Raw genomic sequence first — 144179 nt, forward strand, 5'->3', positions numbered from 1 at the left:
TGGAAACTTAAGGGACCTAATTTTTCTATAGGCTATGTAAGTTCCCTTTATTGTCATTAGCATTGACGCATAACCAGTATCCTGTGTTTAAGACACATGTTGGAGACAGATGCGCCTTTACATTATTTTTATGATCTAATATTAATCTTCTGGGTAATTTTTTGCTATTTTACCAGTTGGTGCCTCTTTTTCCATAATCTTAGTGTATCGGATTATTTTCTGGTCACTTCTATCATCATTTCTTGTCTCCAAGGCCTAAAATAGCTAAGCTAAAGTCTTGCAGGCCTCAACCTACAGGTTCTTCTGTTTCAGCTTGTCTTACTCATGCCTCATACTTGGTTCCTCTAAATACTGATCAATCTTATACTTTTGTAATCCTACAAATTCATTCTAATTAACATACAATGAATATATATAATAGATGATTAATCATAAATCACACAATAAATGGATAATAAACTAAAATCATTGACTACAGTATGTTACTTCAGAAATTTCTATGAGAGGAAAATGTTGCGTGGGAGGAAGATTTGGTGGTCTGTCCTTCCATTCCCCAGACTGCATTAGTTGCGTGCAGCTGCTCACACTGCTGTTCCTTCAGATTAAAGATATCTCTTTATAAGCCTTCCTTTAAAAAATGACTGGATATGTCACTCAAAGCAGTGTTTTCTGCAGAACATTTCCAAACCTCACTGACTTCTTTAAATCAAGGTTTGATTCACTAGTTTCTAAGATTGTATTGGAAAGAAGATAGGGGCAATGCTAGGTGCTTCGCAAAAGCCAGAGCAGTCCGTGGTCAGGAAGGTACAAGGGTGGATTAAAGCAACCTTAGATGTCCACTGCACTGCGAGCTCTGGGCTGTGCCTCCTAAAATGCATCATGGTGTCTCACTGTGATTATGAAGTCAAGTTTCTTTTTGTATAGATGAGCAGATTTTGCAGGAGTGACTAAAACCTTAATAAAGCATGTATATATTTAAGATCTCCTTCACATCTCCAAGCACCCTTATGTTCCTTTTTGCATCAAATATGAACATGACAATATGGATTCTCAGGTTGTGGAGAGTCAGAATGAGCAACTTGGGGGCAAGATCTAAAAAATAATTACATAATATTAAAACGTATTAAAGTGTCTCAAATTATTGATGCAAAATCTATTCTACGAATAACGGAAAATTGAGTGAATGCTCTCTGATACCATTTTCTAGTAGCTGCAATATTCTCCAGAGTTTCTGTTTTACAAGACAATAGACTATTATCTTTAATAAGAACTCCAGTGAGTTTGTATTTTCATCCTCATTTTAGAAGACTTTACCAAAAACAGTTTGACCCAAAAGGTTAAGATTTTCCATTGCCCCCGTCTTTTTTCCAATACAATCTTAGAAACTACACTGCCGCTGAGGGTGGAGTTTCTGGCCTAGGTAGACTTACACGTGCTTGCTTTGATTGAGCTAGCATGCCAAAAGTAGCAGCGTAGTCGCAGCTAGGCTGGTGATGGCCTTGGCCAGCTGCCCAAATCCATGGGAACACACTTGGGTGGCTCGTCTGAACCACCATGGCCAGAGCACTACTTTTAGCGAGCTAACTCAGCAAAGCTAATGCATGTACATCTGCTGGAGCTAGGAATTACAACTCTCAGCTGCAGGATGGACATACCCTAAGATACACCTAAGATAAAGGTGTCTCTTTGGGCTCCAGCCCTGCTCAGAATGTCCACAGTGCTGTAGACCTACCTCGAACACACCCCATCCCACACTCCATATGCAAGGGCTTGTAATGGGGTCCTCCGGAGGCAGTCTTATGGCTATCTTCCACAGTGCCAGAGGTATCTTGCCCTGGTCACAGCCAGGACTTTTAGGGGCTCTTTACATGGTTCCAGCTTATTGACCTAGAATAAAGGGACCAGAGCTGGGGTGCAGATCTCAGCCAAAAGTCAAACGAAAACAAAAACCAAACCTGTATTATAGGAGAGTTGGGTTTTTTCCCCCTCATTAAGCTATACACCAGAAGAGTACTTCTTTTAGATTTACATGATGCCAATATGCCAAAAAAGACAGACACAGCATGAATTGAGCTAATTCATGCTCCATTTCTGCAGCAAGTTCCACACAGCTGAACTCCCATGCCCATACAAAGCCTCACTAACTTCAGTGGGGTCAGATTGCAGAATCAACGCCTTAGATACTACTGATTATTTATTCTAACACATTTTTAAGTTTCACAAATCTTTTTGGGGTATTAACTGCAATCTTGCCCTTATTGTTAGACCTTCAAGTATTTAAACTTTCGGCCTTTGTGCACTAGTGCATACCAAGATCTAATTATTTGGTAACTGCACAATGTGGTTTGGGGAGTTCATGTTTATATCAGTAAGTTTTATTGATATAGTATGTTTTGATTATTAAAACAATCATGGAAAGGAGAACAAAACCAGAGTAGAGAAAGGAAAAAGCTGTCTATGTTAATACCACCCCAGTGCACTGAAGATTTACAGCCAGGACTTTTAAAACGAGACTGCATAGAAAAAGGAAGATAAAATATTTGGTTTAGAATAAAAGGACCACTTAGGAAACTTAGTAAAATAAATCAAAGCATCACAATAGAGATGGTCCATCTTTTCAGTGCAGTTACCCACCAGTCCAAATCTGTGAACACTAATGGACGTCCTTAACTTTAAACACATAAGTAGTCCCATTCATGTCAAAGGTAAAGTTAAGCATTTAAATGTTGGTAGGATCAGATCCATAATTTTTAAATTTTAAGTTCAAAATGGCTGACTTGCTGTGACAGTGGCTTTTACTCACATCTACCAGAAGGTGAAGAAATGTGTTTTTTTATTCAAGACAATTTATTACACTCCAGTAAAATGCTGCATTTATGGACCCTTTTTGCTTCTTTTTTGATACATATAGGATTGGCCCATTAATTTGACAAGTCAAATAGAAATTGTTAAAATGGAAAAAAAGGACAAATTTACTAAACTAATTAAAATTTACAAAATTATAGTAGTTGCACAGGTAAGGTTGAGTTTGATTTTGCACCAAAAGCAGATATTCACCCTCTTTGTTATGTATGAAAGACACTGCTTATCCTCCCCAAAATTACAATACTTACTCGGTAAATCTTTTAGTTTATAAGGTGAAAGTTAATTTAAAAAAAGGTCCCTCAAGAAATTTAACACCCTTTGTCAGGAGTCTTTTTGTCCTGAATGACTTTAAATAACCCAATAACAGCGACTTCAAAATCTTCCCCTATAAAGCTTGCTGAAATTTCATACAAAGATTGCATTTGAATAAATTTTTTATGCTCAATAAATGATGTAATAGTGCATGTTTACAGAGAATTGCAAGAGACCACACAGCAAAAAACCAACAAGATTTAAGAGCTGACAGTACTTAAGACCTACAGGCCCTGATCATACAAAGGCATACATACATGTTTACCTTTACACACTGAGTTGTCCCAGTGACTTCAGTGAGACTGTTCAGAGTGGAATCGTGGCAGAACTTCCATCATTTCAGTGGAGTCTGGAGTTCACCCAGTGTATAAAGTTAAGTAACTTGCATGTCTTTGCAGAATCAGGGACTAAGAAAGAATGTAACTGTAGGTAAATACAAATAAAGTATCCATATTTCTTAGGGTAGACAACCGTGAGGAAGGGGAATAAACCCCCAGTTTGAAAAACAAGATCTTCCCTCAAAACAGGTTGTTCCAACATTTCTATATTACAGCTATTATTCGCCAAGCCCTTGATTCTATCATTCTCTGATTGCAAACAATTTTAAAACATAAATAATTAAGGAACGCAAGAGCTAGAAAACCACTATCATGTATTTTTACAACCAACAGTGTAGAAATACAAGTTGTAGAAGGGCATTTAGAATTTTTAAAATTTGCAAAAAAGACCCCAAACCAGAAGGCAGTGACTCTTTCATAAAAACAACCAAACGAGAAGAAACATGCGTGCATGCATGAAGGGAAGTGCCAATACTACCGAAGGTCAGTAATTAAATCAAATAAAAAGTCAGAGAAATGTACATAAAAAGATGAGATCAGTCATGTTCAAAGAACACACACTTTTCTACATAGTTACTTTAGGAAAAGAAGTGTAAAAGTAGTTTAACATGCTGCAGAGTTTTCATAGAAAGTGTCTTTTGGAATATTCAGATACTATTTTCTACCACATCTGACAGTTTTGAGTAAGGCACCCAACACCATCTGACAGAAAAACATGCTTTTTGTGCTTCTTTAAAACTTCAGTTCTGTTGAAAAAACAAATCAGATAAAGCGTCTCACTGTCAACAACTTGAAATAGTTGGCTGAATCAATTAATTGTGAACCAGCTTCCAAGTACGTATACATTCTGTGTCTAACGGAATATGTGGGAAGTTTCTCTCCTTACAAATTATGATACACTTTTCCGGGAAACTTCTTCTAGAGAATAGGAAAGGAAATAAATACAAATCAGGAAAGAAAACCTATCTGAAAATATTTCAGTGAAGCATGAATTTCAGAGTTCAATGGAGAGCTCACTGAAAAAATATTCAAAAAAAAACCTGGGCAAACACTTAATATATCTTTTCATTATAAAGCTGCAGTATCCTTTATGTCATGCACTAAAGGAAGGGTCAAATAAGGCATGCTTGATCCTTACACTTTTCAGAAAGTTATTAGTAAGATTTTAGTCAGAATTCATATTCCACACATAATCCAGTTTAAAATAAAACATGTGTTTTTAAAAAGCTTGGTCACTACTTTTTTCAGTCCTAACTCAATCCTTTCCGCATAATTATGCTGTGTACAACTAACAAGTGAGGTTTATTCTGGCCTTTGAAGTGTTATAGTACTTATACCCTGATGTTTTTATGAGAAATGTGACATTATGAAAGAGTTCTGATTTGTCCAGTGAACTCCAAATGATATCAACACACAGTCTATAAGTATGTATGTTTTGTTCGCCACAACAGTTTTTATCAAAAGGTCAATATAGGGCATTCCTCATAAGATTTAGAAATCTAGGAATGTTCCAAAATTCAAAAAAAGTTTATTACTTTAACGACTTCAGGGACATGTGAATTACAGAAACTTCAAAATGTAGATAGCTTTAATAAAAAAATATATTCCATAATGTCAAAGCAGTAACAATCCTGAAGAAAGTTGTTTACGTCTATTGTTTTGTTTCTTTATCCTTACAGTTTTTCTCCTAATTAGGTCTCCAAAACCCCATTTTGAGATATTCTTAAAATGAACTTTGATAAAATTTTAAACATATATATTTTCTTTTGCATACTATAAAATGCATCACAGTTGCAGAATATTCCAACAAAAAAAGCTCATAAGAAACGAATTCTTGTTTTCCCCCTTCCAAAACACAAAAGGGCTCAATCCTACAGCCTTCAGATTTTCTTACTTAAATATTTCTATGCAAGTTGAGTAAATATAAATGCTTCCAACTTAAAAACAAAAACAAGAAATGCATATATTTTCTTTTTTCAGATTATAATGACAGCAGACATAATATAAGTACCTACTCTTCCGAAACGCAGAGGTAGTTCAAAACAATGTGTCCACTAAAAGGGAACCCTATTTAATTCAATTCAGAATGTTAGCATGGCAATTTGTAATAGTTTATGTCCTGTGTAGTTAGCTTGATCCATGAAAAACCACCACAGCAACTATTTTGTTTTTTCTTTTAATTATGCTTTAAAGTCCAACTATGGCTATAATGAAAATACAAATTTTCTTCAGAGACTCTTTCAAAGCTAGCATTTGTGGGTGACAGGGAGAAAGAAAAAAGGCCATTCTAAAGGCCCTGAATTTCTCTTAAATGCTAAATGCCTAATGAAATCTATTTGGGGTGCAAAAGGAATATAGGATCAAGTTCCAAGGGTGCGGGATGGAGGGGGGAAGATAGACTATGCTGGAGTTCTTACATAAAAATATACATTTCGTTCAATTAGAGCAGTAGTGCATTTTAAAAAACAGTCATTTCACTTGTTGTCCTATAACATACAACTCTAAAGATCACAATCACTGTATGCAGGGAAAAAAAAGTATCTATCATCCATCAACAGAAGTCAATGAACGTTTTGGTGTAACTGTAGGATTGGAACCCTAGTTCTAGCTGCACTATAAAATAAGGCCAAACCTCCATGTCAATGGGAGTTCTGGGTGCCCCATGCATTTGACATTGAATCCCAAGTAAGCAAAGACTTTTTGTAATGTATAGAAAACCCCTAGAATATTTAACATTAAATTGCAACAAGCTGAGAATGAGAAAATTCAATTAAGTCTATCACCAGTCACATATTTATACTTAAAATATAAGGATATGAATAACAGAAACCCCAATTTATTGGATTCTGTCAGTATGTGTCTCAATCACAACATTTAGCTTTTTTACCACAAAATTAAAAAGAGCTCTTCTGCTACATATATATTTTGATAGTACACCGTAGTTTTTTAAATTAAGCATTCACCAATACTGCAGAAATATGATTTACATAATAGGCCATAATCTAAATTTATGCATTTATGTACAGAAGACGGTATCATTGACTGAAAAGCAGTTATTGCAATTACATGTTATATTTTAAGTCCCAACCCTAAAAACAACTTCAGCATGACTACAGCATTAGTCACATGAATAGTCCCGCTAAAGAGAAAGCTTGAAGGACTGGGCCCTTAAATGTTTTTCCAACTAATATGTTGCAGTAATTGCTGACTATTAGCTATTTATTTTTAATCGTTGCAGAAAGTTAGGACATTATCAGGTCTACTTTAAAAAAAGTAATCTAGTCTGTCATTCTAGTAATACCTACTGAAGGTAATTTAGATGAACAGCACTTATCTTCACAAATTCATATACTAAACTCATGGAGTATGATCATGCATAAATTGAGAATGTTACTGGTATCTTGTAACTCTTTGCTATACAAACTTCAATGCTTTCTCTGTTTTTCAAAGTTATTTCTGCTTATTTTTCAAAGCTTGAAAGAAATCAAGGTTATATATCAGTGAATGAACACAGGAAACATATGCATTTACAGACAGGAACAGACAAAAAATTCTATATGTACAGAAAGAATCACCTAAATCTTTCAGAAAGCCACCTACTCTCCACTCTTGCTTAGTTAGTCAAATTATAAATAATAAACTGAAATATTTGATTTTTTTGGAGCTGTCTAGTATGGCAATACAATAAATGTGTCCAATTCTATAGTACTTCTCGGGCAACATTTTCACTGATGTCAATTAAAGTTTTCCCCCAAGTAAAGACGACAGAATCAAGACCTCAGATTTTTTCTGTTTAACGATAGCCTGGTCCCATTCCAGTGAATAAGTTTTGCTACTGACTTCACTCAGAGCACTGTTGGGCCCTATATATCAGACATGTTTCCTAAAATTTGAAAAATGATATCAGTTAATTAGAGGTTTCAGAGTAGTAGCCATGTTAGTCTGTATTCGCAAAAAGAAAAGGAGTACTTGTGGCACCTTAGAGACTAACAAATTTATTTGAGCATAAGCTTTCGTAAGCTACAGCTCACTCCACTGAATGCATCCGATGGAGTGAGCTGTAGCTCACGAAAGCTTATGCTCAAATAAATCTGTTAGTCTCTAAGGTGCTACAAGTACTCCTTTTCTTTTATCAGTTAATTAAACTAGGTTAGGGTCAAATCAGTTAGCCTTTTTAATATCATTGATCCTCCAATGATTCTTTCATCCAGAACTCATGAATGCTGAGATATTCCCATAATACATGGAGTTGATTTACATTTAGTCTTCGCAACCATAATTTTCAATCCCTGCTGCTTTTAACATTCAGATTGTTTTATTGCTGAATAAATCTGTCATAAAACAGTAGTTAATTTCACAATAGTCTTATTTCTCTTTGGATAATTTAAGTAATTTTAACAGATGACTTGACCATGTTAAAAAACGAGAAGCCATTACAGAGATGAAAGAAGTACTGCATATATTTTTTACACGACCATTAAACAAGTTTACATTGTCTAGTCTACTTTGAATAAATATACATGCATTGGGAACCAAACTTCTTTACACTTTTGATGCTTTTCTACTACAGAGAGATGTTTTCATATTAAGCAGCATTTGTGAAATAATATCCGTAGATGATGGCATTCAAGTATTTATTTGTTCATATTTTACTTGGGAAGGCCTTCAACACTGGTAAACCCTTGCATACCCATGAATCTAATTGCAGACCCTGGCCAAAATGATCTAAGCTATTAAGCTATTAGTTTGCTTGTCACTCTGACTACAGAGTCATATAAGCCAAATGCCCTTTGACTTCAGGATTTAACCCTCAGTTTCGGAATGGCTATTAAAGGAACACAGCCTAGTGAGTCACAGTACGGAAAGTTTTATTAATAATAATAATTATATTTTATATCTGTGTCTTTTTGATATGCTGATTTTCTAGTTTTTTTTATCCAGAACATCTAAAGCCAGCTAAATAAAGTACTCCTGTAAGTTTTACATACTGTTTGCTAGCATATGCATACATGACTTTGGTATAACTTTTCGCTGTGATTTTGCAATCACTTACTTACACAGATGCCTACCTTGACTCATAGAAGTAGTACCACCAGAGGTCAATAGGACTACTTCAGTAAGTAAAGTTCAGCACATGCGCAAGTGTTTGGAGGACTCTGGCCTTACAATGCAAAAGTTTTCATCCACCCAAGGGTTCCCAGTTCTTTAAAATGAATCACAAATCATGAACAAGGTAATCCCCACCCCCTTCAAATACAGCCAGGCCAGCTCACACGCTAAATCATGCCCTGTACTAAACCTCCAAAACCCCCCCTAGAAGCTGCTTCCCCTCATCGAGAAGCCCTGCAGCATGCCTTAAATTGAATATCAACCAAGTCAGGCTTCTTTAGACCAGAGGGGATGGCAGATTTCGATATAGGTGGGGTGGAAGGCATGCTTGCCCAGTAGAACCAATAAAAAGCTGTTGATGAATTCAGCAGTCTCATGAACAGATCAAATTAAGGACCAAATATTGGAAGTTTTAGTCAGGCAAAATTCTCATTCACATTCAAGACCCATGTAACTAGCGACCAAAGTTAGGCCCCGATCCTGCATGGAGATCCAAGTGAACAGACCGCTGAGGTTTGGAACTGGGCAAAGCTCCACGATCTCTGTGAGAGTCCACGCACGCACAGCGCTTTGCACGACCTGGGCGGGCCTTTCTGCTAAAGCAGACTCGCTGGCCGAGATATTGCTTATGGATATGTAACATTTCAAACCCTTTCACATCGATCAGAGTGTATTCCCCACGTTGCAATTACTCTCCAGTCATTACTACCATGTGAACTTTACACCCCCCCCCCAAAGATAAGCTAGTGGATAATTTCCCGGGAGACTCAATTGAACTAAAGATTGGCCCGCGCTCTTTCAGCAGCGTTGAAAACGAGTCAAGGAAGTCCCCAGATATTCTCCACCCGGCGGCACGTTCCATATTTCAATCACATGCTTTTGGATGCAAGCTGGGTGGGGGCAGCCCCTGAGGTGGGTGTGGGGCTCTCACAGGGATCGGGCAGCACGCCCGCCCACCCCAAACATACCAAAAAATAGAAAATAAAAAGGCCACCCTAAGCAAACAACAACAAAAACCAGTCTTTCACAATGTTCTGATTCCTAATGAATGGTTCTTTCCATGCGCCTTGCCAAGGTACATCCTTCTGCCTCTGCCCGCACAGTGGGATCCCTGAAGGACTGGGCGTGGAAGGCATGTGTGATCCCACCTCCTCTTCCCCGGACCGGGACAAGCCCCACAAGCAGCGCCTCCAGCTGTCACTTCTGTGTGGGGCTCTGGCCTTTGGAGTGCCGCGCTGCCTTTTCCCCCCTTCGGCGCCCCCCCGCCCCCCCCCAGCCGCGCGCTAGCCGCAGGCTCTAGCTAGCGGGGTGGACGCGCGGACTGATCCCCTGACTGGGCAGGTTTCGGGGCGCGGGGCGCTTTTCTGCGCGGAGGGCGGGGAAGCGCGCTAACTGCTCCGGGGCGGGAGCGCCTGCCCAGCCCCGCGTTCGGCCCCTGGCCGCGGTGCAGCCATTGAGTCCGCAGCCTTGGCTGGAGAGCAGGGGCCACACAGGCAGAGCAGAAAGTGAAAGTAACTTGTGCACGCGGAAGTCCCATGGGAAAAGCAGAGCCCCGCGGAGCCAGCGGGTCTCCCCCAGGGAAGATGCGGCCAGAGGGCTGGTGAGTCCGGGAACTCCCGCTCCTTCGCACAGCAGCGCGTGGCGCAGCCTGGCCCGGCGGATTGTGCACTCCCAGAGCCTCCCCTCGCGCTCTGCACCAGCCTCGCACCATGCACAAGCCTCTGCCACCACCATGACCGAGAAGCCACCAGCGCAGCGCTCTCCACCTCTCCCTGCGGACAATGTTCCATGGTAAGGGGCGCGCGCGCGCGCGCGGGGGACCCTCGCTCCCTCCCCGGAGCCGGCGACTCCTGCAGCCCTCCCGGCGCGCAGCCCCGGCGGATTTTGCACCTCAGCCCAGGCTGCCCGCTGCCCCCGCGGCGCGCGTCTCACCGGCTCCGCTGGTTCCCTGGCAGCTACCGCCCGCAATGGAGCAGCGGCGCCCGCGACGGTGCTTTTATCCTCCGTGTCCCGGCCGGGAATTTCCCAGCTTTTCAGAGCGAAAGTGGAAGCGCCCGGTTCCCAGCCCGCCCGGTGTCGGGAAATCAGGATTGCGTTGGTGGGAACTGCAGGAGTTGGGGAGCGGGCAAGGGAGCAAGGCCGGTGCAAACCCCTGCCCGCGGACGCCCCGCAGGGAAACCGGCTCCCCCAGGCAGCGGCTGGCCTCCCGGGAGCGGGTCCGCTGCCGCCCGTCCCCTCTCGGCTCCAGCAGGGAATAGCCGCCCTCCCCGCGGCGTGCGCCTTGCCCGCGGCATGCCGTGCCAAGCCGGGGGCAAGCAGGCACGCTGCACCGACCCCCGCTCAAAGTTGAGGCAGGCACCAAACAGGTGTCTCGGAGGGTCCCCACGCGCCCGGCCAGCGGCTCCTCAGCCGTAGGGTGACCAGCTGTCCCAATATTAGGGGGTTCGTCTTATATAGGCAGCTATCCCCGGGGGGAAAAAGTATCCGGATTTTTCACACTTGCTGTCTGGTCACCCTACCTCAGCCGAGGGGGAGGGAGATGTATTAAGCCTCCTGGGTTTGCAGGCTCTGGCAGAATCCTGCTCTGGGGCAGGGGCCTGCGCAGGAATAAAAATTCAGCTGCTTTTGGAAGGGCACTGCCCTGCGCGGCCAGAGGAGCTGCTTCCCTCCCCCCACTGTGCCCCCACTGATTAGGGGGGCTGTGCCCCTGCTTGCGCCCCCCCCTCACGCGTGCTCCTGCTTTGGGAAGCTTTGGGTGCAGGAAGGTAACACGCTCTTCTCTCCTTCAGGCCAATGGGGCATTTCCATGGCTTGGGGGGCTGAGGGACACAGCCGACCCTGACTGCCCAGTGGTCTGAGCCACAGCAGGGAAAGCCCAGACTGGACCTGCTGGTGCTTCTGAACAGCCTCCTTTGGAGGCTTTTGGAAGCATTGAAACCCCGCAAGGATGCTACAACCTGGTAGCTTTCCATTACTGTCGCTTAATCCACAGATATTGCAAGGGTGGTATAACATTGTGATTATAAGAAGTGATCTCCTGCCCCTGGGTGGTAGAACATTGATAGTGTGCCTGCCTGGCTCCCTTCTTGTACCATGAAGGGACTAAAGGTTGCTTTTTGTAAATATGAGCTTTTTCCTCTGCCTGAAACTCCCATGAATGTTAACTCTTGCTGGCTGGGGATTTTGGGAACTGGGATTTATGAACTCATATACTTTCACTGGAAGAGCAGAATGTTCACTTTGTTAAAAGTTTCATTTCCTTCAACACAGCAATGAGTCAGTGCAGATAAATGGATGCTCACTTTTTTTAATTATAAACAATCTGACAGAAAATCCTTTCCTTTCTCAATCGTCTGGCTCTCTCTTAACTCTTCTCATAGTATCAGTATTATGGGTTTATTAGGACCTAATTTACTAATGTAAAAAAACACATACACCCCGACAAACCTTTCAGGCCTTCTTTATAGACCATAGAGAAGCAAATAATAATAATAATGGCATAGGCCCAACTCTTTTTCCTTTGCAGGTTATCTTTAATCACAAACTGCTAGATTAAGTGGGTCTATGGCTACAGTGTTGTTGCCATATACTGATATGTGTAAGGGATGTGATTCATCCTTGTTTAATAAAAGAAGGTGAGGAGTCCTTGTGGCACCATAGAGACTAACAAATTTATTTGGGCATAAGCTTTCATGGGTGGGTTCTATCCCACGAAAGCTTATGCCCAAATAAATTTGTTAGTCTCTGAGGTGCCACAAGGACTCCTGATTGTTTTTGCTGATACAGACTAACACGGCTACCACTCTGAAACCATTCTTGTTTGGGGTTAGTGATGGAATTTGTTGCACAGATGACAGACTTAGACCATTGTTATTTGTCTTTTGAAATATAAAACAACTGGGAAATTGTTAGTTATATTAGAGAAGATGGGGATTAGTATAAGAATTGTAAGGTGGATAAGGAACTGGTTAAAGGGGGAGAATGTAACAGATTGTGCCAAAAAGTGACTGGAAGAAGGTTACTAGTAGCATTCCTCAAGGATTGGTTTTAGGACTAATCTTACTCAATATTTTTATTACTGACCATGGCACAGAAAGTAGGGGTATGCTAATGGAATTTGATGGGGATACAAAGTTGGGAGGCAACGTCAGTACAGAGGAAGATCGGAATATTATACAGGAAGATTTGGATGACCTTGAAGACTAGAATAATGGAAATGGGATGGAATTCAATAATACAAAGTGCAAGGGTCATGTACCTAAGGTCTCATAATAATTTCTGCTACAAGCTGAGGGTTCATTAGTTGGAAGTGACAGATGAGGAGAGAGACCTGGCTGTGTTCCTTGATCACAGGATGACTATGAGCCAGCAACGTGATGCAGCTGTGAAACAGGCAACTGCAATCTTTGGATATATTCTGGTAGAGCTAGAAAAGTATTAATATCATATAAGATACTAGTAAGACCTCATTTGGAATATGGTGTACAGTTCTTGTCATACATGTTCAAGAAAGTTGAATTCAAACTGGAATGGGTGCAGAGAAGATTTACTAGGATGAACAAGGAATGGAGAGCTTATCATATGAGAGAAGACTGGAAGAGCTTGACTCATTTGGCCTAGCAAAAAGAAGGCTAAGAGGGGATATGATTGCTCTCTATAAATACATTGGGAGGAGAGGGGGGTAAACACTAGGGCAGGTAAAGAGCTTTTTAGGAGAGTGTTGGCACAAGAACAAATGGATATAAACTGGCCATGAACAAATTGAGGCTGGAAATTAGGAGAAGGTTTCTAACCATCAGAGGGATGAAGTTCTGGAACAGCCTCTCAGTAGGAGTTGTGGGAGCAAACAACTTAATTAGTTTGAGGAGAGAGCTGGACAATGTGTAAGTGTGATTGTATGATGGGATAGGGTTCAGCAGCCCTGGGGCTCACTTCCAGTTTATGTCTCATGTTCCTAAGAGCACATGCTTCAGGGCTTCAGCTGGCCACCTGCTGCGGCTTTTCATTCTGTTTTGGTCGCCTTCCTCTGAAGCATCAGAGATGGCCACAGCTGGAGATTGGACACTGGACGGAGTGGGCCAGGGCTCTGGGGTGTCACTGAGCATTCTGTTTCTCGGGTGCTTGCCTGACTGGTTCTTGCTCACATGCTCGGAGTCTAACTGAATTTTTCCCCAGGTCAGATTGGTAGCAACCTTGTGTTTCCTTTGTCTTCCTCTGCAGAGTGTGGGTGCCAGTCACTTGCCAGGGTTATCTGGGTACATCTCACTTAATCATTTCCCTGCCATTACAAGGCTTCTGCCAATGGTGCATACTAATCATCTAATTTCCTATGGGCTATAAAACTTCACAACCAAATTTAGAATAGAGTGTGGGGCAGTGTTGGTGGCCTGTGATATTCAGGAGGTCAGACTAGATGATCTAGTGGTCCCTCTGACCTTAAACTCTATGACTCTGTAGAAGTCAGAGGTTTAAGTGCAGGATCAGGGACATATTATGTAATACATAGATGGCAGATACAGCCTTAATAAATTATAGGCTTTGACAGCCTTATATTTACTATATTTATGTCTTTATTCTCAAGGGATTACGAAGCTCTTTGGACCAGATTTTCAAAGTTAGTTAGGAGCCTAAAGATGCAGAAAGGTGCCTAGGGCTAGATCTACTGAGGAGTCTTAGACTCAGTATTGCAATGCCTAACTTTTACGCACCCTGCCAGCTAGTGTAATCCACAGCCCTAAATTAGGTGCCCAGGCTTCCTGTACTATGTGTGTTATATGTGCTCTTGTATATACGTTCTTAGGCCCTGACTAGGTCAGGGAATGTGTCATGAGATATTGAGCCTGTCACCTTTATTTGGCTTGTTTAAATCCAGCCCTGACTTTTAGTGGCCATAAATTATTTCCCTTGGATGGCTTTTCAGTGGCTTATGATTTTGGTGATGGGTGCCCTGGAAGTACCTAAGACAGGGACAAAGAATTTGCCTGTTACTCAAGCAAAACTCTCACTAAAAGTCAAAGGGAAATTTGCCCAAGAAAAGACTGTGAAATTTGACTAATAGCGATGAAAAGAGTTTCTCAATTCAGTTTCTACAGGGTAGCTGTCTACTCTATAGTATCCTCAATCAACACTACACAATTGACAATATCAGCAGAGAGGGATTGAGGGGGCGTGAAGACTGAACTATATTCTTATTCCTAGAGGTAATCCTTCCAAGACAGCATTAAGGTCCATTGGCAGGGAGCTGTGGCGAAACGTATGTTACAGAATAGCTGTTACATGGACTATGGCTGTAACTCTATTCCCATTGAATTCAGTTGGATTTCTGCATTGACTTCATGCAAAGCAAATTTGGCACATGGCTATTTTAGTTTCTAGGACTGGCAGCCTGCATGACTCTGAGGGGCCCAACCTTCCCAACCGAGGGCAAATAAGACAGTGTCTTTCATGAGCACTAACTTTACTTTAAAAAATGCCCCCACAAATCCAAATATTTTAAAAGTAAAATTATACTTGCAAACTTGTATACTTCATCTGCTGTATACTGTAGTACTTCAGGATTTCTAACAATACACTAAAGGATATTATTGTCCGCTCAACATAGTTATTGTTTTTGTTAGCATTAATGAAGTTTATGTTAATACCCCGAGGGCAACATACTCTGAAAACGCATTTAAAAGATACTTTTCTGACAAGGTATGTTTAAAGGCATTTTCACATTTCATACCCAAAATGGACTGTAATGTACCAGTTATTTGGTAGAGATGAACAATAAATCCCAGATTAACTACTATAAGAGACTTCATTACATAACAGTTAATCAAGCATACTCCGTAGTATTAAATATATACTTAATTGATGTTGTTGTAATCTAGTTTTTTTTAGGTCTGTGTTTGGGATTCTGCCACTGTTCATAGTTCTGTTGCCAGTAAATTCATCTACTTGTGTGATGGAAAATACAACTGTAATACGTGAAAAGTATGAGAATATCCTAAGCCACGATATTGATTTGCTGGTAGGTAGTCATATTCTTTTGTTTTAAATTTTTTTAAAAAGTAAAAGTCTTCTTTTTGTGAATAATTTTAAGGTTAATTCATGCTAAATGTCACATTTAAAGGCACACATTAAAATGGGTGTGCAGTTCTTTTTACGGGATATAACGATGCAGACTCTAATTTTGCACTCACACCTAGCTGTGAATGCCGTTATTTGCAGGTGCGAATGATATGACTCAGATGATTGTGTCCTTGCCACAGGTAGTTAGAGATATAAACCATTTAGGTTTAGATTGTATAACACCTAATCCCATTGGAGAGCACTTATGCAATAGTTGTGGTGAAGTCACTGAGACTACTTGTGTTTGTAAATGCTATTCAATATGAATAGAAGCTACATAATCTGACCCATAATTTCCATCTCTTTATAACTTTGCCTGAAGTTTTATGCCCTCTGTTGAATATATTCACAAACCGGAGTCAACATTTAAAAAACTGGCCCGCAGTCTTGATCTCTACCTCTCATTGCTGACAATGATCCCATTTGGAAATAATAATCATAACAATAATCCAGAAGACTGACATACCCAGACTATTAACCTAGTATTTTATATCTTTGTGCCAGCACATTAAATAGAATGCTGAAGTCAACAGCTCTCTACATCAAGTGAATCATTCCTAGTTGTTAGAATTCCACAGGAGACTGGGAAAAAATGAAAGTATTTGCTATTTAACTTGTATTTAAGGAGCTGTGAATTTAGTGCTCATGAAAGGTATGGGACTGTGAATATTGAAATCTCACAGAATAGGGGTAGCACGAGCACCTACTAAGCAGATTCCCTCATTTCGCAGCCAATGTGTGTTACCCCAGCTCTGGAGAGGTTAGTTCAGTCTCCATGTTTAATCAGTGCTTGTCTGTCTGTTTAGATTACCAGCAATAACTGTTAGTAATACTGTTTGTGTGGTAGAAGGTGTCCACTAGCCTCTTGCCTGAGATCATAGAGTGATAGCAAATAACTTTCCATTACTACAAAACCTATGTTCTGGTTTGAACCTGGAATCTAGAGGCAGAAGGATCTTTACCTCCTTATCCTCACCAAGCCACCATAATTAATACTTCTGATAAGTACCATGCTGCTGAAGTGTGTGTAAGATATTGTTACTTTCCTTTTAGTTACTAATCTCTGTCTAGTCTGACTCGGAGCAGAATTTGCAAGGTTATGCTCAAGGCTAACTTTGATCTAGATTTCTGTAAATGCAGTGGTTCATAGAGCAAAAATATTAAAGAATAAAATAAAAACTTTGACTGTTAATAAGCAATGTCACCCCACAGAGAGAATAATGTTGATTTCTCGCCCAAACTATGGTATGGGTTTCTTAAATTCTCAAGGACCAAGGTTCCCATGATCATTCCCCCCCAGATTATGGGTGAGCTTAAAAGAATGGCAAGAGTAAATTATGATTTCTATTAGAGGTCACATGTGGCAATGCTCATTGTGATTTTGTTCCATATCTGGTGGCTGGAGACATTAACTACAGGCAGCTAGTGGGTTATATCCTGGCCCCCTTGAAGTCTAGGGGAGTTTTGCCATGGATTCCAGTGGGGCTAGGGTTTCATCCATTGTCTTTTTGTCCCACCCAGTGACCTACCTACCTACTTACCAACCAGAGCAATTACTGTGAAGCTATTTGAAAAAAGGCAGGCAGACCTGCTGACTGGCGGGCCCTTGTGTCTAGAATGGAATTTCAGCACTTCAGTAAACAAAGCTGTTTGATGCTCTCTTAATTGTTTTATGTCTTTGACTATTTGACTCTTCAGGGCTTTGTGTTGAGTACCTCCCTGTTTACACAATCTACTTCTACTGTCTCAAAAGTTTGAAGTCAGTTTTGCTCAGGTGTGCTTCTGAAACACTGACAAAGTTACAACAAAAATACAAAGGGAAACCCAAAGGATGGAGATGACTAAACCTTTCTTGTATTTGTTAAAATACAGGATGACATACTATTGATATGAATTAACTCATTTCTTCTGCAAGGTACAGAGAGACTTTAGAGGGGGGTTAGAAAGAAGAGTGAGAGAGAATGTGTTTCCATTGGGATCCAGAGGTATTACAAGCATCTGGGTGACATGAAGAAGGAAACAAAGGCAACAAACAGTGGTGGAGCAAAGGGGAAAGACTTACAGCTGAAGACATTTAGGGGATTTAGACACAACTTTTTTTTCATGTGAATAGAAGATGCATGCCAAAATCCCATTAGATGCCTTGGAAAATCTCAACCTGTGTATATTTCTTAAGAGAATAAACTTTAAACAAAAACAAAAAAAAACACTGTTAAGAATCAAGTAATTAAGTGGAATCTGTAGTTTCAAAATTATAAACAGCTACCCTTGCAAACTATAGTTAAATTATTTCCTCCTTAGCTTACTTGCCAAGAAAAAATTCAGCACTCTCTATTTCCACTGCTACTTTTGATGCCATCCCACAAAGCAGTGTAAGGAGTAAAGCTCATGAACTGTTGAAAGAGAAACCAAGGCAACTTGATTAGAACACTGTTACATTATTTAACATATGATCTATTATAGGAAAATATGTCTGAAGAGTATCGTGACAGGTGCTGCAGGAATAAAAGACATGAAAACCCCAGTGCAATTTTCTGCAATGATACTCAGGTAAAAGACAACTTCTTTGAATGATTGAATATGTCCGTTGCAATATAGGTGTGTGCGCGCCCTGAGCACTGTCACCAGAAAATACTCCCTCATCGGTATCTGTCAAGTCAGCTCTGGTGCCCTATAGTGCTACACATCCATAGTGTTGGTATATAGGGCACTGCTGACCACGTCCTCTCAGTTCCTTTTTACCACCTATGACGGTCGCTGGAAATGCTCTGTCCTTCTCTTGCAAGTCTTTCTCAGTGGACTTTGTTTCCTCTCTCTCTATACATATAGTTTTGTTCATAGTTTCTCTTGTAGTTGTTAGAGTTAGTTTCCTCTGCTTCCGGTACTGAGGCATGCTTTGGTGGCTGGGCTTCAAGCCTTGTGGCTCCTGCAGCAAGGCTGTGCCTCTGGCCTACCCACATTCCAGTTGCCTTAAGTGCTTAGGGGAAGCTTACTTTTGGGAGTGCTGCAAGAGTTGCAGGACTTCAAGCCCTGTATCAAAAATGACCAGGATGCTAGGCTGAAGTCCATCTTAATAGGAGCAGTGCTCAGACCTCGACTGGAGCCAAGCCATTCAAACTCAGCACCAAGCACCTTGGTGTCACTGAGGGGCACTCCTGCCGCTGTCTGGGCACATCAGCGCCATTCAGCATCTCCAGTGCTGAGGAAAAAACAAAAGAAAATGCCACTCAAGAGAGGACATTCCCCGACCCCTAGGATGGCCAGGCATGGAGACTAGAACAGAGTGTGACCTGCACTGGGCCACTCCATAGCCCTTGGTACTGTATAAAGGGAAGCTGGCCATGAGGGCCCAGTTCCAGTCTTCCCTGCCTTGACACTGGTCACTGGCACCGATGGGAACTGCTCCTCCGTGGTCTCTGGACAGAGACTTCTCGTCCTTGGAGTCAGAGGTGGAGTCACATATCTCCCACAGGAGCCAGCCCCAATAGGCAAGTCGGCACTATCCTGCAATGGACCTGGGCCAGGCCATACCGTCGAGTTCTTGGCCTGCTGGCTAGTGGCAGGTGCCTGCACAGTGGTCCTTCTGGAACCTGTTGGCATTTCCCTTTATGCAGGGTCCTTGATGGAGGTGCTCATACTCAGTGGCTGTGAGGGTAGAGTGCTGCCACTTCTTCAAGCAGAGCCTGATCCAGGCTCTGGTACCAAGTACCAGGAGCCAGCATCACGGGACCTGGCTCGTGCCAAAAGCAAAGAGTTGTAGTGCTCCCTGCCAGTGCAAGCCTCCTCCTCCTCTTCTCCTGATGAGGCCATGACAGGAACTGACATATCACCCTCTCATGATGACTATAAGGCCCAAGAGGAGTTTCTTAAGAGAGTGGCCCAAAACCTGGGCATTCAGGTGGAGGGGGTTCAGGAGTCCTCCCACTCTTTGGTGGACATCTTGTGACCCTTCCCCTCAATGAAGCCATCATGGACCCAATAAAAGCCCTACAATAAACCCTGGTGTCCCTACTTCCCATGGCCAAGAAGGCTGAAAAAGAAGTACTTTGTCCTGGCTAGAGAATATGAGTTTTTGCATCCTCATCCCACCCTCACCTCCACAGGATACCTGGTGGTCTCTGCTGCCAATGAGCAAGAGTGACAGGGGTTACAAAGGGTGATCCCCAAAGCTAGACACAAAAAAGCTAGACCTGTTTGGGAGGAAAGTCTATTCAACTGAGGGTTTGCAGCTCAGGATCACTAATGAAAAGCACTCCTGAGCAGATGTGACTTTAACACTTGGGATTCCTTGTTAAAGTTTAAGGACTGGATGCCCCAAGAGACCAAATGGGAATTCTCCTCTTTGGTGGAGGAAGGGAAGTTCGTAGCAAGGGCTTCCTTACAAGTGGCCCTGGATGCTGAGGATTCAGAGACCAGATCCATGGCCTCCACAGTGGTCATGTGTAGGGGTTCCTGGCTCCAAGTCTCAGGCCTCCCACATGAGGTTCAGTAGACCCTCTAGGACCTTCCCTTTGAGGGCACTTCGCTCTTCTCAAAGCAGACAGACTTCAAGCTTCATGACCTCAAGGACTCCAGGGATACTCTGAAGTCCCTGGGCTTCTACACTCCTGGTGTCTTTGAGAAGCATAATAGGCTCCAACATTCCTCCTGGTTCTTCCCTCTGCCTGCCCTGCAGAACTCTCAGAGAAAGAGGAGTAAAGGCTTCAGGCAGAGGCCTTCACCCCAGTCCTCCTCAACATCAGTGCCCGCTCCTCCCAGATATTCAGGGGGCTCTAAGTAGGCCTTTTGATGTGGCACTTAAGGACACCATACCAGTCACAGAAACTTTGGATCCAACCTATCCTTTGTTTGCGGACTGCTTAGAATCATAGAATATCAGGGTTGGAAGGGACCCCAGAAGGTCATCTAGTCCAACCCCCTGCTCGAAGCAGGACCAATTCCCAGTTAAATCATCCCAGCCAGGGCTTTGTCAAGCCTGACCTTAAAAACCTCTAAGGAAGGAGATTCTACCACCTCCCTAGGTAACGCATTCCAGTGTTTCACCACCCTCTTAGTGAAAAAGTTTTTCCTAATATCCAATCTAAACCTCCCCCACTGCAACTTGAGACCATTACTCCTCGTTCTGTCAAACGTCCCACTTCCTCCAGGCAATGGTCCCATATTACTACAGACCATTGGGTACTGAGCACAATAGAAGTGGGATATACTCTTCAATTCAGTTCTTCCCTCCCACCTCACCCCTCTCCCCATCCCTCTTCAGGGACTCCTCTCACAAGCAACTTCTGGCCCAAGAGGTGCAGTCGCTTCTACAGGTGGGAGCCATGGAAGAGGTTCCACAGAATTTAAGGGTTGGGGGTTCTACTCCCGGCTTTTGGGATTCAGAAAAAACATGGGGGGGTCTCAGACCTATCCTGGACGTGCGCCAGTTAAAAGTTATCTCAAGAAGCTAAAGTTCTGTATGGTCTCCTTGGAGTCCATCCCCTCCCTGGATCTAGGGGATTGGTACATCGCCTTTGATTTGAGAGATGCCTATTTTCACGCACCAATTTTTCAGGGACATAGGAGGTTCCTCAGATTGGTAGTGGATCATGTGCACTACTAGTTTGCAGTTCTCCCGTTCAGCCTGTCAGCTACCCCACAAGTTTTTACAAAGTGCATGGCAGTAGTAGCAGCCTTCTTGAGGATCCAAGGGGTGCAGGTGTATCTTTAGCTCATTGACTGGCTGGTCAGAGGCCAAACCAGGGCTCAGGAGGAGTCCAGCATCCACCTCATCCAGTTGACTTTCCAGGACCTGGGTCTGCTTATAAATACACAGAGATCCAACCTTACCCCGTTTCAGAGAATAGAGTTTATCTGATCTGTGTTTGTCAGAGTTGTCATATGGCCACATGTAGTTATGTAGTGCATACGCGAGACTACACCTCAGACCTCTCCCAACATAGCTGGCCTCGGTGAACTCACCAAACTGCCATCATCTGGATATGATCCTTACAATTCCTCGCCTGGTTCTCAACTCGCTCGATCGGTGGCAGGACCCACTGGTGCTTTGCAAGGGCATCTCATTTTCATGGCCCCATCCATCACTATCCCTGGCCACAGAATCATCAGCACTGGGCTGGGGAACTCACTTGGGTCCCCTGAGAACTCAAGGCCTGTGGTCCCCAGAAGAGCTCTTTCTACACATCAACATCAGGGAGCTCAGGGCAGTCCTTGTGGCTTGTCAGGCATTCCTGCCTCATGTTACAGGCAAAAATGCGTTGGTTCTAACAGACAACATGGTGGGCATGTTCTATGCCTTCCTCCCCCCTGTGTTGGGAGGCAGTTCAGTTGTGGGATTTTTGTATAACCTACTTGATTAATCTTGAAGCCTCCTACCTACCAGGAGCACAAAATGAGCTGGTAGATCACCTCAACAGATCCTTGTCTGATCACCATGAGTGATCCCTTGCCTAGATGTTGGGGTCATTTCCTAGCAGTGGGGAACTCCCCAGGTAGATCTGTTTGCTACAAAGCACAACAGGAAGTGTCACCAGTTCTGCTCCCTTTTGCGTCACAGCCCCGAGTCACTTTCAGATGCTTTCCTTCTTCCATGGACAGGTCACCTGTTCTGTGCTTTCCCTCCTATTCCACTTGTGCACAAGGTCCTGTTGAAAATCAAGCGGGACCAAGTGCAGGTCATTCTGATAGCTCCGGCTTGGCCCTGCCCGCATTGGTTTGCCTCTCTGCTGGACTCTCAGTGGCGTCACCAATCCCACTACTTCTACATCCAGACCTGATCTCTCAGGACCACGGTCATCTGCTCCACCTGAACCTTGGGTCCCTCCACCTGATGACCTGGATGCTCCATGGCTAACCCCCACAGAACTAGCCTGCTTGAAGCAGGTCCTTGAGGTTGTACTAGGAAGCAGAAAGCCTTCCACCGAGTGACTTACCTGGCAGAATGGAAGTGGTTTGCTATTTGGTCTTCCCAGAAGGGTGTCTCGCCTATGTGATTGTCACTGCCGTTCATTCTAGAGTACTTACTGCACTTGAAACTGCAGTCGATTAGAGTTTAAGCGTGGCATCGATTAGAGTCCGCCTGGCAGCAATCTCTGCTTTTCACCCTTGGGTGACCGATCCATCTTTCTAACCATTTCCTTAAGGGCTTTGAGAGGTTGTACCCTCAGGTGCAACAGCCAGTCCCCCCTCCCCTGAGACCTCAGCCTTGTCTTATGAAAGCTTATAGGTCCCCCGTTCAAGCCACTGGCAACTTGCTTGTTACTGTACCTCTCCTGGAAGGTGACCTTCTTAGTGGCCATTACTTCAACCAGAAGAGTTTCAGAGATCTGTGCCCTCACTTTGGAGCCGCTGTACACAGTGTTCTTTAAGGATAAGGTGCAGTTGTGTCCTCACCCTGCTCTTCTTCCAAAAGGTGGTCTCCTGGGTCCATAGCAATCAAGCTATCTTCCTACTGGTTTTCTATCCGAAGCCACATACAAACAGGGAAGAGCAAAGGCTCCACTCATTAGATGTTAGGTTTGCACTAGCTTTCTACATAGAAAGGACCAAACAGTTTCGGAAATCCACCTAGATGTTTGTAGCGGTTGCAAACGGGATGAAAGGTCTCTCCATCTCAGCTCAGATAATTTCATTATGGATCATGTCGTGTATGGATGACATTATGGATCACATGTGTAACAAACTAGCAGGTGTTCCCATCCTAACCACTCATTCAACAAGGACACAAAGGGTCTTCAGCAGCGTTTTGAGGACAGGTCCTTATTCACGACATTTTTAGCGCAGCAACTTGGTTGTTGGTGCACACATTTGCTTCTCATTATGCCGTTACTCAGCAGGCTAGGGACAATGCTGGATTTAGCCAAGCTGAGTTGCAGTCAGCATGTCAGTAAACTCTGAGCCGTCCACCTACAGAAGAGCATAAGAAAGCCCAGTATCCTGTCTTCTGACAGTGGCATATGCCAGGTGCCCCAGAGGGATGAACAGAATAGGTAATCATCATGTGATCCGTTCCCTGTCGCCCATTCCCAGCTTCCAGCAAACAGAGGCTAGGGACACCTGTACAACTGCTAGGGAATCTCCTACGTTGGAATGGACATGTGCAATCACTCAAAAAAGAAAACCTTTCTGTAACTTGTTCAAGAGGTGTTACACATGTCCATTCCAAGACCCACCCTCCTACCCATCTTATCAGAGTTGGCTGGAAAGAAGGAACTCAGGAGGTATGGGGTTGGCAGTGCCCTATATACCAAAGGACACATGGCCCTAGAACACACCAGAGCCGACCCGATGGATACCACTGAGGGAAAAATTTCTGGCAGCTGTGCTCGGGGTGCACACACATCTACATTGGAATGGACATGTGCAACACATCTCGAAGAATAACAGTTCCAGAAAGGTTAGTACATTTTTCCCCCCAGAGTTTACTTGCCTTGTGTGTTGTTGATTTCTTTTCTGTATAATCCAATCCCTGTGTGACAAATTCTGTTGATGGGTACTGTTATGTTGTAATCACAGCAAGTCCTGGTATTCAGAATTTGTATTATAGAACTGTTCATTTTAAAACTTGCAATGGTTAGACTGCTGGTGTGCTGAGGCCACAGCCTATCATATTGACCAATATTGTCTCATTGTTTCCTTATACTCCTCCTCCCATACCTGTCAGTCTGTCTCCATCAGTTTCTTATATTTAGCTTATAAACTCTTTGAGTCAGAGACCATCTTTTTTTCCATGTTTGTACAGAGTCAAGCATAGTGGGCTCCTAAAAGCTAATAAAATAATTTCCTTTTAATCTTTTCTGGGCCTAAAATTTATGCATACTGCACATAATTACTTGATTTTTATTTGAATCTTTAAATAGTAATTCTGTATCCAAAGAAGCCAATATCTCATACTACAGAGATTATATTCACTTATCAAAATACTGATTTTTAAAAAATATTTTCATTCAATATGGAATGAAGAACAGGATGCCGTCTTTGTGTCAGTTAGCTTACAAGTAAACGTTAATCTTTCAAATGCTTTGTTTTATTTTCCTACCAGAATTTTTTCTGGTGTTACCAATACAACTAAACCTTCACTTCAGATATTGATCTTTAAGTCTATGTATGTAAGACATCTTTTACAAAATAATCTGCACTTTCTAGTAAGAAGTATTTGTAAAATAATGTGGCAGACATTGTCCCCATGTAGAAGCCAAAGTTGTTAATGGGGGGTAGGGGGAAAATCTCATTACTATACATACTAATATTTATAAATTCACACATAGGTAATTGTCATAACCACAGAATCACTTTTTAAAATTTGATATATTAGTTTGCTTTAGACAAGGTCAAAACCCACCAGTGTCAGTTGTAATTGCAGACTGAATTCAACACATCTAGTAATGCTTCATACACTACAAGAATCTGAAAATTTAGTCAGGTTAGTCACATGATATATTGGAAGAGAACAGCATAACAAGCTAAACAAGCTAATGCGTACTGAAACTGTAAAATCTAAGGGAACTCAAACTCAAGGCTTCTTTTCTTTATTTCTTTCTTCATAGGAAATAAGGTCATTACAGAATATGGCATGTGACTTGCTTAAATTCTTTAATAAACAAAAGATCAACAAAGATTTCAGATGGCAAACTGCTGTGGTTTCATGTATGACATTAGAAATTCTACAGTGCAGATGTGATAGGGGGAGCAAAAATAGAAAGGTAAGTTGTTGGGAGAGCCTACAAATTATCTTGCATATTTTTATCTAAAAAAGAAAGTACATTGCTCTCTAAGGCTCTTCAGAATAGAAGGTTACTACCATCAACCAAAATGAAATGTTCTAAAACTCATCCTATATAGTATGCCCCTTGACACAGAGTTTAAGGCTCTGATGTAAAGCCCATTGACGTCTATGGAAAGATTCTGTGGTAAGCACTAACGCTTTTCAAAATAAGTACTCTGATAATATTTTTGAACCTTAATTTTTCAGTTTCACCCTTTAATAGCTCAGCTTTTACTGTACTATCTGGCACTTTACCCACCAGAAAGCTCTATAGATGTCTGATCGTCATTGAAAGTCCGGTTGGTGCGGGGCCGTCAGGCTCCCTACCTGGCTCCGTGTAGCTCCCTGGAAGCAGCGACATGATATCCCTGCTGCTCCTAGGTGGAGGAATGGTCACAGGGGTTCCGTGCACTGCCCCTGGCCCCCTCGCTGGCTCCACAGCTCCCACTGGCTGGGAACTGCGGCCAATAGGAGCTGTGGGGGCGGCGCCTGTGGGTGGAGGCAGCGCACGGAGTCCCTGTGACCATTCCTCCACCTAGGAGCAGCAGGGACATCATGTCGCTGCTTCCGGGGAGCTACACGGAGCCAGGTGGGGAGCCTGACGGCCCCATGCCAACCAGACTTTCAATGACGATCAGACATCTATAGAGCTTTCTGGTGGGTAAAGTCCCAGATAGCTCAGCTTTTACTGTACTATTAAAGGGTGAAACTGAAAAATTATGATTCAAAAATATTATCACAGTACTTATTTTGAAAAGCGTTAGTGCTTACCATAGCCGCCCAGCCGTGCCTCTGCCTAGGAGCAGCAGGGACATCATGTCGCCTCTTATGGGGAGCCGCCCCAGGTGAGTGCAGGACAGATCTGACACCCTGAAACCGCTCTCGTGCCCCAACCTCCTGCCCTGAGCTCCCTCCCGCACCCAAACTCCCTCCCAGAGCCCATGCCCCCCCCACCCCAACCCCCTCTTCCACCCACACCCCGTCCCACACTCCAAACCCCATAGCCCCAGCTGGAGCCCCCTCCTGCAGCCCAAACCCCTCAGCCCTGGCCCCACCCCAGAGCCTGCACCCCCAGCCAGAGCCCTCATCCCTTCGCACACCCAGTCCTCAGCCTGGCTCTCCCTCCCACACCCTGAACCCCTAATTTCTGACCCCACACTGCCAGCCCAGAGCCCATATCCCCTTCCACACCCCATCTCCCTACAATTGTTAATGTATAACTCTTAGTTAACCGGCATATTTGATTAACTGGCACCCCCCTATTCCCCCAACATGCCGGATAACAAAGCTTTTACTCTAATTGGATTTGGGGTTTTTATACGCATTAACTAACCAAGGATTAGGCCAGTTCAGTACTTGCATGTGAACCCTTCAGAGCACCACTGGATGCTACAGGAAGGTGTGCTGGTAGTTCAGCAGGTGGCTTCTTTCTTCGGAGTCAAAACTGAGTTTTCTGGTTTGGTGTAAAGAGCCACTGTGCCTCTAGTGCAGAGGTGGGCAAACTACGGCCCATGGGCCACATCCAGCCTGTGGGACCGTCCTGCCCCGCCCCTCCCCCACTGTCCCCCCTGCCTTGCAGCCTCCGCTCGCTGTGTGGGCAGCGCGGCTGGCTCCGGCTGGGTGGCGCAGCTTCCAGTCCTGCCTATCTGAGCGGCATGGTAAGCAGCGGACGGTTGGATAAGGGGCAGGGGGTGCCAGGGGACAGGGAGCAGTTGGATGGGGTGGAGGTGGGGGGGAAGGGTGGTCAGGGGACGGGGAACAGGGGAGTTGGATAGGCATGGGAGTCCCGGGGGGCCTGTCAGGGGCAGGGGTGTGGATAGGGGTTGGGGCAGTCAGGGGACAGGGAGCAGGGGGGGTTGGATAAGGGGTGGGGTCCCGGGGGGGGCGGTTAGGGGTGGCAGGGTCCCGGGAGGGGGCAGACACGGAGAAGGGGTTGGATAGGGGGTGGGGTCCTGGGGGGACGGTTAGAGGCAGGGGGTTCAGGGAGGGGGTGGTCAGGGGACAAGGAGCAGGGTGGGGTTGGACTGGTTGGGGGTTCTGAGGGGGGCAGTCAGGGGGCGGGAAGTGGGAGGGGGCGGGGAGCCAGGCTGTATATGGAGGCACAGCCTTCCCTACTCGGCCCTCCATACGGTTTCACAACCCCAGTGTGGCCCTCAGGCCAAAAAAAGTTTGCCCAGCCCTACTCTAGTGGTTTGATCTGGTTGTGATCACAAGTGACTAAGATTCTATGGCCTTATTGTGAGTAGCCCAGTGTTCTGGCTCAGTTAGGTTAATTATATTTATTGATTGTTTTATGTTTTAAAGTATTTCTCTGCAGAAAGGAACATAAGCTCATCTCGATTAACAATTTAAAAACTATTCTTTTACAGGTTTGCATATTGGTTACACAAACCAGCAAAGACACAACAGGGGCACAAGGCCCCAAGAAAAAATGTTGCCAAGAATTATGTGAACTAAAGGAAACTATATCTAGTCTCAGATCCTGCTGGAATAAGTTTGAAAAAGATATTGCTAGGTAAAAAACTTAAGATGCAGTCCTTTCTGTTTTTTCAAAGTGCCATTGCTAGATACCTTTGCACTTTACATGCATTCTTCAAGTGTATCTGTCTGCTTACGTAAATACTTTTTGCCAAAGTCCTGATGAGACGATCCTATGCCTTGTTCCTGGGGACAAAGCCATTGGAAACCAACAAATTGAACTGCTGAAGTACAAGAAGTGGAAGCTAACAACACAATTGGAAGCAAAGACAAACAGAATAGAATGCTGTAGCCCCACCTTCACACAATGAAAAGTACTTAGACTCTGTAGCTATCTACAAGTACTTGGTCATGTTTTTTGAGTACCTTTATATGACTTTAAGGTGAGAAGAAACTTTTTAGATGCCTACTGCGATGCCTACTGCCTTGGAAACTGCAAGGAAAGAAAAATGTCAAATTAATAGGATGTTTTATGTAGCCACATCATGGATCAAAATTAACAGTTATGCTAGTTAAGAATGGCTCCTGAGCCAGTTCTGCTGATGCAATAATATTTGAAGTACTGGTATCTGATGGGATCTGCAAACTGCTTAGAAGGCCAAAAAAATGAAACCAGGTCTCTGCCACAGGAAAGGTATGGGAATGAATTATTTTTACTCAGCCTAGGGAGAGGTATCATTTTTGGAGGGATCTAGCACAGATGCTGCTGAAGTAGCTAGAGGCAAGACAGAGTAAGGCCTGTGGATACAGAAAAGGGTAGCTCCTGAACATGAGGAAGATCAGCTGACTGGAGAAAATACTAGCTTTGTGGATTTGGTAATCACAGTTAGCTGCAGGAATAGTTAGAATAGCTTACATTAATTGTGATGACTTTAGTGTATATATTTTACATAGTGTATTTAACATAAAACAGACATGACTTAAGATATGTATGAGTATTTTCAGAGAATAATATATTGGCATTTTACTAATTATATGTCCATATTTAATTTTTGATGAATTTATAAATATTTATTAGTTGCTTATACCTCACAATTTCTTACTTAGATATTACTACTCCTTTTGTAACAAAACCCACTTGTAACATATCTAACAAAATGGTGTCTCTTTTGGTATCATTGCTTCTGTTCTAGTTTTTTGGTATATGAGAATATCATAGACAGAGCTGATAATGCCACCTGTAGTTAAGGTTAACTGACTGTCACATGTGTTCTACTCAGTGTAGTGTGGCACCTCCTTCCGGCAATTCACTCCGTCTGGTTCAGTGCCCCTTTTCTTCTCTTCCACCATTGCTGTTCTCCTCCCACTGATGGAGTCACACCATGGCTGCTTTGTGACTCAGCCCTCCAGCCAAGCCACACTGCGATTTCCCCTTCAGAGGAAGTCTTTCCAAGTCTCTGTACATGCAGCATCAGGCAGTCCTCATGCCCACTACTACCCTGACTATGTCAATCCTGCAGTGACTCAGGCAGTCTTCCCATTCACTGCCCCAAGCAACACCGCTCTACCAATAGGTATGAGGGGAACCCTGGCCCACCCTGTATGCTGGGTTCCAGCCCAGGGCCCTGTAGCAAGCAGTTAATTGGCTACACCAACCTTACTACTCTCACCCCGGACTACTTCCTACTGTGCTTTTCCCAAGCTTTTCATTCTCCAGACCCCTTTCTCTTAGGCCTACTAAGTAAATCCTTTCTCAGAGGGTTCCTATCCTCCCCACTTCACTAAACCTCAGAGAGAGAGACTACAGGCTTCCTCCATGCAGCCTCCCACACCGTTGTCAGTTTCTTGACTTTATAGAAGCCCCACCTATTCCCTTACAGGTGAGTTTCATTCGAATTAGTGGCCTCCCTACAAGCTAAATCTCCCCTATTTGCAGCTTAACTGACTGATTGGGCCCCCTCACCTAATTCAGTTTCTTCAGGACTGATGTAGGGTGCACACCCCATCACACACTTCCCACTATAAGATCCTGTTTTCAGTTGCTTATAACTTTTCCACATTGTTCAGGCTGAAATTTTCAATGTAAGGTGTCTATCTCAGGCTAATATTTATTTATTGGAAGCTTGAGTTATTTCAAGGAACAAGATTAGGGAAGCCTACATTGTTTTGCCCTTGTTCAAAAAAATTATTGCAACTTTTCCATTGAGAAACTCTAGCATTCCATGCGCCAGAGCAAGAATGTTAGGAACTGTTAAGAAAGGGATAGAAAATAAGACAAAATATCATAATGCCACTATATGGCACATATATGCTACTATATGGCATAATGCCACAACTCATGGTGTGCCCGCACATTGAATACTGTGTCCATTTCTGGTCACCCTATCCCATAAAGGATACAGTGGAACTGGAGAAGTTTCAGAGAAAGGCAACAAACATGATCAAAGGTATGGAACAGCTTCCAGCTAAGGAGAGACTAAAAAGTGTAGGGCTGTTCACCCAACTAGATATGATAGAAGTCTATAAAATCATGAATGGTGCAGAGAAAAGTATTATTTATTCTTTTCCACAATACAAAAACCATGGGTCACCCAATGAAATTAATAAGCAGCAGGTTTAATACAAACAAGAGGAAGTATTTTTCACACAATGCACAATTAACCCGTGGAACTCATTGCCATTGGGTGTTGTGATGGCTAACAGTATAACTAGGTTCAAAAAAGAACTAAATAAATTCATGGAAGATAGGTCCATCAATTGCTATTAGCCAAGATGGTCAGGGGTGTAACCCTACGCTCAGGGCAATCCTAAACCTCTGACTTCCAGAAGCTGGAAGGGGAAGACAGGGTGGATCACTCCAGCTGCCCTGTTCTTTACACTCCCCTTGAAGCTCTGGTAGCGGCTATTCTCAGAGATAGGATACTGAGCTGGATGGATCATTGGTCTGACCCAGTATGGGAGCCCTTATGCTCTTAAGGGCTTGAAATTTGGCAAAGTGGGTCACCCTGCTGTCAAGAGTTGTGCCTTTTGCTATGCTTGTGAAAATTGGATCCAAGATATAAGTCTTCAAATATTCCAGTTTACACATTCTAATTAGAGACTTGGCAGGTAAAGTCTCAGAAAATCAATCTGCACTGAGCACGCTCCAGCCCAGGAATGCAGGGACTGAGCACATTAATTCAGCCTTCTTATGCATATGCATTATGATGCAGTCTTTAATTACATGATTACACATTTTTCCACAGGACCCCTGCCTCATTCAGTGCACAGGATAAACAGTGCTTTAGGAACAAATCAGGGTTGTGTAATGAAAAAGGCTGTTGTCTGTAGGGCCTCTGCCTCATTTGTTGCAGAAGTTGGAAGGTACGTAGTGAAGAAGGCAGGTGACTGTAAAAAGAGAAAGGATAGTCGTATGGTAATAGAAATTGAATGCCACCCTGGAGAACTGGATTCTATCCCTGTTGTGGGGAAGTGTACCTTTAAGAGGGTTTGGCAAGAGCCAACTGGAACAAGTTGTGTTATGCAGAAGGCTCATGTGCAATGCTGGTCAGTTAGAAGTCAGACACCGAATGAAGTGGAAACACTGTCAGATTCCTTGGCTCAGAGTGATTTTCAATCTGAACACCACACCTGCCTCTGCCACAGAGTTCCTGTGTGATGCTGGACAAGTCAGTAAACCAACATTTTTACAGCTGGCCATTAGTTGTGTTTCTCATTTTAAGGGTCCACCTAGCATCTGACTTACAGAAGTGCTGAAGTACACACACTATTGCAACTGAAGTCAGTTGGAGCCGTGCTTTGAACATGTAACGTGCTATACAAATGCTAAGGGCTTTGAAAAATTAGACCCTGTCTCCCACAAATTGGGCATCCCAAATTAGTGGACAGTTGGCCTTAATTTATCTCAGTTATGCAGCTATAAAATGGGGATATAATACCCTTACCAAATCTTACAGAGGAGACAAATTCATTATTGTATGTGAAGCACTCGGTTCCTATTTCAAGAGGACGATGGAAATGTCCCTGAAGAAGTGAATAATGCTGTATTCAGGGCAGCATTGGGATGGTGGCAGTAAAATAAAGCCTGGGGGCACACTTTGAAATAGGCAGATAAACATAAAATATTGAAGAACTACTCATTCATTGATGAGCAGGGGTCCCATGGAAAAAATAGTGTGTGATCATGTCATTAAACACAAATATAATGCATATGCCTGTGGAATTAAAGATGCACATTCCAGAATTTCTTAACTTTTGAGTGCTTGCCTTCAGAATCTTAACCTTCTTCTACTGTAGGTTTTTTGGGTGTTCATTATGTAATAAAAATAAGTCACCTACAAACTCACCTTTAAAAATTATACAGGCCACAATATGTGACTAAGAGCTGGTACTTCCATAAAACTGCATGAGCCTTCACTGACTTGCAAAATTTGGACTATTCTGATTGCTTTGTAAGATATTCCTACTCTTTCAGGGTTGCAGAGTGTCTAAGAAGGGATTCCATGGCGCCAGCTTCACCAAAGCATAATCTTTCCATCTGGCCAATGTATACAGAATACAGGCAATAATTGGCAACATTGCCTTCATAGCCTATTGCAGGAAGTATGAATCATCATAGTGCTCTATAAATTAAGCTGTTGTAAACCGAGAACTATTTGGAAATCAAAACTTACAGCTAAGTAGTGCAGGAGAATTATCTCCTGTGTCCTATATAAGACATTCCTGTTAATACACCTCAGAATGATATTAGCCTTTTTAGCAACAGCATATTATTGACTCATATTCAATTTGTGATCCACTATAATCCCTGATCCTTTTCAGCAGTACTACTGCCTAGAAAGTTGTTCCCCATTCTGTATATATGCTTTTGATTTTTCCTTCCTTTCACTTAATTTAATTTCATCTTGTTGATTTTAGACCGTCTGATTTATTAAAATTGTTTTGTATTTTAATCCTCTCCTCCAAAGTCCTTACAACTCCTCGCAACTTGGTTTCATCTGTAAATTTTATAAGCATATTCTCCACTCCATTATCCAAGTCATTAATGAAAATATTGAATAGTGTCAGACCCAGGACTGACCTGTGCGTGACCCATTAGATACACCCTCCCATCTTGACAATGAATCACTGATAAGCACTGAGTATATAGCATAGTAATTTAATCTAGACCACATTTCCCAAGTTTCCTTTTGAATATGTTGTAGAATTGTGTCAAAAGCCTTATTAAAATCAAGATATATCACATCTACAGCCTGATCCAGCGTAAGGGTGGTCATAGGAAATGGAAGGTACTTACTAGTAACTTGTGGCACCTTAGAGAAGTGGGTTTTAGCCCATGAAAGCTTATGCCCAAATAAATTTGTTAGTCTCTAAGGTGCCACAAGTACTCCTCATTCTTTTTGCTGATGCACACTAACACGGCTACCATTCTGAAACCTGTTACTAGTAACTGGAGTTCTTCAAGATGCACTCTGTATATTCATATTCTTGGGGATGTGCCGATCCAGTGCAGCAAGGATGGTGGAACCTTCTAGTAACAGTGCCTATTAGAGAAACCTTGCCCCTCACTTTCTGTCCCTCGAGTTCGCATCAGAGCTGGGATGTGGCTACAGGAGAGGCATTGGTGCCATTGCTGCCTCAGTTTCTTCCAAATGCTAATGCAGAATACCAAGTAAAGATACAATTAGGACTCTGCAGAAGCAGGGAATGTGGGCAGGGAATGTGAATGTGCAGAGTGCATCTCCAAGTACTCCAGTTACAAGTAACCTCCATTTCTTCTTCCAGTGCCGTCTGAATATTCCTATTCTTGGGAAAGTTTGGCGAGCAGTACCTTTATAAGGAAGGAGGGGTGAAGCCCTCATTTAACAACCATTGAAGTACTGCCCTACCAAAACAAGCACTGGACACAAATTCTAAATCTAGTACATATTGAGCCCATGTAATGGCCTTGCAAAACACAATAGGAACATGTCTGCGAAATGCTGTAGATATGGCCACCCCCCAGTACTGTAAGCTCTAAGAGAAGAAGGAAGGGAAAGTGAAGTTCACCTTTAACACTCCTCAATACCAAGTCTGACCCATCTAGATAGTGACTGAGCTGAAAGAGCCCTACTCTTTGAAGAACCAATAAAGAGACAAACAATTTAGAACATCTGAAGACCTTCATTATATCCAGGTAATATGAGAGAACTCTTTTTCATATAAGGAATGTGATCTAGCATCTCGTTTATGTATATGAGGTTTTGGGAAAAATACAGGTTTATATATTGATTTACATGAAAATTGGAAACAACCTTTTGAATTAATCTGGGACATGACCTAAGGACCATCTTGTATCTATGAAAAATAGCATAGGGAGGATCATCCATTAATGCATGCAACTCACATATTCTTCTAGCAGAATTGATTGCCAAAATGAAAGCTGTTTTTACTGAAAGGTGAAAAAGGGAGCAATCTCATAATGACTCATAAGGGGCAGAAATTAACTGAGTCAATACTAAATTTAAATTCCACAAAGGGACAGGATCTCTAGTGGGTGGATAAAGATTCAATAGACCCTTCAAAATTTTCTTTACCATGTTATATGATAAAATGGGTTTGTCTCTAGGCTGCATGTGTACCGATGAAATAGCCACTAAGTGTATTCTAATAGATGACTCAGATAGACCCTCTTTTTAAAAGTGTAATAGATATTCTAAGATCATTTGAATCAGGGCTGAGACTGGATTTTCATTCTTATTTCCTGCCAATATAGTAAATCTTTTCCATTTGCAGACATAACACCTTCTAGTTGAGTGTTTTTTAGCATTAATAAGAATTTGCTGAAACTCTTCCATCAAAGTCCTGTGGCCCAAGCTGTTAATTGTAGAGATTTGAGGTGTGGGTGGAGCACTTTCCCCTGGTACTGTCTTAAAGGATCAGTCAATCATGGTAGAGTCCAGTGGTTGCCCTTGGGTAGGTGGAGTAGGTTGGTGTTCCACTGTTGTCTTGTCCATTCTGTAGCAACTAAGATCATCCTGATTGAATCTTGCTTTACTTTGTTTAAAATTTTGGAAATCAAAGTGAATGGGGGAAATGCATACTTTAGAGCCATTCCACAGTTTAGGAGAAAAGCATCTGTCAAAGATTGACTGTCTGCTCCTGCTCATGAGCAAAAGGAAGGGCATTTTGTATTTAGACTGGTGGCAAACAGATCTAGAGTAGGGAACCCCCAATGTTTGAAGATACCTGAATTTCCATGGTTTTTAGAGACCAATCATGCATCTGATGATTGTCTGCCGAGACGATCTGCCAATTTGTTGTGTTCTCCTGAAGTGTGTAAAGCTATCAGGTAAATGTTGTAATGTATGCACCAAATCCCATATCTCTATCACTTCACTGCATAGGTGAATCAAATGAGTCCCATTTGTTTGTTCATATATAATAAACTGCAGTCATGTTTTCTATGGCCGCTTGGATAACTGAATTGCATATCTATGGAAGAAATGCTTTTAGGGCCTCTGTTTCTGGCTGTCATGGGAACTTGTTCTATAGCTCCCATGTTCAGAAATGCTTGTACCTCTGTTCCTAACAGTCTCTCATGAGAGTGGTCCCCAAAGAGTGAGGGAGTGATGTGTGTGTGGGGGTGTACGGGGGAAATTATCTGAACTGGGCGGTATAGAATTCTTATTATATCCAAAACCTAGAACCAAGGTGAAAGCTGTTCATCTATTATAAAATCTGCACAGTGTCTCCAAACTGGTTTGCTAGGACCGATTCAAAGCTCCTAACTAACTAGTCAAATCTGAGGTCCAAGTTGTGGCAAACTATGGGTGGCTGAGGGATTCTTTGTCCTCTTACAAGGTTTGAAGGGTTTTTTCCTGTCGTGTCTGTAAGTAGGCCTGGTGCTGATGATATCGTTGCTCCTCTGCTAGGAGGCAGACTGTAATGGGGCGCATTCACCTCTTGCGAGTGTCCCCCCTGCCATCTGTGGTCTGCCTTTGGTGACTCAGCCCTCTGGCCGAGTCACACACAGTCTGTCTGTGTGATGAAAGGAAAGCAAAGCAAAACTCCTTCCAGGGTACAAGTCCAACCGGGGTCTCTCTCAGTGCCCCCTGTAATGTCTGTCACAAGTTGTCCCTGCTCTGGGTTAGAGCAGTGCCACAGACCCCCCTCACCCCCTCCCCGCTGACAGTCTTCCCCCTCTTAGGGCCTTTCCAGCCACAACTCTCCAGCTGGGCCACTGCAGTTCAGTTCCCCCCTCTGGGGGTGCCTCAGTGTATAGGCCACTTCCCCCAGTGGTTTATGGGGGTTGGGGAAGACCCCAGCCCGCCCACTCCTCTGGGTCCCAGCCCAGGGACCCTGTAGACAGCAGCTGTCTGCTGTGTCCCTTTAACTATGTCACATGGCTTCTCTAATTCCCTGGGCCACTTCTCTGCGGTGTCTTCACCCTTACCTCGGGGCCTTTTCCTAATGCAGTCCCAGAAAACAGCTCAGAGATCCTTCTCGCTCTCCCTGACTTCTGGCAGCACTGCCCTGTACAGGGTTCTGCAGCTCCCTCAGCCAGCCACACACCATCCACACTCATGCAGAGATAAAGTTTCTTGAAACCTTAAATAACTGTTTCTTGGAGCAGCTAGTCCTGGAACCCCCAGGAGGAGAGGAATTTTTGATTTAGTCCTAAGTAGAGCACAGGATCTGGTCCAAGAGGTGAATATAGCGGGACCACTTGGTAATAGTGACTATAATATAAAAGTTTAACATCTCTGTGGCAGGGAAAACACCACAACAGCCCAACACTGTAGTATTTAATTTCAGAAATGGGGACTACACAAAAACGAGGAAGTTAGTTAAACAGAAGTTAAAAGATTCAGTGCCAAAAGTGAAATCCCTGTAAGCTGCATGGAAACTTTTTAAAGGCACCATAATAGAGGCTCAACTTAAATGTATAACCCAAACTAAAAAACATAGTAAGAGAACCAAAACAGTGCCACCATGGCTAATCAACAAAGTAAAAGAAGCAGTGAGCCAACAAGGCTTCCTCTAACAAGTGGAAGTTAAATCCTAGTGAGGAAAATAGAAAGGAGCACAAACTCTGGCAAGTGAAGTGTAAAAATATAATTAGGAAGGCCAAAGACTCAAAAAGTAATAGCAAAAAAAAAAAATTAAGTACATCAGAAGCAGGAAGCCTGCTAAACAACAAGTGGGGCCACTGCACGATCGAGATGCTAAAGGACCGCTCAAGGACAATGAGACCATTGCAGAGAAACAAAATGATTTCTTTGCATTAGTCTTCATGGCTGAGGATGTGATGGAAATTCCCAAACCTGAGCCATTCGTTTTGGTTGACAAATCTGAGGAACTGTCACAGATTGAGGTGTCATTAGAGGAGGTTTTGGAACAAACAGTAATAAGTCACTAGGACCAGATGGTATTCACCCAAGAGTTCTGAAGGAACTCAAATGTGAAATTGCAGAACTACTAACTGTAGTATGTAACCTATCATTTAAATCAGCTTCTGTACCAAATGACAGGAGGATAGCTAATGTGATGCCAATTTTTAAAAAGGGCTCCAGAGGTGATCCCGGCAATTACAAGCCAGTAAGCCTGATTTCAGTACTGGACAAACTTGTTAAAACTATCATATAGAACAAAGTTATCAGACACATAGATGAACATAATTTGCTGAGGAAGAGTCAACATGGTTTTTGTAAAGGGAAATCACACCTCACCAATCTACTAGAATTCTTTGAGTGGGTCAACAAGCATATGGACAAGGGGGATCCAGTCGATATAGTGTACTTAGATTTTCAGAAAGCCTTTGACATGGTCCCTCACCAAAGGGTCTTAAGCAAAGTACGCTGTCATGGGATAAGAGGGAAGGTCCTTTCATGGATCGGTAACTGGTTAAAAGATAAAAGAAAAGGAGTACTAGTGGCACCTTAGAGACTAACCAATTTATTTGAGCATAAGCTTTCGTGAGCTACAGCTCACTTCATCGGATGCTATGGTGTTATCATACACACTGTAAGGAGAGTGATCACTTAAGATGAGCTATTACCAGCAGGAGAGCGGGCCGGCGGGGGGGAAAGAAAACCTTTTGTAGTGATAATCAAGGTGGGCCATTTACCTCCCCCCCCCCGCGCTCTCCTGCTGCTAATAGCTCATCTTAAGTGATCACTCTCCTTACAGTGTGTGTGGTAACACCCATTGTTTCATGTTCTGTTTGTATATAAATGTCCTCACTGTATTTTCCACTGAAGTGAGCTGTAGCTCATGAAAGCTTATGCTCAAATAAATTTGTTAGTCTCTAAGGTGCCACTAGTACTCCTTTTCTTTTTGCAAATACAGACTAACATGGCTGCTACTCTGAAACCTGGTTAAAAGATAGGAAACAAATGGTAGGAACAAATGGTCAGTTTTCAGAATGGAAAGAGGTAAATAGTGGTGTCCCCCAAGAGACTGTACTGGGCCCAGTTCTATTCAACATATTCATAAATGATCTGGAAAAAGGGGCAAACAGTGAGGTGGCAAAGTTTGCAGATGATATAAAACTACTCAAGATAGTTAAGTCCCAGGCAGACTGCGAAGAGCTACAAAAGGATCTCTCAAAACTGGGTGACTGGGCGACAAAATGGCAGATGAAATTCAATGTGGATAAATGCGAAGTGATTCACACTGGAAAACAATAATCCCAACTATAGGTACAAAATGATGGGGTCTAAATTAGCTGTTACCACTCAAGAAAGAGATCTTGGAGTCATTGTGGATTGTTCTCAGAAAACATCCACTCAATGTACAGCGGCTGTCAAAAAAGTGAACAAAATGTTGGGAATCATTAAGAAAGGGATAGCTAATAAAACAGAATATATCATATTGCCTCTATATAAATCCATGGTATGCCCACATCTTGAATACTGTGTGCAGATGTGGTCGCCCCATTTCAAAAAAGATATATTAGAATTGGAAAGGGTTCAGAAAAGTGCAACAAAAATTATTAGGGGTACGGAACGGCTGACATATGAGGAGAGATGAATAAGACTGGGACTTTTCAGCTTGGAAAAGAGACAATTAAGGGGGGGATATGATAGATGGCTATAAAATCATGACTGGTGTGGAGAAAGTAAATAAGGAAGTGTTATTTACTCCTTCTCATAACACAAGAACTTGGGGTCACCAAATGAAATTAATAGGCAGCAGGTTTAAAACAAACAAAAGGAAGTATTTTGTTCATGCAATGCAGAGTCAACCTATGGACCTTCCTGCCAGAGGATGTTGTGAAGGCCAAGAATATAACAGGGTTCAAAAAACAAAAACAAACAAAAAAACCTAGATAAGGTCATGGAGGATAGGTCCATCAATGACTATTAGCCAGGATGGGCAGGGATGGTGTCCCTAGCCTCTGTTTGCCAGAAGCTGGTAATGGGTGACAGGAAATGGATCACTTGATGATTACCTGTTCTGTTCATTCCCTCTGGGGCACCTGGCATTGGCCACTGTCAGAAGACAGAATACTGGGCTAGATGGACCTTTGTCTGACCCAGTATGGCTGTTCTTATGTACTCCTCCAGATCTAGCAAGAAACTGCTCTCAGTCTGGCCCTGCAGCTCTTCTTATACTAGCCTGCTGGGCCCTGATTGGTTGCTACCCACACAGCCAGTCTAGGCAGCTTGGAGGACCTCTCTACTGCCCTTTTCTAGACCTGGGTGTGGCAAGGCCACACGGCCTCCAGGAGGAGGCCTCAGAGCCTAGTCCACTCCGTCACACAGACGAAGTTGATGGTATGTACTGCCTGTGATAATGGAACACTGAGATAGAAGATCTTCTGTAAAGTGACATAAGTCCTAGAGACCTAGCTGTGGACAGAGTCTCCTTTAATTACCCAATGTATCAACTGTCTGAATGCTAAATAATCCATCTCCTTCAAAAGGTAAGTCTTCTTTTTTAGCCCTGGTCCCTAGTGGGAGACAGGATAAATGTAGCCAGGCTTGTCTACAAAGAGATAATGCTATTGCAAGCGAGTTCCAGACAGTAGCTTAGCTAGGGGAGAGCAGGGCAGCGGATAGAAGGTTGAAAGCCAGATCTCAGTCTTTGAAGTGTTGTAGCTGCTATGACAAGGGAGTTCAGTTGAGGATGTTATGCAAAGCCGTAAGCCTCCACTCAAATGCAATTGTAAGATCTGTAACTTGTACCGTTAAGTTCTGCAGCCTTTTTGCAGACTTTGTAACTTGTTATTGTTAGCATAGTCTTTTAAGTTTTGTAACCTTTGCAAGCTTTGTAACCTTTTCAGTTACCATTTGTATGAACCTCCAAGCTTTCCAATATTCAGAGAGAGTGTGAACAAGGGAGTGTGGGAGATAAGGGAGATAAGGGAGTATGAACAAGGGAGTGAATGTGGGACTGGGCGGAGAGGAACTGCAAGGAGAAAAGAGTCTGGAGACAGGAGACAGGTGTGTCTGATGTAATCTTCACTGAGAAGGCAATCATAGGGTGCTGTAAAGAAAAGAAGAACCTGGTATGCATGAAATGAACTTGTCTGGGAATGCTTCTCGGTGATGGACACAGAAGGAAAACTCAGTGTACGTGACAGGAGCCACTCAGTTCCAGCATGGCGATAGACATGCACACAAGCCCCCTGCTTCTTCTTGACCTGCTCACCGGCCCGCATCCGTGACCGCAGGCGGACACACCAGATCTACCATGCTTCAGCTTCTCGGCTTCCCATGCTGTCTTCGGTAACTCTCCGTCTGTGTAAGTGTGTGGGTGCAGGAGGGTATGAATGTGATGAATGTGTGCATATATGAATAAGCTCCATCCCTTTTCTGTCTGACCCAACAGCGGCATCATAATAAAACTAATAAAAGTGTGACCTTGGGTTGGCTTTTACTCCTTTTAGTCCTTACTTTTAGGGGAACAGAGGATGCACTTGAAAACAAGAGAAACCCTATTCTGGGATTTGATGCAGCTTGTCAGCCTTTTTGGAAACTGGTTGACATGAAGAGGATTTGGACCAAATTGACTTAGCTAGTTGCCATAACCCTTCTACTATGGGCAAAGAGACTTTAAGTTTCATTGTCGACCCTAAATATCGAACATCCTCCAAAACAACTGATGGTAAATTCAGGGTCGATGCAATCCTATCCACTAACTCACAGTAAGGAATTGCATCCTCAAAGGGAGACAAGGCTGTCGTCATTCCAACATTGTCATCAGGAGATGAGCTGCTCAACAACTCTCCTGAATCATAAGGAAATTTATGGAAGTCCCTCTTGGTATTCCTCTTCTGAAGTTACCTCCTGTTCTGCAAGCTGGGGAGGATCTGACAGTCTTCGATCCCTGGCTGAAGGATCCTGACCTCTCTGTTCCATAGAAGGTGGTGGAATTTATTCTACCCTTGCAAAGTCCAATCTTCTAGTATGCCAAGAAAATTGAGAAAGAGTTGGCCAATACGGCCATGGCATCCGAGCAGGTATAGGATAGTCCTGCCAGCTTGACCAGTTTGATATAGCAGTCTCCAAAGGATACTCAGGAAATTCAGGATCCCCACTTAGAACACGTCTTCCAGGAAACAACTGTCCAGTTGACACCCATACCAGATCCAGCTCTAACTCCAACCTCAGATCAAATCCCAGGTCCGACACTGAAGCCACTGGTGAGCCACTCACAGATCCTGATAACTCCTGTTTGGATCCAGGGTTGGTGTAGATTGTATTTTGGCAGAGGTCAAAGTTGAGGATCTCACCAACAGAGTCTCAGTTGACTTGGAACAGGAGCCTGGCACCGAAGCTCTTATCATGGATCCAGATGACTTCTTGGATGCAGAAGTAGACTGAGCTGACTCCAGTCTCTTACTTTTTCTGCCTGATCCCTTTGAAGTCTTGGATCTTGTAGGCATAGCAATTAACATATCCTGTAACAGAAACACTGGCAGGGCGTCCCTTCCCGGCTCGGGGGCAAGCACGCTGCATATTTGGCAGTATGCTGGTGAATAATTTTCACCCAAACATTTCAAGCACTGTACCTGCGCATCAGAGGGAGGAAAGACTGCTGGACACAACACATTTTTCTTGAAGCCTTGTTTCTTTGTGCTAATGTCCATCACAGCGGTTATCTATTTCTAATCTAATTAAGAAAAAATTTCTTTTTAAAACTATAAACTATACTAATTATGTAACTACTAAGTTACTACACTACTCATATAAAATTATTACGATCACTGTCTGATTTATTTTTTCTGTGAGTGTTTTGGGGGGGGTTAGACTACAGCACTAACTGCAGAAAGAAGCAGATGGCAGGTGATTCACATCCTAATGCTGCAGCCTTTGGAAGGAATTGAGGTGGCAATGGTGCCAACACTCTTATAGCTAAGCCCCATGTCTGTCACAAGTGCTAGGCACACAGAGGGCGGGGCAAGGGATGTCTAATAGGCACCACTACAAGAAGGTTCCACCATCTAGCTGCGCTGGATCTGCACATCCCCAAGAGTGGAAATATGCAGAAGGTGCTCAAAGACTTGTCAGTTCCTGATTCATCCCAATGGAAGTGCTCCTCAAAAATCCTTTTAACTCCAAGCCAATACTTCTTTTTTTTTCAAGAGTTTAAGATCTTCTTGCAGATCAGTTGCTCAGACTAAGATATAAGAATGTCCATACTAACCTCCAAAAAGGAAATTCCCTACAAAATCTCAAATAAAGACATAGGACTCCAGAAAAGCAGAGTCAGGCAAGGGAAAAATTCAAGATCCACAGCAAGCAGTAACTACTACTAGAATAATCCAAGAACCTGACTATAATTTTACCATCCACTATGGAATTTATGTTCTCAGAAATACCAGACATTTCAGTTTTTCATGGATTAAATCTGGATATTCCTGTTAACTATACACATATTTAATACCATATTGAATCCTGCTCAAATCTCTGCCTCAGAGCTATCTCACACCAATAAACTAGGACACAGGAGTCTGATCTGATTAAGTGTTTTTCCTTGTCAAGGTTCCTCCCCCACTCTGAACTCTAGGGTACAGATGTGGGGACCTGCATGAAAAACCTCCTAAGCTTATCTTTACCAGTTTAGGTCAAAACTTCCCCAAGGTACAAAATATTCCACCCTTTGTCCTTGGATTGGCCGCTACCACCACCAAACTAATACTGGTTACTGGGGAAGAGCTGTTTGGACGCGTCTTTCCCCCCAGAATACTTCCCAAAACCTTGCACCCCACTTCCTGGACAGGGTTTGGTAAAAAGCCTCACCAATTTGCCTAGGTGACTACAGACCCAGACCCTTGGATCTTAAGAACAATGAACAATCCTCCCAACACATGCACCCCCCCTTTCCAGGGAAATGTTGGATAAAAAGCCTCACCAATTTGCATAGGTGACCACAGACCCAAACCCTTGGATCTGAGAACAATGAAAAAGCATTCAGTTTTCTTACAAGACGACTTTTAATAAAAATAGAAGTAAATAGAAATAAAGAAATCCCCCCTGTAAAATCAGGATGGTAGATACCTTACAGGGTAATTAGATTCAAAAACATAGAGAACCCCTCTAGGCAAAACCTTAAGTTACAAAAAAGATACACAGACAGAAATAGTTATTCTATTCAGCACAGTTCTTTTCTCAGCCATTTAAAGAAATCATAATCTAACACGTACCTAGCTAGATTACTTACTAAAAGTTCTAAGACTCCATTCCTGGTCTATCCCCGACAAAGGCAGATTATAGACAGACACACAGACCCTTTGTTTCTCTCCCTCCTCCCAGCTTTTGAAAGTATCTTGTCTCCTCATTGGTCATTTTGGTCAGGTGCCAGCGAGGTTACCTTTAGCTTCTTAACCCTTTACAGGTGAGAGGAGCTTTCCCATGGCCAGGAGGGATTTCAAAGGGGTTTACCCTTCCCTTTATATTTATGACATTCCTTTTGGATCCCAAAGTTTCTGGTATTCAAGGTCAAGGGTGAGGGGGAAACCAAAATAGATAGGGTTTACCAACTGCAGGACTTATTTCTAAGGAAAATACCTCTCCAAGACCTGTGATAACAAGACTCCATAACCTTACAGTCCGATCAACCATTCTTGCAGCAACTTATCACAGAAGATTTAGTCAACAAGAAAAGAAAAGGTTTTTTCCCAAATTTTTCTCCTAGTCCTTCAGGAAGAGAGAGCAGATGACACTCCAGATGGGAGAATGTGACCTTCATGTTATTATTCAGATTAAAGCCTGGTATCCATAAAACCTAAATATTTACCTGATATATTGGAAGGTTTCAGAGTAGCAGCCGTGTTAGTCTGTATTCGCAAAAAGAAAAGGAGTACTTGTGGCACCTTAGAGACTAACAAATTTATTTGAGCATAAGCTTTTGTGAGCTACAGCTCACGTCATCGGATGCATTCAGTGGAAAATACAGTGGGGAGATTTATATACATAGAGAACATATGTATATAAATCTCCCCACTGTATTTTCCACTGAATGCATCCGATGACGTGAGCTGTAGCTCACGAAAGCTTATGCTCAAATAAATTTGTTAGTCTTTAAGGTGCCACAAGTACTCCTTTTCTTTTTGCTGATATATTGAAAGCCACTGAAATAATCAGTCAAACTAGTCTTCTTTCCCAAGCATTATGGATATGTCGCACGAGGGTGTTTGATCCTCAGAAGGAAGTACTTGGTTTTCTTGTTTTCATTTTTAGGCCTCTGGGCTCTTGATTGGTGAGGACAACAGAGTACTCATAGTAAGAAGCAGAGGTTCTTGTCATCTCATCTACAGAAAGGATATGGACAAATTGGAGAGAGTCCAGTGGAGGGCAACAAAAATGATTAGGGGGCTGAGGCACATGATTTATGAGGAGAGGCTGAGGGAACTGGGCTTATTTAGTCTGCAGAAGAGAAGAGTGAGGGGGGATTTGATAGCAGCCTTCAACTACCTGAAGGGGGGTCCCAAAGAGGATGGAGCTAGGCTGTTCCTGAGGTCTTTTCCAACCCTAATCTTCTATGACTGCATGATCTCCACATTTGTATGTACTTAGGGACCCAAGATATGAATTCCTTTGGATGGATGAAACTTCCCACTCCTCTAGGAACCTAGGTGATGTTCCTTTTTAAGTACTGAGGTAACTGTAAATGTTTGTCTGCATATGCTGCAGAAGAAGTCTGTCTCGGACTCACTCGATCTTCCTTTTCTCTCTATTGGCTTCAGATCACTGTAGCTTTCAACTTTAACCGAGCACAATGAAGAAACCAGACCTTTTTTGAATGATTGGTTTGTTCTTTTCCATTGTCATTTACCACAACACTTCAGGAAACAGGGTGGATAAAAATCAATTATTTAAAAAAAAAATTGGATTTTTGTTTATATCTGATTTTTTTAATTTAAATTCGATTTTTTTTGATAAAATGCTTTTTGAGGAAAAAACCTATCTAAAGATAGTTTTAATTAAGATACATTATAGCTCAAATATATCTCAGCATGGAATAGGGATTATAAATTCTAATTCTATAGTATGAGACAATATATTCATGTAATGTTTAAGAAAAGTTTTGTAAATGAGTTCCAATCGTTCATGGATTAGGGACCCAATCTTATGGAGTTCCAGGGGCTTCTGTACAGATTATTTATCTTTCTATCTACCCAATGAGACTCAGTGCTCAGTCGAGAAGATACCATCAGAGGTGCTTAGTTTTGCAGTTCTCAAACTGTGGATTTGTGTCTCCAGAGATAACATGCTTGTTAACAGCAAAAATGTTTTTAAATAAATAAATAAACAAACAAACAGTATGTAGAGTATGTATGTAGAAATGTATGTAGTATGTAGAAAAGTATGTAGAAATAACAGCCCTCAACCCTATTGTTCCTCTGCAAATTTTTGTACACAGAGTCAATCCCTTACCGCTCTCTAAAAGTACAAAGTTTCAAAAAGTTCAATGAATAGAAGGTTTTTGGGGGCGGAAAAGCTCTGAACAAGGAGAAGAAGTCTGGAGATAAATGTGAGATGGGAGGGACAGGCAGTAGAAACAAAAGTGAAACTGTTTGAGCAGTATATTCCAGAAGTCTTGAGGTCTTTCTGAGTGTAGCCTTCATTGATTTGAGATCTTCCATACCATTGTCTCACTAGAAGGGAAAACCTATAATGGCAGCAGGCCATAAAAGAGACCCAGTTTTGGAATATTTTAATGAAGCTCCTCTAACTGTGGGTAAGACAGGCATGTGTGCAAAATGCAAACAGTGCAACAAAGAAATGCAAGGCCTGGTTGTCCTAATGAAACAACATCATGAGAAGTGTTCCTTCTCAGGAAGAAGCTGCGTTGAAGATAATGAAAGGAACATGTCTAAACATGCAGGATCTTCACGTTGGTAAACTTTTTTATTTCATACTTCTTTCTTAAGGACTGCCTGTCTTCCTTCTGGACTATTCTTGAATTCTCATGTTTGAGCAAAATATATAGTTGTTACTCTATGGTACTATCATTTTAGATGCATTTGTGATAAACAATAAATAGCTGAAATAGGCAGATCTTCCTTTTACGATTTCACCTTTAAAGTAGTACTGAGTGTCAGTGAATGCAATGAGTAACACTAAATGAGCAGTGTGGTAATAATAATAAAATAACTGCATTGACTTATTTTGTTTAGGAGAATCCATCCTCAACATACAGGATTCTGAAGACTATCCACTTCAAGATCATCATCATTTTCTATGGTTTCAGAGTTATCTGCTAATGATACTGTTTCAGTCACATCATGTATGTCACATAGCCACAGTATATCACCTGTAGCAAAAAGAAAAAAAAATCTCCACCATCCAGAAACAACCATAGATAAGTTTGTGTTAAGAACCAGCAGATTATAAAAAGAGGTAACTGACGAAAAAATTGCCCGGTTTGTTTATGCAACAAACTCTCCTTTCTGTATGATTGAGAACCCACACTTCATTAACATGGTTCAGTCATTCAGACCAGGATACAGTCCAGCCAACAGAGCAGATGTCACAGGCAAATTGCTGGATAAAGTGTATGAAAGAGAAATTGAGCAGTGTGCAAAAGGTCTACAGGGTGCAATTGTTAATCTGAGTCTTGATGGGTGGAGCAATGTCCACAATGATCCTGTTGTACGTGCTTGTGTGACAACAGAAGAAGGCAATGTCTTCCTTACAGAAACAATTGATACATCAGGAAATGCACACACAGCAGAAGAAGTAGCAGTAAAAGCTATAACAAACTGTAAAAAAAAGTTCAAATGTCTAGTACGCAGCTTGGTCACAGACAATGCTGCAAATGTATCCAAGATGAGAAGAAATTATTTAGAAGAGAGTCCCAAGCTAATAACAGATGGTTGCACCTCCTAGCCAAAGACTTCAGTGTTCCAGAAATAAAGGCTAATGTTGTTGAAATTGCAAAATACTTCTGTAACAACCGCGCTGCAGCAGCTGCTCTGAAAAAAGTGGAAGGAACCAAGCTGACTCTCCCACAAGAGACGTGCGATGGAACTCAGGAGTGGACTGTTTTGAGCACTATATCAAGAACTGGCCTAATCTGATGACAGTTTGTGAACAAAATCGTGAAAACATAGATGGCACTGTGACAGCCAAAGTTCTCAACATTGGGCTTAAGAGAAATGCTGAACACATGCTGAGCACCCTGAAGCCTAGTTCTGTAGCCTTGAACAAAACGCAGGGAAATAGCTGTTTTATTGCTGACACTGTTGAAATTTGGAAGGAACCAAGTGAGATCTTAAAAAGAGAAATATGCAATGACAGAGTTAAATTACAAGCATTAAAAAAAAACAAATGGGTCAAGCACTATCTCCAGCTCATTTTCTTACAAATATTCTCAATTCTCGGTACCAGAGTCAAACTTTAACTGCTGAAGAAGAGGAGTTGGCTAGGACATGGACATCCAGCAATCATCCCTCCATAATGCCAACTATAATAAACTTTGGAGCTAAGGGTGAACCATTCAAGAAATATATGATTGCAGATGTTTTAAAGAAAGTCACACCAGTGAACTGGTGGAAGTCACTTAAGCACTTGGATTCAGAGACTGTTGAAGTGATAATCTCACTTTTAACAGCAGTAGCTTCTTCTGCCAGTGTAGAAAGAATATTTTCTTCCTTTGGACCAATTCATTCCACATTAGAAATTGTTTGGGACCTGAAAAAGCAGGGAAGCTTGATTTTCATTTCTAGATTATGAACAAACAGGAAAATGAAGGTGAAGATGACCTAGTTAGCTGCAGAAGCCTATATTTTAAGTTTCTCATGTTGACCTGGCTGACATAGTTGATTTAATTTTTTTTAAGTATTTCATTTAACTATTTAAGTTAAAAATAATTTTAACAAAAACAAACCTGATTTTAAAAAACTTGAATGTTTAACTAAATTCAAAAATTCATCTGCTTGTTTTGTTAAAATATTATATGTTTTCTGTTGAAGAAAAAAAATCCAGAATACATAATGTTGTTGTTTTAGTTAAATAAAACAATTTAAATGTCTGTCGGGTGATGTTCTCCTCCTAATACAGCATTGCAAGAAAATCCTCCAAATATTAATGATTAACCTGTTGAATTGGAGATAGTTCACCTCCCAATGACTTCATAAATATCTGCTTCAATTACCTTTGGTAAATGAAATAACCAAACAATTGTTCATTTTTTGATATAGCTGTAAAACTAATCTGAAAAGTTTTCAAAATAAATCAGTTACAGCTGGTTTTTCTGAGGAAGGAACAACTGAATTTCCTTGAAAATTCAGCAACAGTCTAAAGCCAGGACCAATTTTCTAATAATCGCTACTATTAGCAAAGGAGAGCCTACCAGGGACTAACTGGAAAAAGCACAAATGGATAACTAGCCACTACTGGGAATACAAAATCATAAAGTATAGGCGGCCTAAACAGCAGCCTATTGGAGAGAGGACAAGTGCAGTGCTTTGGCATGATCCTCAGTAGCAGTCAAAATATAGGTTTGGCAAGGCCTGTACTCCACGTTGTCCATGGTAACAAAAGTTGAACTCAGCCAGTTACATAAACTTGTTTATAAAAGTTAGCCAAATTTAAAGACAGAAAGACTGAATAGGTCCAAACAAAAAGGTCTACTTATACCACCCAAAGAAGAGAATGGAATCGGAAATTAATGGACCAAAATTGGTGTGCCAGAAATTAGGTGTAACTGGTGGACAAAATAATGGGGCGATCACTTCTTTTTGTGGGTCCTTAAAAAAGGCTTCAAAAGGGGGATCAAACAGGCCAGAGGACAGCAGGACAAAAAGGAATCAGCTGCTCCATCATGGTTGTCACCCTTACCATCTTCTGTGATCCCAGGAGCCACTATGACACCATTCAGCCTTCAGTCTCCTGATCCTGAGACCAGTGCCAGAGAGAGAGAGAGAGAGAGAGAAGAAAACAGATTACGTCACCACCTCCACCAGCATGAGTTAATTCCTAAACATCAGCTGAGATATCAGACTTTGGTTCCTGCTAGTACTCCCTCCCTCATGTGTCCTTTTTCTTCCCCTACCTTATTTCCCCTCTTTCCTATCCATCTCTTTTTTGCCTTCTGTTTAATAAGAGCCTGGCTTAGCTGGTCAAGAGTGTTTCTTTCAGAAGTGCTGTGAGCCCCGTGACCAATGAAGCAGCTAATAGGAATGCTGTGACGCTGATACAAGTTTTGCCAGGTCTCGGGGTGGCTGATTGGACTGTGACTGTGTTTCTGCAGCAGCACAGTTGAAAGTAAGAATCAGCACCAAAGTCAGAAGCTGCATTTTCTATCTTTTCTCCCCCCTTGTGTATGTGTGTGTCTTGTCTAGTCTTAAAGGACGCAAGATTGGACTTTAACAGCAGCAGCTCCCACCCCTTTTAATTAACTTGTTCTCTTTTCCTCAAAAAGGATATTACCATCTTAAATACCATCTAAAAGATTGTCAAACAGGGGCGTTTCCCTTATAAAAAAACTCTCAAGAAAAAAAAAGTGGTAAGTTAAAATGAAAGCCTTACTTCATACTGTACATTTACAATGCTTGAACTGTCTTTCCTTCTTTGTTTGTATCTTTAATCAAAGGTTATAAAGATTTTTAATGGAGCATATTCAATGGGACTAAGCAGGCTGAGGTCTCTGTGCTGGAACCCTCAAACCTTGTTTAACAGTTTAGTGTTGTACAGTGGCAGGGTCATGTTAGCACCCACTTACTCCATCAATATTAATATAACAGGGGCCTGCAAGCAGGCGGGAATCATAATTCTGACTTGAGAAACTATAAAATTGTTTGCTGACAGTTCTTCTTAATAAACATCAGGCCTGTTTGTATCGTATTGCCAGGTGCAGATTATTCACTTATTATTCACCAGTGCTGCTTGTCACGATGACTTGCATTCTTTGACTTGTTTACTTTCAGTTTATAACTTTCTCTAGCCCCCAAGAATGAACAGCTTCACAGTAAATGGGTTATAAATGGTAATTTTGTAAAGACCACTTAGCAAATCAATTTCCAGATTTCTATTTCTGAGACAAAGGTTAAAGGGTGACAGAAGCAGCTTCTTCTGGATGACCAGGTTTGTGGGGTTTTTTTAAACTAAACCCAGGCATGACAAGAAGTGGTCTTGTCACAAGAGGGTTTTAGTAATTTAGCACGGTTGGGTGAGCAGCATAGGCAGCACAAAAAGGGTGTCTGGTTAGGGTCCTTCTCGTGATGGACTGAGTGGTCAGATAGGGAATTGGTCTCAAGGTGAGGGTCCTCTCTGAAGTCCTCAGGACAAAAAGAAGCCAGTGTAGTAATTGTCTATGTGGGGCCTCAGTGAGAGCATTTTCCTTCCCTTAACCTGAACTGTCCTGCAGCTTTGTGGCATGACACAAGTTGTGATAGGGAACAGTGGCAGTGTTGCTTCAAAACCTGCTCTGGTGCTGTCCCCACCACACATCAGCAAAGTTAAGGGCTGGTTCACAATGGAAGCACAATAGTGATCCTGAAGGAGGGTAAGCCAATGTTCAGGTGCTAAATCCACTTTACTGAAATCCCTGTTGTTCCCCCAATCTCTTATGCAACAAAGCATGAGACAGGTAAGCCAATGGCTACTAGAGCAGGTGAGGAGCTGCTGAAACTCACTGGGTTTGGAGGCAAGGGGGAGCACTTGGCAAAACCTACCCCAAAGCATTGCACTCAATTCCAAAAATGCAGAATTCCTAGGGGAGACTTTTTAAAAAGACTCATTTCCCCAGGGAAAAGAATCTTTTGCAAATTACTCACTCAGGCAGCATGCAATTCACCTTATGCAGAGAACCCATCCATGGCCTATGCACAACTTATGTCCTCAAAATAGGGCTCCAGTAGATCTAAAGGGTGCATAGGCCTCTGTGGCCCCTCTATACAGGAATGAGTTTCACCCAGAGTACAGAAGAGGAAGTATCTGCTTTTCTCTGCAACAAAAATAGGACCTGAGGAGGGTGTGGTGGGGCCAGAAAAAAATGCCAATTGGAGCAGCTTTGAAATTAGGGGAGTGTGGGGGGAATAAAGGAGAAAAGAGGAACTCTGTCTCAATTCAGCTGGACTGGACAATAAAAACCCTATGAATTACAGCTTCTGTTCACATCAAAGAATCTCACACAGGGAAAATATAGCTTCAGGTTCTTCTAGTATAGAAGCTCAACATTTAATCATTTCACCGCCAGTAGCTGTAATTACGAACATCCAAGCGCTGCATTTATCTTGCCTGGAAGAATAAACCTGTATCAGGGTTTGGCTATACCAATAGTTGATTACATCTAATAGTCTGGATTAGATATATAAATTGAAAAGGATGGACTCTATAACCTTAATGGTCAGAATACAGATGAGATTTACATTTACAACACAGGTATCAGTGATTGACTATGTATTAAAACAACTCCTTTACATTGTCAGAAAAAAACCAAACAGAAGCCTAAAAGGTCTATATAAACTGATCATACTCAATAGTAGGTATATAAATATGAAGATACCTCTTCTCAGTTAGACAGAACTTTAAGTCTTCCAAGAGTTGTACAAACACTAATTAAAATTCAGGATACAATTTTCAGAAGTTCTTAGTGATTTAGGAGCGTAAGTCCCATTTTCAAAATGGATTGAGACACCTCGGAGCCTCACTCTCAATAAAATTAATGTACATGCTTTTGAAAGTTTTACTTGCAGTGTTTCAGCTGTCTCTCAACTCACATGAGAAGACAGTAGATGGCCCACATGTTAGGAGCAAGCATTACACATGGCCCAAGTGTAAGTGTATTTCCTGTGGACCTTGGGAATTCAAATTATTTATATGATTCAAACTCAGTACTAAAACAAAACAATACTAGGCTACTTTTGAGACAACTTACACTTGACAATACAGAAACATAAAAGAGAACATACAGTTTTATCCAGCATATCTGCTTTATTGTTAACAAGTGGCAAGATTGTATAGGGTGAGCTATTTACAAATTACATTTGCAAATTAAAATGGAATTGACACTTGAGAATTCAAACTTCACATAGCAAATAAGTGATCAAGAAACTCAAACCATTTGATAGAAATAGGACTCTTGATAGTGACAAATGTGAGAGTATTCAGTGCATTAAAGTGCCAGGCATAAACAATAACAGATGTAGTAATGACAACTCTAAGAATATCAGATACAATAATGAACCATTTCTATAAAATAGGTGAAACATTGGTATAAAAATAAATAAATGGGTGCTTTGGCTTATGAAGATGCATATAAGAGACACCCACAGAGACAGTGCTTGAAGGACAAGCACACACAAATTCCACTGGACGCCAGAGCAACTGTTAAGTGCTCAGCACTGGATCAGGTGCAAATCCCACACTACTTTTGCCAAAAGCCCACGCCAGAAATGGTGCATAGACCGCTGTTATTCTATAACTACATTTGCATTAGTGGTTTTGAACTGAATGAAACTTCAAAATACATCTGATTAAGTCTCAAGGGCTATTATTTACATGGGGAAAAATACTTTTCAATTAGTATATAATCAAATGAAGAATGTTCATATCTGTAAAGGGAAAATCTAAATTTTTCAATTGCTTGTGACATATTCAATGGTTCTATTTAGTGCCCATGAGCATGGTAACATGTTTGCCCCTTAATATGTGTAAACAATTTAAAAAAAAATCATCTGGAAATATGTACCAGTGTACCTCATATTGTGCACTGTACATCTAGGAAGAAAGTCTCAAGGAGCTGAGTGAGTGCTAACTTACTAAACACTGCAAATAATTTCTTACCAAATATTATTTGTAAGACCTGGATAAAGTGAGGCCATGATTTAACCTTACTACTGGGTTAAAAAGAAACCAACACCCCACAGGCTAATCTGGTTTTAAATCAAATGTGCTTATCAAACTCTGTACTCCATTATGTTTTGAATTTAAAAGATACATACCCACAGATTAATAATAAATAAGCCCTGAAAAATTCTACTCACTCACTCACCCCAAACAAGTAATTCTTTTTTGGGCAAGCAAATAAAATTCACTCAATTTCATTAACCATCATTTCATGTAAATTTATTTTCAGTGTTTGACACACAGTTGCAAGCACAAAACCTTGTTCCCATTTAAGTTTCACTGCTTAGCTAAAACAATAAAATTAAAGTAGTAAAATAGCCCCTTTTCTAGGAACACAGTTTTTCCAGTAACGAAAGCTTCTTCCAGGAGTATTTGATTCTGTACGGTATGAGGAATAAATGTGACTAATAACTAACATTTCTAGTGGATTTTTATAGCATTCAGACATTATTATTTGATTTCATGTTCAGTAGACTAGCCATTTGGGATGCCAGCACACAGCATTTAAGCTACAGCAGAGAGATACTGTTCTGCTATCTCCATCAGGAAAAAATAGTTTTTACCTATTCCTCCCTGCCCACCACTACACCATCACAACACTGAGCCACTTCCTCTCAGTAACAGACACACTCCATGATGTTCTAACATTGGGGCTATTGCTGAAGTGCACTTTGCAGTCAGCACTCTGTTTCCCTCACTCGCTGTAATAATCAGATGCATTGTAGGAGCAGATTCAGTGCCAGAGCACCATGGAGAGCTCCTAACATCAAGCTAGGTCTCATTACTGGGCAACAAACCTTAAAGATCGAGATTTTCAAATCCACCAAGGGAAATGTAATGGGGAGTCCAAATCCCTTTAAAAACCTCTGCCAAAAAGTTCAATTTTTAATGAAAAATGTGAGATAGAATGGGGGAGAGTGATAACATAAAAGGAAACGGGGAATGGAGAGGCAGAGGGGAAGGCAAGACACTAAGTCCAGTGTCTGCTTTCTGGGGCACAGAAACGTTTTTCATGGCCCTAGTTCTAGGTGCTGATGGTCTAAATCCTAAAAAGAGGCAGCACTCAAAACCTTCAGGACAGGGAAGATGGCTCGCAGGCCAAACCCGTGAAAAAACCCCAGAAATTAGGCTTGTTTTTGGCTTCATTGGCTTGTGAGTTGCTTTTTGGCTTGTTGCTTCTTTTTCTTGATCAGCTCCCGCCAAGCAGGGGCAAGCAGGTGTAAAGGGGGGAAAGAATCAGAGCTGCACAGCGGGCCCACCACAGTCCTAGACTGCAGGCTTGGGGGGATCTAGTCACATAGAGTATTGGGTTTCTTAGGGATTGGCTTATTTTGGCCCTGTTCTGAAATGGGATTAGCTTGATTGTAGGCTTATTGTGAAAGTCAGGGTGCTTATTTACCGTGTGAAAGTTGGCAACTGTGGAACCTACCATTAACCTTCATCTCAGAGCTGGCTCTTCATGCAAGAACCCTCCACTGACTCCCTCCTACAGAATGAGAGAACCTTTGCAAGAGAACTTATAGCGCAATATATATGGTGGATAGTAAAAGTTGTCAAGGTCCTGGAGGCGAAAGTAATACTGTAACCATGTAATTACACCAACACAACTTATTCAGAGATTTTTAAAATGTGCAGTTAGTGCGTGTTGTTATTCATCAGTTTTGGGGTTCATAATCCTCCTCTGGTGTTCTGCCCACTTTAATTAAAAATGATAAGCTTAGCTTTATTAATTTAATTTTGGATAATAACTTTTGAAGAGTTCACACAGAACATATGCTTATACATATCCTTGGAGAGATGTACACTGAGCTTTCAAGATCTTCCCTAATCTTCCTTCAATCAACATGCTTATTTCTTGCTTTTTATATGATACTTAATTATGCTCCTTATGTGTTTCATATTCCATTTAAACAGCATCTGCAATGAGTATTATGAAAACCGTTCCGTTTTTGTTTGCTAACAAACATTTGGATGGAAAGGCAGCAGTCTGTGCTGTTACAGTGTGCAATGCAGTCCTCTGTAGATAGCACTAGATACATTAGATAATAAAAACATTTTGATAAACAAACCTGAACATACTGAATATAGCCTCAGTAAGCAGTAACAAACTGGATAATCAAATTTTATGTTAGTGTTTTCATGTCTTTATTATAGAAGATTCAAACGTGCACATTATTAAATGTTACATTTTGTCAATAATCTAGGTTTAAATTTACTAAATTGTAATGCTGAATTAAACTTTAGAATAATACACACAAAATTTCAATTAAAAGAAAATAAATGGTGCATAACTCTAGGATAATTTTCTAACACCTGACTTTGAAGCACTGCATTACACAACAGCTCAAAGAGTAGTGAATATAAATCCACATATTGTATGCACTGAATTGGGAAACCTGGCATTTATGGTTTCAAAGCACAGACGTTCATAATTCTGTAGATAATTCCTTCACTCCTCTCATTATTCACAATAAAATCCTCATAAGCTTGAAACTATTCTGTTTCCTTACTAAACTTTCCCTTTATATTTTACGAACATATTGCTGTTATTACAGGTTTGCTCATGATGAGTGCTGGGCTGCTACCATTTATTTATTTTTTTTAAAACGGATAACATTTAATTTGCCAACAGATATAAGAACAGAAACTAAATAGATCAGATATTGGGCTTATGAACCTTCAGTGTCCCTTGGCTGAACCCATATTTGGCTCATTCTTACATCCCTTGGGCACTTCACACTACAGTAGAAGGCCCACAGGACAATGGACACCCTAATGTGATTCTGGAGCAGATTTTCCCTTGGGGTTTACGTCCACAAGGGATGCAGAATTGTAATTCCCATGTGTATATATGAAACTGCCAAAAGGCCATTCTATACACCTTGATTTCTAGCACCCAAATTCAGTTAAAGTCCATCAAGTCTACCTATTATACAACATCACATTTAATAGTTATCCACTCTTACACACTAAACACGGGCAGCTCAGTGGCCATATTGTAGAATTAGAAACGATGTCAATACACCAGGTAAAGGGACAATTCCTAGAAGCACCTAATTTCTCAGAAAGATTACAAAACAATTCTGTACCACTGAACTTGGTCATCCTAAAATAGCAATAATAGTTTAGGGCCCACAAAATGACAGCATCAAGTCCCTAAAGATATCCACAAAAATCAGAGAAAGGTATCCACAAAATGGATATCAACTACATTTTGTTTGTAATTGGCCCCATTATCTGTATTCTCCAAAAATATGAATAGTACTTTTGGATTACATCAACTGAAAATATTGCAATGTCATACCATATGTGGCAAAAAGCTTCAATATACCACCTTAATATAAATCATACACGTGCTATACTAGTGGCAGCAATGAATTAAAAGTAACAATTTTGGACAAGACAGCACAGTTAATTTGGGAAAGGCACAATTAGATTCCTTCGGATTGTTTTTCCCTGGGAAACCAAAATAGTTTAAAATACTTCAAAGCAAACGCCACATAACAGAAACATTTAAATTCAGACACAAACTAAGAAACTCAGCTTTTGCCTGGTTATTTAAACTGCCCTTCTGGTTACCATATTACAAAAGTTAAACAGCTAAGGTGTCTGATCCTGCTCCCCTGGAAGTCAATGTGAGTTTTGCTATTGACTTCAATGGCTGCAGTACACAGCCCAAGAAAACGTAGTAATTGCAGACAGAATAATTAAATATTCACATACTATCCCATGAAGCATAATTGCTCCATAAAACATATGGCTTTGCCTATTGCACGGGATCAGAATAAGGGAAGTGATGACTTCTATCAAAACTTACAGTACCAGTTTCATATAACTATATGGACCTCTATCATGTAAGACACATTATAAGGACTGTTTAAAAAATTGATGTACAAATTATTTTCATCATCTACGATAATCATCTATTAAAGCCATCCACTAGAAAATCTCAATACATATCCAAGAAACTTTTTAAAAAATTTTTGGAGTAAATTATTTTGTCTTTCCTTCTGGAGAAAGAGGAGGGAAGTGAAGGGAGCAGGAACTTGCAGACATCTCTGGAAGGAGAGATGGGAGCTGTTGGATAAGACTCGTGTGCACAGTTGTGAAAAGGAAAGTACATCATTGGGAAAACATGGCTTTTTTTAAAAAAAGGCCTGGTCCCACACTGCTGGCTGTAAATATGTAATAACCTTCATTGGTTCTTATTCAAACCCTATTACTCTTTACAGAGGTGAACAATACTTTCACACAGGACTTCAGTCCATTTGCTTTAACAAATATTTTAGAAGCAGTCCCAGAAAATAACCATGGAAGCTCATTGGAATAGTATGCTTTAATCTCTTTAACCAAAGACAATCTTTAACAATTTAATTAGAAAGTTATAGGAGCTACTCATGCAGTTTTCATACTTCCTTAAAAGACAGTTCCTTAGTTAGTGTCCCATAAGTATATCTGATTCCTTCTCAGAAGCATTTTTTAGCCCAAATGTTTCATAGCTAGAATATTTTACATACCAGGGTTCTACAAAAAGATCCATTTCTATCTGCTAAATTACCAAACACATTTCTACTTAGCTTAAAATATTTTCCAACAGAGATTAGAATGTCCTTGAACGGCACAGTTTTAGGTACCTGTTATTTTTATATACAGTATATATATTTATATATAAATAACTATGTAACCAAAAGGATTGCACTCAGTAAATTACTACAGCATGGTACTTCAAGCATGTTTGCAGCATGAAATCTAACAGGAAGGAGTGCTCCAGCATTCCATGCCGCAATATGCAACTGAAGCTCTGGGTTTTTTTGTTTTTTGTTTGCTTGCTTTCTTTGCTTTTAAGAATGCATTCATACAACCATTCTTCGAATTCCACATTCACAGCAGAACTTTGCCCATTCCACCGGGTACCTGGTTCCACATTCATGGCAAAATTTTGATAACTGTACAGGTGAATTTTCATCACTGCTTTTTGTGCTTCCTCCATTGACTGAGGATGAGTAGTCTCCACTATCATACCCAATTTTACCATCAGACCTGAAAATTCAAATAACAAATGTTCATAATATAATTTAATACAGTGCAGCTTGGTATAAGTACCCATTCTAATCCTTTACAAAGAATTACTATTTTTTAATAACTGACAAATGTATACTTTAAAGTTTGTGCCATAAAAGGGATAATCAGCCTACCTACTTGAAATATCATATTGTGCACCCTTTCCAAAGTGCTCCCTACTTTGAAACAAAAAGAGAGATGCTAAAGGAAACTAACACCAGAATCCTAGAAGCAGGAAGAAACATTCAAGTCACAAGTTAATCTAACTAGAAATTCTATCACTGACCTATCAAAGGTTTTGTTGGAAAGTAACCCTAAATATATCTTTAACAAATGAAAGTATATAGTCAAAGAAATATTAGTACTGTATTTTTTTTTAGAGACAGACTTCCTGCCTAGTTTTCAGAGGCATAAGCATGCACAACTCCACTTAACTTCAGAGGAAATGTATGGCACTGAGAACCTCAGAAAATAACACCCACTGTATCACCCTCAGATCGTGTGGCGTTAGAACTATAAACTCCCTATTTTCTCTTCTTCAGTTAGCAGTAATTGACTTAAATTTAGGTTGAAAGAGCCACCCCATTCTCTCATAACCTTTTCACAAGTGTACTGAAACTCCTAATGCTCAGCCTTACACACTTGGATGGGTGAAATTTTACTTTCACACTAAGCTACAGCACTAAATATGCCGAACCTACAGTCAAAGCACACTAAAATTGTTAAATCTACCAAAGAATATTGAATTCAGAGGTTCCCATAACTGTCTGTGTACGACTCTTCCCATCATTTCCTGTAGAGAGTACCCCCCTAAAATGTTTCTATTTACTGTACTTACAAGATTATGAAGTTAAAAACTACCTGCTTGAGTAACTTTCTGCATTATAGATTTTCCTTTTGTTTGCTAGAGCGCCTGTGCCCGTGTTTTTTGCCATACTTGGAGGGGTTGATATTCGAGTTTTCACAGTGCCTCTGGAAGAGAGTAGATATTCAGTGAATTAAACAAACAGTTTCAACAAACCACCCGGGCACAACATTGCCAATACTTTGGGAAAACAGCAGAACCTCGTTAACCCTACCAATGACAGAGTGAAGAGCCATAGCAAGATTAGGAAGGTCGGAAGACCACAGAGTGCCAAAACCTGGACCAGTGATGGTAACACTGCACTCTTTTGGCCAATGGTGAAGAAGCATTTCACTCATACTCCCAATCTTTCATTCTGTATCACACTAGAATAAAGCAAATGCACTCTCTATTGATTGCTCACAGTATAGAATATTTCCACCTCTTTGCTCCCAGGCTAAAAGTGATTTTATGGCTCTGTTAGGACTGCTAGAAGAGTGAAAAGCAACTAACTGGTGGCCTAACTAAGAGGTGGAAGAATCTTTAGGCAGATGGATGCCTTGCACCCCTTCACATTCATTCTTAGGTGAGCCATGGCCACTGCCTTCTCATTCCCATAATACTGAACCCAGCCACAGCAGCCATTGGAGGTGGCTGTTACTCCCCTGCTTAGGAAGGACAGTGATGCCCTCTTGGTCCAGCCTCTTCAACCTAAGCGTGGGGATGGGGGAATAACTTTCACCCAACAGGGTAGCAGCACCCATCTTTTATGGCTTGTCAAATCCTCAGTTCAATAGTGCAGCAACACAGAGGCAGAAGCTCTCTCAAGAATCCCCACACAGAAGAAGGGAAGTTGGGCGGTGATACCCAGCTAAAGGATTGCTCTGTCCTATTCAAATCTCCAGACAGTTGCTCACTTTGAAGAAGTGGAGGAACATGAGAGCACTGACAAGCTGCGCTATTCCTCAGTACAGATAGGAAGGGTGTTATTCCTGAGTAGCATTGCCACCATCAAGAGGAACAGGGAGGCGGAAGCACCCTTCACTACCAGTGATTAAAAATAAGTTCTGTTATCTTGTTCCAAAAATTTACCACACACTGGAGAGTATGTTGAAGAATGTATTTATTTTTTTAAAAAATTTACCTTCATCAGTAATAGCCAAGGGCAGGTTAAGGCAGGATTCTTGACCCCTGCGATTTGGACCCAGTGGCCTGAACACTGCTGTGAAAAACCCAAAATGAGGGGAGTGGTCTAATAATTAAGCACACAAGTATGCCACCCACTTACGCCAAAGAGTAATTTGCCCCAGCTCACAGATTGAGTTTGTGACAGCAGGCTGGTCACAAACTTTCTCCTTTAGTGCTCCTGTCTGTAGGATGGGCTGTTTTCCTACCTACTTACCAACAGTATTATCAGGATTACTTTATAAAAGCATCGTGGAATCAAAAAGCCACAATATAAGTGCAAATTACACTCAAAAAGTTAGTTAAAAGTACATTATTAAGGTTGCAAAGTCAAGCATTCAAAATTTTGGAAATGCCAGAATTGTTTGCCTGGGCAACCTTAATTCAGTCTCCTTGTGCATGTGCATTATTATACAGTCTTTAATTACATGATCACATACTGTTTTTTCCTACAGGATCCCTGCCTCATTCAGTGCATGAGTGATGAATTTATGAGCAACTATTTATCATTCAATGTGTGACCACAGGCCTCATTTACTGCCCACTATTCAAATCCTGCTCTGAATACAGAATTATTAATGTCTTTGTGGACTTGTCTACAGCACTCATCATTATAGTACAAGTGCTTCATAAACACTAAAGAATATATTTCCACACCACACCTCTGAGATGACAAGGAATTATTATCCCCATTTTACAGATAAGGAACTTGATTCACAGAGACATTAAGGTAATCAATATCCCCTAATTTTGGGTGCCCAATTTGAGACACCTAGGACCTGATTGTTCAAAGCACAGTTTTCATGGACTTCAGCTGCAGCAGTGAGTGCTCAGCACTTTTTAAAATCAAGACACGGGTTGTGAAGTCAGAAAATGATGAACACACAATTAGTGATCACCTGCAAAAAGTCTGGCTTACATGACTTGCCCAGCATCACATAGGAACTCTGTGGCAAAGGCAAGGATACAATCCAGTTCTCCAGGGCAACATTTAACTGTCTCGATGATAAGACCCTCCTTTCTCATCCTGCTATCCCCTGCCTCATTCACTACACACCTTCTACTCTGGATGCCTTTGAGGAGCAGAGGGCGCTGTCTGGGGTTCTCTGCTTTGTGTTCCCTCTGGCTCTCTCATTTTAATCTTTGACCTCACTCTGAATCCTGTTTCTTTCAGTTGTTGTCCGCAGAAATCAGCTGTAGCCCAGGCCTTTAGTTTTGGGCAGGCCTATACCCGCTTGCCCCAGTACTACAAATAGTAAGCATCTTCTACTTCCTCAACATCCTATAGATCACAGCCTCCTTTAACATGCAACCCTGATTCATCCCCATAGCAGGTCTTTCCTGTGAACTGAATGAGGTCAGGGTCCTGTGGAAAAAAATAGTATTCCATCATATAATTAAAGACTGCATACTAATGCATATGCACAAGGGGGGCAAATTAAAATTACAAAGGTAACCTTAATTCTGGCATTTCCTAACTTTTGAGTCCTTGACTTTGCAACCTCAATAATGTCTTTTAATGTATTTTTTGTGCACAATTTAAAACAGCAAACTGGAAAATGAAATTTCATCAGGCGGCATCATACTGACACCCACATTGTTCATCAACAGGGTTAGAATCTGTAGATCCACTGCATAGACCTCTCTGCTCTAATGAGTAGACTATTCTGCCCATTTCCCCCAAGTTTATCCTCTTCTGTCCTATACCCTCCAACCTTTCATAGTCCTGTTTCTACCTCCCCCAGCTCCTTGTCCCAGTCCTGTTTTCTTTGCCCACTCATTCCCACTCTCCATTCAGGCTTTTTATCCCAGTTTCAGTCTCCTTGCACAGCCAGTCCTAGATCCATCCCCTCCTTGCCTAGTTAGTCTCAGTTCTCCTTTCCTGGCTCCTCATCCAGTTTGTATCTTTCCTCCTCATGACTACTGGTCCCAGTCCTAGTCTCCTTCCCCAGACCACTCATCCTGTCTACCCACTCTCTTTGTCCAGCCAGGCCAAGGTTTCCCCCTTACAACCTAGCTCCTTGTCAGTTTTGTCTCCCCTTTCCCAATTCCCCTACACCCTCGTTCTCCTGGTCCAGCCAGTCCGTTTTCCACCCAGCACATCATCCAATCTTGCTGCTCCGCACCCATCCCAGGCCAGCTAATTGGCTCCCAGTCCCCAGCTGTCTCCCTCAGTGGCTCCCAGTGTCCTTGTTCAGCTAGTACCAGTATTCTCATACCTTCCAAGCCTCCTTATTCAACCTCAACCAGTTCCCTACACCCAGTCCCCAGTCTCAACCTCTCTTCCAACCAGTTCTAATCTCCCCTCCACCCCACAGCTCCCAATCCAAGTGGAGTCAGTTGGTCAGTGAGGATGGAATCTTTGGAGATTTTTGCTCTTAAACAATTCTGCACGGAGCATGTGCAAATTGTGATTTTTTTTCAAAACCTTCTAACTTGGTCAAATTTGGGCAGATTTTTAATAGGGCTGTCCAAAAGCACATCAGTATCACAAAGGCCACCCCTTGCCAAATTTCCAGTCTCTGTTCCAAAGTATGGAGGCAGTGGAGTTTTTCTAAGAAAAGGTTGCAAAAAATTTTTAAAAGGGCAAAATGTGATTTTCTCTAACCTCATTCTCTGAAATAGCTGAACAGTTTTTGCTGAAATTAAACAAAAAAAGTGCAGCCTGAGGCAGACACCTCTAATGGAACATTTCAGCCCAAATGGTTGAACTTTGGCAAAAGCTATAAGTAACTGAAAACAGGGGGCTTATAATGGGAACTGTTGGGCAACCTGGATTATAGCCAGTGCACTAGGAGTTTAGAATTGATGGAGCCCACTTTCGCCACCACAGTTTCTTTAAATTACATGATCTGCTTGGGTAGCTGAATGGACACAATCACAACAGTGATATTTCTACACATGGTTGGAATATTCACAGTAGGACAATAAAAACTCTTATAGTAGCAGTTTGTCTAGATGCCAAGCTCTCAAAAGAAGCTCTCCAGTAAGAACAGTTGATTATCCTATGACTACAAGGGTACATGTGTAGGTCAAAAATTTGTGTCAGTGGTAGGACTCCTGGGACTGCCAAAAAGTCCATACCTTTCACACCAGTAGTTCTCTTCCAGGTCACATCCTCTTTGTTGCTACAAGGCATGTTCATGCAAGTATGTTCACTCTGCAAACTACTAGCACCTGATTTTTCAAACTTGCATGCTTAATATTAGGCATCTAAATAAATTTTTTTTAAAAAGTGTCCTGGTTTCCAGAGGTGCTGAGCACTCTACCAGCTCCAACTGAAGCCAATAGAAGATGCAGATGCAGTGCATCTTAGGAAAAAAGGCCACCGTTTTTTTCCTATTGGTACCTAACTTTAGGCACTCAAGTCTGAATATTTTAGTCTAAATAGTCTTCTGGAAATGTTTTAGTTTACATTTTTAAAAATTAAAACAGCATCTGAGAACAATTAATGTAGGAAAATTGTTTTTATTATTTGAAAGCATCCCCTTAATAAGTCATATTCATTTCTTGGGTATTTTCCCAACATGTCACCATTTGTAACTAACTCTTCCTTAGCAATTTACCTTAAAATATTACAGATAAAGTGCTTGCCATTTAAAAATCAGCATTTGCCCAGCTACCTGAAAGTGGTATCTAGGACACTGCATCTATTTTCTATTCAAAAGATATATGAAATATAGAATATTTCTCTACCATGTTGAAGCAATGGTATATGTGTCGGCTTTTAATAGCTATTGAAAGTTAAATGCAACCAATAAGCTATCTTATTGTAATGACTTATCTATGTGATATGCCTATGGTTGTGTTGTTTTTTTAAATTGTTCTATATGTTTAAACGCTTGCTATATAGCTGCTTTATACCAGCACTGTAAACATGAAATAAGAGTATAAATATATATAATAAACTGGAGTCAACGAAGGAAGATATGGCAGTGGGAAATGTTTTCAGTTGCAAGCATTATATTGTGTTTTCTGTCCTATCATAAAACATTATATCCAATATGAAAGTTGTACAAGCCATAATGTGTTACAGATTAATTTCCTCCTTCCCACAAGACACTGATTTTGGTCTATCAAGACATTCACAGTGACACAAAAAAAGGGGACAGTAAGTCTGTTACAATGTCATCAGGTAACAACTTCATTAGGAAGCTTTGCATATTTTAAAAGGCACAAAATGCTTTTAATATTCCAACACTTTTTGGGGAACATATCTGAAAAATAGATAAACCACACTGATTTGCAATACTTACTTGTTAATGGGCAACAACTCATTTGGTCTTTTGATGGTACTGTCTGTTTTTGTATCACTGTCATACAACCTTTGCACATCTCTTCCAGTTCGCAGTGGTGGGCCTAACTTGTCCGTCTTACTATTAAAATATATAAAGGTGTACCCATAAGGAGTTGGCTAGTTTGCTATTTATATTATTGCAAGTATTTCAAACAAGTAGTCACAATTAAACATTTATCTTCCTCATCAGAACTCTGACTTTTGAAATTGAATTATTCTTATCTGGGACAGTCAGACTTCAAACTTTTAGTGAACACATTAACTTCAGGTTTCAGAGTAGCAGCTGTGTTAGTCTGTATCTGCAAAAAGAACAGGAGTACTTGTGGCACCTTAGAGAATAACAAATTTATTAGCGTATAAGCTTTCATGGGCTACAGCCCACTTCATCGGAGGCACAGAATGGAACATATAGTAAAAAGATATAAGTCATTTACAATCCTGGTCTTCCAAAAGGCACTTGCTTCACAAGTATCAGAGTTTATTAGGACTAGTCTGTCTCCAACAGTCATGCAGATTATTAAAATTAGGTTATCTCAAATGATGTTATTTAATGATTGACAATTTCACAATAAACTGGGTACACTGTATCATTATAAAGTAAAATTCATCATGGCAATGAAGCAGACCAGAGAGCTCATAGGCAGAACTCATACAAACTTAACTGAGGGCTTGTCTACCCAAACATTTAATTTGTGGCAAACTGGAGCATGAATCTATCCCATACTCACCAGCTGCTCACTATCTATCTATGTGGACCCTGCTGCCATGCACAAACAGTTCCTTAGCGTGCTTTGATCTACATTGCTTTGAAACAGGAGTAGATCAAAGCACTCCAAAGAACTGTTAGTGCACGACAGTTAGTATGCAGCTGACTATTGCGGGGTAGATTCACACTCCAGCTTGCCGTGAACTAAACATCTGTGTAGACAAACCCTTGGATAAGATGGTGGGAAGGGATGAGAAAAATGCTATCTTCTTCCAGTCAAAGATTACCTGTAAAGGGAGAAGTGGTCTGTTCTCCCTCTCCCTTTCCAGAAGTTCCCGAGCATGACTCTAAAACAATGCAATATGCCTTCTATTCTTCCTCTCAGTGTCATGCAAACCTGGAGCCCATCATCCCAAGAGAAATAAGGTCTCCTGCCTTCCATCCAAAGTGTTAGAGATTCAAATAGTCAGATTTAGAGGAGAACTAACCCTGAGAAAACAGGTATTACTTACTCTCTTAAACTATGCATGCATTCCCAGAACGAATAGAATCTTGTTAGAATGTTAAGAGATTGCATTGCAAAACTTTTATATCTTTGACAAACCATAATCAGTTTTCACCAGATCAGTGAAAGGCTCATCTGACTCACAGGAAATATGTCCCTGCAAAATTTAAAGTTGCTATCATCTGCCACAATGTTCTAGGACTATTCAAAGAGTCATGCTTTAAAAAAAAAATCAATGAAAAAGTGTGTTCCCCCATCACCACCACTTTATTCTCAAAAATGGTTGAAGGTTTTATGCCCAAATTTAAAAAAAAACAAAAAGCCATTCCTGGTCAGAGAACATATTTCTGAAACTTCAGTTAGAAGTTAGAAGAAAAAGACATGGGGAAAAATAAAAACTGAAAATAACCTCTTTGTACAGAAGTTGCTACATTCTCTGTCTATAATAAGCCCTGCCCTCAAAGTTATGTCACTGGAAAGTCTGAGAAGGCAAAAGCACTTAATTTCCAAAATCTCATGGGGGAGAGGGAAGGAGAACTTTATTTTTGTTATGTGCCAAAACTGATTCAGCAAACTCCGTAAGATTTTTAAAAATAAAGTTCATGGCATTGAAATGTAATTTTAGTATTGGCTTCATAGCCTTGTAATTCATCAACATTCCCTCAGCTTTGCTCTGGCTTTTAATAACCCATGAAAATTAGTTATTTACCTTGTATATCTCTCTAACACGAATATTATACTTCAATCATTTCTACAGTATCGTCATCTTAAAGATGCTGAATTCATGCGGTTTGCAAGATACTACAGAAATGCAGTAAGGCTTTGCACAGCTCTTGAAACTCACATTACCTCAATGGAGCGTCAGCAGAAACGGCTATACAATAAATAACATGATCAACAATATGAAATACAGTTGCCATGGCAATATAGCTGACCTTAAAAATCCAAGCTAATTGAGTCGTTTACTTTGTTGGTAGGAATTTGAGGTCAGCACAGTCAGAAAGATGATGTTTCTAGGTGTGGAACTGATCAGGACGTATATGCGTTTAAGCAGTCCTCAATAGAGAATTAAAGCTGTGTAAGAATTGTGTATGAATGTATTTTAAAGACTAACTAAAATAGCTGGCAGAAACAAAGGGATTTTAAAAAGATTGTGGCAGAACTGCTTGTGAAGACATTTCTAGGATTGGATAGGTCTTCAGAATCTGCATACAGTAAACTTTAGCCACAACAGACAGCATTATTGCCAACATCAGGCATGACCTCCAACAGACCTGCCTTTTACCATTATAAAATGGAAATGCTAATTAGAGCTAATCAGATATTTTTGATAACACTTTTTTGGTCAGCAAATGCCAATTTGACAAAAGTGAAACCCTTTGCCGGAAAGGATCAATTTGAAGAATTTCCCAATCTGAAAAATATTTGGAAAAAATTTTCAAGTTGTTGAAATGTCCTGTTTGGACATTTTCTAAATGAAAAACTTTCATTTCTTAGGCAGAAACACATTTTGGTTTCAAAATATAAGTGAATGTATAGTAAAAAAAAAATTAAAAAAAAAAAGATTGAAATCAACATTAAATGTTTCAAAATTATCTAAATGAGATGTTTCTACTAACTGGATCAGAAATGGGGGGAGGAGAGGGTTGGTTCATGGCTATTACTGAGATTTTAACCTTTTGTCCTGATTTGGGATGGGAAAAATATTTGAAGTCTCAAAAATTCTCATGGGATGGGAAAACCGTTTCCCACCACCCAGCTCTAATTCAATGGACATAATAAACTTTAATCCTATCACCATTTCATTTTCCAACCCCAGTTCACAAATCCAGTCAACCATTGAGCTATCCCTTCCCCCAATCTGCTACAGAAACTGATTTAAGTAGTAGGTTCCATACCACAGTTAGTAGTTCTGCAGTTTCATATTTGAGTTCTTCAGAACTCTTGGTTGAATACCATCTGGTCCTAGTGACTTACTGCTGTGTAATTTATTAATGTGTGCCAAAACCTCCTCTACTGACATCTCAATCTGGGACAGTTCCTCCTCCTAAAAAACAATGGGTTGGGTATTGGGGGGGTCTCCCCTAAATCCTCAGCTGTGAAGACCAATGCAAAGAATTTATCTGGCTTCTCTGCAGTGGCCCTGTCTTCCCAGAGTGTTCCTTTAGCACCTCAGTTGTCCAGTAGTCTCACTGACTGTTTGGTAGGCTTCCTGCTTCTGATATATTTAAAAGTAATCGCTGTTAGTTTTTTGTTTTTAGCTAGTTGCTCTTCCAAATTCTTTCCTGGCCTTCCTTATTATATTTTTACATTTGACTTGCCAGCATTTATGCTTCCTATTATCCTCAGTAGGATCTGACTTCCAATTTTTAAAGGATGCCATTTTGCCTCTAAACACGTTTTTTTACTCTGCTGTTTAGAATTACAACATAAAATGGAGCTACAGAATTTTCTTATTACAGAATTGTTTAAAAGCAACAGTGCATTTTTGAAATCACCTTTAAAACAGTTGTGGTTAATTGCCTTATCTGAATAGCAATTCTTTTTAACAAGTCTCATGCAGCAGTGAAGGAATGCCACCTAGAGGGCAAGGGTAAAGCTGCATCCTTATGCGTTTTACTTTTAACTGCTAGTAGATTCTTCTAATTTTAGCTATCTGTGCACAAATATCTTATCTGCGCTCCCTTCCCCCTACCACACAACATACCTACTGTAATTCTAGTAGTGAGAGACATATTGTCTGGACTACAAATAATACATTGCATTTCTGTATCTTTCATCTGAGGACCTCAAAGCACTTTAATATTGTGAATCAATTAAGCCTCACAACATCTTTGTAACAGGTATAGGACCACTTTATCTAATACAGAAATGGTTGTTTAATAATATACAGAAGCACTATTCCACAGTTTATCATAGGACGTGAAGAACACTGTATTTAGTTGAAAATTCAGGCATGATTTAGTTAGAGTGAATACAATTATTCAAGTTGGAATATGGCCAGGACATTGGGGTTCATCTGCTTATTTTCCTGAAAACTGTGTGGACCCTTTTAATGCCTAAAAGTGATCGAGACCTTCGTTTTATGTTTCACTTGAAATATACTACTTCCAACAGCACACTGTCCCACAACTCCATGCTCAATAAATTGGTTCAGTATTGACTCAGAGGAAAAAATGACACTTCCTGCAGCATGTTACTTGGAGGTCTGTCATCCTAGTACTAACTATGCCTGAACTTGTTTATCTTGTATGGTATAATGAAAGCACAGAGCAGTACAGTAAAATTAAAGGTAAGGTATGTAACATTCTTTTACTGTTTAAACTACTAATCCATAACAAAGTAAATAAGAGAATAAACTCTTATGCTTTGGCTTTATGAAGGTAATTTTTGAAGGTCTTAAAGCTCCATTTGTATTTTTAAAAGGAATTTATTCTTCTATATTTCTCGATGCAATTTAGTTGTATTTTAAATAATAAATGTTTTCATATGAAAAAATGTTTCATCTTGATAGAAACTTTATTTTAATTTACCCTTTCAGAATGTTGATCATTAGACTTCCTCTCATTATACTCTGTTCTGATTTATGTGGATATTACATAGAAAGAGCTACATTTTTCTCATTTTACAGATACGAAACAGTTACAGAGATTAAGGCCAAAATTTTCAAAGGTGTCCATTAACTTTGGGTGTCCAACTTGAGATGCCTAGGGCCTGATTTTTCAGAGAACGGAACACTTTTATAGCCCTTTATATTTTCAAAGCACAGCTGCTATTGACTTCATCTGCTGCTATGGGTACTTTAGCACTTCTGCAAATCCATCTGTAGGATCTCAAGTTGGGCACCCAGAAAATGAGGGACACAGTATCAGTGGCCAGCTGTGAAAAATTTGTTTTCAGTGACTTGCCCAGCATCACACAGGAACTATTTAGCAGAGGCACAGATAGAATCAAGTTCTCAGCAGGGGCATTCAACTGCCTCAACCATGAGGACATCCTTTCTCTTCCTGCCATTCCCTACCCCACTCCCTACACACCTTCCTTTGCAACAAATGAAGCAGGGGTCCTACAGTGAAGTCTCCTTCATTGTATAACCCTGGTTTATGCCCAAATCAGGTCTATACCATGTACTGAATGAGGCAGGGGACTGTGGGGAAAAAAAACAGTATGTCATTATGTAATTAAAGAGTCCACATAAGTGGGCCAAATAAAGGCAACCTTAATTCTAGCATTCCCTAACTTCTGAGTGCTTGATTTTATAAACCTTAATAATGATCTTTTAATGTAGTATTTTTCCAATGTAATTTAAGTTTAAAAAAAATTCTGTAAAAACAAAGTTCATCTAGGAACATCTTATTGACATCCATAAGGGTCATCAGTAGGTTTGTGACTTCTAGATTCAGAGAACAGACTTCCACCTCTTAAACTAACAGAATAACTGGTAGCAGTAGTAGGCTGTTATCCTCTATGCAGACCAGCCAGTACAGATGTGCTTTTAGAACTTACAACTATTTAGAAGCATGAACTTTAAACTGGAATTATCCACACCACAGTTGGAAAGATTATGGAGGGAGCAGAAAAACAGGGAGCCAACAGGAAAGCCACAGGCTAAATAACATTTCTGAAAATTATATTTAAAAGTTTTAAAAACTGAAGGAATCGTAAATTGGAAGGAATACCACTGCATATTTGTGCAAGTTTTAAATTGCTCTGCTTTAAAAACGTTGTCTTTAGATAAAAATTCATTTCACTGCTTGAAAATAATGTCTAGTCAGTTATGCAATTCTCTAAATAAAGTTTGCTCCAAGCCATATGTAAGATGCTGCTTAAAGCACTCATCTGAAGTGGCCATACAGGTGTTCTTTAATTTCTGGGGGCTGGTCTACACTATAGCTGAAAGGTTTCAGAATAGCAGCCACGTTAGTCTGTATTCGCAAAAAGAAAAGGAGTACTTGTGGCACCTTAGAGACTAACCAATTTATTTGAGCATAAGCTTTCGTGAGCTACTGAAGTGAGCAGTAGCTCACAAAAGCTTATGCTCAAATAAATTGGTTAGGCTCTAAGGTGCCACAAGTACTCCTTTTCTTTTTACTATAGCTGTAAGTCAACCAATGTTACGGTAATGTAACTGAAGTTTACGTAACTTAGGTCAATGCGGTGTATCGACGGGAGACACTCTCTCGCCAACTCACTTTACTCTTCATGGGGAGCTGGAGTACAGGAGTCGATGGGAGAATGCTCTGCCATTGCTTTAGATGGTCTTCACCAGACCCACTAAATCGACACCGCTGAATCAGTCGCAACAGTGCAGATCTAGCCATAAGTATAGACAAGCCCTAAGTATCAGAAGAGGAAATGGAAGATGTTTTCCTTTATTTTCTTCCTTTCCCTATTACATTTCCTAAAGCAGAGACAGATTGAAGGAAACATGCTCAGTGAGCAAATGAACTGGGAAATTAGTTCAACTGGGAATTCTAAAGAGGGAAGAGTCAGACCTACCCCCTCGTCACCAATAGACAGGGTGACCAGATAGCAAGTGTGAAAAATCAGTACGGGGGTAGGGGGTAATAGGAGCCCATATAAAAAAAAAGCCCCAAATATCAGGACTGTCCCTATAAAATTGGGACAACTGGTCACCTTACCAATAGAGACTGACTGGGGAGCTCTGCCCACAGCAGGGGACCTCTTGACAGACAGCTTGGGCTTAGTTCTGAGTCAGGAGCCATCATAGCCACTCTATCACTGCCTGGACCTGTTCCCTCATCACCAAGAGAGCCTATAATTGGAAAGCTCTGCCCATAGCAGAGGACCATTGCAAACAGAGGGACTCAGAGCCAGGCTGAGATCATACTGTCTGTGGGTGTTTCTATTTTGTAATCTTGTCCATCTGCCACTCACCATACCACTTTTCTGCATCATAGCATCTATCCTCCTCCTCCCTCGCCACACTGGCTCCATCTCCCCTCTCTGGTTACCCACCCTCCTTTACAGTTCCCACCACCTCTGGCTACTCTTATTCCCCTCTCCATCCCAAACTCCTTCCTGACTTCCACCACTACAAATTCAGGTCCTACATCTGCATCCTCCTCCTCACCTCTGGTGACATTTGCCCCAACCCTGGCCATCACTCCATCTCCCACACTCATTCCTGGCACTATGTGTGACCCCCTCATTCCACCATTCCTAACCTCACACTTAGGTCCCTTGATCCCCATTCACTGGTCCCCTTTTCTTGCTCTCTCAGGAATGCCCACTCCACCTCTAAAATAATCACAGCTATCCACCACCTCTTTATATCTTGTTCCTTTCAGCTCCTGGCTCTCACAGGGGCCTGGATCCCTTTGACTGGTACTGCCTCTGCAGCTGCCCTCTCCTCTTTACACACTCCCTGATGTGGATCAGACTGGGGAGGGGGGAGAGGGAGTACTGGGTTTCTCCTCTCCCATTTCTGCACTTCCAACACTCTCCTCCTCCCCCTTTCCCACTCGTTTTCCTCTTCTGAACATCACTTCTCTGGCTCCTCTTCTCTCCTTCCTCTATGCTGCCATCATCTATCACCCACCAAACTCCTTCTCATCAGCTGGGAATGGGCGACAGAGAATGGATCACTTGATGATTACCTGTTCTGTTCATTCCCTCTGGGGCACCTGGCATTGGCCATTGTCGGAAGACAGGAAACTGGGCTAGATGGATCTTTGGTCTGACCCAGTATGGCCATTCTTATGTTCAGCCTTTCTCCCTAATTTCAACTCCTGGCTCTCTCTCCTCCTCACAATCTCCCACATTCATCCTCAGTGACTTCAACTTCCATTTTAATGGCCCACCTGACCCCTTAGCTGTACATTTCCTCACCCTCCCAAGCCCATGGCTGTTCCCTCTACCTTTTCATTCCACCTGCAGCCATGGATCAACTCTTCCAGTCCCCAAGAAGGCCATTCACTTGGCTTGGTTTTTACCAACCATGGTGCACTCTCTCTCTCTCTGAGCTCTCTGTTGCTGAGTTCCCCCTCTCCAAACTGATCACCTGCTCTCTTTCAGCAGTGTTCCTCCCACACCAACCCTTACTCTCAGGTCCTGTCAGTCAGCCTTTCCATGACTTCCAGTCCTTCAGCACGGATGGCTCATTGTCTGCTCTCAGTCCCCTCCTCTCTGCTTTCTCTCCCCACCTCTTCCATGGCTGTTGATTCTTTCCATGCTTCACTCTTCTCTACCCTTAACTATTTTGCCCCTCTCTCCCATCACAACCCCATTCGGCTGTTTCCCCTCACAATACAAACATGCTGTAGAATTTTTCCTTCTTAAAAAAAAAAAAGAACAGAAACTTTAACCACATTTGCTTTTCTAACCACCACCTCATGTCCCTTTCACCTCTAAGCTCACTGAGTGCACTGTTTTCAATCCTTGTCTGGAGTTCCTCTCCTCCATGCTAGACCCTCTCCAATCTGGCATTCACCCCTTCCACTCCATTGAAACTGCTCTAGTCACAGTTTCTAATGACCTTTTCCTAGCTGAAGTTCAGAACCAGTACTCCATCCCCATTCTCCTTGACCTGTCAGTTGCTTTTGACACATTTGGCTTCTGTAACTCTGGTTCTTGTTCTATCTCTCTAATTACTCCTTCAGTCCTCCGGAGGATCGTCATCATCCACTGTCAAACTTTCTGTGGGGGTTCCACACACTTCTGTCCTTGGTCCCCATCTCTTCTCCCTCTACATCTTATCTCTGGGTAATCTCATCTGCAAACATAAATTCAACTACCATCTATGCTGAAAACTCAAAGATCTACTTCTCTACTTCAGACTTGTCTCCTTCTGTCTAAACTAAAATCTCAGCCTCTCTCTCTTTGACATCTCCTCATGGATGTCTAGCCATCAGTTCAAACTCAACTTGGCTAAAACAGAGCTCCCAATATTCCCACCCCTATCCTAAGTCCTCCTCGCTACCTACTTTCACGATCACTGTGGACAACACCACTTCCTGCATGTTACTCGGACCCATAACCTGGGTGTCACCTTTGACTTGGACCTCTCACTCTAGGTCATCACATATACACTATGTCAAAGTCTTCTTGATTCTTTCTGCATAACATCTTTCAGAGACTGCCTTTCTTATCCATCCACACAGCTAAAACTCTCAATCAGGCTCGCATCATTTCATTTCTTGATCACTACAAACACACACCTTTTTCTCAGACCCTGACAAATCTAACTTTGCGTTGTTCACATCCATTCAGATTGCTACTGCAAAGATGATTCTCCTCACCCATTGCTTCGATAATGCCAACCCTCTATATAAATCTCCTCAATGACATCCTCTCTCCACCACATCAGACATAAGCTACTTATTTTTACTTCCTGGTCCCTACACAGCCTATCACCACCCTACTTATTTTCATAAAATCATAGAAATGTACTGTTGGAAGGGACCTAAAGACATCATCAAGTCCATCTTCCTGCGCTGTGGGAGGACCAAGTAAACCTAGACCATCCCTGACAGGTGTTTGTCCAACCTGTTTTTAAAAGCCTCCAATAATGGCGATTCCATAACCTCCCCTGGAAGCCTGTTGCAGGGTTTAATTACCCTTATAGTTAGAAAGTTTTTCCTAACATTTAACTTAAATCTCCCTTGCTGCAGATTAAGCCAACTACTTCTTGTCCTACCTTCAGTGGCTATGGAGAACAATTGATTGATTGATTTATAACAGCCCTTAACACATTTAAAAACTGTTATCAGGTCGCCCTTCAGTCTTCTTTTCTCAAGACTAAACATGTCCAGTTTTTTTAACCTTTCCTCATAGGTCACATTTCCTAAACCTTTTATCATTTTTGTTGCTCTCCCCATTTGTCCACATCTTTCCTAAACTACTGTGCCTAGAACTGGACACAGTACTCCAGCTGAGGCCTCGCCAGCATTGAGCAGAGTGAGACAGTTAACCTCCCATGTTTTCATATGACACTCCTGTTAATACACCCCAGAATGATAGCCTTTTTTGCAGATGAATCACATTGTTGATTTATATTCAATATGTGATCCACTGTAACCCCCAGCAGTACTACCACTTAGCCAGTTATTCCCAGATGTTGTAGTTATGCATTTGATTTTTAATTCCTAAGTGAAGTATTTTACACTTGTCTTTTACTGAATTTTATCTTGAATTCAGACCAATTTTCAAATTTGTCAGGGTCTTTTTGAATTCTAATCTGTCCTCCAAAGTGCTTGTAATCCTTCCTAACTTAGTGTTATCTGAGTATTTTATAAGCATACCCTCCACTCCATTATCCAAGTCATTAATTAAAATATTGACTAGTACCAGACCAAGGACTGATCCTGCAGGACTCCATTAGATATGCCCTCCCATTTTGACAGCAAACCATTGACAACTACTCTGAGTATGTCATCTCTCATTTACTATCAAAATGTCTATGATACCAGCCTTCACTTCCCACTCGTTAAATTTTCAAAGAAGCAACTTCGTGCTTTCTCCCATGTTACCCATCCTCCTTCAAAACCCTCCTTTTCCATGATGCCTACAAAAAAAGCTTGGCAACAGTTAGACCATTAGTGTGCGGATACCACTGCCTATCATGCTGACCAATATGGTCTCAGTATTTCTTGGTATTCCTCTGTCTGTCTGTCTCCAACTGTCTCGTCTTATCTCTTAGACTGTAAGCTCTTTGGGATGGAATCCATCTTTTTGTTCTGTGTTTCTACAGTGCAAAGCACGATGTGGTCCTGGTCCATGACTGGGGCTCTTAAGCACTATGATAATACAAATAATAATAATATAAAAGCAACAATTTCTAACTTTACAGGTCGGCATCATTTCTTCCTTTTCTTTTTCTTTTTCTCCTTCTATTTCCTTATTTCTTTCTCCTCTTCTCTTCAATATTTCTGTTTTTAACTTTCTAATTCTCATTTATTTTCTTACCCTTTCCTATATGCCTACTTATCTCTTTGTCTTTACCTCCCATCTCTTTCTTGCACACAACCCTTCATGCTTCCCCCATCATGTTCCTCACAGTACATGCTTATCCTTCCCTTTAAGGCATACACAAAAAAACACCTACCCTGTTTCTTGAACTGCATGAGGCTGTGACAGGAGCACTCTGGGGAACAGTGAGCCCATGAAGCTAGCTGCTGGAGGAGGGAAGAACTAGGAAAGGCTGCCGCAGAATGGGGGAGGAGAAGCTGGATTGAGGTAGGTCAGGAGGATGGAGCTATGGAAATGGCTGGGAACTGAGCTGATCCATAGGGGGCTAAGCCTTCTCAACATCATATCCTTTTGTTTACATAGTCAAGGAGGCATTTGTCAAGCTTGATGGCCCTTAAACTTACCACTTCCTAAACTGTAAACATAGCGTGCTATGTAAACATACCACGCCAAATTCATCTTTGGTTCATACACAGAAAAGTCAACAGAGTTAAATCAGGGATGAAATTGGCCCATTTCATCTCTACCATTAATAGAAAGAATAGTAATTAGTTTAAATTATATCGATAGCACAGTGAACAACTAACATTTTCAAAATTATCATCAGGGACAAATCAAACATTAACTACAAAATTAATGTGGACTTACCCTGCTTGTGGGCTTGTCATGCTCACTGAATTTTTATGAGCTGGAGATAAGGTCTGAATTTTGCTTCCAGAAGGCCCACCTGTAGATAACACTTTACTCGTAGGTGTACCTTACGATATAAAGAAGCTAATATTAGATTTTGCTCCTAGATGCAAAAATAGTATTCTTGTATGATATCATGTACTGCCCACTTTGGAATCATTACACTACTACTTAAAAATAATTTCTGAATATATAATGGCATTAGCAAAAGTACTAATCATTACCTAGAAAATTCACAGAAGCACACTGAGACAATAAGGTCTATTGTATTCTAAAATATGGGGCATTGGTTGGTGTGTTCTGCATTTTAAAGAAAATTCTATAATGCATAGGGCCTGCATAACTGTAATAATGAATTTCACAGATATAAATAATAGGTGCCTATTTGCGACTAGAATAGGGCCCAATGTTTATAGACTTTGCTTTACTATACATATTTTTTAATTCTTTAGTAGTATATGCAGTGTACAAATTTATTAGAGAATTTACCAACTAAAAGAAAAATCTGACTTCAAATCTGATCAGTTCGCAGAGGTCCCAGTTAAACAAAGTACTTAACCACATGTGTAATTTAGCATGAAAGCAGTCCCAGTGACCTCACTAGAACTATGATTAAAGATACACATGTGCTAAAGCGTCTTGATGAACTGAGACTGAAATCCCTATTTTAGGACATTTACTAAATCTTTACTTTAACTGATTTTTTGTTGCGTAAATAACTTTACAAATGATCATCATAATATGTGCTCATCACAAATGTAGCCAAAGGCCTGAGATTACAAAAAACTAGTAAAAGCAACTGGAAGAAGTATGCAAGTAAAAGCCAGTCGCCATTTAATTCACCATTCGCCATTTAATTCATGTGCTACTGTTTGAGTTCTATGAGTTCCCCATAAGAAGCTTTTATGTCCTGTCTTTTTCTGTGTGCACCACTCATAGAACTCTACAGCTACTAAAATTATACAATCTTGATTTCATAGTTTGAAATTAGTTATTTAGAAAGTAGTTGCATAATTCAAAATACCAGTTCATACCTACAACAGTTTTGCTAACATTAGTTGGCTGTGGTAAGCGTGATGAGGATGGTGTTGATCCTGCAGAAGGTGCCTTTTTAACTGTAGCTGGCTTGTACTGTAACAATGGACATAAAACTCAACTACAACATAATTAATTATTTAGCTGTTTAATCAAGTAATTAAATGTAACATGAAAGATTGTTAGCCTGTCTTCCCACCCCAGTTCCTGAAATTATCATCAGTCAGCACTGCTTCTGGAACAGTGGATGAAGAAATTGTTTCTACTGGATTGAAAGACATTTCCTATCCATTTAATGTAAAATACTGTAAAAAAGATAAAAACCAATTCTAACTGGTAGAAACTTTTAACTTGTATCCCATTGTATCTCTCCCCACCCCCCAGTATCTCCCACTGCTCATCTCTTTTAATAACCCCTAATATTATCATGCCACAACTAAAATTTTCCTCTCTTAGGAGAGTGCTCAGGAAAGTAGCCTCTTTTCTTTGTTCCAAACTCCATTCACACAGCTGGATGGTGGACCAGTTTCTGCACAGACTTGGAGCCTAGTCACCTTCAGGACATAATGCAAGATTAACTAATTTTATTTAGCTTTTTATTAACTGTTTTAGTTTGTGTTTGTTTTGTATTTCACCCTCTGAACTTAAAGCACCTAGCCCCTATGGTGAAGGTACTATAGAAAGAACAAGACATAATACATACACTCCGATCTCCCATTTGCTTCCTGTACTGTAAACCTCACATCATTCTTGACCATTAGCATTTTCCTTCTCCTCCTATATCTCTCATGTCCAGAAATCTGCCTATCATCATCTAGACAACCATGTATATGTAAGTTACTTTTCTAACTGTGCGTCTGTGGGCACTGAATGTAATCTTATTGTAGGTCTTCCATCTCCTCCCAATAACTAAGTGCAACTTCCATCTCAGTAGTCTGCTCAAGTAGCTATTCAGACAATGGATATACAAAATACTGCTATCCAACTTCTCATATGTCCCATGAAGCAGAACCATAACTGTCATAGTCTAGTACCTTCATTTGCTCCCCAGTTGTTTCAGAATCCAGTTAAAATTGCATTTCTTGTTTTTATGATGTTCTATGAACTTGTTTCAACCTAGTTTACAAACCTTGCCTCTCTGTACTCATCATCCTAATGCTTCCACGAACCTTCAGTAATTTGTTTATGCAGAAGTCTGGAGAGCTATTTCTCTGCCATTTCCCATAATCTCCACCTATATTTATGATACAGCTTTCTTTTCTCTGACTCCTATCATCTGGGAAAGTCTTCCTGCATCTCCACACCTGATTAACTCTCATCCAAAAACCCAAACTTTTCCCTTGTCTATGCCTCTGGATTTCTCACTCCCACAGCTATGTTATTCTGGACCTGTATTATTTAACTCTATAAAGCATTTTGTGATACACCTAAAATGATTAACTGACTTGGCTTAACAATCACAAAGTCATAAAATAAATCACCAGTCAAAGAAAGTATTATAATTCACCTGTGTTCGAGCAGGCAGCTTCCCTTTTGCATCAGCAGACAATTTTCCTTTATTACTAATACGTGCTGCCTGTTCCTTGCAGAAATTGATGTGCCTGTCAGCTGCATTTTCATTAAATCTTCTCTGGCAATATGGGCATTGAATGTAATCTTAAAACAAAACAAAAAGCACCTTAATTTGAAAAGGGGGACATGAACAATGACTGTTTTTTCAGGCAGTTGTGCACACACCTTATAGTAATTTCTTCTAGATTATATTTCTCTAGTTTGCTTACCAGAATGTCTACAGCAGTGTTTCCCAAACTTGGGACACCGCTTGTTCAGGGAAAGCCCCTGGCGGGCTGGGCCGGTTTGTTTACCTGCTGCATTAGCAGGTTTGGCCTATTGCAGCTCCCACTGGCCACGGTTCGCAGCTGCAGGCCAATGGGCGCTGAGGGAAATGGTGGCTGGTACGTCCCTCGGCCCGTGCCGCTTCCCGCAGCCCCCACTGGCCTGCGGTGGCAAACCGCGGCCAGTGGGAGCTGCGATCGGCCAAACCTGCAGACACAGCAGGTAAACAAACCGGCCTGGCCCGCCAGGGTCTTTCCCTGAACAAGCAGCGTCCCAAGTTTGGGAAACACCGTCCTACAGGATTGTGTCAAAAGCCTAATTAAAATTCAAGATATATCATTTCTACAGCTGCCTTGCAGCCACTACGTCCCTTTGCATTTGAAGGCCCTTAGTTATGGTTGGGGTTTGAAGTACATTTTCAAAAACTTTACTACTTAAGTCCCAAAAGATAACAATTGCAATTTCAAGTTTTCACTGATAGTTTTCAAGCAAGTGAATAATCCACCTTGCATATTGAAGGCAATACGAAAGAATGAGGTCACATACGGATAAGGGGAAACTGAATCAAGGGGAAAATGTAGCTCACGTTAGAGGCATTCTTAAACAGGCTAATTTGTGGGGGCGTTGTAATTCAGGATGAACTTAATCACCATTGTGACAGTCTCTCTTACTTTACAAAAACAACTTTTGTTAGCTTTGCAAAAGCTAGGAAGAGCTACGCTAAAATTTATAACAATGAAAGACAATCCTGGCTTCTATGTTCAAATATGTTTCCTTAGAGATGGTAAATTTCAAGGAGCAAATATACTTGGGTCTTTAGAGGTAAAGCTGCAAAACATTCAGCATGTCTGAAACTACCCTTTAAGATATGGATGCCAGACTCAACAGGCTACAGTAATCAATGTTCACATAGCTTCAATGTTTTGACCTTACACAGAGGAATGGTGATAAAAAGAGATTAGTCCAGTATAGCAACATACAACTTAACAGGCTGGTAGGCTTCTTCACATAAGTGCTGAGTGAGGAAGGAAAGGAGAGTGTCCTGCATTGGTGGTTACCTTTAAAATTACACAAATAGCATCAAATCAACAATAAATGATGGCAGTGCCCAAGCTGTGTACCATAAGATTCACTATACTGGATTAAACTAGTTCTTCATTTAGCCCAGTGTCCTGTCTCCAATATCGGCCATTACAGATGGTGCCAGAAATTCTGAATGAGTAATTATAGAAGAAACTGCTCACGTGGAAGAATTTTTCCCAATCTCCTCAGAGGGAGCATGATCTGAAACCCAACAGAAGTCTTTCCATTTACTTCAATGGGCTTTAAATCAGAACCTTAGAGGTTAGCTTAAGTCCTTAAGCATCAGGGTTTGTATCCCTTCCAAACTGTAATTGGTTGGTTTGTTTTTTGAAGTTTTTAACGAACAAGCCACCTGGCTAGGAGAAATACAGTTCTCATTGTCCTGTAGCATTGCAGTGGTTGAATGTGGGTTTTCGACATGTGACTTAATCAAAACAAGTAGACATAAACATATGCAGCAAAGCACACCCCAGATTTGTTGCAGATACAAATAAATAGCTCCAATAAAGATGCTTTTTCAGCCCCATCAGGCTATTGTTCACTGGCTTGCTGGAAGGACCACAACAAAACACTAGTACAGGACTATACCAGTGATATTCTGCATGACCTCAATTTCAAACAAGATGTACATTATCCATAATGATAATTAAAATTTTCTTGACTTTAAATTTGGTACAGTAGTCCAGAAGAGTATAACATATCAGTTCAAATCTTGGGATATACACATATATTATCAGATAAATTTTATGTGAAGTCTTCACTTGACTATAGGCAGCTATCATAGAAAAAAAAAAAGGTATAACAGCATGAGATCTATTATGATCCTCAGCATGATTCTTATATTTTGTAGGGGGGCCTGCTTCTTAAAGGAAGATTTTCTTTTCCAAAGAAAGGAAACAAAAACCTGACTAATCTCATAAAAGTTATCTATTTCCTTCAGCTCCTTAGCCAACTGCCGGATTGTTCAATAACACTTTGACATGACATACATGTGTTAAAAGTGAAAAGAAAAGTCAGAGAAAATGGGATAACAAAAATAATAGGACGTAAACAATTCTTAGTCAGTCAGAATAAGTAACCACAACTCATCAGCTGCTTAGCTGTTATCAGATGACCGTTCTCTGGACGCATTCATTAACATTTTATTCCAATACATTCCTTATCAATTCAACACATACAACATATCAAAATTATTTACAAACACCTTCAGCACTTCACCATTTCACATACCTGGATCATATGAAGGTGGAGGAGGGGGAGGAAGTTTTCCACCCTCTTTGAGAGTTTGATCTAGTCCTTTGGCTGCTCGTATAGTTGCTATAAACTCCTCATGCTTTCGTCTCCAGTTGGACTGTTTTTTGGGGGGTTCTGGCTAAGAAGCCAACAGAAAAAAAACAACATTATGGGTTTTGGGTTCTTTCATTTTATAATAAATACATTTCTGATTTTATTATGCAATATTTAATACCATTATATTTAAAATCCCAACTGACCCTAAAGCTAAGGAAGACAAATAGCTCTCAGGGTTTGCAAAGAAGAGTATGGCTGACACCTTAGACAAAAAAGAGAGAGACTTGGATATTCAGTCTCAGCACTAGGATGGCAAAAGATTTTGTTTCAGAAATATAAAGAGCAAATAATTTTATCAGCAACATGATTGCTATTTCCTGAAAACTTGATCTCTGATACTCTTTTTTTCCTCTCTGATCCCTAGTCCAGAACCAATGCTTAGTGTGACATAGTGGTATATGTCTGCAGCAACCTACGAACTCCATTTTATACTGTAACTTCTATTACAAGGGTGGCCAAACTGTGGCTCGCGAGCCACATGTGGCTCTTTTACCATTAAAGTGTGGCTTGCAAGCCCTCTCCGCTCCCCCATTCTCCACCTACCAGCTGGGGTAGGGCGGGAACTCAGGATCTCTGCCTTGCACGAGTGTGGTAGGGCAGGAGCTTCTGTCCAGAGGGGAGGAGGGTTTCACGGCTTCAGGCCTGCAGGCTGCACATTGTGAAACCCCAAGCCCTAGCTCCAGGCAGGTGTGCTCCAGCTTTCGAACTTCTGAAGATTGTTGTATGCGGCTCAGAGGGCCAGTAAGTTTGGCCACCCCTGTTCTATTATGTGTTATGTGCTAAACACATGTATAACTTTCCCCAAGGCAAGTCTATTATGATGTACCCTGCCCAGGAAAGGTGCTTGTCATCTTGTTCAAGGACTGCCACGGAGAAGCCATCACAGAGCAATCTAGGGCCAGCAACTTTGATTGTATCTCAACTGCTGGTCCAACTCCATGAAACAATGGATTTTCTGCACAGGAGCATCAGCATGGCTAGTAGATTTGCAGCTGCTCAGCAGAGAACATGGCAAAAGTAGAGAGACTGTATTTAAGAGGGGACATCCACTAAGAAGTCAGGAGGGATGTGGCCTAACCTCAAACATTGACAGGACTTGTAGAAGGGGGGGGATCAGAGCAGGGATGCACCTCAGGACTTTTTATTTTGCAAAGATTTGTAATTTTCTAGTGCTTTTTAAGAGAAAAGTGACCTGGCTAAGCCAGTGTTCCTTGCATTCCTGTAATCTTATCCCTGAAAGGTTTATGCCCACACTTAGGTGGAGCTCTGAGGCACTGGTTCCAGAGTCTGGGGCAGCTGCATTACAGAGTCCCCGAATCTTAAGGTAGGGTTCAGACAAGGGGTCTGAACTTCAGAGTGTGTCTTACAGACCCAGACCTAAAACAGTGACCAGAATCTGCCCAGACCCAGTTAGCTTAGAGACATGTGGGACCCAGTTGCTGGGTCCAATCATAGCCATCCAGAGGGAAACTGGGACAGGCTGCTGCACTTTGAATAGTATACTAATCTTGAAAACATTTGTACTGGTCCATTAGATTTCAGAATTATGTCATTCTGATTACAACCTTTTTCTTCCTACATTTCAATTCCAATATGATTTTAGAAGCCAATGTCTAATTAAATGCCACAGGTTACTACTTTATATCTAATTTAAATTTTTTGAAAGATAGTGGACCTTAAAATTATTACTGGTCTCTTGATCTAACTGCATGTTTTAGCTATGTTTACCAGATACCCATTACCAGCAGGGGCATTCCTCGCACATAAGTAATGAATTAACCACATAATACACGCCCATGTATGGTATTTTGTCAAAAATGATAATATTCAGAGGTTATCTACCTACCCGTGGCTTTAGAGGCTTTACTGTGGAAATATCAGTTCCTTCTGCTCTCTGTCTGCTGGAATCAAATGTCTTCCTTCTCTTACTAGCAGTTTTTTGGCAAATGGGTGTATGCTTTTTCTGTAAGAAGAAGAAGAGGAAAGAAATCTATTGCATGCAATATTTATATTTGGATACAGAACAACATGAAATTCTTCCTTATCAGTTATTTCAATCACCAAACAAAAAATAACTAGGGCTGTCAAGTGATTAAAAAAAATACATCGTGATAAATCGTGTGATTAAAAAAATTAATTGCGCTGTTAAACAATAATACAATACCATTTAAATATTTTTGATGCTTTCTACATTTCCAACATATTTATTTCAATTACAACACAGAATACGAAGTGTAAAGTGCTCACTTATTTTGTATTACAAATATTTGCACTGTAAAAAACAAAAGAAATAGTATTTTTCAATTCACCTAATACAAGTACTGTAGTGCAATCTCTTTATCATAAAAGTAGAACTTACAAATGCAGAATGTAAAAAACAAAAAAACAAAAAAACCTGCATTCAAAAATAAAACAATGTAAAACTTTAGAGCCTACAAGTCCACTCAGTCCTACAGCCAATTGCTCAGAGAAACAAGTTTGTAGGAGATAATGCTGCCCACTTCTTGTTTACAATGGCACCCGAAAGTGAAAACAGGCTTTCGGATGTTACTGTTGTAGCCAGCGTCGCAAGACATTTGCGTGCTAAAGATTCATATGTCCCTTCATGCTTCAACCACCATTCTGCTCAATAATGATTCAAAGCAGAGCGGACCAATGCATGCTCATTTTCGTCATCTGAGTCAGATACTATTAACAGAAGTTTGGTTTTCATTTTTGTTGGTTTGGGTTCTGTAGTTTCTGCAGCAGAGTGTTGCCCTTTTAAGGCTTCTGAAAGCATGCTCCACACCTCGTCCTTCTCAGATTTTGGACAGCACTTCAGATTCTTAAACCTTGGGTCCAGTGCTGTAGCTATCTTTAGAAATCTCACATTTGATACCTTCTTTGCCTTTTGTCAAATTAGCTGTGAAAGTGTTCTTAAAATGACCATGTGCTGGGTCATCATCCAAAACTGCTATAACATTTTCAGAAGTGAGTATTAATTATCAGTGCCTTTAAAGAGGCCTGATTTTCACACAGTACTGGGCACTGCAACTCTGAAAATCAGGTTCCTTTAAGGTGTTTCAAGTTGGGCACCCTAAAAAAAAAACAGGAACTCAGTATCACTAGTAACTTTTGAAAATTTAAACTGAGATGCTTTTCGGCACTGACCATGTCAGAGGTTTCAACACAGGGTTCTCAGATTGATATACCCATTCCAAAAGCAAATAGAAACAATGATCACTTTACTCACCAGTGCTGCTGGAAAGAATGTCCTTCCACAAATCTTGCATGGTAACAGATCTCCAGCTGGCAGTATAATATCATTTTCTAACAAAAATTAAAATAAAACATGTATATTTATTATAAGCAAACTGAATTTTCCAAGCTTTTGCCAACTTTAGTTATGTAAAAATCTTATCTTCCACCAAGTATTTCCTGACCTCGCTGACCTTAAATACTAAGCAACATTTTCATTATACAAAAACATCTCCATCTGAAATGTCGAGAACACTAATTACAAGACAAATATTTTGAATTGATTTTTCTTTCTGGCAATCCAATAGCTGAAACTCAAGAAAGAAAGCTACAAACATATCAAGAGATTTTAAGTCAGAACACTAATTCGCTTCACTGTTCTTTAATAAAGAGGAGATTTGGTGTCTGGATTTAGAGTATCACTTTATCCATTGTATCAGTAGGGGAAACTATGAAAGCCAATGGGAAATTGGCCAAAAACTTCAATGGGAGCACAAGCAGAATCCAACAATCATGTTTCAAGTAATTTAGAAAGTTCTGAATAAGAGAATAAAATAGTGTAAAGTCAATACCACTATTTTAAAAGTGATTTCTGGTAAGAACATTACATACAGATGGCAGTTGAAAAAGGCAAAATTTATTCATACTATTCTACCAGTTTGGGGCACATGATGTTTTAGGGACAGTTGCTCATTATATCAAGACTATTTTGTAGATAAAATATATCCATCTGATGACCAACACAGTGGACATAAGTGTTAATGGGGTAGGATCTGAGGCTAAAATACAAAAAGAACAAGTTAAAAATTACTTAGACAAGTTAGATATCTTCAGGTTGGCAGAACCTGATGAAATACACCCTAGAATACTTAAAGAACTGGCTGAAGACATCTCTGAGCCATTCGTGATTATGAACCTACTATACTGTGGGTGCGCAACTGGTTGGAAAACCATACTCTGAAAGTAGTTATTAATGGTTCGAAATCAAGCTAGAAGGGCATATCGAGTGCAGTCGCAGAGGGATCTGTCCTGGGTCCGGTTCTATTCAATATCTTCATAAATGATTTGGATAATGGCATGAAGAGTACCCTTATAAAGTTTGCAGATGATACCAAGCTGGGAGGGGTTGCAAGCGCATTGGAGAACAAAATTAGAATTCAAAATGATATGCACAAACTGGAGAAATGATCTTAAATAAATAGGGTGAAATTCAATATGGACAAATGCAAAGTACTACATTTAGGAAGGAATACTCAATTACACAAATACAAAATGGGAAATGACTGCCTAAGGAGGAGTACTGCAGAAAAAGATCTGGGGGTTATAGTGAATCACAAACTAAATATGAGTCAACAATATAATACTGTTGCAAAAAAAAAAAAAAAAAGCAAATGTCATTTTGGGATGTGTTATCAGGAGTGTTGTAAGGAAGACACAAAGTAATTCTTTTATTCTACTCAGCACTGACAAGGCCTTAGTGGATACTGGGCACCATTTTGGGAAAGATGTGGACAAATTGGGGACAGTCTAGAGGAAAGCAACAAAAATGATTAAAGTCTAGCAAGCATGACCTAGGAGGAAAGATTGAAAAAACTGGATTTGTTTAGTCTGGAGACGAGAAGACTAAAAGGGGACATGGAGAAGGGGGAGCAAGATAACAGCCTTCAAATATTTAAAAGGTTGTCATAAAGAATAGGGTGATAAATTGTTCTCCTTAATAACTGAGGATAGGAAAAGAAGTAATGGGCTTAAATTGCAGCAAGGGAGATTTAGGTTAGACATAGGGAAAAACTTCCTAATTGTAAGTGCTGTTAAGCACTGGAACAAATTACTTAGGAAGGTTGTGGAATTTACATCATTGGAGGTTTTTAAGAACAGGTTAGACAAACACCTGTCAAGGAAGGTCTAGATAACACTTAGCTCTGCCTCAGTGCAAGGGGCTGGACTAGATGACCTACTGAGGCCCCTTTCAGTGCTACATGTCTACGATTCTATATTTCACATTTTTAGCTCATTAATTTTTGCCACTTTTTGGAAAGAAACAATATTTCTGAGCACCTTGCACGAGCAGGTCCTTTATCACAGCATAATGTGACCCACATTTCCTATTGTAAAACTAATGTTGACAGCAATCTTGAGATATATTTAATGACATAAGTCATAAACTTTTTTTTCCATCATTTAAAAAACATATAATTGCATTTCAGCCAAATCACTCAAATGCCACACGGTAGCATGGTATTCCCACCAGATAACACTTAAACGGCAACAATGGTAACTAAGATGCTTGATTTTGATTAAAAAAATACTGTTGCAAATCAGATGAACATTGTCTTCACATCTATCAGTCAAACTATTTTAGTCAATTTTCTAAGGGCCTGATCCTGCAAACTTAAGGGTCTGATCCTTAAACATGCATAACTTACTTATATGCAGTCTAGATGGTTTGATTAGCCTTTGTCATTTTTCACATTGAGCTAGGCAGCTAAGCCATTTTATATACATTATTCTCCATTCCCCAGAATCTCACAGTCAATAATATGGAAAATACAAGCCTCATTTCCCTTTGATCTTTTTTTAATTTAGTGAATTAATCTAATTGACAGCACAAAACATTGAAGTCTTCTCTTTAGCCACAGTTCAGATATCCTCATATCATAGAATCTCAGGGTTGTAAGGGACCTCAGGAGACCATTTAATCTAACCCCCTGCTCAAAGCAGGACCAATCCCCAATTTTTGCCCCAAATCCCTAAATGGCCCCATCAAGGATTGAACTCACAACCCTGGGTTTCACAGGCCAATGCTCAAACCACTGAACTATCCCACCCCTGCCAAGGTGCTTAAACCCTGACCAAGGGAATTGTGAGAAAGTAGTTGGCTCCACATTCCAATGTACTCCTTAATCTCTTTCTGAAATTGCCAACAAGAGTCCAAATGTGAGGGTGGTTTTCCCCCGGGGAAAAGGAATGAAACCGGCATTTTTTCCTACATAAGTCAGCAGGAGCAAGTAAGAATCAGTAAATCTGAAGTCATCCTGTGTTTTCCCTTGAAAAACCCCTGAGCCACTCATTCTCTCCCACACCCCATATTTCCCAATAGCAGAACAAATACTTTTCAGAAACCAACTATTCACCGTAAATTGGTGCTCAAATTCACCATCAAAAATAACAGACTAGGTTGGACACACTCAGTGAATCTAGAAGTATTGTTACAAGCCCATGGCAAAATGATAACATAGTTCTACATAATGAACATCAATTATCATTCATTGGAGCTGCAGAATCAGTAGTAGCGAATTTCCTTCCAGCATTCTTAAAATTTCACTGCTGCTGTTGGTAGACACCCAACTAATAAAAATACTTCCCAAGAGCAAGTTCTTCTGCCAAAAATCACCCAGAAAACAAAAATGCAGTTTTTTTAAACTAGCAGGGAAAGTTCCAGATATTCTAACTCAGTGGGCCCCAAAATGTTCAGGGTCGTGTCCCCATTCCTCCCCCCCCCGGAGGGGGGGGGTGTGGGAGCTGAGGCTGGGTCCGCAGCTGCAGGCGGCTCTGGGGTTAGGAGCGGGGCTGAGAACGGAGCCGTGTTCAGGGGCTGGGGCCAGAAGTGGAGCTGAGGCGGGCTGCAGTCAGGGGTCGAGGCTGGGAGCAGGACCAGGAGCCGGGGCTGTGGCTGGGGGCGGGTCCAGAGCAGAGCTGGGGGCAAAGTGCTCCAGGGAGGGATAGCTCAGTGGTTTGAGCATTGGCCTGCTAAACCCAGGGTTGTGAGTTCAATCCCTGAGGGGGCTATTTAGGGATCTGGGGCAAAAAGTGGGGATTGGTCCTGCTTTGAGCAAGGGGTTGGACTAGATGACCTCCTGAGGTTCCTTCCAACCCTGATATTCTATGATTCTATGAAAGTGGGGCTGGGTGATGCTCCCTCCCCGGCCCCCCTGTGGGCTGGCCCAGGCCCCACCACATCCCCACAAACATTCCTCCATGCTCCCTTAGGGGGGCACACTGCACAGTTTGGGGATCACTGTTCTAACTGAAGTAAATAGATCAGCCTCTTTACAACTAACTGTGTTGCATATGTCCTCCCACTCATCTCAGTGTCTTACAGCCCACTTCTCTGTGCCTGTCTTTTTTTAAAAAGACTTATCTCAAATGAGCTACTACCTCTACTCTCCACCCAGAGAAAGGTTAGACACACCATCAACTTGTAATCTAGTCACTTAAAAACACACACACACACACACACACATACATGTCTGGAGTCTCCTTCCAATTTTTGTGGTACTATAATCACGTTCCTATTTTTAAAATTTTTTTCATCTCTCTGTTGCTATGTGAAAGACACACACAAACAATAGGGAAAACTGGCTGACAATAGCTGCTATCAAATCCACACAATAAACAAACTTGATAAAAGATATTTTTAATCCCTTTCACCAATAGTGATGTAAGGTATTAAATTTAACACTAGCAGTACATAAAACAATTTGACATAGAAGTATTATAGGCACGGTTGGTAGCATCACCTATTATTAAGGATGCCCAACATTTTCCAGTATAAGACTTTGTTTCAGCTGTAACTCTGACAAACTAAACTTTAGGGCTGAAGTTTTCCATGCCAGGTGTTTGCCTAAGGGCTGATTTTTTAAAGTTTCAGCCAAAACAGTTCTGCTGTTTCTGACAACAAGGTTAGAGGAAACTACAATGCTTTGCAATTGAAAAAAAATCTGGTGTCCTTGACTTTCAGAAATTCTAGTGCCCCCATGATTTGAAGCAGAGACTTGCAATTTGGCATTGGGCAGCCTGTGTATCAGGAATGTCTTTTGTCGACACTAAAAATCCACCCAAAGTTTGCAAGTAATAAGCCTTTGAAAAAAGTTCATATGCACATATTCAGTAGAGACTTGCATTTTAGTCTTGAAAAGTCTCTACACTTTTTCCATCATTGAGCATGCTCCATTTCCTCACAGTTCCTGTGTACTGACAGAATTGCACACATGCCACCTCAAGAGGACGATGGAACATGCTCCACCCGACTTTGTCCCGGTAGACCAGGCAATACCTTCCCCAGTCTGGCTCTTGTCCCCTCTGCATGCAAATCAGACGGCTTCTTCCTCAATGCATCCTGGGTGCTAGTCCCTTCAGCTATGTCTACACACCAATGTAAGCCTAGGGTTAGTGGGACTCAAGTCAGCTGACTGGTGTCAGAGAAATCTGGACCTGAGCATCTGCACTGCATTTGAAGCCTAGGATAAGAATTTTCTGACCTATGCTCAAACCTAGGGCTCTGGCATTCATACTGCAGTGCGCAGACCCAAGTCAAAGTAACTGCATCCCAGAGTGCCTAGCACCACCCCCATGTTGACACTCTAGCCCTAGGAACATGGTGCACTGTGGGAAAACTCTACTGCCCACCCTGTTTCCTACCGACGACGGTGCTATTGATGGGACTCAGGTGCCCATAAGGAGCACCTGAGTTCCTGGCTCAACCCTGCCCGGGGAGGGATGACCCCCAACATCCCAGCAGCCAGGAGCTGCCTCCCACCTGGCGACTTTGCTCCTTGTTCTAGGCATGTGCCATGCAGCAGCGAGGAGAAGCAGGAGCTGCTGCCGCAGAAGGAGCAGGAAGGGGGAGCGGGCTCGACCAGACACTAATGGCACTTCCAGCCAGCTGCACTAGCTGCCTGCAGCTCTGCTACTTTGCTGCCAGGAACTGTGGACACACCTGGAGAACTCCTGGGACCTGAGTCAAGCCATGGCTAAGGGGAAACAGGAAACCCTGGGTCCCAGTTTAACATGGATCTCAGACCCTGCAGGGTCCTGGGACGTTGGGTTTGAGCCCTAGGTTAGTACAGTTGTATTGTGGACACAAGGGGGTTTTGGCTTGAGCCTGGGCTCACACTTAGTCTTAAACTGTGATGTAGACATACCCTTTGAGAGCACAAGAGATACAGGCTCCCTCCCCTCAGTTCCAATGCCTGGTTCGACCCAGGCATGGAACAACAATTAAAGGGAAAAGAACACATTGGGGCAAATTGCTAGTAAGTGTCAGGAACTCAGCTGCTTAGTTGCCTAGAAACCCAATGAGCTCATTGGGACCAATTAGTTACTGTGCTCCATGATTGGTCAGAAGAACCAACAGATCACCATTTAAGCACTGTAACAACAGCAGCACAGTGGCTGCTCAATGCATTCCACAGCTGCAGCTGTGCCAGGCCTGCTTCCTGTCTAGCCTATTGACCTGAATTTTATGGGTTAGTTGTTATGGCTCACCACTTATCGCATCCAACCGGAAGATTTATAGGTTCTTGTCCAATTCAGACTACAGGGTCTGAGAACTCAGAGAGTTCTATATCGGGAGAGGACTCTCGGGGTGCTTGGCAAAAATCCTTACACTGGGGACAATACCAAATTGATAAAACTTTATTGAGATTAACAAAACAATAATAAATGCTATGAAACTTATGACTGCAAAACAGTAAAAAGAATTCCAAAACTCCTGGTGGTAATATTCCTATTATAAGTACCTTAACCTAACATACTCACACCCTTCCTTGAGGACCCAGTAATAGGAGGTGAAGGACCAGCCTTACTCCTGGCATGCCTGATTACACGATGGTTCTGGCTTCCCCAATAGTTAGCAATGTTGAGTAGTTATACTATACTACAAGCTGAGCTGATAGCATGATAGAAGATAGAATGATAGGTAGATAAAAAAGATAGAAAAGAAAGAGCTTCCTAAGATATCCTTACATATTATAGGATTCTGATGCTATGTAATTCAGGCCCAACCTACCAAATCTTATTTCCGAAATGTATGGGTACCCTTATCCTATAGGTTAGTGGATTATGACACTTACTTTCTACATTTTAATAAGGATTGTTTTACTCCAAAAACTGCCAACCTAGGATTTCTTGGCAACTTCCAGGTTTGTGGTATACCCTACAGTTACCAACCAGTTGCAGACCCCGGATAAATCTGTTCAGTGTTGTGTGTAGTTCCTCCTTTTGGTTCCCCAAAGTTCAGGGATCATTTCTATCTGTGCCAAAGGTTGTCCGCTTTTATGCTGACTTATTCTTAACTGATTATACTTTTAGCTATTTTGCGGATCTTACTGGATACATGCCAGTAGGCTTCTTGCATTTCAGCAAAACTTATTTTCTGTATAATTATTAAGAAACATATCATATGCCTCAACACATCCTAATTTCATAGGAATTAATACTGATAAAATATTAGAATCATATATGAAATGGACTAATTCAGAAAGAGAAACATATTATTTGATACGGCTGCCTGGCTTAGTAGGATATAATAGCTAGTAAAGTACCTCTATGGGCCACAAGCCCTTGCTCCACCGCTTGCCTCCTCCACTACAGCTCTAGTCCATGCCTACCTCTGAACTCCTAATTCTTAACACCTGGTTCCAACCACGGACTTGTCTCTTGACCACGCCTCCAGTTCTACCCTCTGATTCTACTCCAACCACTAGGACAGACTCTTGCTCTGACCACTAGATCTCACGACCTACACCTCAGTGTGTGACAGTGCGACTGGAATGGATGGAAGAGAAAAACTGTGACAGGGAGCCTGTTGGAGGGGGGAAAGGAAGATGGGGCTGGGGGCTAGGTCAGAGGGGAGAGACAGATCAGACAAGGAGCCAAGGGGTGAGGAACTGGGACTCAGTGGGCAAAGAGACTGGGGACAAGCAGTCAAGGCGAGAGGGCACTGGAACTGGTTGGGCAAAGAGACTGGGAATGGCAGGGACCATACTCGGAAAGAAAGCCTGGAGCAGGAGGCTAGGACTGGCTGGACAAGGAGTCTGGCACTGAGATAAGAAGCCTGAGGAGTGGAGACTGGGATAGGGACCAGGAGCAAGGCAGGGACAAGTTGGAAGAGACAGAGCAGAAGGCATCAACCTTGGCGAGGGAACAGGCAAAAGAATGTGCTCACTAGAATATACTACCCTCCAGAGCCTGGAATGGAACCCAAGATCTCATCATTCCTCTGATGTCAGCAAATGTGTGTACTACTCTCTGACAAAAAGTCTCATTGTTCTCTGGTGTTAGTTCACAGAGGATGACCACCTACTATTTATGGTTATCTTTTATTCCATTAGCTCAAGTGGCAGAAATCTGTGCAATATATTTAAAGGCTCCAACCTACTGAGAAACCAAGTGAGTGTCAATACGAAGCCACCTGATGGGATTTGTTTTTTCAGTTTGCCTTTTTACAAACCTAAGAAATTATACAAAAAATAATTGTGTTAAAAGAACATAATTAAGATTGCAAAGTCAAGCATTCAGAGGTTAGGAAATGCTAGAATTAAGGTTGCCTGGACAGTCTTAATTTGCATCCCCTTGTTATGCATTATGATGCACACTTTAAATATACCTACTAGTTTTTCCATATGACCCCTGCCTTACTGGGTGCAAGGGATGGCCCTGCACTAGGGATGAGTCATGGTTCTGTCATAAAGGAGACTGTTGTGTGAAAGACCTCTTCTTCATCTCTTGGAGAAATCAAAAGGTGTGTAATGAATGAGGCAGGGGATCTGTAATGAATGAGGTAGGGGATCCCTATTAGTAGGCAGGGACTGTCTACTAGTCTGGTTTGTACCATGCCTATTACTCTGGCGCTCCATCCTCAGTTGACCCTTAGACACTACTATACGAATCATTACTAATAAGAAGTTGTGTCAGAGTTATAAAACTAAGTCATAAAAATGGGCTTTCTGTCCACCTTCATAGACGAAAACCTCAATTAAACCCCTACAAAATTCTTATTGAAAATAATTTCTTCTAAAAGCACTCTAAGGCCTTCAAACTTTAAGAAAAACATTGATGGTTGAAAAATGTTTTACAGAAGATGTCATTTACTTCTGATAACTCATTTTCTCTCAATGGTCCAAAACTTGTAACTCCTTAGATGCTTAAAGATAGCATAAATCTCTTTTGAGATATACATTTGCAAGTGTTTTATCATTTAAATGTAAGCAGCTAACCCAAGAACTTCCCAGTCTCACTGCTATGTAAATGGTAAGGTTTTTACTGTACCAATATGGAGCCCAATGATTTTGCTATAACTGGTAACTAATGCAAGAAGCCATTTGAGTACAGAATATTTATATTAATTGGGTAATCAATCAGTTACCTGACAATACTTAAACTCTCACAGCTCTGGCTCCTACACCTACCATTAGGCCCCTCCGGGCTCCAATGGGAGTTCCAGGGGCAGTGCCTGCGGATAGGGCAGCGTGCAGAGCCGCCTGGCCGCACCTCTGCACTGGAACAGGAGAAGAGACATGCCACTGCTTCTGGGAGCCACTTGAGGTAAGTGCCGCTCGAAGCCTGCACCCCTGAGCCTCTCCCCACGCCCCAACCCCAGCCCTGATCCCCCTCTTGCTCTCCAAACCTGTCGATCCCAGTTCAGAGCACCTTCCTGCACCCCAAATCTCTCATCCCCAGCCCCACCCCAGAGCTCACACCCCCAACCAGAGCCCTCACCCCCTCTTGCACCCCAACCCCAATCTTGTGAGCATTCATGGCCCACCAAACAATTTCTAGTCCCTGATGGCCAAAAAGTTTGCCCACCCCTGTTCTAGGGGAAGAGAGTGCAAAAAACAGAGGACATGCTTGCTGGGGAGATGCACTACAGCATTATGTACTAATGGAATATTGAATGCTGCGGAGAGGTCCAGGAGGATATGAATGGATGTCTGCCCTCCATCCAATGACAGATCATCTGTCATTGCCACTAAAGCGATGCCATGCCCTGGCTAGATTCCAGAATGTGCCAGATCTATAGTATTAGCTTCAATAAAATGAACTTGTAATTGGCCTCTGGGTAGCTTTTCGCTATGTGCTTGTTCAGTGATAGGAAGTTTGACACTCAGAGAACCCTGATGCCTATAAGAAGCAGGGAGGTCCCCTGAAAGAAGCTGTCAGAGTCCCTGGGGAGGGGAGACAAGGCAGTGGGGAAATCTGCTAGGAAGAAGTCTCTAGGGAAAGTTCCTAGGAGACAGTGCACAGCTTAGTCTTAAGACGTATATAGAAAAACTCTGCAAGGAGACAGTCCCTGCTCCAAGGAGCTTACAAGCTAAATAGACAGACACCACAGCCATCTTTGCTCATAAAAGAGCATTCTTACATTCTGTTAAAGTAAGGACTCTTTCTAAAACAAATATCTTAAGCTTTTTCTGTCTCTTCCAGTAGGCAAAAATCATCTTGATAACTGGTGTCTTATACAAAAGTTGTGTCTTGTTTTTGATAAGGCCCCTTTTTGCCTTTTGGCCAAAATGGACCTCAGATTTACAACCTGCTATTTACAATTTATTTACAACTTGAAGCTAAAGAAATCTATTAAATATTTTATACAAATCACAATAACCAATGCTTACAAACACTTTTCAAAATATAGCATAAAAGAAAATAATACAGAAAGTTAAAGCATGATAGAAGTTATAAAAGCTGCATTGTAGAATCTGTGTAAATGCAACTGGGTGTAATAAACATGGTGTTATGGTCAAGGAAATTAAGAATTACGTTTGAAAATGTCCACTTTTTGGGTGCCCAATTTGAGATGCCTAGGATCCGATTTTTCAGAGTACTTAGCATTCTGTAGCACTTTTTATGTTCAAAGCATAGCTCCCATTGACCTCCGTTGCTGCTGTGAGTGTTAAGCACTTCTGCAGATAAGGCTTCAGGTCTCAAATCAGGCGCTCGAAAATGAGGAACACAGTTAGTGAACACCTGTGATAAATTTGGTTTTAGGACTTGCCTAGCACCACACATGGTTTGAGAAACTTCCTCCCCACCCCCCCACCATCCAGCACATTTAAAGTAGTTTTATTTAACTGATTTAAAAGGTTATGTTTTTGTACATTTTTTAATTGAATTCCAAATTTCATCCAAATAGACGTTGACACAAATCACAAGTAAAAAATTAATCTAAGAAAGAAATGCATCATTCACCATTTTCTAACATAATACAAACATGTAAAAATTAAGAATCTGAATAAATGTATGTTAAGCGATGTAACTGCTTAAATAAATGTGTATTGATATAGTGTAACCTCCTGGATAGCAAGAAGTAGTACCAAGTTTAGTGTAAAGGCTGTATTTAGTTGCAAATCAACGTGTTTCAACGGTTACTCACCAATTAAACTCAATCTTTCTTTAGGAACATAACTAAAAAGTGCAAATGCAAAACAAAATTTAAAATGATTATTTAAATAGTGATTAAAATTGGTGATTTAAATCAATTCCCCTTACTTCAGATCCCTAGCACAGACTCCTACCACTTAATATAAAGGAGTGTCTCATCTACATGACCACTCGCTGGCAGCCTGCTTCTATTGAAGTCAAGGCAAATCTCCTACTGACTTCAATGATGCAGCATGAGGCACTACCAGGGCACTTGACATGCTTTACCAAGGGGTCCGTTTTCTAGACAGCATAGAGCACAACATACAAGTAAGGTCTGAAATCAGCCTCGGTGCTATATTACAGTCCACATTAATTGTTCTATCTTCCAAAAAAAATTACTATCCGGTGATGCTGTATCTTCTCTACTTCGGAGAGAATTCTGTGCCAAAAAATTTAAATTTTGCACACAATATTTTTTCTGCAAATTTTTATTTGTCAGAACAACAATATAGTCACACCAGTTTCAATTATTTTGGTAATTTATTTCAAAATACCTGTCAACAAGTATGTCTGCAACCATACAGACAATGAAAAAGATTCAGGAAATGTTTTTTATGACAAACAAATTCCTTAATGGGCATACTAATACAGAACTTTGAGCAATAATTCATTTAAACTACAATACAGAAACGAATTTCCCGCACCTCTCAGAAGCACTGTTAAAAAGGCTTGGGGGAGTCAGAGGTAATGGAGGAGCTGAGGGAGGGGAAAGTAATTGCTGAGAAGAAGCCCGGGAGTGAACCTGAAGCGTTGTTAGGTACGGGTGGGAGAAGCATGGAACAGGGGTTTATGGAGGGGTGTGGGGCAGGGATTGTTAGGAAGCTACTAAACCCTAACCTCTCGCAGTCAGTCAGGCACATCTGTCCCTGTCCCCATGTGCCCTGCACTCCAACCCCATCCCCATGTGGCTCTCCACCTCCACTCCAGTCTGTCCCCACCCCTCAGTAGCCCTGTGTGCCTTGCTCTGTCTGTCCACCCACATGTGCCTCTTCACCTGGTACTGTGGGTAGGGCGCAGTCTCTGATCTCTCCCTATTGGCTGTTATAGCTGGTGAGCAGCTACCCTCTGTGCTTGCACTATGGCAGCCCCTGGTGGGCAAGAGGCATAACTTCAATACTTCTCCAGCAGACTATTTTCTGCGGAGAAAAAAATCTGCAGGGGACATGAATTCTGCATGTGCTCAGTGGCAAAGAATTCCCCCAGGAGTACTTTTCATAGGTGTGTTTGGAACTAAAAATGAGAAGAATCAATGAAACACTGACCATCACAATCTAAATTAAGTTGGAAGGTATTTTCTAGTGGAACTTCTAGTTCAATTCTCTGCATCTTAGCAGGACTGCTATATGTGGATATAGTTCACTGCTGATATGCTGCCATCTTTTCTATGACTATTTTGATCCAATTTCAGAAATTCAAAATACCTTTGAGTTCTCCCTGTTCTTAGTCATGCTCTCTGCAAGTTTTCTGCGTTTCATTCTCTCAATTGTTACCCTTAAAATTATATATTTGTGTCTCAGATTTTTTTGAGGGTGACTTGTTAATGTCTATTTATATTTTTCTGTATAACTGTTAAAATATCTTGCAGTATATGTTTCTTTATCTCCAAATGGATTTTAGTATATTATTCCATTAATATTGTACTTTTACTTGTGAAAATATCTCCTCTGTATTGTCTCTATTCCCAGCACAGCCTGAGGCAAAATGGTTACACAGAAATTCAGAGAGATATCAAGTTTCTACCTGGAAAGGAGGACAAATACAGAACCGTTATCTGAGCTTTTGCCATAAGTTAAGATTTATAATTTATTTTCTGTCACAGGCCAGGATCCCGTTGTGCTAGGCACTATACCACCACAGAATAAAAAGATGGAAGACTCATGTTCTTCCTTACTGACAAAATCAAACGGGGAAACACTGTGTTCATTATTGCTGAATATTACCAATCCCTTGCATGAGGATGAGAGGGCAGCAGAATCTCTCAAATGAACGATCCTGCTGGAGAAACCAGCTCCTTATACAAACTGTCTCTCTCTTTTCTATTTTTTTAAAAGGATCAGTGAGGGTATAGCAAGGCAATTCTGGCAATACTATTCAGATTTCCTTTCAGATTAGTTTGAGGTCTGGGAATGGTATGTAGACTATAACAGTCTCCTTGGTTAATCTCCAGGGGTTGAATAAAGATCCAGCATCTTAGATTTTTTTTAAAAAATCTGCAATCAGCTTCCTTTGATACCACGGACCACAAACTGTTAACACATCTGCAATGTGTGGCAGAAAATGGAGTCAGAGTTAAATGACTTGATATACTTGTCTGCAAGAGAACAGAGTAGAAATTATCTGAAGTAATCTCATGTAGAGAATTACAGTGTTCCATCCTGACCCATCTTGTTCAAGATGTATGCAAGGACACTGGGGAGAAATAGCAAGATGATCTGGGTTGAAGTGGCACCACTATGCTTACGCCACACAGCTCTAAATCTCCATTTCACTGAACCCAGACTGTACAGTCACCTGATTTTCCCAGTACCTGGCAGAGATTGAGTCCTGAAAAAGAACAAGCTGGCTGAGCTCTATCTAGATAAGACATTGGCTGTCTGGGTAAAAGAAATCAGAGATAGTTTTAGAGCAGCTATATCACCATTGGTTTATAAAAGTTCATGCTCCAGGAGCTCTTCTGTCAGTTGTGTTTGGAGAATGCTCCCCACATTTTCAGCTGCCTCCAGTTACTGCAGCAATAACCAGAAATGCTTGCTTCTCGAATGTGTTTCACCTCCAGTGGCTGGATCTGACATTTGTGGGGAGTGTCTTTGGTGTCACTAAATTTTTATTAGGGCTGTCGATTAATCGCAGTTAACTCATACGATTAACTAAAAAAAATTAATCGGAATTAATACAGTTTTAATCGCACTGTTAAACAATAGAATACCAATTGAAATTGATTAAATATTTTGGATGTTTTTTCTAAATTTTAATATATATTGTATTCTGTATTGTAATTGAAATCAAAGTGTATAATATTTTTATTACAATATTTGCACCGTAAAAATGATAAAGTGTTTTTCGATTCACTTCATACAAGTATAGCAGTGCAATCTATTTGTTGTGTAAGTGCAACTTATAAATGTAGATTTTTTTTGTTACATAACTGCACTCAAAAACAAAACAAAGTAGAACTTCAGAGCCTACAAGTCCACTCAGTCTTACTTCTTGTGCAGCCAATCGCTAAGACAAATAAGCTTGTTTACATTTACGGGGAATAATGCTGCCCTCTTCTTATTTACAAGGTCACCAGAAAGTAAAAACAGGAATTTGCATGGCACTTTTGCAGCTGGCATTGCAAAGTATTTATGTGCCAGATATGCTAAATATTCGTATGCCCCTTCATGCTTTGGCCACCATTCCAGAGGACATGCTTTCATGCTGATGACACACTTTTAAAAAAAATAATGCGGTAATTAAATTTCTGACTGAACTCCTTGGGGGAGGATAATATGTCCCCTGCTCTGTTTTACCCGCATTCTGCCATATATTTCATGTTAGAGCAGCCTCAGATGATGACCCAGCACATGTTGTTCATTTTAAGAACACTTTCGCTTCAGATTTGACAAAAAGCAGAAAAGGTACCAAATGTGAGATTTCTAAAGCACTGGACCCAAAGTTTAAGAATCTGAAGTGCCTTCCAAAATCTGAGAGGGACGAGGTTGAGCATGTTTTCAGAAGTCTTAATAGAACAACACTCTGCTGCAGAAACTACAGAACCCAAACCAACAAAAAAGAAAATCAACCTTCTGTTGGTGCCATCTGATTCAGATGATAAAAATGAGACTCCATCAGTCCGCTCTGCTCTGGATCGTTATTGAGCAGAACCCGTCATCAGCATGGACGCATGTCCTCTGAACTGGTGGTTAAAGCATGAAGGAACGTATGAATCTTTAGCACATCTGGCACAAATATCTTGTGACGTCAGCTACAAGAGTGCCATGCAAACGCCTGTTCTTTTGGGTGCCATTGTAAACAAGAAGTGGGCAGTATTATCTCCTGCAAACTTGTTTTACTGAGTGATTGGCTGAAGTAGGACTGAGTGACTTGTAGGCTCTAAAGTTTTACATTGTTTTATTTTTGAATGCAGGGTTTTTGTTTTTTTTTTAACATAATTCTACATTTGTAAGTTCAACTTTCATGATAAAGAGATTGCACTACAGTACTTGTATTTGGTGAATTGAAAAATACTATTTCTTTTGTTTTTTGTGCAAATATTTGTAATAAAAATAAATGAGCATTTTACACTTCGTATTCTGTGTTGTAATTGAAATCAATATATTTGAAAATGTAGAAAACATCCAAAAATATTTAAATAAATGATATTCTATTATTAATCACACGATTAATTTTTTAATCGCTTGACAGTCCTAATTTTTAATTGAAATTGTATTATAAGTTTTCTCTTTTTAAAATTGTGTCCGCAAACCTAGATAAAATTTGTTGTCTAAACTGAAAAAAAATGTATGTACTATATTTATTAGTAGCAGTTTGACATTAGTGTAAAATGCCACAGGTTGTCCTTCAAAATTCACCTGCTGTGATGACATAAAATCTTGGTCACTTGTGGCAACCAAAACTCCATTCAAACCTGCAGAAACTCTCTAGTATAAACATTTCCTTTTATATGATGTAGATGCATCAGATTATCTCTAAAAATTCACAAACATTTATGCAAGGGCTGACAAGAGTGTTCCCACACAATTTCAAATTTCACTGCTTACTCACATAATTTTTCCAAAACATTTGCATTTTTCCCTGCTATTATTGGTATTCCATCCACTTAAGTTGTGTGTGTGTGTGTGGGGGGGCAATCTCAGTGCTTATGCACTTCAGATTGTTTTGACTTGAAAAGATACTGTGATCTTGTGATATTGATTCAGACAACAGTCCCTTGAGCGCCACAATTTCCATTATATTTCCATGGATCAGTGTTGTCTGGGATGCCATTTTTATTTATATTTTTACTATATTATGTAACAGAAGCAGAGACTGACTAATAGCACAAGCAATAGTCATACAAAAATGACAATGTGACCACATGTAAAATATGCCATCTGCAAAACACTTCTTGGGAAGGCATATTTAAACATGTTTAAAAGATTAAGATGACTAAAATGAGGGATGAATCAAGTGAGAGAACACAAGAGGACAAACAGGAAAATGAGAAAAGGGTACTAAAGGTGGCTAAATAAATAGGGCCCTACCAAATTCATGGCCATGAAAAACACATCATGGACCATGAAATCTGGTCTTCCCCTATAAAATCTGTTCTTTTGTGTGCTTTTACTCTATCCTACACAGATTTCACAGAGGAGACCAGCGTTCTCAAAGTGGGGTTCCTGACCCAAAAGGGAGTTGTGGGGTGTGTGTGTCACAAGGTTATTTTAGGGGAGTCACGGTATTGCTACTCTTACTTTTATGCTGCCTTCAGAGCTGGGTGGCCAGAGAGTGGCGGCTGTTGGCTGGGTGCCCAGCTCTGAATGCAGTGCCACACCAGCAGCAGCCCAGAAGTAAGGGTGGCAATACCACACCAGGCCATCCTTATGTCTGTGCTGCTGCTGGCGGCGACTCTGCCTTCAGAGCTGGGCTCCCTGCTGGCAGCCACCACTCTCTAGCTGCACAGCTCTGAAGGCAGCACCGCTGCCAGCAGCCGTGCAGAAGTAAGCGTAGCAGTATGCAACCTCCCCTACAACTCCTTTTTGGGTCAGGACCCTAAAATTACGACACAATGAAATTTCAGATTTAAATAGCTGAAGTCATGAAATTTATGATTTTTAAAATCCTATGACCATGAAATTGACCAAAATGGACCGTGAATTTGATTGGGCCTAATAAACTGGGCTGCTGATTTTTCAAATTCTCCATTTGAATGTTGTATAGACATATGCTATCTATGCTCACATTTGTAGAATATGATCAAGTCAGAGGGAGAAGGTGTGAATATAAAATCCTTTGTATGCAGTAACTAACAACAGTGGATACCTTGTTGAAGTGTTTGAGCATAAGCTTCCGTGAGCTACAGCTCACTTCATCGGATGCATGCTTCGAAAGCTTATGCTCAAATAAATTGGTTAGTCTCTAAGGTGCCACAAGTACTCCTTTTCTTTTTGCGGATACAGACTAACATGGCTGCTACTCTGAAACTTGTTAAAGTGTGTTTGTTAGTTACAATTAAGCTGCTGCTGGAAATTTTAAGCGTATACTTCATTTAATTAAGACCATCATTCCAGTTTAGATAAACTATTCACTGGATTGCCTCAGAAGTTAGATGCATAAATGCTCAAAGAGCCAGCATGCTTCAAACACAGTAATAAGTTCTCTCTTCTCAATACCCATCCTTTCACATACTTCTAGTTAGGGGCCAGTTTCTTGAACTTAGAATGCAGTTAGCAAACAAAATGTTAGCAGCAGGGTATACTTTATCCATCCAAAATTGAAAAGAATGGAATTCAAAAGAGGAAAGACTTACACATTCCTTTCCATCTTCATATTGACAGTGCAGTTAATAATGCACTACAATACACCATAAGGCTTTCCTTTCCATCTCCAACAGATACCAAAAAGCAATATATACCTCGGCTTCTACTGCAATTCTAGTGCTAAACATTTACATTGACCCCATATGCTTTGAAATAATTATATCCACAAATCAGCACATCTGATTGTCAGATATTCCATGCACTGGGGAAGCAAGACAGGCTGATGCCACGAGCATACTCCCTTGAGGCATAACGGGGCCTTGCAAGGCTGCTCCCCTCTTTTGATCTGGCAATGATGTACTCAGAACTGGGAACTGAGAACAAGATGCCTCCTTCGTGGGGTCTCATTTAGTGACTCCTTTTACAGAATACAAGAAAACCCTTCCTTCATTAGCCTCTCAAGTCCAACCCTTCTTCTGGCTCTGGTGCTCATGCCAACAAGCATCCTCTCCCAAATTCAGGAGTCCCCAACCCTCCTCCCGAAGCTAGGTTATGCTTCAGGCCAGCTGTAGTCCTCAATCAGCTTCTCCTCTTTACTCACTCGTTTCACCTATCAGCTTGGAGGGGTTAACAGGCCTCTTTTATCCTTCCCTTACTAGAGTCTCAAGGTGCTCCCCTCAAGGTTGCTAAGAGCAACCCTTCTAAACTGAGCTCTCATGGCATTTTATCTGGCCCAGGTGCTCATTAGTTAATTAACTGCTAGATGGAGTTGTTTGCTATAAAAAGGCCAATAATGGGTAGACTGGGTCCTGACTCCCCTTAAAGAGGCCAACTACCCTGTGACAGGAATTATGCCACCTTAACACTGCTGAGGTCACTTAACGTTTTGTTTCAGAGTGTAAAGTTTGATTAAATTGGGATATTTATTGCTTTTCTGGTAACAAGTACAAACTCTTCATGTTTAAAAGTTACAATATAACCTGTCAGTGGGAGGGAACCTTTGCAAAGGAGTCCCTGTCATCACTCAGTTCCCAAAACATTCTGTAGCTTTTCATGACCCTCTGGAAATTGAATATGGACAAGTGGCTGCAGCAACAGCATGCATGTGCCTGCATGACACGAGCAGGTCTGCCTATTGTGCTCTACTTTTCTCTACGCCCCGCCTGACAGTATGAAGCGTACAAACATACCAATGTTGGACATCTGTGCAACAGCCACCATAAGGGACTGAACCAATGACTGCCAGAGTTAGAAGCATGTGTCTAAAAAGGTTGTACTGATGAGCCAGGCCCTCCAAATGAGAGTTGTCACAGACTCACATCTTCTGTGCACTGGGCACAGAGGAGGATGCCTAATATACAAACTGACCATGGTGTCATACAAGCAAAATACATGACAGATTTCTGATATGTGTATTTGTATAATTTCTGATGTGTAACAAAAATGTGTATTTTGTTGATTCACACACAATTTACAAATCATAGCTTTTCAGTACAGAATCTGTTTTAACTGTATCAATCCCCTACAAAGATCAGCAGCAGGCTCTGAGAAGCCCTTACCACTTCAGCTTCAGGAGTAACTGCTAATCCTTTTCTACACCAGCCACTGGAAAACTTGACATACTTTGCCAGTGTGTTACACAAAGTATTTACTACACAAAGTGTTTACTACAGTAGAATAATATCAGTGATAAGTGTTTTATATTTCTTTGTTATCCTTTCGCAAGAAAAGTGAGACATATGTGAAAAATTGAAAAAACTGGTGATTTTTAAACTCTTTTTTAATCAATTCCATTTGATCAGTCCATGAAAAATGCATAGTGCTCTTTTTGCTAATTCAATGCGATTTTTACAAAATAACCATTTAAAACTCCTGTTGAAACTGAACTCCATAACTGTCTACCACTGCACCATAAAAGTGCAGAGACTTCTCTCTCACACTTAAGGTACAAAATCAGCTTTAAAAAACAAACAAAACACAGACTTCTATCTAAAAATATTTTACCTACTATTGCTGCAAACAATTATTATGAACTAGAGACTAAATAAAAATTCTCTATGTTTTAAAAACTTTGTGCATTTGACAGCATTTTGTCAGTTTAGCTGTTTCTCTTGTACACACAGCCTCTCATGTTTGTGTAGGTCTTTCATGCAGCAACAGAAAGAGGGAAAGATTTAAAAAGGAAAACGTGATTGTAAACCCACAACAACTGGAAGAGGATTCAGGGGCCAGTGTCTTATATGAAAATACTTTAAACTCATGTTCTAAACCTCATTAGATTTCAAGTTGATAGTGCCCCTTCAAGATGGCACAAAAATTCTTGAAATGCAAGCATGTCAGCATTCATAAAACATTTTATGAAGTCCATGATAAAAATCTTTCTGCTCCCTAGCTGATAGAGGGTTCTGCCAAACACTACTTCCATCTATGACTCTGAAGAAGTCTGGACCTACTTTTAAGAAATGCTGAGCATAAACAACTCCAATTGAAGGTCCTTAGTCAGTACCTCTAAAAGTCAGGCCTTCTACTGTCTTCAAAAAGTAACTTTAAAAAAAATTAACAATACCAAACAGATCCCACAATAACTGATAAAAGCTAGGAAGTTTTAGATTAGCTTTTAAAAACTTATGTCAGCTTTTGTCACTTTTAATTAATGTATTTGAGCCCTGATCCTCCTACAGCCAGTCTAAGTTCCAAGACTGCTCTTTAGAACCAGCTCAGGAAGTAGTAAAGCAAAAATGGAACTAAGTGTAATTTCAAAAGAAAGCCAGAAGAGAGTTCCAAGGAAATCAGAAGTCACATAGAGAAGATCTATTTTGCAATTTCACTAGAGTCTGCGGGTTCTGCGGGTTCGGCTGATCGCAGCTCACAGTGGCAGGTAAACAAACTGGTCCGGCCCGCCAGGGGCTTTCCCTGCACAAGCGGCGGAACAAGTTTGGGAACCACTGCACTAGATAATCACACTGTAATCACAATACAAGAAATATTATAAGCCCTTTGAATGTTACAAACCGTACTCCAAGATCCCATCAATATAGTCACATATTCTAAAATACTCTCCAACTTACCCAATCAGTCCCCTGCTGTCTTTATCAGAAAATTCCCTGCTTGTTGACTGATTAAAAGCTAGTTTATACAGGTGTATCTTACAGGTTACAATATTAAGCTTTAGAGGACTGTTAGAAGCAGCAAGTTACAAAGATGGGAGAACCTATGCCAAATTTTTTACCACAATTTTACACTGAATCCAAAATGGCACCTCCAACACTAGTATATTGTGTCACTGTTTTAGTAATGTCTTAAAAGGGAAAATGCTACCTAATGAAATAAGAGTACTTGCTGTCCCACTCTTTTCTTTGGAGACTACCCTCCCATACAAATGTTCACTAGACCTGATCCTTAACTCATGAGATCCAATGTCATCACACTCCAAAGAGGTACAGCTTAAGCTGGCACTGTCCTTTCAAGTAAATAAAAGCTTTGTTTACCTATGTTTAACCTGCAACTGTTGGAACACAAATGCAAGGCATTTTAGTACATGTTTTGAATCAGAAAAAACAAAGAAAGTATTTGCTTCCTACTGGACTGATTCACTTAAGAGAAATGCACTATAATGACTAGTCAAGAAGTCACTGAATTTATTCTTAACAGTTCTGGGAAAAATTATCTGTAAGTAAAATTATTTGGGATAAGAAAGTTTACAAAGTCACGCAACTCAATTTTTCAAAAATCTCTCAGATACCTTTTGCTGTGCTCACATCAATCTGGAACGTTCATAAGATAAGCTACTACCAGCAGGAGAGTGAGGCTGGGGGAGAGAAAACCTTTTGAAGTGATAAACACCCATTTTTTCATGGTCTGTGTGTATAAAACATCCTCACTGCATTTTCCACTTTATGCATCCGATGAAGTGAGCTGTAGCTCATGAAAGCTTATGCTCAAATAAATTGGTTAGTCTCTAAGGTGCCACAAGTACTCCTTTTCTTTTTGCGAATACAAACTAACACGGCTGCTATTCTGAAACCTGTCATAAAGAAAATAAGCTTCACGTCACAAGAGCAATATTTTATTTTTCAGCAAACAAGGTATCAGGGTTGAGAAAAAGGCCTGCTTTGTAAATATGGGATATATTACACCTTTCAACTCCCCCTGGTTTCCCATACATGGAATGTGGATTGCCTCAGCAGACTCGCGAATCAACTAGTCAGGATAGAACTGGTGAAATTTTTCAGCCAACACTTTTTTCAGCTGAAAAATGCAGATTTGAGTCAACTGAAACATTTCCCAAATTTGCCAAATGTTTTTTTTTTTTGGGGGGGGTACACAAAAAATTCTGAAAAAAAATAAAATAAAAAATTTAAAAAATCAGAACTCTTGTTTTGACATTTTCTAAATAAAATGTTTTGATTGTTGTTATTATTAAACAACAAAGTTTTTATTAAAACTTTTCATTTTGAAATTTGGTTCAATTGCATTTAAAACACAAATTAAAAAAATCTAAAATAAAATATTTTGTTCAGACCGAATGATTTTTTTTCCAAGTTGCTGAAAAATTTTAAACATTTTTGTTTCAACCCCAAACGAGTTTGGATGGAGAGACAGTAGGCAATGTTCTACCATGATTAACACTGCATGAAACTCCCAACTGGCTCACAAATTAGGAAGGTGCAAATTTGCCATAGGTGTAAGTGAAGACAGAATCTAGCCATAGAAGTCTCTGCGACAAAGGTTTAAAGAGTAAGGCTAAGATTTTGTCACAGAGGTCACAGAAGTCATGGAATCATGACCTATAAAAACCTCCGTGACATCAGCTGGCAGGCGGCTGGGAGCTGCAGGGTACTCCCACCACCTGAGGAGGCGGAGGCCCCCCTCAAGCTCCTGGCCACCACCTGCAGCAGGGGTACCTCGCAGCTCCCCGCTGTGGACAGCAGGGGGACTCCCTCTACCCCCGGCTGCCGCGGGCGGCAGGGGCCTCCCGCAGCTACCCATTGCTGCACATGGCATGGGGTATTCCAAAGCTCCCCACCACCGTGAGCAGCAGGGGTGACCCTGGAGCTCCTGACTGCTGCAAATGGCAGGGGCTCCCTGCAGCTCCCAGGAACTCCTGGCCGCCGTAAGCAGCGTGGGGACACCCCCTGAGCTCCCAGCTGCCACAGAGGGAAGCAGGGGCCGCCCACTGCTCCCACGAACTCCCGGCCGCCGTGGGTGGTGAGGGGGACCCCCGCAGTTCTTGGCCGCCATGGGTGGAGAGGGGGGACTCCCGTGCTTCTTGGCTGCTGCGGGCACTGGGGGGCTCTGAGCCATGCGGTGGGGGGACCCCGCAGCTCCTGGCCAGCCCTCGTAGCTCCCACCACTGCGGCAGGAGAGGAACCCTGGAGCTCCAAGACCCCCACATGTGGTGGGGACCTCTGGAGCTCCCAGCCAGGCGCCCCGCATTGGCTCCCCGTTTTGTCATGGATATTTTTAGTAAAAGTCAGGGACAGGTCACGGGCTTCTGTGTATTTTAATTTGTTGCCTATGACTTGTCCGTGACTTTTACTAAAAATATCCAAGACAAAATCTTAGGTTTATTAATTAATTTGTTAGTGCCCAGAAGGGCATCATTTGATAAAGCATGAGACACCATGTTTTAGCTGTACTCATTTTTCAAATACCAGGATCATATTTAAGAATAATAGCAGGAGTGTCATAAACAAGACACAGGAAGTAATTCTTCCACTCTACACTGTGCTAATTCGGCCTCAGCTGGTGTATTGCATCCATTTCTGGGTGCCACATTTCAGGAAAGATGTGGACAAATTGGAGAGAGTCCAGAGAAGAGTAAAATGATTAAAGATCTAGAAAACATGACCTTACAAGGGAAGACTGAAAAACTGGGTTTGTTTAGTCTGGAGAAGACAAGCTGAGGGGAGGTCATAACAGTTTTCAAGTACATAAAAGGTTGTTACAAGGAGAAGGGAGAAAAAATGTTCTCCTTAATCTCTGAGGATAGGAAAAGAAGCAATGGGCTTAAACTGCAGCGAGAGTGATTTAGGTTGGACTTCAGGAAAAACTTCCTGTCAGAATGGTTAAGCACTGGAATAAATTGCCTAGGGAGGTTGTGGAATCTCCATCACTGGAGATTTTTAAGAGCAGATTAGACAAACACCTGTCAAGGCTCATCTAGATAATATTTAGTCCTGCCTTGAGTGCAGAGGTCTAGACTAGAAGACCTCTCGAGGTCCCTTCCAGTCCTACAACTCTATGACAAATCCTGCTCTCTGTATTTATGCATGTAATCCCAATGAAGTCAGTAGGGCTGCTCGTATAAGGAGAGCAGGATCTCACTCATGTTTTTAATGCTATATCGGTAGCGTTGGAAGGATTTGATTTTTATCGGTAAATGTCAGTAAATGTCAATTTCTCTGTACACACACAAACTGACGAAAAATATTTTCATCAGTAATAATAGAAATTTCAGATAGGCAATGAAAGAAAAATGCTGTTTGATAACAGAGTTTACACTGTATATTTTGACATTTGATGTTGACAATTTGTGTTTTAACAATTATAAAACTAACTTTTTGAATCTCAACATCTACTCTCATTAAACAATTATTTTCACTCCTCCACCCATAATTTCTTGCAAATGTGAAAATTTAAATTGATAAAAATAGGAAAAAATGCTTTAAAACAAAGAGATATCTATCAACATTTTTTTAAAAAATTCAAATTCTGCCAAGCCTATATATAGGGTGGGGCATTTTGTCCAAAAATAATCAAGTCAATTGACTGGTCAATTAATGTTAAAAATAGTTAAATATTTTAAAGCACTAATTTATTAGAAGAGTAACAAAAAGAGTAAGACTATATGGTCTTCAGATATATATTTCTGCCTACTTACAAAAACTAAGTTACTTAACTGAGGATGTGTCTACACTACAAGCACTACAGTAGCACAACTACTGTGCTGCAGCTATGCCGCTGTAGTGTAGAGACTAGCTACAACAATAGAAGGGTTTTTTCCATCACTGAAGTAAATTCACCCTGAGAAGCAAGGTCAACAGAACAATTATTTCTTCGACACACTAGTGTCTTCATCCTGGCTTAAATTGGATTTTTTACACCCCGGAGTGACAAAACTAGGTAAACCTAAGTTTTAGGTGTAGATCAGGCCTGAGTTATTTTAACTCAGAAAAATTTGAAGCACAATGAAATGAAGTTCTAAAAATGACAGAATGGCATCATTATGAAAACAAAAAGGTAGGCCACTGCCTATTTTTTGTTGGAATATTTCACAATATTTGACCATGGTCAAGTAATAGGCAGTCAATTAACTGACTTGCCAAGCCTAGCTATAAAGATAAAATAATTCTTATTATATAGCAATTCTTAATTGCTTTAGTTCTTTGAAGTAGCAGTGAAAAGAGGAGGAGGCTAGGTTGCCCATATCATTCTTATCTTTAATACGTAATTAGTTATGACAAAGCAGAGTAAGAATGCTTTTTTAAATGATCATTTACAGATATTTACACAAATCAGTTCTGTTCATGTTAATTTTCAGCAACATTAATAATTATAAACTTTTACAGATGTTAGATACTCTTGCATTAGTGAAGTTATTTGCTTACCTCTGTTATCCGTGAAAAGTTACAACCCCACAAAAATATTATTTGCATTAATCTAACCGTAGGAGATAAAAAGGTGCAAATATTCCACAAGCTGGGCTTGTCTACACTTATGACGCTGCTACAGCACTGTAATGCTTAGTGGAAATTCTGTGTACGAATTTCTCCTATTGAATCAGAGAATATCAGGGTTGGAAGGGACCTCAGGAGGTCATCTAGTCCAACCCCCTGCTCAAAGCAGGACCAATCCCCATCTAAATCATCCCAGCCAGGGCTTTGTCAAGCCTGACCTTAAAAACCTCTAAGGAAGGAGATTCCACCACCTCCCTACCCATTCCAGTGATTCACCACCCTCCTAGTGAAAAAGTTTTCCACTAGGCCAATGGGAGCTGCGGGAAGCAGCGCGGGCCAAGGGACGTGCTGGCCACCCTTCCTGCAGCCCCCATTGGCCTGGAGCAGCGAACTGCGGCCAGTGGGAGCTGCAATCGGCCGAACCTGCGGACGCGGCAGGTAAACAAACCGGTCCGGCCTGCCAGGGACTTCCCCTGAACAAGCGGCGGACCGGCTTTGAGAACCACTGGTCTAGATCCATCCTCTTTGGAACCCCCTTTCAGGTAGTTGAAAGCAGCGATCAAATCCCCCCTCATTCTTCTCTTCTGCAGACTAAATAATCCCAGTTTCCTCAGCCTCTCCTCATAAATCATGTGCTCCAGCCCCCTAATCATTTTTGTTGCCCTCCGCTGGACTCTTTCCAATTTTTCCACATCCTTCTTGTAGTGTGGAGCCCAAAACTGGACACAGTACTTCAGATGAGGCCTCACCAATGTTGAATAGAGGGGAATGATCACGTCCCTCGATCTGCTGGCAATGCTCCTACATGTATAGCCCAAAATGCCATTAGCTTTCTTGGCAACAAGGGCACACTGTTGACTCATATCCAGCTTCTCGTCCACTGTAACCCCTAGGTCCTTTTCTGCAGAACTGCTGCCGAGCCATTCGGTCCCTAGTCTGTAGCAGTGCACGGGATTCTTCCGTCCTAAGTGCAGGACTCTGCACTTGTCCTTGTTGAACCTCATCAGATTTCTTTTGGCCCAATCCTCTAATTTGTCTAGGTCCTTCTGTATCCTATCCCTACCCTCCCGCATATCTCCTCCCACGTTAGTGTCATCTGGAAACTTGCCAAGGGTGCAGTCCACGCCATCCTGCAGATCATTAATAAAGATATTGAACAAAACGGCCCCCAGGACTGACCCTTGGGACACTCCGCTTGATACCAGCTGCCAACTAGACATGGAGCCATTGATCACTACCTATTTGGCGTAGTACTTCACTTTCCCAAGACGCAGTAACTATAGCGCTAGCGCCGTCCACACTGGAGGTTAGTTCAGTATAACTATGTTGCTCAGGAGTGTGGACATAATTATATCAACATAAGTTTGTAGTATAGACCAGTGCATAATCAACCATTTACCATATCTGAGAAATACTTAGTCACTGTGGCAATCCCGAAGCGAGTGTTTAAAACTTGTCATACAATCCAGCACAATCCTCTTGTTAAAAAAGGCAGGCAGACAAGGATGCTTGCACCACCCAAAACAATGCTGTAGTCATCCCCAACAGCCCGCTGCAGCACATCAGCAAGGTGGAGCCTTATGCTGGGAACTTGAAAGGCTGCAGAGATAATCAGGGACTTGCTCCGCTTTTGTACGTTTAAACACAAGAGACAAACACTGGGCGCTCAGTTGTGAAGCCAGCACTGGCCCGACAAGGTCACTGGGGGTGGGGGGGGGGGGCACACAGGAGAGGTGACCTGGCTACAAACAGCACTGGCAGCCTGGCTGCCAAACCCCACTCACGGGGGGAAGGTGCCGCCCTGGCGGATGTTAAGTCTCTCTCGGGGGTAGGAAATAACTGGGGGGCAGGAAACAAGGCTGTTCCGCTGTTTACGTCCCTGGGCGCGGACAATCCCCGCTGCGGGCACAGAGCGCCCCTCGTTGCCCGACACCGCCCAGGCGCAAGCAGCAGCTCCGGCCCGCGGGCTCTGCTGCCCCGGAGCGAGGAGGGGGCTGACAGGGAGCCCCGCCGGCCAGCTCGGGGTGCCAGGCCCCTCATCCCGACGCCGCGGCTCCCTGCAGGGGGCGGGGGATGCGCTGCCCAAGGCGGAGCTGAGGTCTCATATTCCCCACTCCCGCCTCCCCTTCCTATCCCAGCCCCGCGCCCCGCCCAGACCCCCGGACACACACAGAGGCCCGGCCCGGGGCGGGGGCCCGCTGCGGTCTCTGATCCCCGCGCCCCACCCTTCACCTTCCAGCTCCTCCATGGCGCGCTCCGGCTCCGGCTCCGGCTGCCGCTGCTGTAGCAACCCGGCCCCACCCCCGACCGCTAACATCCCCCGCTCCCATTGGCTTCCCCGGCGGGCGGGCGGGCCGGGGCGACAGAGCCCCCTGTCCGTCGGGCCTGGCCGGGCTGGGGCGCTCCCTGCTGCCTCGCGATTGCCGCCCCTAGCCCTCGCCACCGACCCCTGTTCCTCTGAGCTCTCCCCAAATACCCCCGCAGCCTCGCCGCCACCCGACCCCGCAAACCGCAATCTGCTGCTTCTCTAATCGCTCCCCAAATGCGCCGACCTCTCGCCCCCCTCCATCTCCAAGACCTTCCCAAATCCCCATGTCCCCCAATTTCTCTAAATCCCCTGGGTGGCCCCCAGTTCCCCCGGATCTCTAATTTCCCCCACTATCTCCTCGCTCTCCCAAAATACCCCTGCCCCCCTTCCCCCCCCAATTTTCTTGCAGTCACTCTGTCCCCAAATCCAATTTACCTTCCATCCTCCTGAATCCTCCCACAGATCCCTGTACATCTTTTACTGCACCCCACACACACCCGCACCCCAATCTCAGTACATTGCTACTCTTTTCCATACCTCCCAAGTTTCCTCCGACTGCCAGATGCTGAGGCTGGATGAGGAGGTGGATCATTTAACAATTGCCTTGTTGTGTTCACTCCCTTTGAAGCATTGGCCACTGTCTGAAGACAGGCTATTGTGCTAGCTAGAGGGACCATTGATCTGACCCAGTATGGCCGTCCTTATGGTCTTCTGTCCCCTTGTGTCAGGGATGAAAGTTCGGAGGTACGGGCCAGTACGGAGTACCGGTAAAAAGTGGCTGCCGGTACCGGCCCGTACGGCTGAGTTTAAAGCGCTGCCGGGGCAGCACTTCTAGCGTCACTGCCCCTTTTGCGCCCCCCATCGGCGTCCCTGCTGCAAAGGACCCTTTAATGTCGTTGTCCTTTTTTCCTTCCCCGCGCCCGCCTAAAAGAAGTAGCTACCCCAGGGCCACGATTTAAAAGGGCCCAGGCAGCAGAAGCGGCTAGAGCCCCAGGCCCTTTTAATCGCTGCAGGAGCCCCGGGCAGCACAGGCCAGGCCCCTTCCACCAGAAGCCCTGCCCCTTCTGGGGGAGTGGGGTGGGAGAGGCAGAGCAGCCCCCGTACTGGTAAGAGCTCGTACCCCTGCCTTGTGTCAACTCTCCCTCTACCCTCAAATCCCCCTGTATGTCTTATACACTCCATCCCAAATCTCCTTACATCATTTTCCTCCCTCCTGCTTCACACAACAGATCCCTCTGCAGCAGCATGTTATCCATTAATTATGATTAATGCTCTTGGAGCTGCTAAAAATCTAGAGAGAATGTGGGAAGTGCTAACAGCCCATCTGAAGCTGCTGGAAAATCACGGTACCACAGAATCCCCTTTTTTCAGAGATATTTTTCAGTCCTCTCCCTCCTTTATTCATTTTAGCAATGTTTCTGTTGTTACATTTACAGACATCAGAAAAGTACCTAAAGACTGATAATGAATTTCAGTGCACCTGTAGAAGGAGATATAAATACTGCTAACATAAGAATGGCCATACTGGGTCAGACCAATAATGCATCTAGACTAGTATCCTGTCTTCTGACAATGCCCAGAGTCAGATGCTTCAGACAGAATGAACAGAACAGAGAGGGTGTACTGAGTAAAACATTCCCTCTCATCCACGCCCAGCATTTAAGCAGTCAGAAGTTTAGGGACACTCAGAGCATGGGGTTTTGTCCATGACCGTAGTGGCTAAACGCCATTGTTCCACCGATTCTCCATTAACTTATCTAGTTCTTTTTTGAACCCTGTTATAGTCTTGGCCTTCACAACATCCCCTATCAGTGAGTTCCACCGGTTGACTGTGTACTTCCTTATGTTTGTTTTAAACCTGCTGCCTATTAATTTCATTGGGTGACCCCTAGATCTTATGTTATGGGATAAATTACACTTCCTTATTCATTTTCTCTACACCATTCATCAGGGCTGTCCCTAGGGAAGTGCAGGGCCAGGGACAAATCAGCCCCCTTGAAGGCCCTGCTCTGCATCGGCAGCTGGGTTGGCGGGATGGAACCAGCTTGGTGCTGAGCCGCCTGCTGCTACTGGCAGTTGCTGGTGCCTTCCACGGGGCAATTGTTGGCCACGGCACCATGGTAGCTCAGGGCTCCAGCTGGGGCGGGGGACTCATTGCACTGAAATGCAGGCGGATGAGCTGGGTGCTGTCTCTACTAACTGCCAACAAGATAGCGGGCCCGGCGGAAGTGACAGGTTTATCTTTTGGCAGTGGCGCTGGAACATTTTTAATACGGGGGCTGAAAGCCAGCCCCCTTACTCCTGCCCCCAGAGCTGAGGCCGGGAGCAAAGCCCCCGGTGTGGGGCGGTAGCACATCCCTAGGCTTGGGATGGCCTCAGAACTCTGGACGTGGAGCCAGCCAATCTGGGCATGGGGTGGTAGCAGAGCCCTGGGGGCGCGGGGTGGCAGCTGAGACCCCGGTAGCAGGGCAGCAGCAGTGATCTCGGGTGGCAGCAGAGACCCTGGGAGCGGGGCGGCAGCCGAGACCCTGGTGCATGGGGTGGCAGCAGAGCCCTGGGCGTGTGGGGCAGCAGCCGAGACCCCACGTGCGGGGCTGGCAGCTGGGAGCATGGGGGTGCTGCAGCATCTCCTGCTCCCCATGCCTACGTCTTCCGGGACCGACTGCATTTGCCAGTCACACCAGCCTGTGGAGCACTCCAAAGCGCAGGGCCCGGAGCGGTCACCGCGATTCGCCCTACCCAAGGGATGGCTCTGCCATTCATGATTTTATAGATATCTATCATATCCCCCCTTAGTTGTCTCTTTTCTAAACTGAACATTCCCAGTCTTCTCAATCTTTTCTCACGTGGAAGCTGTTCCATATCCCTAATCATTTTTGTTGCCCTTCTCTGTCCTATTTCCAAGTCTAATATATTGTTTTTGGAGATGAGATGACTGGAATTGCACACAGTATTCCAGGTGGGGACATATCCACTTTTTATAGTGGTATTATATTTCTGTCTTATTTTCTATCCCTTTCCTAATGATTCCTAACATTCTGTTCGCTTCTTTGACTGCTGCTGCACATTGAGCAGATGTTTTCAGAGAACTATCCACAATGACTCCAAGATCGCTTAAGCAGTAACAGCTAATTTGGACTCAATCATTTTGTATGTATAGTTGGGATTGTGATGGGTTCGATCACAGAAACTCCTTTGGGACTGCTGCCTGATGTGCTGAGACTACCTCTAAGCCCATTTTCCCTGGCAGTTGGGACTTCAGAACCCTGCCTGGTTGTGCCAGACATGCTAGCCTGCTACAAACACAGACCCAGGTCTGAACCACGTCCCCTACAAGCTGCACGCTTACCTGAAAAGAGTTTAAGAAGTGTTCCTGTCTCCAACACTCAGGTGCCCAGCTCCCAGTGGGTCTAAACCACAAATAATTCTGTTTTACCCCATATAAAGCTTATAGAGGATAAACTCATAAACTGTTCACCCTCTATAACACTGATAGAGAGATATGCACAGTTGTTCCCCCCCCCAGGTATTAATACATACTCTGAGTTAATTAATAAGTAAAAAGTGATTTTATTAAATACAAAAAGTAGGATTTAAGTGGTTCCAAGTAATAACAGACAGAACAAAGTGAATTACCAAGCAAAATCAAACAAAACACGCAAGTCTAAACCTAATACAGTAAGAAAGTGATTACAGATGAAATCTCACCCTCAGAGATGTTCCAAAAAGTTTCTTTTACAGACTAGCCTCCTTCTAGTCTGGGTCCAGCAATCACTCACACCTCTGTGGTTACTGTCCTTTGTTCCAGTTTCTTTCAGGTATCCTTTGGGGGTGGAGAGGCTATCTCTTGAGCCAGCTGAAAACAAAATGGAGGCGTCTCCCAGGACTTTATACAGTTTCTCTCTTCTGGGTGGAAGCCCCCCTCTCCCCCCTTTGTAGCTACAAAATGGAGTTTTGGAGTCACATGGGTCAAGTCACATGTCCATGCATGACTCAGAACTTGACAGGAATGTTCCCAAGAAAGCTCAGATGTGGATTTGCATCTATCAGATTAAGTATTTCTTGATTGGGCACTTACTGAGAATAGTCTTTTCTCAAGAAGCTGATGAAATGCTTCATTGAGGCTACTTAAAATCAAACAAGTACACAGCCAATATTCATAACTTTGAATACAAAAATGATACATGCATACAAATAGGATGAATACATGCAGAACATAACCTTTGCAAAGATATGTTACATGGCATACCTAGCATAAAACATATTCCAGTTATGTCATATTTACACTCATAAGCATATTTCTATAAAGCATTATGGGGTGCAACATCAGAGGGATTATGTTTTCTAATGTGCATTACTTTGCACTTATTAACACTGAATTTCATCTGCCATTTTGTAGCCTGGTCACCCAGCTGATCTACAGAAACCATAGTTGGACATGGGATCCTCTAGTGCCTCCAATAGCATTGTGTGCAATAGGGCTGTCAATTGCAATTAACTCAGCAATTAAGTCAAAACAAATTAATCATGATTAATCACAGTTTTGATCACACCATTAGTACTAATTGTTGTTGTTACCTTTTCTTAAATATTCGATTTTTTCACAACATCCAAGAAATGCTCTACGTGTGTTTCAGCATAATGTCTCTCTTCAGTATGTATGACTGTTAAAGCAAATGACTACAGTGTTCATGCAGCATCCATCAGGTGTGTCGTGACTCCAAGAGAGCTGTGATTGCTCAAGGATGTCCTGTAAACAGCAGTCCAAGCAACAGCTAGTGCATTTTTCAGAAGCTCCAACTGAGTATTCTTCTCATTGTGAAATAGGACATGTATTTGTGATACAATGGTTCCTTAGGAGGGCAAGGGGTATGATTGATTGGAAGATTCAATTAGAATAACATCTCTTAACCCTCTGTCGTTTACAGTGTTGAGTGGTCTGCTGTCCATAGCTATCTACTTTGCAATAGCATTGGTTAAGCTGTTGTATTTTGTTTGATCCATTGGGCTTGTAGCAATCCTGAAACTCTGTAAGAGTACTCTGTATCAGCTGGTGGGGTTCATTTGCTGTTAGTGGGTTATCTGTAGCACAAGAACTGGAGGTGAAAGCATGTTTAGCATGTTGGTGGTACTGCAGACTTGAAGTACTTTGATGGTATTGGAACTTAGCTTTGCAATTGTTACATATAACTGACTTTTTATCCAGTGCAATCAAAACTGATTAATTGCAACTAATTTTTTTAATTGCTTGACAGCCCTACATATCAAGCTCAGTCTTGAAACAAGTTAGGTTTTTTTGCCCCCACTACTCTCCTTGGAAGGCTCTTCCAGAACTTCAGTTCTCTGATGGTTAGAAACTTTCATCTAACTTCAAGTCTAAACTTGTTGATGGCCAGTTTATATCAATTTGTTCTTGTACTATCACTGGCCCTTAACTTAAATAGCACCTTTCTCTTCCTCATTCTTATCCCTCTGATGTATTTATAGAGAGCAATCATATCTCCCCTCAGCCTTTGTTTGGTTAGGCTAAACAAGCTAAGATCTAGGGGTGCTGGAACAATTTCTATAGTGGGGGTGCTGTGAACCATTTAACCAAACTCTAAACCCTGTATATAATGGAAACCACTTCAAGTCAGGGGGTGCTGTAGCACCCCCTGAACCCCTCGTTCCAGCACCTATGCCAAAATCCTCAAGTCTCCTCTTGTAAGGTAATTTCTCCATTCCTGTGATCAGCCCTTCTCTGAACCTGTTCTAGTTTGAAATAATCTTTGTTGAACATGGGAGACAAGAATTGCACACAGTATTCCAGATGAGGTCTCACCAGTGGCTTGTACAATGGTAATAACACTTCCCTATTTCTGATGGAAATACGAATGGTTACTTACCTTACAGTAACTGTGGGTCTCAGATATTTGTTATCTCCATGGATCCCATGACTTACTTTTCATTCCCACTTTTTCAGTCATTGTTATCTGGCATTCTGAGTTAGCAAGTGAACTGAAGGACAGTTGTGGCTACTCTGCCCTTTATGCTATTGGGTAGAGAGGCACAATGACATACACAGTGCAGGCAGGGCCCAACAGACACTGCTGTTCAAAGATTCTGATCTTGTGTGTGGGGCACATGTACAACTAGAGGGGGATCTGCACAGACAACCTCTCAAAGAACCTCAGTTGTTATATGTAACCATTCTTTATAAGGGACATGAAGGTTTACCATTAACACATTAGTAAGCATAAGAAAAATATAGTATTTCCACCAAAAAAAATAAGCGTCTCAACACAAAATAATTCTTAGCATTTTGCTCACTCCTTTGCCTGCAAAGTCTTGATAAGACAATAGAAAATGACTGCACTGAGCAGTCTGGCTCAGATCACAGGAACCATTTCAGTACTTGTTTTATACTGAGAAGATACCTTTGCTTCATTAGTAATCATATAGTATCTTGTTTTAAAACAATCCATTAATGCACTGTATGTACATCACTTAAAATCCACAATCTCATTGGTACACTGTTTTCAGTAACATGTTTCATTATACAACAGAAGATGAAATAATTAAAACTCAGCTAGCACACACTATCTGTAGATCTCAAAGTGCTCTACTCCCCATTTTACAGAAATGGGGAAAAGACAGGCACAGAGAAGTTAAGTGAATCACCCAACATCACAGAGTGAGACTGTCGCAGAGCTGGTAATAGTAGGAGTGGTCTTTAGTGCCAGGATGATGCCCTCTTGTTGTAAGTGTGCAATACTCTCCTTAGCATTAATAAGTTCATCATATATGGAAAGTCCCCTTCAATAGGCCTTCTGGGTCTGCCCATATAATAAAAAGTGTATAAATTAATACACAAATGATAGCAGTATTATATTTTAATTGTATACATAAGTCTTGGGAACAAATATATCAAGGATAAGAGATCTATCTCTATACTCGCAATCATATTTTTCACTTGCTCACATGTAGTTTGTTGGCAATGCACTGGAGTGTAGGCTTCAATACTGGTAATTTATACTATGGTAGCACCTAATTTCTTCAGTAAGGATTGGAGCCCCATTCTGCTAGACACTGTACAAGCACAGAATAAAACACAAATAATAAGATAAACATCAGAAACTCTTACCTGCCATCTATCCAATCATTATCAGTTGGCCATTTCCCATAAGCATGGTAGAAGTGGTTCTTGAGGAGGGACTTGATGTGGGACAGGATCATAGTATTATTGAATAGTTCATAGAGGGCATTCTATGCTTTATAGGTACTTGTGGGGAAAAGCAGACAAATGAATGTGAACATTGGCATGGTTGGAGGAACAGAGGGTTGGGGCCTATGAGAGAAGATACAAATTTGGAGAAGTAGGGGTGCATTAAGTTATGAAGAGCCTTACAATCTTCCCCCAGCATACCTAGGCCTGGTCACAATTTACACCTGAGTCTTTTAATTTTATTTCTCTAGTCCAAATTTTTCAAGACTGTAACAGGGTCAGCGGCCTCCTGCCTGAGTTTCCCCTCTCAGGTAAAACAATACCTTCATGCAATTTTCCTCTCTCAATAATATCCCTCTTTGGGGGCTGAATTATTAGTAAACCTCATGGAAGTACTCCATAAAAAAAGTCCCAACATAAAATCCTTTTATCACCCCCACTGCAAACAGTTATTAAGATCACCTGATATCTTATTCCTCAAGGCCCTACATGTACGGGGAGACTTTGGCAAACCAGTAAAGTGCCTGAAACCACTATGGCTTATTGCTAAAAGCAGCCAAGTCAGCAGGCTGTAAATTGGCCATTCAGCACTGTCAGTTTGACCAAGGCAGGAGTGGTGGTGGTGGTGGGGGTGGGGAGTTTTGGGTGCCACAGAAAGGGCAGCTTGACCCCGTGCATCCTTCCTGATAAGAATTGTGTTGAAGTGGCTGATACATGCATTTTCGAAGAGCAGGATGTGCCCCAGGAATATCTATTGAGGCCTCAAGGCTGCAAACGCTGGAAAAACCCACGCCTGGTTAATCGATAATCAGAAGGAACCTCTTGCTTCACTATTGAAACTGCTTACTTAACAACTTTTCTTTAAGGGACATGTCATTCTATTACTAATGTATAAATAAGGGGGAAAAGTTTGAGGTAGTTGGACACTTTTTGGACTCTCCCTCTGGATACATCTTGCAGTCCCCACTGGCAGATGGAAGATTTGGCCACCGGAAGCCTGCCCACTGTGCCACTCGAGAGCTACACTCAGCTTTGGTAATTATGAAGGGTTGGGGGTGTTTTACTAACCTTTTGCGGACGTGTGTTAGTGCTTGAGACTAAGTAAAGTTTAGCTTTAAGTGAAAGCACTCTTGTGTTGTCCTGTTTGTGCCAGCCATCTATCAGTCAGACGGCCGTGATTTATTTCCTGACATCACCTCGCACAGAGTAAAAGTTACCAAGAGCTTTGGATTGAAAGAACCCTGGGTAACAAACATACTCTCCAGTGCCTCTGGCCACATCCAGACTCTTGGTCAGTCCTCTTCTATCCCTGGAGAGCCACCCTAACCCTTCCAGTTGGAGTGCGAACCCTGGGTAACAAACATACTCTCCAGTGCCTCTGGCCACATCCAGACTCTTGGTCAGTCCTCTTCTATCCCTGGAGAGCCACCCTAACCCTTCCAGTTGGAGTACAAACCCTCCTCCGCAGTCTCTCTGCTGGGAGCATCCCTCACTCCCCCAGTCCTCTCCCTGTTCCTCTGGGTCCAGCTATCTTGTCCTGGAGATGTAAGCAGGTAAGTGCTGTGATGTTATCGGATTAAAATGTGACCACGTAGATCATTATTGCTACTACTGTTATATAATTGCAACAAATCTTGTACAAAGGTTGTTAAGTAAGGTGTCTATGGAAAGCTTATGATTTGCTGAATATAATTATGCTATTTGTATGTATGTATCATTTTTGTATTTGAAATATGACTGTTGGCTCTATACCTGTATTTCAAAATGTTTGCTCCTGGGTAGCACTCACAAGGTAGTTAGCCAGCACATCTGTTCAAATGGCTATTCAAATTGAGTGGCCCATTGAAAGAACATTTAACTCACAATGAAAGACGCCCACCTACCCTGACTGGACTTTCCTGTGAACGTGCTGTTTGAGGTATAGATAATGACTTCTACTGTGACTAAATGGAATCATGCATGGACATATGACATGGACATGTGACTCCAAACACCATCTTGTCACCTGTGATTTTCCACTAGCTATGCTGAGGGCTTTGTTTCAAACAATCGGTTTCCCTCCATGTGGCAGAAGCTATCAAAGGCACTGGAAACATCTCCATTTTGCCTCTTTCCTGCTAAGACCTCTGGATTATGGATTTATACTAATGGGAGCATTCTAACCAAGGGATCGAGGACCTTTCAATGATTTGGAAGCAACCAGAGACTTGACTTAAGACAGCAGTTTATTCCATCACTGCTACAAGCCTGATCCAAGAACTTTGCAATGGTTGTATGTGTTTGATTCCTTTAACCAATTTTAACTCTCACATATCTTTCTTTTTTTTATAAATAAACCTTTAGATATTAGATACTAAAGAATTGGCAACAGTGTGATGTTTGGGTAAGATCTGAGCTGTATATTGACCTGGGTGTGTGGCTGGCCCTTAGGGATCAGAAGAACTCTTTGTTTGATTAAACTGGTTTTAAAGAACCACTCATCTTTAAATCGAGTGGTTTTGGTGGTGAGTCAAGGATTAGAATGCCTAAGGAAACTGTTTTTATGATTTGTTAGCCAGCGTGGTGAAACAGAAGTTTACTTTTATTGCTGGTTTGGTATATCTCATGGGAGAATAACCACTAGCTTGGGGTGTGTCCCCCCTATTTCTCAGCAGTTTGTCCTGAATTTGGTATTCGCAGTTGTGACCAATGGAGGCACAGATACAAGTGCTTATACAGCTTCTCCGCCTTTTGGCCTTGGCTTCAGCTCCTCAACTCAGAGCCAGCAGGCAACTCCTTTTGCTGCTCACTGGCCTTCCACCCTCTCCATCTCTCTGACCTTGACTTTCTGGTTTGGGGATGGCAGCCAGCAAACACATCTTGCTGTTCTCCAACCTTTCCCCAGGAACCACACACGCTCTCTGGCACATCAAATCTCCTCATAGACAGTCCTGACTCCACAAGTCTCTCTCAAGAGGCCTCTCACTTCAATTTGGGCTTAACAAAGGGCACCTGGGCCCTAGTGGAGGCAACAGATGAGGCACAGGTACACTGGCCCTGCTTAAAGGGCCAGTATCACCTTATGACAAAGACTGACTAGAGATTTTGGATGTCCAAGCTGAGTTTTGAAAGGGCCCTGATTTTCAGAAAGTGCTGGCTGGACATCCTCAAAAGATCAGGTCCCTTTACAGAGCCTTAAATTGGGAACCCCAAAACTGAGGCACCCAACATCATCAGTTACTTTTGCAATGGTTGGCCCTAGTACCTCGTGTTTGACAGTAACTTATTTTGATCTTTGCAGAGCTGTGCCATTCATTCATTTGAGCATAAATGTTCACAGAGACTGTACATCCAGTAAGAATAAACAGCCAATTAACATTTCAAATGCTCTCTTTCACTGTCTGATTCTTTGTAATGACTAAAATTTTTATTAAAAATCATGAGCTATTCAACATCTTTTAACTTTTATGTTAATAATGAATATTGCATAGGGAGGGATTTCCCAAAGTGACATACTAGTTACAATGAAACCAGACTGGAGCATCAGATATGCCTGTTCTAGGGGGATTTTACATTTAAAAAATAATCTTACATTTAAAGCTAATTGTGGGCTATAGAGAAGAATTATTACTTCCATGCTAAAATAATTATTCTATTCAATTCCTTGAATGATCTAGATTTACTTATAAACCATGAACTGGAAAAGTGCTATTTTATTCTTGTTATAATCCTGATTTGTATTCAGGGTTGGAGTATTGTGATTATGCTGCCAATCAGTTTATCAAGTCAGTTTTTCTCAATGAATTTTTAGAGTTTTAATTGGGTTGCTGTGGGGCAGCCAAATTATAAGAACATGAGAATGGCCATACAGGGTCAGACCAATAGTCCATTTAGCTCACTGTCCTTTCTTCTGATAATGGCTGATGCCAGATGCTTCAGAGGGAATGAATAGAACAGGGACAGTTACTGAGTGATCCATTATTGCGTCATCCAGTCCCAACTTCTAGCAGTTAGAGTAAAAGGGACACAGAGAGCTTGGGGTTGTGACCTTGACCATCTTGGCTACTAGTAGTCATTGATGGACCTATCCTCCTTTAACTTAACTCTTTTTTGAACCCAGTTATACTTTTGGCCTTCACAACATCCCCTGGCCTGTTCCACAGGTTGACTGTGCATTGTGTGAAGAAGTACTTTCTTATATTCTTTTTAAACTTGGTGCCTATTAATTTCATTGGGTGACCTCTGGTTCTTGTGTTATGTGAAGGGGTAAATAACACTTTATTATTGACTTTCTCAACACTATTCATGATTTTATAGACCTTTATCATACCCCTCTTAGTCATCTCTTTTCTAAGCTGAATGTCCCGGTCCCGGTCCCAGTCCCAGTCCAGAACTTTGGGGGAGGGAACCCAGTGTTTATCTCTCTCCACTTTGAAACACGACCATTTATTCCTACCCTTTGTTTCCTATCTTTTAACCAGTTACTGATCCATGAAAGGAACTTCCCTCTTATTCCATGACTGCTTCCTTGCTTAAGAGCCTTTGGTGAGGAACCTTATGAAAGGGTTTCTGATAGTCCAAGTACGCTATATCCACGCTATATCACTCTTGTCCAAATGTTTGTTGACCACTTAAAGAAATTCTAATAGATTGGTGAGGCATGATTTCCCTTTACAAAAGTCTTCCCCAACATATTGTGTTCATCTAATGTCTGATAATTCTGTTCTTTACTATACCTTCAACCAATTTGCCTGGTACTGAAGTTAGGCTTACCGGCCTGCAATTGACAGAATCGTCTCTGGAGCCTTATTTTAAAACTGGCATTACAGTAGCTATCCTCCAATCTTCTGGTACAGAGTCTGAGGTAAGTGATAGGTTACATACACAGTTAGTAGTTCTGCTATTTCATATTTGAGTTACTTCAGATCTCTTGAGTGAATACCGTTTACTTCTGGTAACTTATTGTTGAAGTTATCAATTTGTTCCAAAACCTCCTCTGTTGACACCTCAGTTTGGGACAGTTCCTCAGATTTGTCACTTAAAAAGAATGGCTTGGGTGTGGTAGTCTCCCTCACAGCCTCTGCAGTGAAGAGTGATGCAAACAATTCATTTAGCTTCTCCACACTGGCCTTGTCTTCTTTGACTGCTTCTTTAACACTCTGATCATCCAGTTGCCCCACTGATTGTTTAGCAGGCTTCCCCCTTCTGATTACTTAATTTTTTTGCTGTTACTTTTTGAGTCTTTGGCTAGTTGCTCTTCAAATTCTTCTTTGACCTGCTTAATTATACTTTTACACTTGACTTGCCAGAGTTTATACCCCATTCTGTTTTCCTCAGGATTTGACTTCCAATATTTATGCTAAATGAGATGTCATGTCCTGTGAGCAGCTCCATCATCATGGTGAACCATGGTGTTGTAAACACCAAGTAGTGTGTGTCTGCATGTGTGAAATTAAACAATACTTCATAGATTGAAGCTGGAAAGATGAATACAGACATTAAGGTCTTGTTTACACTTTCAGCATATTTTTGTATGTAATTCTATTAGTATTATAGTTGTGTAAAAATAATTAATATGTAAATCAGGACTTTATACATGTAAGCTAAAGAGTGAACAGAATGAGCTGCAATAATCTCCTTTTTAGATTCTCAGCCATGCACACTTTATATTTTATTTCTGATACACTCCCACCCTGAAGCTTGTTATGCCTTGTTATTTTAGGATACAGCTTTGTTTTCTCAGTTATGACACAAGTTAGAAGGACTGAGACATTACAGAGAGAAGCAAAGCAATAGTAATACAGTTGACCTTCGTATGCTATTTCATATGAGTGAGTTCTGCAAAGCATTCTGTGTGCTTGAGTCCTCCTCTTGCTTACTCAGAAGAATAACTTTTTTTTTGTAAAAATGTGAAAGTTGGCTCCCTCTATATATTGCTAAAATACAATGAACACAGTATGGATGAAATCCACCAATGTGCAGAGGTCCCACCCAAGACTTGTGTTTGATTTGGGTACCATTTAAACACTATGTTGAGGTCCTTTGCCAAGTTCTCTGCACACAGAGGAATATCATCCTGTGTACATTTTATTTTAAAAAATGGAAACTTTTAAATGATCATTAAAATTAAGTCTATAATTACTGATTGTTTCAAAAATGGAAGTTTTGCTATATCAAGAAACAAATATTTTATGAAATTGAATCCCAGCAAGAGTGGAGATTTTGTTTGTTTGTGTTTTTTAAACACACACACACACACACACCCATAGCTTCTTCTCTGGAGATTATGTTTTGCCATGGTTATGGGGTTAATGGTGCCTCAGTTTCCTTTCTGGTATTCTAAGCGCAGCCATCTTAAATGCTCAGTCTCTTCCCCTTATCTGTCTCAGGGTTGAATCTTTTGATTCTTCTACTCTTAGCCAGGACCCAGTACACTATCCTGTGTACACTTATCACCCTGCAGGTCTGACTGGCTTTCAGGCATCTGCATTTCCTTCCTTCGGGAACCTGTGACCAGTGATATAGTGACCAACAGCCTTCTTAAAACAAAGTATTTTATTTAGCAATTGGAACAAAACATGAGAGTTTGCTTATAAGAAGGTCCTGTGAGAGAGTACCAAAACCCTTACTAAAGTTGAGATACATCACATCTAATGCTTCCCCCAATCCACAAGGCTTGTTACCCTATCAAAGAAAAATAATAGTTTGGTTTGATATGATTTGCTCTTGACAAATCCATGTTGATTATTACTTATCACCTTATTTTATTCTAGGTACTTGCAAATTGATTATTTGCTTCATTATCTTTCCAGGAACTGAAGTTAGACTGACTGGTTTATAATTCCCTGGGTGTTCTTATTCCCCTTTTTATATATAGGCACTATATTTGCCCTTTTCTAGTCCTTGGGTAGCTCTCCCATCCTCCATAAGTCCTCAAAGATAATTGCTAATGGCTCAGAGATCTCTTCAGTCAGTTCCTAAAGTATTCTAGTTTGTATATTGTCAGGCCAAGCTGACTTCAAGACATCTATCTTGTTTAAGTAATTCTCAACTTCTTTATTTTAGCCACAGATACTATCCCATTTAAACTGATGTTCAGTACATTAGTTGTCCAATCAATGCTAACATTTTCGGTGAAAAACAAAAACAGGCATTTAACACTGACCATTGCTACATTTTCTGCTATTGTCTTTCCCTCCTCACTGAGTAACGGGCCTGCCCTGTCCTTGGTCTTCCTCTTGCTTCTAATGTATTTGTAACATATTTTCTTATTACCCTTTATGTCCCTAGCTTGTTTAATCTCATTTTATGCTGTCATAAATATAAAGGGAAGGGTAAACCCCTTTGAAATCCCTCCTGGCCAGGGGAAAGCTCCTCTCACCTGTAAAGGGTTAAGAAGCTAAAGGTAACCTCGCTGGCACCTGACCAAAATGACCAATGAGGAGACAAGATACTTTCAAAAGCTGGGAGGAGGGAGAGAAACAAAGGGTCTGTGTGTCTGTCTATATGCTGGTTTCTGCCGGGGATAGACCAGGAATGGAGTCTTAGAACTTTTAGTAAGTAATCTAGCTAGGTATGTGTTAGATTATGATTTCTTTAAATGGCTGAGAAAAGAATTGTGCTGAATAGAATAACTATTTCTGTCTGTGTATCTTTTTTGTAACTTAAGGTTTTGCCTAGAGGGGTTCTCTATGTTTTTGAATCTAATTACCCTGTAAGATATCTACCATCCTGATTTTACAGGGGGGATTTTTTTATTTCTATTTACTTCTATTTTTTATTAAAAGTCTTCTTGTAAGAAAACTGAATGCTTTTTCATTGTTCTCAGATCCAAGGGTTTGGGTCTGTGGTCACCTATGCAAATTGGTGAGGCTTTCTTATCCAACATTTCCCAGGAAAGGGGGGGTGCAAGTGTTGGGAGGATTGTTCATTGTTCTTAAGATCCAAGGGTCTGGGTCTGTAGTCACCTAGGCAAATTGGTGAGGCTTTTTACCAAACCTTGTCCAGGAAGTGGGGTGCAAGGTTTTGGGAAGTATTTTGGGGGGAAAGACGCGTCCAAACAGCTCTTCCCCAGTAACCAGTATTAGTTTGGTGGTGGTAGCGGCCAATCCAAGGACAACGGGTGGAATATTTTGTACCTTGGGGAAGTTTTGACCTAAGCTGGTAAAGATAAGCTTAGGAGGTTTTTCATGCAGGTCCCCACATCTGTACCCTAGAGTTCAGAGTGGGGGAGGAACCTTTACATATGCATTGGTCTTTCTCATTTTGTCCCTACTTGCTGGCATTGCCTTTTTTAACATTCATCCTTCACATTTTGACCTAGTTTCCACTTTTTGGAAGCGTCTTTTTCGAGGTTCAAGTCATTGAAGGTCTTCTGGGTAAGCCAGAGTGGTCTCTGACCACACTTCCTATCTTTCCTATGCATTAGGATAGTTTGCCCTTGTGCCCTTAATAACGTCTTTTAAAAAGTGCCAACTCTCCTGAACTCTTTTTTCCCTTAGACTTGTTTGCCATGGGATTTTACCTACCAGTTCTCTGAGTTTGCTAACGTATGCTTTTCTGAAGTCCATTGTCTGATTCTGATGTTTTCCCTCCTAGCATTCATTAGAATCATGATCTCTATCATCTCCATCATTTTTACCCAAGCTGCTTTCCACCTTCAACTTCTCAACCAGTTCCTCACTATTTGTCAGAATCAAATCTAGAACATCTTATCCCCAGTCACTTTCTCCACCCTATGTAACAAACAGTTGTCTCCAATGCATTCCAAGAGCCTGTTGGATAGTTTATGCCCTGCTGTATATTTCCCCCATCACCACCAAGTCTTGTGCTTTGCAAGATTTTGTTAGTTTTAAAAAAGCCTCATCCACTTCTTCCTGGTTAGGTGGTGTGTAGACCCCTACCATGACATCACCCTAGGTTTTTACCCCTTTTATCCTTACCCAGAGACTTTCAACAGGTCTGCCTCCCACTTCTATCTCAACCTCAGTGAAAGTATATACATCTTTGATATACAAGGCAACACATCCTCCCTTTTTCCCTGCCTGTCCTTTTATATCAATATTCCAGTCATGTGAATGATCCCACCAACTCTCTGTGATGCCAATTATGTTATAATCATGATTATTCACTAGTATTTCTAGTTCTGTTTATTCCCCATACTTCTTGCATTAGTATACAGACATTTAAGATGTGCATTAGATTGCCCTTCTATATTCCCTTGGGTCTCCTTTGTCCCTGCTTTCCCCCAGATTTCAACCCATCACCCAGGTCTTCATGTTCTAGACTTACCTGTGGGCTTTTGCCTCATGCCCCTGTCAAATCTAGTTTAAAGCCCTCCTCACTGGGTTATCCAGTCTGCAACCTAAGATACTCTTTCCCTTCCTTGATAGGTGACTCCATCTCTGCTCAGCAGTCCTTCTTGGAACAGCATCCCATAGTCGAGAAACATAAGAACGGCCATACTGGGTCAGACCAAAGATCCATCTAGCCGAGTATCCAGTCTTCCAACAGTGGCCAATGCCAAGGGCCCCAGAGGGAATGAACAGAACTGGTAGTCATCAAGTGATCCATTCCCTGTCGCTCATTCCCAGTTTCTAGCAAACAGAGGCTAGGGACACCATCCCTGATCATCCTGGCTAATAGCCATTGATGGACCTATTCTCCATGAATTTATCTAGTTCTTGTTTGAACTCTGTTATAGTCTTGGCCTTCACAACATCCTCTGACAAAGAGTTTCACAGTTTGAAACTGCGCTGTGTGAAGAAATACTTCCTTTGTTTGTTTTAAACCTGCTGCCTATTATTTTCATTTGGTGACCCCTAGTTCTTGTGGTATGAGAAGGAGTAAATAGCACTTCCTTATTTACTTTCTCCACACCAGTCATAATTTTATAGACCTCAATCACATCCCCTCTCTTAGTTGTCTCTTTTCCAAGATGAAAAGTCCCAGTCTTATTAATCTCTCCTCATATACAGAAGCTGTTCAAGACCCTTAATCATTTTTGTTGCTCTTTTCTGAACCTTTTCCAGTATATCTTTTTTGAGATGGGGTGACCACATCTGCACACAGTATTCAAGATGTGGGCCTACCATGGATTTATATAGAGGCAATATGATATTTTCTGTCTTATTATCTATCCCTTTCTTAATGATGCAAATATTCTGTTTACTTTTTTGACTGCCGCTGCACATTGAGGGGATGTTTTCAGAAAACTATCCACAATGACTCCAAGATCTCGTTCGTGAGTGGTAACAGCAGGGCCAGCTCCAGGCACCAGCGTTCCAAGAAATGGCTAGCAGTTCGAAAGGGGCGGCAGTTCCTCCGGCCGCGGTGGCAATTTGGCGGCAGCTTCTGTGTTCCGCCCGCCCCAGCAGGAAATCAGCGGCAGCTTCTTCCTTTTGCCGTCCGCGGTGTCAGTTTTTTTCCACTGCTTGGGGCAGCAAAAACTGTAGAGCCGACCCTGGGTAACAGCTAATTTAGACCCCATCATTTTATGTGTAAAGCCAAAGCCCTCCTGGAGACACCACCTGCATAGCCACACATTCACCTCTAGGATGTGTCTGTCTCTGTCTGGGCCCCTGTCTTGACCAGAAGGCTCAATGAGCGCCCCCAACTCCTTCATCCTTACTTCCAGAGCCCTGTAATCACTTCTGATCTGCTCAGGATCATACCTTGCAGTATCTTTAGTGCCCGCATGGATGAGCAGCACGGGGTAGTAGTCAGAGGGCTGGATGATTCTTGCATAATGCCTCAGATATGAGCCCTGGCAGGCAGCATACCGCCCGACGTGCCATATTGGGCCAGCAGATGGATGCCTAGTTTCCTCTTGGCGAGGAGGATAGTGGCCACTGCTCCCTTGGGGGTACATGGCTTCTCCTCCTCCATCTTTCGGGGAAGATACCTCATCCCTTGGTGCCAGGGTTGCGTACCATTTTGTTTAAATCTCTGTGGATGGTGAGTTGAGAGCAGGGATGGAGCACTATTTATGTGAAGGAGTCATTTTCTCCTCACCTGGTGATGCTACTGCAGTCCTCCCAGCTGGATTCCTTCCTCAGCCTAGGTGATCTCCCTATGCATGTTTCAGTTTTTATTCAAGCAAAGCTCCCACTGAAATCAATGGGAGTTTTGCCATGACTGAATTGGGCAGGGATATCAGCAGATGGAAACAGGCATTCCATCTGAGCCTAAGACCTTATTTTTCATTTCTTTTATAGCATTTGCCATTTCATTTGGTGTTATAAGCTCCAATATACTAAAGCTCAGCATTTTGAAGTCGTATTGCTCTCTTAGGTTTTCTTCATTTAAGAGCTGTTCAAAATACCTTTTCCATTGATCCTTTACGTGACTCTCAGTCAACACCATACAGGTTTCCTCTTTGGTGAGCCTCACTTCCTTTATGTCTTTAGTACTTCTGTCCTGTGTTTTCACTAGTCTATACACTTCTTTTGCTCCTTCCACAAGTCTTATGTTAAGGTCCTTGAGATCTTCACTTTCGCAACTACATTCCAGGCCAATAACTTCACATCCTTGTATTCCTCTGTGCCTCATTTGCTCCTACTCCTTTCCCAGAGTTTTTTCTCTGATCGTGTCACTTCCTGTTCTACTTTGTTCTACCACCAAGTTTCTTTTTGAATAAAAAGTTTTCCCTTTTGATTCACTCACAACTTGTTTAGAACTCTCCAATATTTGTCACCATAAAATCCCAACATTTATCCACTCCTTCTGCATGGGGTGCTGACCTCATTCTTTTCATAATCAACTCCCTTCTCAGCTTTACCCTGTAGCTTTTGCCTCCTTATCTTTGGTGTGTTACCCTTTTTGATTTTCTCTGTACTTTTATTTTATAAAATGTATCTAAGATGAGTGATCTATGTTGACTAGTAAGACTGTCTCCCACAATCACCTTGCAAAATTAATAACTATATTGAATAAATAATATGCTTTTTTGTTTGGCTAATAATGTGGCCATATTATATTTTATGTCTCTTTTAAAAGCCAGGCTTCTATTTTATTCTCTCCAAAGTATATGATATGAAATGATAACCTTTCAGGCAAATGCAGTAAAATGAGTAGTGCATACTCTTTAATACACATTTTAATTTGTCTGCGTGCATGCATATCTCCTGCTATATTCCTCCTGTCTCTCTCCCTTCCCTCCCATGTATTTTCACTTCTCTTTTCAACTAGAGCTTCATGTTCATTTGGCTAGAGCAATAAGACCTCAAACAATTTTTACACAGTGCCAAGTGCAGTAAGTAAAAATGCAGAAAAGTCATAGAGGTCATGCTTTAGTAATACTGCACAAAGAAATGGTATTTTGCTGACACGTGTTGCTGTTTTCCCCCCCATGGCTTTCTCTACTTGTTTCTATTTAAATAGTTATGATTTGGAGAACTGATACTTTGAAAGGTCTACTTAAAATTGGGGGAAGGAGTAGGAATAGAGAAGGAAATTACATCTGTCCTGTAGCACCAGAGTAGCATTGCAGGGTTCAATACATATAGAGAGAAACAGAACTAATTTGATATATGCTATAAAAGTATATAAAAAAAATTCCATTACATTATTTTTGGTGCTTCAGTCCAAGCTTGAGATATTATTACTGATTATCTTAAACAGTTTTAGTTGCATTTGAAAAGTAGGATAATACAATTTGTGGTAAGTAGATACAAAATTTTAGATCTAGGGAGATGAAGCATCTTGTTTAGAAATCACTCCAACATCCCTTAGACTTCAACGGCCACATCACAAACTTGTGTGTCATTCTTGACTCTCTTACCATACACTTCCAAGTCACTCATTCCTCCTGGATCACTGTTTACAGCCCATTGCTCACACAGAGCCCTCTCTCTAGGGTTCTGTTCCTGGTTACTACTTCCCTATGTGGTCATTTCCCACTGCTGGTTACTGTGGTTCAAGCAGTGCCTTCTATCTCAAGGGTTGAAGCGACCAGTCACAAGCCAACAAGCTCTTTAAAGTATTTTGGCAATAGGTTTAATAGGTGTATTAACATTTCCATTGTAGAATTTAAATAGAAAAGAATGATCTATTAGGTCATCTAGCTCAACTGGATGAAGACCTGCCCCCATCATTTCCCATAGGCTTATTTTCCAAACAGTCATTTGATGGTACAGTAACAACTTTCAGTCACTACTACTACTCAGGGTGGATTTGCACCATTATGTTTGGGGTGAGAGGAGCTTAAGCAAGTACCCAAACATCTATTCCATCTGTTGATACATGCTTTATCATTCATTGTCTTAAACAGCCATATTTTGTATGTTTCATCATATATTGGATGTATACCAAGTCAGTCATATGGGCAAGCAGCTGCATTAATGCTTTAAACTAAATTCAGAAACTAATATGCTCACTGCATAAGCATATTTAATTATTAACAAAATAATGACATGGCAATTTTTGCCTTAAACTGGAGCATGATGGGGTGGATTTAGTGGAGCACCTAGTGGTCAATTCCCCTGCCACCTGGCATGGCCCTTTAATGGTTCAATAAGGTCCAATAGATATAGAGAGGAAGCAGTCCCAAGAATAAGTAGTAGTTGGGAAAAAGACACAGTTTCTTTACAGGCCTGGGATCAGGGGCCCAGCAGAGTGGATGGTGCAAGGCTCCCCTCCTCCTCAGCCAGTCAGGAAATGCACTGGGGAAAAAGGGGTCAGCATAAATTCTGCCTCTGCTCTCTCAGTAAGGACTGCTACTGACAGGAGAAGACTAGCAGCCAGCTGAGTTCTCCAGATTGGAAGGCTAATTAGAAAGTGTGTTCAGCAGATGGGAGCTGGCAAAAGCCTTACAGCTGACTATTCTGAGGCAAGAGGCCTGAGACACAAACTCCAGGTTGAGGGGAACTCCAGTTTGGAGGAGGGAGATATCAACTGCTCTGAAGGTGAGAGACAGAGGACTGCTTGCAATACAGCCCAGGTGCTGCAGAGAAAGGTGGGAAGCAATCTTCAAGAAAGCACCTTCCTAACTGGTTAAGGGTGAACCACAGATCCAGGATAGCAGAGTTGAGAGATGTGGTGAAGATGTCAACAAATGGGGTGAAGGTAGGAGCAACGGAGGGAAGTGGCAGAGGGACTGAATTAAAAAAAATCTGTATCTGCCTACAGAAGAGGATCCCTGGGCTGGAAGCTGGAGAGGGTGCATGGCTGTCAAGAGACTCTAGAAAATGACCTTGAAAGTCATTAGATTTTGACAGGTTTCAGAGTAACAGCCGTGTTAGTCTGTATTCGCAAAAAGAAAAGGAGTACTTGTGGCACCTTAGAGACTAACCAATTTATTTGAGCATAAGCTTTCGTGAGCTACAGCTCACTTCATCGGATGCATACTATGGAAAGTGTAGAAGATCTTTTTATATACACAAAGCATGAAAAAATACCCCCCCACCCCACTCTCCTGCTGGTAATAGCTTATCTAAAGCGATCACTCTCCTTACAATGTGTATGATAATCAAGTTGGGCCATTTCCAGCACAAATCCAGGTTTTCCAGATTTTGAGTTTACTTTTAGACTCTCTTGTTACCTGGGAAGGGGACTGAACTGAGTAATGACCTGGCTGGAGGGCTAGGCCATGCAAAATGACAGATTGCTGTGGAACCCCAGTGACCAGAGGGGATGCTAAACTGAAAAAAAAATTCACTTGAACACCTGGAGGTGAGAGGCTTATCTAAAAAGGGGTGTAAAAATTAGGTCCAAAGGCTGGGCCATTTGAAGTACAATGCGCACATACATATTTTTGTAATTACTACAGTTTAGTAGATGACTCATCTGGGACTTGCTTCTTTTCTTGCTGTGCTTGCTTCTTCTTAAGTTCCAAGAGCAGGGCATAAGTGGCTCATTTCCACTTGGAAAGGGATCCTGGAAAGTCAGCTTGCAGGATAAACTGTGGGAGTGGATATGCTAAGTGTGACAGAATGACGATAACCTGAATAAACCTTAAGGAATTAAATTTCATTGAATTAAGTTACCCAAAATTGCATTTTAAATATAATGTTTGTGGTATTAGCATCCCCTTCCCTACTAGAAAAAAGTACATAATGTACTTCCTACATGATCAGCTTGTCACCAGGGGCTCTACTCACTGCAGGTATGGCACCTGCTCCTGGAGGTTCTGGGAATTAGCTTGGTCAGGCCAATGCTCCTTCCAGCAGTTACATCCTAGCAGTTTCTCCTCTGCAGCAGCTCTCTCACTCCAGGAACCACAGCATTCTCTTTGTGACTCAACCCTCCAGCCAGATCACTATGGATGGTTTCCCCTTTGGGAGAAGAGAGAGAATACCAAAGTTCCTACTCTCCAGCAGTCTCAGGTAGTCTACCACTTCATTGCCTCACAGTGCCACTCCCTGGCAGGGAAACCAGGGCCCACCCTCTACCCTGTATTCTGGCTCAGGGACCCTCTGTACAGCAGCCAGGGTCTATTCCCTGCACTGCTTCTATACCGCCTCAATCTCGCCACTCTTCTGGGTTTGCTAATCTCATCATTCCCTCCTCCTAGGGAGTAACTTTAGGCAACTCATCTCTATAGCCTACCTTCAAGGGAGCAACTACAGATATCTTCTTAACTTCCAATTTCCTGTCTTTTGTAGAACCCTTGCCTGTCCCTCACAGGTGAGCCTCTCTAATTAGCTGCCCCCAGCCGAAAGCTCCTTCGTTTGCAGCCTACCTAGCTAATTGGGCCCACCTGGCCAATTCAGCTCTTGCAGGGCCAGTGTGGGGAGTACAGCACACCCCACCATACAGCCTTTGAAGCTCCTTTTCCCTAGTCTTCCAGAGATATGCACATACTAGTTCAAACTGGATTCTCTAGAGGCTAACAGACAAAGACTTTTGGATAAATAGCCTGAGTTTAAACTGACTCAGGGCCTTCTTCCTGATCCAGCCAACAGACAGGACCCCTGGTTCACGGAGGGCCACAGGTCTTAAGGTAGAATTGTCAGGATTAGACCTTCCAAAATCCATGTTAGGATGAGCTCTGTAAGTTTACTAGCATGTGTGTAGGTTCTTTTATTGTGTTTTATGTTTTTTCTGTAATGCTTTTTCCCCTTAAGAATGAAGTAGGCTGGCTTAGAAAGAGCTATGTGGAAACTTACGTCTATAGCAATCACTCTGTTATTCCTCTTGGAAGAGAAAGCAAACAGGTCATCTCAGGCAACCTGTCTGCTGGGAAAAGCAGGGATTGGGAACTGGTCAGCCTAGACATACCCTGGTCAGAAGAGAGTGAAATGTTGGCCTGGGCCCAAGGAGAGAGTTGGGGAGCTGGAAGCCTGAGACTGGGTGCGTTTGATAGACTGCTGAGGGAAAATACAGGCACAGTTGCTCTAAACCAGTGGTTCTCAATCTATTTACCATTGTGTACCACATATGTAGCTCTCTGTGTTATATTGTGTGGCTGCAGCCACACAATATATACACTACCTGTATGGCACTGAGGATGTCACATGGACTGCAGCTGGGTGCTGATTAGGCCGCAGGTTGAGAACTACTGCATAACTGTGACAGTAAAAGACTCCATGAACTAGTTTACAGTAACTCTAAATGCATGTTGCATATCCACATTGTTCCTTGCTGTATTGCAAGTTTAGGCATTCACCTTTGCAGTTTAAATGTCGCATGCCCGTTCTTCCAAGGCAGAACTCATTCTTGCTCTCCTCATAGGCTTGAGGCAAATCTCTTCCTTCTAGGTTGCATTGCCTACCCTGTTCTGTAGCCTTTTCACCTACAGATGCTCCCAGTTTGAAAGAAGAGTTTTGCTGTTTTAATATGGGACATTTTCTTTCACTATGACACTTTAACAGTTATCTTACTATTAAACTAGTGCTAAAACAGAATGGAGGCTGAGATTCTATACTATCATCAAACCGAAAACTAAAGTCCTGATCCTACAACTGGGACTACCAGCATAACCTTTGTGGAACAGTATTGACTTCAATGGCCCCCTGAATGGGTGCAGAAGTCCACACTACTGGATCGGATTGCAGAATTGCACCCAAGATTGGAAATAGGAGACAATGAACCCAATTCTCCTGCAATAGATAGACAATTTAAGGTATTAACTTCATTTTCAGAAAGACAAGTCTGTCTTTGTTCATGATTCATCTAAATACAATTTCTTTAAACTATCAGAGGGAAATGAAGTCTGACAAGCCCAGTGACACATAGTGGTACATATTAAAAGCAATTATACCCTTTAATACACACTTGCTTGTCTGGGTAAAATGCAAATTGATAAAGAATTAGTTTAATGTTGTCCTACCACAAAATGCAAAACATATAGCTACACAACTTCATTGAATGTCAAAACAAAAACTTATTTGTTCCTTTTTCAACAGCAGCTATTGTAATTCATAGAGTGATATTTCTCTTGGCTTCAGAAGCAATTTAGAAATATCTGGTTTATATTCACCATTGTTTATCTTTATGGCTACTAAAATAGCAGGCACCAAAGAGATGGATAAACTACAAATAATACCTTGCTTTTATATAGTGCTTTTCATCAGTAGATCTCAATGTGCTTAACAAAGTAGGTCAATATCATCCCCATTTTAGAGATGGGGAAACTGAGGCACAGAGCATGGGCATGACTTGCCTAAGCTCACCTGGCAGGGGTTGAATACCTGACAGGTATGTTAGCAACAAGCAAAAGGTCAGGGGAAGTGTGGGACCCTTAATGAATGTGGGAGTCAACCTAGTGACAGATGATGTGGAAAAAACTGAAGTACTCAATGATTTTTTTTGCCTCGGTCTTCACAGACAAGGCCAGCTCCCACACTGCTGTCCTGGGCAACACAGTATGGGGAGGAGGTGAGCAGCTCTCAGTGGTGAAAGAACAGGTTAAGGACTACTTAGAAAAGCTGGATATGCACAAGTTCATGGGTCAGGATCTAATATATCCGAGGGTGCTGAGGGAATTGGCTGATGTGATTGCATAGCCATTGACCATTATCTTTGAAACCTCATGGCGATCAGGGGAGATCCTGGATGACTGGAAAAAGGCAAATATAGTGCCCATCTTTTAAAAAGGGAAGAAGGAGAACCTGGGGAACTACAGACTGGTCAGACTCACCTCAGTCCCTGGAAAAATCATGGAGCAGGTCCTCAAGGAAACCATTTTGAAGCACTTGGAGTAGAGGAAGGTGATCAGGAACAGTCACCATGCATTCATCAAGGGCAAGTCATGTCTGACCAACCTGATTGGCTCTGTGGATATAGGGAAAGCAGTGGATGTGATATATCTTGACTTTAGCAAAGCTTTTGATATGTTCTCCCACAGTATTCTTGCCAGCAAGTTAAAGAAGTTTGGATTGGATGAATGAACTATAAGTGGATAGAAAGCTAGCTAGATTGTTGGGCTCAACAGGTAGTGATCAACAGCTCGATGTCTAGTTGGCAGCCGGTATCAAGCGGAGTGCCCCAGGGGTTTGTGCAGGGGCCGGTTTTGTTCAACATCTTTATTAATGATCTGGATGGTGGGATGGATTGGACCCTCAGCAAGTTTGCAGATGACACTAAGCTGCGGGGAGCAGTAGATATGCTGGAGGGTAGGGATAGGGTCCAGAGTGACCTAGACAAATTGGAGTATTGGGCCAAAAGAAATCAGATGAGGTTCAACAAGGAAAAGTGTAGAGTCCTGCACTTAGGACAGAAGACTCCCATGCACTGCTACAGGCTGGTGACTGACTGGCAGTTCTGCAGAAAAGGTGGCAGTTCTGCAGAAAAAGCTTCAGTTCTGCAGAAAAGGACTGGGGATTACAGTGGATGAGAAGCTGGATATGAGTCAGCAGTGTGCCTTGGTGCCAAGAAGGCTAACGGAATATTGGGCTGCATTAGAAGGAGCGTTGCCAGCAGATCAAGGGAAGTGATTATTCCCCTCTGTTTGGCACTGGTGCAGCCACATCTGGAGTATTGTGTCCAGTTTTGGGCCCCCCACTACAGAAAGGATGTGGACAAATTGGAGAGAGTCCAGTGGAGGGCCATGAAAATGATCAGGGGCCTGGGGCACATGACTTATGAGGAGAGGCTGAGGGAACTCTGCTTGTTTAGCCTGCAGGCTAGAGGAGTGAGGGGGGGATTTGATAGCAGCCTTCAACTAGCTGAAGGGGGGGGGGAGGTTCCAAAGAGGATGGAGCTTGGCTGTTCTCAGTGGTGGCAGATGACAGAACAAGGAGCAATGGTCTCAAGTAGCAGTGGGGGAGGTCTAGGTTGGATATTAGGAAACACTGTTTCACTAGGAGGGTGGTGCAGCACTGGAATGGGTTACCTAGGGAGGTGGTGGAATCTCCATCCTTAGAGGTTTTTAAGGCCTGGCTTGACAAAGCCCTGACTGGGATGATTTAGTTGGTGTTGGTCCTGCTTTGAGCAGGGTGTTGGACTAGATGACCTCCTGAGGTCTCTTCCAACCCTAATCTTCTATGATTTTATGATTCTATGAATCTCTCTATCTGTTGTGAACAATATGTAAATGCATTATTGCAATAGACCACATTATTGCTCTAATTTCCTAATAAAACTGAAGTAAGACAAATCCATAATAAAAATACAGCTGACCATATTAAAATATTACTCTGCTGTTTACTTAGAAGTGTGCTTTTTTCTTACAGAAAATATATATATATATATATATATATATATATATATATATATAAATATACACAGATAAGTTGGAAGTTACCATACAAACTGTGAGAGGCTAATTAGTTAAGATGAGCTATTATCAACAGGAGAAAAAACTTTTGTAGTGATAATCAAGATGGTCTATTTAGACAGTTGACAAGAAGGTGTGAGAATACTTAATTTAAGGAAAAAGAAAAGGAGTACTTGTGGCACCTTAGAGACTAACAAATTTATTTGAGCATAAGCTATTGTGATGTATCCGATGAAGTGAGCTGTAGCTCACAAAAGCTTATGCTCAAATAAATTTGTTAGTTTCTAAAGTGCCACAAGTACTCCTGTTCTTTGTACTCTGTAGTGTGTGTCTCTTTTTTTTTTTTTTTTTTCCCCCAGTCCTTATGAGAACCTGTTGTTGATTTCAGTAGGAGATTTGCTTCAAAGGACTACAGGAAAAGGTCCGTAATTTGACAAGTGAACCTCCACTGGTTTGGAGGGTCAGTTCAGTTTGGCATTGTAAAGTAGGGGAGTATTAATCCCAGCATCTTGGTCAAATACCAGTTGAATAACATTAAATTCTACCTATCTAAATATATCCCTGCAAATTCTAGTCCCACCACCTGATGCAATATTCTCTTTTACTTCATATCTTAAACTGTTGTATGGATGTTAAACAGCTAGTGCCTTCCACTCCAGAGGTGGCTGTATTTTAATAATGCGTGAAATGATCTTTATATGTCCTTTACCTACAGCATGGGGGCGATGTGAGGCTTAATTAGTTAAATTTATAATGCTGTCTGAGACCCTCAGCTGAAAGGTGCCATGGAACTGCAAAGAACTGATTATAATTGCTTATTATTATTACTATTTAAGGAACCTTAGTCAATCTCTCCAAGTCTGTAAACTAGACTGGACAAATAACAAGAACAGCCTCTTCCCACTGAAAAGTTAGTGATAAATGTTATTGGAATCACAAAAAGAAAAATGTTAAATCATTGGCCAGACAATTGAATTGTAATTATAAAGATAGTAAAATACTGGCTTGTTTACTACTCTCGCAAGAATGGTGCAACTCAGATTCACCTTCCTTGCTGGAACTGGTCCAGCAGGCATGGTAAACTGCTGACGTATATAAGATGTTCCAGATAAACACTGATGAACTCTCAAGTACTTGATCCTTTAGTAAGCTTTTATACAGCATTTTAATGGAAAATAACTAACTTATTTGCTGTTCTCAGACTTGTATGAAGATTCTGTACATAAATCATCCCTTGTGCTGTTTCGATATCTTTGAGGTGATGAGTGTTCACTTCTATTCTAATTATTTTAGTGTTTCTGGCAAGCTTTGAATACTTACCCTGAGGTGCAGACTTGCTTGTTTATTGGGTTTGAGTGTTCTATAGATTTTATCACTTCTTTGTGATTTTGATTAGACTAGTTTGTTGCCTTTCTGCAGAGCAGTAGCAGCTTAGTGGCTTGGCACACCCGCTTTTTAATAGACATCACTCATGCAGTCGGAGTGTATTCTTAGTGTAACCTGTTTTTAGGTACTTATACACCAGTCCTGGAACAGACGTTCAAAGAGCAGGCAGGACGCTTCCCTTTCAGGGATCTCCGATCAGTAGCAAAGCCCAGTTTCCAGGGAGAAACTCCACCTCTGGGAGTGACTCTAATCAGAAACCATGGCCAAGAATAAACGATTGTGCTGCCTGCATGGCTCCCTCTAACCATAATCTTACATAACCAAACCAGTACCATACTGTCTACCTTCCTAAGGATGAACACTTGCTCTCATACTATGAGAAATTGAGAAATATTTGGAAGACTACGTATAACAGCACCGCCTGCCCTGGACATATTATAATGGCCAGTGATGGGCTGCTAGATGGGGAGGGCTCTGAGTTACTATAGCACGTTCCCCCTGCTCCTGGTGTCTGACAGGTGGGTCTTTCCCACATGCTCAAGGTCTAACTGCTTGCCATTGTGACCAGGGAAAATTCCTTCCTGACCCCAAATATAGCAGAGACCCTGTTTGTTTGTTTTTTGCCTTCCTCTGCAGCACGGGACATGGGCGACTTGCAGGTTAAACTAGTGTAAATAGTGGCTTCTCTGTAACTTGATGTAATTAAATCATGACTTGAGGACTGCAGAAACTCGGGCAGAGGTTACGGGTCTATTATGGAAGTGTGTGGGTGAGGTTTTGTGGCCTGGTTCAGAGTAGATGATCATGATGGTCCTTTCTGGCCTTAAAATCTATGCGTCTATAACAAAATTCTTCTGGTGGATATTTTAATATTTATTTGTTTATCAAGGGCCATTGCCATGGGAAGTAACAGGACATTCTTGTGTAAGTGCTAGTCTGTGAATACAAGTTGCAGAATCGGGTCCTGTATTTGTAAATGGCAAATAAAAAGGATGCTGTCCCAGTGTTTTATTGCGGTATCTTTATTCTCCCATAATTCCTTGTAATATATCCTCACTGAGTGGCAAATAAAAAAGAGAAAAGAAAAGTACAGTTCAAGTTTTGAATGAAGGTTTCTAGTTTTTACACCAGTTAGAACTTCAGTCTTTCAGACTTTAAGAGCCATATTCTGTTCTCTGATGCGCATGCATGCAGCTCTCATGCAGAAAGCAGTGAACTGTATTGCATGCATGTACCCGAAAGAAGTTAGCCCTAAAATAGCTTGATAAGACTTGAGAAGTTTTTTTTTATTATTATTTTTTAAAGTAACCACTTTTTGGTGTAAGAGTAACTCATACCCAATGGTTGAACTCCCTCTGGTGGCTCTGAAACAAGATCTATTTGGTTTGCTATATAATTTATCTACTCTGCAGGAGCTTCTATTTCTAGAGTCCACAGAATAGTTTCCTAGGCGTGGTAGGTATTCACATTGAAGAAACTATTCTGTGGACTCTAAAAATAGAAGCTGCTCTGTGTCAGTCTATTACGTGACTAAAGGACATAGAAATCATGGAATCATTAAACTGAGGCTCCAGTCCTGCGATCTGGCACCCACATGGAATCCCAAAATAGGACTCTACATGGGCCTAAGTGTCAGCCTGCATGGATCAGATTGCACGATTGAGGCCTAAAAAACTTTGGGCCAGATCATGCTCCTAGTCACCCATGTGTAAATCAGGAGTAACAACATTGACTTTAGTTCATTTGCTCTGGATCTATATTAAGATTTAAGCATTTCTAAAAGATAAAATTGAATTACAGCATAGATTAAAGGTGATACAGGAATTTCTGGGTGAGGTTGTGTGTTATAGCTATGTGATCATATTGGTCTTGCCTGGCCTTAAAAACTATGAAACACTCCACTTCAGTGCTGCTGCTCTGGATTTACACCAGTGTAGCCAACAGCAGGATTTGTCCTTCTAACCTGATACCTACTTAACTACCAAACAGTGCAGAGATAAGGAGTCAAGGGAGAATCCTCACTTGAAATTCACAATTTAGATAATCAATTAATTTTAATGGGTCCATGATAACTATCAATACATGTATATTCCTGTTGCAGGGAGTGTGTGTGGGTAAACTCACTATTTCCCCCTCTATATGTATAAGCACTTGGTGGAAAAAAATTTATTTAGAAAATTAATCTTTTTCCACCAACTACTCAAACTTTTATAGTATCTTGAATTTATAACTCCCCAGCCCAGAGGACTAACTCCCTATGTTTTGTAGTTTTTGTTTCTCCATTTTTCTGATAAGTGCGTGACTGGATGTATTTTCCATCAGAGGCTGCTGGTATAGTGAGGAGTGCAGTTGAGTTACAAAGCCACAGAACTCCAGGCTGGGGAGGCAAGGGTTAACTGACAGAGCTCAAAAAGAAAAGGAGTACTTGTGGCACCTTAGAGACTAACCAATTTATTTGAGCATAAGCTTTCGTGAGCTACAGCTCACTTCATCGGATGCATACTGTGGAAAGTACAGAAGATCTTTTTATATACACAAACCATGAAAAAATGGGTGTTTACCACTACAAAAGGTTTTCTCTCTCCCCCACCCCTCTCTCCTGCTGGTAATAGTTTATCTAAAGTGATCACTTTCCTTACAATGTGTATGATAATCAAAGTGGGCCATTTCCAGCACAAATCCAGGGTTTAACAAGAACGTCTGGGGGGGGGGGGGAACAAGGGGAAATAGGCTTTAATAGAGACTGGGAGTGGCTAAGTCATTATGCAAGGTAACTTAAGTTAATTGTATCCAATTTGCAAATGAATTCCAATTCAACAGTGTCTCACTGGAGTCTGGATTTGAAGTTTTTCTGTTGTAATATCACAACTTTCATGTCTGTAATCGCATGACCAGAGAGATTGAAGTGTTCTCCGACTGGTTTATGAATGTTATAATTCTTGACATCTGATTTGTGTCCATTTATTCTTTTATGTAGAGACTGTCCAGTTTGACCAATGTACATGGCAGAGGGGCATTGCTGGCACATATCACACTGGTGGATGTGCAGGTGAACGAGCCTCTGATAGTGTGGCTGATATTATTAGGACCTGTGATGGTGTCCCCTGAATAGATATGTGGGCACAGTTGGCAACGGGCTTTGTTGCAAGGATAGGTTACTGGGTTAGTGGTTCTGTTGTGTGATATGTGGTTGCTGGCGAGTCCTTGCAACAAAGCCCGTTGCCAACTGTGCCCACATCTCTATTCAGGGGACACCATCACAGGGCCTAATAACATCAGCCACACTATCAGAGGCTCGTTCACCTGCACATCTACCAATGTGATATATGCCATCATGTGC

The 144179-nt window shown here is 41.6% G+C and overlaps 2 protein-coding genes across 5 annotated transcripts; one reads left to right on the forward strand and one right to left on the reverse strand.

Moving 5' to 3' along the window:
- The first annotated feature begins 9794 nt into the window (after positions 1 to 9794).
- Positions 9795 to 33195, forward strand: IL7 (interleukin 7). 2 transcript variants are annotated; one of them, XM_073330760.2, is made up of 5 exons: positions 9801 to 10415; positions 15497 to 15636; positions 18201 to 18287; positions 25283 to 25438; positions 27870 to 33195. In XM_073330760.2, exons 1-5 carry the CDS (start codon positions 10406 to 10408, stop codon positions 28017 to 28019), a joined length of 543 nt encoding a protein of 180 aa, XP_073186861.1. In that variant the 5' UTR covers positions 9801 to 10405; the 3' UTR covers positions 28020 to 33195. The 2 variants fall into 2 exon arrangements, with proteins under 2 accessions (XP_073186862.1, XP_073186861.1); XM_073330761.2 differs by lacking the exon at positions 18201 to 18287 and having other exon boundaries at positions 9795 to 10415.
- Positions 33196 to 52278: 19083 nt separating this feature from the next.
- Positions 52279 to 113237, reverse strand: ZC2HC1A (zinc finger C2HC-type containing 1A). Of its 3 annotated transcripts, none has more exons than XM_073330758.2 (10): positions 113151 to 113237; positions 84959 to 85035; positions 83573 to 83689; positions 81607 to 81748; positions 78965 to 79113; positions 77457 to 77553; positions 76381 to 76489; positions 64551 to 64670; positions 59127 to 59237; positions 52279 to 58244 (listed from the first exon to the last, which is right to left on the reverse strand). In XM_073330758.2, exons 1-10 carry the CDS (start codon positions 113203 to 113205, stop codon positions 58058 to 58060), a joined length of 1164 nt encoding a protein of 387 aa, XP_073186859.1. In that variant the 5' UTR covers positions 113206 to 113237; the 3' UTR covers positions 52279 to 58057. The 3 variants fall into 3 exon arrangements, with proteins under 3 accessions (XP_073186859.1, XP_073186857.1, XP_073186860.1); XM_073330756.2 differs by lacking the exon at positions 113151 to 113237 and adding an exon at positions 112538 to 112741; XM_073330759.2 differs by lacking the exons at positions 64551 to 64670; positions 113151 to 113237 and adding an exon at positions 112538 to 112743.
- Between the last annotated feature and the right edge of the window lie 30942 nt (positions 113238 to 144179).

The sequence above is a fragment of the Lepidochelys kempii genome, chromosome 2 (genome assembly GCF_965140285.1).
Source record: "Lepidochelys kempii isolate rLepKem1 chromosome 2, rLepKem1.hap1, whole genome shotgun sequence".
NCBI classification, from domain to species: Eukaryota; Metazoa; Chordata; order Testudines; family Cheloniidae; genus Lepidochelys; species Lepidochelys kempii.

Coding starts and splice junctions, on each gene's coding strand:
- IL7 (XM_073330760.2), top strand. Junction 15,637..18,200: donor GCCACGATATTGATTTGCTG/GTAGGTAGTCAT, acceptor GATCTATTATAG/GAAAATATGTCTGAAGAGTA. Junction 18,288..25,282: donor TTTTCTGCAATGATACTCAG/GTAAAAGACAAC, acceptor CTTTCTTCATAG/GAAATAAGGTCATTACAGAA.
- ZC2HC1A (XM_073330756.2), bottom strand. CDS start 112,622: ATGTTAGCGGTCGGGGGTGGGGCCGGGTTGCTACAGCAGCGGCAGCCG. Junction 76,490..77,456: donor TGTTAGCAAAACTGTTGTAG/GTATGAACTGGT, acceptor TTATATCGTAAG/GTACACCTACGAGTAAAGTG. Junction 58,245..59,126: donor GCAGAAAGTTACTCAAGCAG/GTAGTTTTTAAC, acceptor TTGAATTTTCAG/GTCTGATGGTAAAATTGGGT.